The sequence below is a fragment of the Mercenaria mercenaria genome, chromosome 5 (genome assembly GCF_021730395.1).
Source record: "Mercenaria mercenaria strain notata chromosome 5, MADL_Memer_1, whole genome shotgun sequence".
In the NCBI taxonomy this organism is placed as follows: Eukaryota; Metazoa; Mollusca; class Bivalvia; order Venerida; family Veneridae; genus Mercenaria; species Mercenaria mercenaria.
In genome coordinates, this window is record NC_069365.1 from 75316381 (window position 1) to 75439291 (window position 122911).

Genomic DNA, 122911 nt, shown 5'->3' on the forward strand with positions numbered 1-122911 from the left:
GCAGAATAGCTCCAGCAGAATGGCAGAATAGCAGAATAACTCCAACAGAATGGCAGAACAGCAGAATAGCTCCAGCAGAATGGCAGAATAGCAGAATAACTCCAACAGAATGGCAGAACAGCAGAATAGCTCCAGCAGAATGGCAGAATAGCAGAATAACTTCAGCAGAATGGCAGAATAGCAGAATAACTCCAGCAGAATGGCAGAATAGCAGAATAACAGAATAACTCCAGCAAATGGCAGAATAACAGAATAGCAGAATAACTTCAGCAGAATGGCAGAATACCGGAATACCTCCAGCAGAATGGCAGAAAAGCAGAATAGCAGAATAACTCCAGCAGAATGGCAGAATAGCAGAATAACTCCAGCAGAATAGCAGAATAGCAGAATACCTCAGCAGAATGGCAGAATAGTAGAATAACTTCAGCAGAATAACAGAATAGCAGAAAAGCTCCAGCAGAATGGCAGAATAGCAGAATAACTCCAGCAGAATGGCAGAATAGCAGAATAACTCCAGCAGAATGGCAGAAGAGCAGAATAACTCCAGCAGAATAGCAGAATAACTTCAACAGAATGGCAGAAAAGCAGAATAGCATAATAACTTCAGCAGAATCGCAGAAAAGCAGAATAACTTCAGCAGAATGGCAGAATAGCAGAATAGCAGAATAACTCCAGCAGAATGGCATACTAACAGAATAACTTCAGCAGAATTGCAGAATACCTCCAGTAGAATGGCAGAATAGCAGAATAACAGAATAACTTCAGCAGAATGGCAGAAGAGCAGAATACCAGAATAACTCCAGCAGTATACTTTTCGGGTAAAACATAGAATAATCCTATAAAAAAATCATTTGAAAATGACCTGTAAGTTCCAAAAATGCAGTCCGAAATATTAAAAATAGCCTTACCAAAACAGCAACATCTACTTTACATAAATTGCTATTTTCCGCTCTCAAAATTTTCAGATTTTCACTTCTAATATTAGATGTTTATTCACTAAAATTTGAAAATTATTAGAAAAGATAATACCTTGGTGGCGGTAATTTATATATGAAAGAGAAGGTTGTATTCACCATATAGTATTATCATAAAACGCCATTTAAATGTCATAACTTTAAAACACACTCTAGTAGTGAACTATTATTTTGCTTTTTTTTAAAAAAAGAAAGTGAAACCTCCTGTTGCAAAAATAGTCTCTAGCGCTGATGTTAATTGTCGTGCATATGCAAGTCAAAATAAAAACATAAAGCCTTTTTTTGTCTTTTCTTTATATTGTTCTGCTATTCTGTTATTTTGCAGGCGTTATTCTGGTATTCTGCTCTTCTCCTGTAGTCTGCTATTCTGCCGGAGTTTGTCTGCTACGCTGCTGGAGTTATTCTGTTATTTTTCTACCTTAGGCTAATGTTAATTGTGTAAGGTAATATGCGAGAGGTATAATGCATAAAAGTCGTTCTTAAATTAAAGTTGTTCTTTTCAATGTCAAAACTGATTTTCTAACAAATTGTGGTTAACTGTTTACCACACACATAGCATGGTTAACTGTTTACCACACACATAGTCTTAGGCCAACTTAAATCATCATACAAATGCGAGGTAAAATGAACAAAAGTTACTTTGCTAATCTGCTGGAGTTATTCTGCTATTCTGCGTGAGTTATCCTACCGTTCTGCTATTCTGCTGGAGTTATTCTGCTGTTCTGCCATTTTGCTGGAGTTATTCTGCTATTCTGTTTATCTGCCATTCTGCTGGAGTTATTCTGTTATCCTGCAATTATGTTGGGGTTATTCTGCTATTCTTATTCTTCTAGTCTGCTTTTTGGCCATTCTGCTTCAGGTATTATGCTATTCTGCTCTTCTGCCATTCTGCTGGAGTTATTCTTTTATTCTGCTATCCTGCTGGAATTATTCTGCTATTCTGCTGGAGTTATTCTGCTATTTTGCTGGAGTCATTCTACTATTATGCTGCAGTTATTCTGCTATTCAGCTTGAGTTTTTGTGCTATTCTGTTGGAGTTATTCAGCTATTCTGCTGGCGTTTCTACTGCTATTCTGCTGGAGTTATTCTGTTAGTCTGCTGGAGTTATTGCGCTATTGTGCTATTCTCCCATTCTGCTATTCTGCCATTCTGTTGAAGTTATTCTGCTATTCTGCCATTCTGCAAGTTATTCTGCTATTCCGCCATTCTGCTGGAGGTGTTCTGCTATCTGCTCTTCTGCCATTCTGCTGGAGTTATTCTTTTATTCTGCTATCCTGCTGGAGCTATTCTGCTGGAATTATTCTGCTATTCTGCTGGAGTCATTCTACTATTATGGTGCAGTTATTCTGCTATTCAGCTTGAGTTTTTCTGCTATTCTGTTGGAGTTATTCAGCTATTCTGCTGGCGTTTCTACTGCTATTCTGCTGGTGTTATTCTGTTATTCTGCTGGAGTTATCGCGCTATTCTGCTATTCTGCCATTCTGTTGAAGTTATTCTGCTATTCTGCCATTCTGCTGAAGTTATTCTGCTATTCCGCCATTCTGCTGGAGGTGATCTGCTATTCTGTTATTCTGCCATTCTGCAGAAGCTATTATGCTATTCTGCCATTCTACTGGAGGTATTCTGCTGTTCTGCCATTCTGCTGAAGTTATTCTGCTATTCTGCCATTCTGCTGGAGTTATTCTGCCATTCTGTTGGAGTTATTCTGCTAGTCTTCTAGTCTGCTATTCTGCTAACTTCACACAGACGAATGTTTTTAATGTGTCAAGAGCACACTGTTTTCTAACATGGTAGTAATATGGTATAAGTTTGTAAGATAATCATTTATGTCAGTTTTGTTCGGTTCTCCATTACATATATATAAGTTATGTTGATGACTAAGGACGACTGCAGAAGCCTCCCTGGATATTAATTCAGGCGTCATTGACATTCCACAAGCTAGCAGGCTAGGTTCCTCATATGAAAGAATTGTACAACCAACGGTGTGACGCAACAAGCGTCGTGACGTAACAAGTGGTGTGACGAAACCAATAGTGTGACGCTAACAACGGTTTGATACAAGGTGAATGTTTGAAGTCAAATTATTAGGCCACTCAGCCTGAAAAATATACCATTATACACATAATTAAGAATCACCACCTTTCTTAACTTATGCAATTAGAAACATTTTTTCATCATAGTTGATGAAAACCTCGTCAGTTCAGAATACAGAACTAGAAAACTCTTCAAATTAGTCCTGTTTAAACACGTGTTTTGTTATTAGCAAATAACATACCCCTGTGACAAACGGAAATTTAACACATTAACAGGTCGGTGGAAATTCAATAAGAAGTAATGGATTTCATACTCCACAAACAGAAAATGGATTTCTCGTGGGGTTTATTAAACAGAAACACTTCAAAATTTATTACAGTGTAAATATTTTGTTATGCGATATTATTAAATGTAAAGTGCACTTCCTGCTAAATGAAATAGAATACATTGTTCCTTTTAGTAACACTTATTTGTGGTACAAGATATAACCCATTAATGTCATCATCACTTATTTGAATCTTACCTGATTTTGTTCGTATGTTTTTTGGATAATGAATATAATTAGTCTTACTGATCAATTGAATAGCGACTGATCTTCAATACGAAACACAGTGTCGTTACCGGTAATGACGTCATGAACAACAAACTAACGGTAAAACATATAACAAAACGGTGCAAGTAGTAAATTGTTCAAGTCACGTTATATTATATTACTTGACACAGACACGTATATTTATAGTCGAGAAACCGAATATCGTGACTTTTAAATCATTACTAGTGGAAAAGTGAGTTGCATTTATTCTGCATATAGACCTTCAAGACACAAATAATAAATTGCAGGTAAAAATTAAAGTTTGAACACAAGAAATGATGTGTCTATGAAATTTCAGTATAAATGACCCAGTTTTTGTTCTTAATCAGGTAATAATAAGTACATATACGCATTTTTGATCTACATACCACTTCATTCATAAATAAATAGTTCTGTGCTTAAGAAATTAAATGTCACTTCCTAGATGACCTTTAAATTACTTTACTAGTTTGTTTATAACAGATCGCATGTCATATCTGATATCTATTAAATTGATTTATATTATTACAATTTCTAATCATGATATTACCCTTATGTATTATTTAAATTATATTGCTATTGAAATAAACTGCATAACCCGTTTCAACCAGCGACAAGAACAACAAATCGATCACAGATATGAAAAACTGATAAAAGAATTATCAGAAGTTCTACAGAGGGTAAATCATAGTAACACCGGTTATTTGTTTGACTGAATGCTAATAATATAAAAGCTTACTTGATTATTTAGAATTCTTGGAATGTAATGAAATGATAAGCGTAAAGCTGTGAACAGGGTAGTGACCTAGATTCTGAAAATACCGTTTTCTCAATAAGAAATGTGGATACAAATGAAAGGTATTTCTTTTACGAAATCTGACTTTGTAAAATGTCTGTTCTATCTAAATGGTCATTAAACCCAAGAATATATTTTTTGTCTGAACTTTGATTAAATGAGCCGCGCCATGAGAAAACCAACATAGTGGCTTTGCAACCAGCATGGATCCAGACCAGCCGCTGCGCATCTGCGAAGTTTGGTCAGGATCCATACTGTTCGCTAATGGTTTCTCTAATTGCAATAGGCTTTGAAAGCGAACAGTATGGATCCTGACCAGATTACGCGGATGCGCAGGCTGGTCTGAATCCATGCTGGTCGCAAAGCCACTATGTTGGTTTTCTCATGGTGCGGCTCAAATGTCTTACCAAGATACATTTGACATCCAAACCTTTTCTCGTAGTAAAAGCTGAATTATATATGAATTAAGTGTTGTTTTGCGTTTCGACGAATTTAAACCACACTGGACGTCTTGAAAATCCACGAATCGTGCTAGCGATTCTCGGATGAATTGCAAGACGTCTCAACTGCAGTTAATTAACTAACAAAAATAGCATTCAGTTTTTATATTTACATTTTTAAAGTAGCTTAATACAAAAAATAGTTGTTTGCTAAAAAATTTCAGAAAATCAAAAGAAATGGCAGGATCATGATCTTTTTAGATCTAATTATAACAGCCGAAAAGACCAGGGGACGTGTTAAGCGTAATTCGCCTTTCGATGAAAAAAGTTCCTGATTTTTTACCTTAAATTTCATAAAATCCATGAAATATCATTAAGTCATGTCAATTCAATTATGATTTTCTGGGTCGGAAAAATCATCTTAAAATACAACTTACTGTTCTCTTGAAATTTTGGTGTACCTTTTTCAACGTTCATGTTTTTTTCTGTATGACGTCAGATCTCACGGGAAACCCCACAGAAAGGGCAGTCATTGATAGTATTGCACCAATGTTGTTAATACGAAAATAAACGTGTTTTTTTTTCTTTTCGAACAAGGCGTATTATAGTGAATATAGATATTTTATATTGTTTTAGATTTCAAATATAACGCAAGTAGGTCATTCGGCACGTATCCGAACATTACAATTAGGTTTTCTTTAACACTTGACAATGGAGGGCCAACCTGTTATAAATATTGTTCCATTTAAAGATAGACAATAACGTAGATAGACAATAACATTTCCGTCTTGCATAACGGGTGATTGTTTTACATATTGTTTGTGAATTCTTCTTTCATTGCATTTCATCAAATTTTGTTAGTATCTCCTTTTAAGTAGAATGTTAGTGAAACAAAAAAAGTTTGTTTCAATTTCATTTGTGTTTCACTTTGACAGTAATTAGGCTATATCTGTCGTCTGCATTTACCAATTTCTTTTAAACATATATGAGCCGTGCCATGAGAAAACCAACATAGTGGCTTTGCGACCAGCATGGACCCAGACCAGCCTGCGCATCTTCGCAGTCTGGTCAGGATCCATGCTGTTCGCTTTCAAAGCCTATTGGAATTAGAGAAACTGTTGGCGAACAGCACGGATCCTGACCAGACTGCGCGGATGCGCAGGCTTGTCTGGATCCATGCTGGTCGCAAAGCCACTATGTTGGTTTTCCCATGGCGCGGCTCATATCTTTTTTTCAGAATTGATTAATTTTCAGTACACCTTGGCAGCACTAGAGGGATGTAATAACATCATCCAAATTACCTTTTTTTTAAAAAAAGCAGTTGACCATCATAATAAAGCAATTTCGATATCCCAAGGCCTAAACCTATTTGAAAAATTTACATATAAATTTTAATAGGAATAAATGAATAGTTATATGCATAATAATGAAAATAAAATAATAAATATATATCAATAAGTATGTCTAAAATTTAGATATGTGTACTTCATGAAGTAACTGATTGAATAAGTTCATAATAAGTATGTGTCTACTGTTTGAATACTCATATATTTTTTTTAATAAAATTAAGACACTCAGTATTTTGTGTTTTTTTAATGATAAATCGATGTCGCTTTGGCTATATTAGACAATTCTCAGTGATCAATAACCAGTTTCAAGACAAGTACACACTTTGTGTCATCTTTGTACATTAGTTCTGACGTTAATGCTCATTCGGGCAACAAAAACATTAAAATGGCACTATGTCATAAAGTTGAGTAGATTGAGCACTTTGGATCACTTAAAACATGATGAAAATACATTGGATTTGAAACAGGGTTATCATATGTTCTCAAAAAAGACCTTTGGGATCATGGAGCATATACATTTTTGTTTCACAATACATTTCCATTTAAGCGATTAAAACGGATCGTAAGGGATGTATTCCACATTTCGTTATTCATATCCGCTGTTACTTTGTTATATTTTATGCTTTAAAATGGTCTTATTATAGCTTTTTTATTATATTAGAGTACTAAGTCTAATTCATCCATTCAAGGTGGTCAGTCAAGTTTAAACAAACTGTTACGACGTGCTTCCCTTTTCGAATATACTGATTTATTTAAGAAACAAAATAGAAATAAAACAGTGAAACAATGATACAGGATACAGGACAGAATTTCACATTTAAAACATGTATAAACCTCCAAAACATTATTTTCACCATAAACGTATGCTGTTAATATCGTTGGTATTTTTACGTTATAGTGTTATAGTATTAAAACTTTGAAAGTAATATTTCACAAGTCTTTGTTTCATTTCAAGGATTGTGGGTTAAAACAGTGACAAAGGTCCAACAGAAAAAGCGGAGTCACTAACACGCAGTCTTCTTGGAGCCGAAAAGTACGTATGGATGTGTATAATACTAAAATGTATAAACTTGTGTATGCATAGAGAAAGTAAAATACAGAGACAACGAAATAAACGTTTGAAAAAAAGAAGACAGTTCTGACATCGCCTCGGAAGAGCGGACGCAGTGGTCCAGTGATAACACAGTCTATCGCTCGCTAAACATTGCCTACTCGTGTATACTAATACAAAAATGGTTGGAAGAAGGTCAGCGTACGCCGTTGAAATACGGTCCTATATTAAGAATCGTTGTATTCTTGGCATAGGGTGTAAAGACATTTTTGATGAAATATGTTCTGTTTATGGGCATAATGAAATGTCTTTTTCGACAGTTATTCATTGGTTTAAGAAATTCAAATGTGGGTTAGTTTCAACAGAAGATGCACCACATGGCCGTCGGCCGAAAACAGCAACGTCTGCCAAGATGGTTGCTAGAGTGAAAGAAATAGTTGCTACTGATGCAAGATACACCGCTAGGCAAATAGTTAGTATGGTTGGCATCTCATTAGGAGCAGCAAATACAATTCTGAAACGTAATTTGAAAATGAGAAAGACCTGTGCTAGATGGATTCCCCATCTGTTGACAGATGAGCAGAAAAAGGCACGCGTGCAATGCGCAAAGTTGTTGCTTAAACAGTTTCCAAATTACAATGCACGATCTTTCGCAACTGTCCGTCAGTGGTGACGAGACATGGGTTCACTTTTTTTGAGCCCAAACAAAAGATTCAGAACAAAATATGGGCATCAAAGTCTGGCAAAAGACCATACATTGCAAAGTGGACCATGAGTATCAAGAAGGTAATGTATGCCATATTCGTCACAACTCAGTGTCCTGCCATTCAGGTTGCTGTACCTAAAGGCAAATCCTAAAATGCGAAGTTTTACAAGACTAAAGTTCTTCGAAAACTGAAGAAATATTTCAAAAATCGAAGACCCGCAACTGGTTTGGCCAATGTCAGATTGCTACATGACAATGCGTCATCGCACAAGGCGTCTATTGTACAAGACTTTCTGAAGCAGGAAAAGGTTGTTGTGCTCCCTAACCCTCCGTATTCGCCTGACCTTGCCCCGTGTGACTTCTTTTTGTTCCCTAGGTTAAAAAATACCTTTCTGGTCGAAAATTTGTGCAGCGCAAACACCTCGGTTCTGCAATATTCCAGTGTCTTCATAGTATACCTAGAAAAGACTATGAAAATGCCTTCAGGGATTAGACTAGAAAATTGAAACTTTGCACATCTGTTGGAGGTGAATACTTCGAGGGGACTAAATAAAATTTTCATTGAAATCTATCAACATACATTTTTATGTGCTTAGATGCATTCATATTTGAACAATCCTCGTATTCACATTTTTACTAATCTTACTTTCGTGTACCGTAATGCCTGATCACAAATTTGTTATTATATTATTAAAATGCATTAATTTTGCATCTTAATTCTTTTAATCAACGTTAACGTTGCGAAATACCATTTTGTAGTTGAGGGACTTTAATAGAAATAAATTTCTTCGCTTTAATTGCATATTTCCCTGTATTTGAAAATTTAAAATACTGTCTATATGAGCAGCAAAACCACAATACAGCTACCATACCATTTGCTAATATTTGGCGATGCATAATATCTGTAAGCATATTACAATATCCTGACTCAATACAATGCAAATATAAAACCAATCAGTAAGAAGAAGATTCTTTGTATGCGTGGAACGCAATCTAGCAACAGAATTGCAGACTCGATGTAATTTTAGAAGACAATAACAACTTTAGCGAATAAAAAAATTCAGTCAGTCAAGAGCATTTAATCAAAGAGCTTTAAGGGCAAACGACGCATATGTTGTCATGAATTGAAACACTCGATATCGCCCAAACACCAGTTGTCTGCAAGTTGAAGTTGTTGTATCTCTTGATGTTGTCAAATACAAACTATGTAAACAGCGTACATTAAAGTTAATATCTTTCAAGATCTGTCAATTCATTCTGGTTTGTATGCTTTATATCTTACATAAAAACTATTTCAAAACTAACATACTTTGTAATTATATAATGCAGAGTCTTGATCAGGGTTTTCCTTGTAATATAAAATGCACATAATGAGCCACACCATGAGAAAACCAACATAGTGCGTTTGCGACCATCAGATCCAGACCAGCCTGCGCATCCGCGCAGTCTGGTTATGATCCATGCTGTTCGCTTTCAAACCCTTTTGCAAATAGAGACAGCATGGAATCCGGTCCAGACCAGACTGCGCGGCTCACATATGATTCAGACAGACTAATAGTAACTTGTAATGATATAATTGTATAACAAAGAGGATTGTGTAGATTCAGAAGGTATTTACGTCAAGACATATTTTTATTCCAGGTCAAGCTTTCCAAATAAGACACATGGGCCAAAAGTGTAAGCTGATTCTGTTGTACGTGATTTGTATGATGATCCAAAGAAACACTGTCTCCCCAACTACATCTAATGAAACAATGTAAGTATTGCAATGTTACAGATACCGCAAACAATATTCAATTTATTTCGTATGATCAAAAGTCCGCTGTCTAAAACTACGATACTTTCTTGATCAGAACACTGACTCATTGCAGAAGGGAGGGATTATCTTGGCAAAAGAATGACCCAAAATCAAACTATCATATATTTGTGATAGTAGTCCATCTGTGACAGAATGGCGATTTACTTACATGTTTAACAAATAAGGTATGGATGTCAGAATTTCTCCCATTGCTGGGACCTTTTAGTCATAAAACTAAAGGTAAATTTAACCTGTACAGACGAAAAAGTATGTTATCTGTTTTGTTTATTCAAATATATCATATAGCGTCATTACAGTTTTTTGGGGGTAGAGGAAGACCCAAGGAGCCCTTCCAGATATAATTTCAGGCATAGACTGGCACCTTTGGTAAAATAAAGGCCTTCCCTAAGTCAGATGAATGGCTTTTCCACAAGTGAGGTGTTGAGAAGCAAGTGATTTTGTAAAAGCTTGCAGCTTTTTTATTCAGGTATACAATCATGAGGCAGATTATTGACGGTTATGAAAAGGAACTTCCTCCAAAGTTTGACAAAGGTAAGACATATTTTACACAATTCATTCCAACAATGTATACACCTATTTATTGCCTTGCCGGTAAAGTGGCAAAACTTCGGACCTCTAGCGAATACATTTTACAATTAACCAGCAAGTCATTGTATACATGTTTTACAACATGACATTGAAAAGAAACTGCCGAGATTAGTTTCTTCAAGTTGTGACTTTAGCCTAGCAAAATACGGTTGAATATTGACCGGACATATAGCATACACTGCAGGTTCAGCCAGAAATCTTTTTAATGCACATTTTCTTCATTTTCTGACATTATACCAATATTATTTTAGTTAAATCTGAGCAAATTTTGTCAAGACAGTTGGTTTGACGTCAGTTGAAAAATTAACATATTCAAGATATTTACTCTTGAGTTCTGATCAGGCAACCACTTCTTTTCACATTAAAAAGTTGTGCAATAATTTGTTTCAGTAAACATTTATCTTTATTATATAATTTAAATATTCTTGTTTCCGTCCTTATAGACACGTCGATATATTTATTGATATGATTATTTCCTGTTATTCCATTACCCAAGCATCGGACAAACAAGTGGCGGTGTACATAAACGTGTACATACAGTCAATGTATGCTTTCAGCGATGCAAATATGGTAATACCTATTCATAACTTGATAATTAAGGAAACAATTCTGAAGCATATGTCATTGATATGACTTTCAAATATTGTATATTTATTCACAGTAAAGGAAATGCTTTATCACCCGTTCTGATTTCTTACTCGCATTTTTGTAAACTTATTAAAGTAAGCATGATTTTAGGCATAGTTGTTTAAAACTGGTACAAGACTAAGCTGAAGGGTAACTTTTTAAATGACAATATATTGTTTCGCAAATTCAAACTAAGTCTAGCTTATTTGAACATGGCAGACATTTATATATCCCTTAGGGCTACTGAACTTAGATATTTCGAGTGGCTGGTATAAACATGATATATCTTAATACACTAACCTGACGTACTCATAATTTTCCTTTGCGCTATAGCCTAATTATTTATCCGTTTTTTTTGCTAAAATCGATTTGTCTAACAGAAATGATATTATTAGTTTTGTTTTAGTCTGTTTATTTTTCGGGTCAGGACTATTCTATGACAATGTTTCTAAGAGAGCGCTGGGTTGATGAGAGACTTAGATACCCCGATACACAGAAATATCCAAGATTGGAACTTGAAGGCCCAATGGTTGATAAACTATGGTTACCAGATGTTTACATTATAAATGAAAAGGAATCCGATTATCATGAAGTCACTGTTCCAAACAAGATGGCACACCTGTATCCAAATGGAACTGTTCAGTACAGCGCCAAGTATGTATATCCTCATATCTTCAATAGGATGTTGTTGTGTTCTTTCCGCTCTCGTGTTTACATATTCAATACAAGATGAACCTCTTCACATTTCTATTTCACCTCAGCAAAGAAACAATGACACAGATCAGACCGAAATAGTCATGTTCAACATACGTCTCTCATGCTAAGTCATTATTTTTAAAGGCTCATAATACCTTTGTTTAAATGTGGCTGCCACATTTTCGGTTAAGAACATAAAATACATTAATTTCTTGTTAAATCCTATTTCTGATTATTACTGTCTTCATTATTTGTCAAAGGTTTGAATATTGCTGAATATACTACAATATATTAATTCATTGAATCTATTGTTTTTATTACACTCCCTCCACCCCACACACACCTTATGGCTCTAACTATAACAGTTCATGTGCAATATTAAAAGTAGTGCTTTTGTAACAATGTTAGTAATTACCTATTTGGAAAGCTGTTTCATCTGTTTTTAAAATAAAAGTTTTAAGCATTATGGACCGTTAACTGTGTACATAGAATGAATGATAATAAAAAAAGTAAAATAATTTGGTATTTACATTATGCTTTTTTCTATTCCAATGAAAATGTCACTTAAAGCATATAAATATTGTCGTTTTGGTTGATTACACGTCAATCAAAACCGAAGGCATTTTACATATTGTCTTTCTTTCCAAATTTCAATGATATCTGGAAAGTTTTCTTTAACTGATTCCATGTACCATTCAACTAACTAGATATAGGCCTGTATTATTGAATCACAATTTAATTCATTGACAAGCACATTTTCTGTGGTCGATATCCCAATCAATTTTGATAGACTTGACTACCTACAATATATGTAATACTTTTGTGTCTATAACGTTTGCCTTTCTCATTGCAGAGTTACCGGTACATTTTCATGCCTAATGTATCTTAAGAAATATCCGTTTGATACGCAAGTGTGCCATCTAGAAATGGAGAGTTGTAAGTAGACAACCTATGTATTCTACAAACATTATTTAATTATATATGTATCTGTCAACATTATCATAAAGTTTACTTTTTAGTTTTATCTTACAACTTTTTTAACTGACGGGAGTGCTCAGCGCTTTAAGTTCTGTTAACTTCGACTGTAACGTCATCGGTGTTTGCTGATTGACAGTTTGACACTAAGTCGTCTTATAATTTACAGTTTTATTTCTAACAATTGTATTTTCACATAGGGTCAAATATATCACAAAGTCAGATATATTATCCAGTTTATAAGTCACAATTTAGTCACAGGCCTATAATTAATGGAATTTTACCTTAAGTGACTGACAAAGGTCTTGATAATAGTTATACAAAGACTTAAACATGGACTATTTATGCTGAAAGACTACATGCAGCCGCCTCGCAGAAACAAAGGGTTTAATAACTGTAACAGTGTTAATCCTAATCCAGAGTAGGTTGTCTATTAGTGACACAAAGTAATTATCAATTATTGAACTCAAAGTAGTTTAAATGTACTTAACAAAAAAGTATTTTTCTACCAACATTTCACAAAGTACATGCATTTAGAATTTTCATTACAACCAATGAGTATTATTTTATTTATCATGCATTGCAATCATGTGTACCTTAAAACTGAATTATATACAAAATCTGATTGTGTCTTATTACTTGTTTGACCAAACCAGGTTTTATGCCGCATGTCTACGAAGTATTCATGTACATTTAAACCAAAAAGGAACTTGGCATTTATAATATAAATATACATGTAATATGCCCACATGCCTAGGTCGTTCCACTTATAAGACCACCCCGCTCTTAGTAACATTTTGTATTAGAACCATTGCTGGCCTTTATAGCAGGACTCCATCGTATGTTTTTTTTTATCCTTTTCAAACAATTATCTAGTGAAAACCTTTCACAGGTTTTATTTTGTCAATGTTACAACAATACAAACAATAAAAAAGCTAATAACGATTAAGGGAACAAAGTCACAAGTTCTGAACTTATTTATTAAGCATATTATCTGCAAATTTAATTAGTAATGCATGTGGGATGATTGCTTCCTATTTGTAACCAAAAAGGAAGCACCAAATTTGGTAATTTAAAAGTAAAACTGCCTAAATGGATTGAGACATCTAAGTGGTAAACGTTGCTGTAGTAGTCAAACATAATGCAACACGCACAAATTTGAGAAAAAACACAACAACAAAAAAACAACAGGCAGATTAAAAATAGAGATTAAAATATTAATAAGCCGGTATGGGCCACACTTCTATGGCTAAATACTGCTATGAACTTTAACAAAGTTGTTTTTGATTTTTGTATGAAAATGATAAATTTACAATATATACAAACACCTTTGTTACAGAAAAGACTTCCTAACGTTAAATCTTAATAATTTACTCTAAGAACTGTTTATTATTTTTATACTAGCTAACGGAAACCTACGTTAAAATAAGATTGCACCAAGAAATAAAAGATAGGATGCTAAATACAAATCCTGAATGTACATTATTTTACTTAAGATGGACACAGTACGGAGACTCTGAAGTTTTACTGGAGCAACGAAGCTGTTTCAATGTCCAAAGGGATAGAATTTCCCAATTTCTGGCTGGCGAATATAAGCATCTACGAGTGTGAAAAGACGTACTACAGCGGTATATATTGTATGTTTATCCGTAGTACACGACAGAATAATGCTTATACAATTTTAACAAAAAATTCTTTCGTAGAGTTTAAAGAAGTTTATATCTACTGATGCTGAGAACCTATCTAATATGGACCTTATTTAGAAAACCTATTGTTGCAGTTAGAATAACCCGAACTTCTGAAAACAGAAAAAATGCAACGATGTAAATAGTGATGTGCCCATATTGCACACCAAAGGGCTTTTTGCCGGAACAAAACGGAAACTGAAAATGTCATCCCGCTCTGCTGGTTTCCAAAGACTATATTATATCTTGATTGATTTATGTTTCTAAGTATTAGCATTATATTTGTTTCATTAAAAGAAAGAGGTTCTTTTTCTAAAATGTTACTTTTACACTTCCAGTACTATACCCTTGCATAGGAGTAAAATTTACCATGCGGCGGAACTACGAGTTTCACATCTTGCACATTTACTTGCCTAGTATCCTGATTGTCATTTTGTCCTGGCTGAACTTTTGGTTGGACTGCACGGCCGTACCGGCAAGAATTACACTGGGATTACTTACCGTGCTCACCATGACAACACAGACCTCGAACTCTATGGAGAATATGTCGCACGTTTCATATCTAAAGGTATTTATTTATATTATGGGCCTAAATCTTAAAAAGAGAAATCGTTTAAATTCCATGAAATCGTCAATTAGCTTTGATTTAAATCATTTGCATAAAAAGTAATGCAAAATATAACGTGCCCTTTTCATGCAATATAAGAGTTTTGCACTTAACAGCTTTTCTTCATGAACCTTTTGTCTCAGCTTCATTTCCAAGAAAAACGTATGCTTGTAAATCACTTAATGAAGAGTAATGAGTTTATAGATCTAGGTATTTTATCAATAGCATTGGAATTATTGAACAGTTCTCGAAATCGGCATTCTGAGTAGACAGGGACTATTATTGACAGTGATGAATAAAATAACACTAAAATGACCATTCTATAGTACATTTGACCAATGTCCTGTGACAGAAAGTCACTTATAAAAGCAATATGTTTGTAAACAAAATATTATAAATCCTGTTTTAACTCGTTGTAGGCTATAGATGTCTATATAGCTGTCTGTCTGACATTTGTATTCATGGGCCTTGTTGAGTTTGCTTACGTTAACGTGTTGACACGCGCCGAGAGAAAAGAAACAACGGACACAACCAAAGAACTGAAAACTGTTGATGGAGTACTAAAAAAGAATACACGTAAATCAAAATATGTAAGGATTTCTTAGTACATTGAAAAAATTTGAAATGAAAAATATCTCTTATATTTTTTATTCTAGATTAATCACAAGTCTTTAATAGTACACTTTTCAAACTAATTGAAGGAAGTTATAAAATGAGTGATAAATTCACACTCGTAATGAAAACTAAAAGATTTTTAAACCTTCGTCAAGTACAAAAAGAGATCGGAGAATGACATTAACAAAGTACAGAAATGTTGAATACAAATTATTTTAAATAACCACTCCTAGTCATTATACATTAAATGAATACAGTAATTCCTCTTCTCTGTGTTATAAAGGACGGAAGTGTTTGAAGCTAGTTGACGCAAATAAATCCATTTCATACCCAAATGGAAAAACTAATCCTCAAGTTGTAGATTACATTTACTGTTTTAGTGTTCTTTTTCATCCACTGCGTTAAAATTGTTCTATTTGTTTTTGCATACCATTGACGTTTCAAATTTTCAAAGTCGAAATAGTCAACTTTTGTGGGTTTCTTAAACACACGCTTGGAACCGTTTGGCCAAATGAGTTGCACAGATATGATAACTTGAGATAGTTTTGTCATAGAAATTTTCATATTTTACAGGTATCATGCACTCAGACAACCTGGAACGAACTGTTGTGCTTTAGTCGTCTGTCTAACCTTGGTCGTGCTCGTCTTGTAGACAAGATTTCCAGGGTTATATTTCCACTAATGTTTGGAGTATTCAACATATTCTACTGGTGTTTCTACGTTATTTTCTAATAAAGCTGTAGACAGGCTTTCACGGGAATTAATTTCATTTGTATGTGGGATATTCAGTATAGTCTTTTTATGTGTCTACGTTGTTTTCAAATAAAAGAACAGTTATTCATACAAGAAAGAATTATTTGTTCAAATTTTATACATTCTGTTATCTGTACATGTTAGTATCCTCTTCTTATGAATTCAAATTCATGTTTCTGACATTAAAGAAATTACATTGGTTTTCATGGTTATAACTATGTATCCCTGATTCAGTGATGAAATCTGTCTTCGTTGGATTAAAAGTGAGCAATTTGTCTTATTGATTTTTTTTTAACGCTTTGTTATCTATTTAAATTGTAAGCTCATAATTTATGACCACAAAAGGTCGAAAAAGCTTGTCGTAAAGTAAATTCGTAACTGATATCGCCCTTATTAATAAAACTCGATTCAACATAAATAAATTAATTGCGCTCAGGAAATCTTGTATCTAGATTATATATCTCGAGACTCCTGTGTGTTTTCGAACTTTGGAGCAACAAGATAACGAACGACTAAAAATGTTCTCGGGTTTTACTATTCGCACGCTTTATGAAACTGCTTTATCATGCCTGACTGGAAGATCAAGACCCGGCATTGATATCCGATAACTACACTCCCTAGGAAATACATAATGTATCTGTAATATGCCAGAAACAAATGTTAGGTTATCGTATTACAGTAAAGATATGTCTCGCAGACATTATGAATTTTAATTCTTGCATTAAAGCCCCTTTTTCACTGACTCGTGGCATGTATGATAAAGGGAGAAAATTTATGAGCTGTAAATACAATTTTATTTTTCAAATGCTGTGCCGGGGCAGTCAAATGAACATTTTGTATGTGCGTCAAGCTTTTTCCTATAAAGTCTTTTTTGCAGCATAGAAGGTGTAATCTAGTCCATAGTTTCTGTTGTTTCAATACAAAACTCTCTGCTATCACCCGATACAGAGTCGCCCCATGCTAACTCTCTTTCAAATTCGGCAAAAATGAAGACAAATAATCATTCGTTGATAACCGTGTATATATTCTACAGCACAAATTTGTCCGATTACTTATTTTAGAAATCATATCAACGAAGTACTAACTGGAAAGTTTTTATGTAAAAATGTCTCACAAAAAAACAATGTATAAATTTTAGGAGCAGGTCGGTTCGATATCGACTTACTATTTGAAAATTGTGTCATTATTTATCAGTTTCAGAAGTATGCAAAATATCATTAATGTTAGTTATAATGCAAACATTGAATAATATTTATGGTTGCGTCCCGGTTATAGATGACCGCTTCCAAGAATAACATAAATAAAAATTGTAACAGATCGCAAAGTCAACATAGGTAAAAAAAGCTATACTCTATTGTTTGTGAGACGCTTTTATGCAAGAACAGTGATATTATAATTATATTCGCTTATGTCTGGAGAAGCACTTGAGTTATGACCTCCACCTTCGGTCTTGGTCACGAGCAATCCTGCAGGTTTCTGCAGACTTTAATTCACAAAATCGTGTACACAAAATCATTCCTTCTTTTATATCTGATAAAGTTAATTTTCATATGGCACATAAAGATCGCATTTTATTATTCGCTAAACAAACTTAGAAGTGGCCTTGTAAATCTAGGCTGATAGATTTAAAAACAAACTCATGGTACATGCGTCCACAAGCTTGTATGTTGCTTCAAACTTTTACATTCTAATATAATTTAGAATAAAACATAAAGTGCAATTTAAAGCGAAAGCCTACTTCATGCAAATGCAGTCAAAGAGCTATGGATAAGCAACGGTGCGAAAGTGCCTGACAGAGTGAATTATTGATGGAATATTATCCAGAACTAAGAAGACTACATCTGTTCAGTCATACGGACATTTTACGATATATTATGTTTTAAAACATTAAAGCCACTTTTGGTTATTAAAATATCGAACGAGAGCTTTGTAAAACAAATTCCGTACATAACTTGGTTTTAGGCAACTGAAGCATAAGTTTTATAATGTATTGTTCCTCCTTTGTATCTTCAAGTTAAAGAGAAAGTTTTCATCTTTAAGTTATTAATTGCTATACCATTTACACATACGTATTATTCTTATATTTAGCTTTGCATCTATATGACAATGCAAGCCTTAGGCTAAAATCATATTGTTTCACTCAACGAGTTCATTAACTTCTGTACTGAAACTACATGAATTCAATAGTCTGTTTATAACATACACAATATAAACATCCTCCCTTGACGGCGATACTGTAAATAAACAAAGGGACCTCCGTTGCCGAGTGGTTAAGGTCCCTGACTCCAAATTTGTTGTCCCTCGCAATGTGCATTCGAGCCTCACTCGTGGCGTTTAATTCTTCATTTGTGGAAGCCATCCAATTGGTTCTACACAGTTACATGTCTGTGAAAAAATAAGGACCTGGGGTATTTATCCACACTCAAAGCTGTAACGTCGTTTGTAGAATCAGTAGAATTGAGTTTTTGTTAGTCTGTTTTGTTCAACTAATCGAGATAGATAAACATACAATTGTCTGTACTGTGTATGAGATAGCCTGAATAAGGTTCTACATTGAATAAGAATTCAGTGTTCTTTCGAAGGCATTTATTAATCCCCCGCTGTGGCGGAGGGATTATAGGAATGGTCTGCGTCCGTCCTTCCGTCCTTCCGTCCGTCCTTCCGTCCATCCTTCCGTCCGTCCTTCCGTCCGTCCGTCCTTCCGTCCGTAACAAAATCGTGTCCGGTCCATATCTCCTAAACCCCTTGAAGGATTTTCATGAAACTTGGGTCAAATGATCACCTCATCAAGACGATGTGCAGAACCCATGAGTCAGCCTTGTCGGTTCAAGGTCAAGGTCACAACTCAAGGTCAAAGGTTTGAGCCTTCCATTTTGTGTCCGCTCTATATCTCCTAAACCCCTTGAAGGAATTTTATAAAACTTGGGTCAAATGATCACCTCATCAAGACGATGAGCAGAATCCATGAGTCAGCCATGTCGGCTCAAGGTCAAGGTCACAACTCAAGGTCAAAGGTTTGAGCCTTCCATTTTGTGTCCGCTCTATATCTCTTAAACCCCTTGAAGGAATTTTATAAAACTTGGGTCAAATGATCACCTCATCAAGACGATGTGCAGAACCCATGAGTCAGTCATGCCGGCTCAAGGTCAAGGTCACAACTTAGGGTCAAAGGTTTGAGCCTTCCATTTTGTGTCCGCTCTATATCTCCTAAACCCCTTGAAGGATTTTCATCAAACTTGGGTCAAACGATCACCCCATCAAGGCGATGTGCAGAACTTATGAGTCAGCCATGTCAGCTCAAGGTCAAGGTCACAACTGAAGGTCAAAGGTTTGAGCCTTCCATTTCGTGTCCGCTCTATATCTCCTAAACCCCTTGAAGGAATTTTATAAAACTTGGGTCAAATGATTACCTCATCAGAATGATGTGCAGAAATTATGAGTCAACCATGCCCGCTCAAGGTCAAGGTCACAACTAAGGGTCGAAGGTTTGAGCCTTCCATTTGGTGTCCACTCTGTATCTCCTTAACCCCTTGAAGGATTTTCATCAAACTTGGGTCAAATGATCACCTAATCAAGAACTCATGAGTCAGCCATGTCAACTCAAGGTCAAGGTCACAACTGAAGGTCAAAGGTTTCAGCTCTGTATCTCATAAACCCCTTGAAGGATTTTCATGAAACTTTGGTCAAATGATCACCTCATCAAGATGTTGTGCAGAATTCATGAGTCAGCCATGTCAGTTCAAGGTCAAGGTCACAGCTAAAATCAAAGGTTTATCCTTTCACTTTCTATAGCAGTGGCGGGGGATTTAGCTGTCTTTCAGATTGCCTTGTTTGTTTTTGGTTTTGTTGTGTTTAACGTCGCAAATACACAAGTAAATGTCATATGACGAATTTCCAACTTTGATGATGGAGGAAGACCCTAGGTACCCCTCCGTGCATTTCATCACGGGCGGGTTCCTGGGTAGAACTATCGGCCTTCTGTAAGCCAGCTGGAAGGCGTCCTCTTATGAAGAATTCAACGCCCCGAGCAAGGTTCGAGCCCACATCGGTGTGAGGCAAGTGATTCAAAGACAGTGACCTTAACCACTCGGCCATGGAGGCCCCTTGAAAGAATTTATTTAGGTATATTAAAAGGAGGCTGTGAAATTGATAACACAGTCTCAAAAGACATTTTCTTGATTGTGCAAAAGTTATCACAACATTGTTTCAGTTGTTATTATTCGTGGCACGAATGGTCAAAATATTTTAATATCTAACTTCTTCGTTATCAGTAAGAAAACGTTTGAAACTGTGAATTTTGTTTATTGCCGATTTACTTATCAAATGATTGTCATGAAGTTGTTATAATGTACGTAAAAAGTTTATAAAACTTTCAACTTATTAAATCTGTTACGTTCTCGGCAGCGGAAAGCTTGCAAAACATTATGTCAAAACCAATTATTACGTAAGAATAACTGAAATAATGTTGTGATAACTTTTGCACAATCAAGAAAATGTCTTTTGAGATTTGTCGTATCATTTTTGTACAAATTGTCTCTGAAATTCTATACGAAGAAAGCCACTGATGGTAGTTGACCATGAGACGATGTGCAAAGGTCTGTATGTCAAAGATCAAGACCACAAACGGAGCTCAAAGATTGATCCTCATATTACATGTCGGTGCATAACTTAATAACCATTCAATGTATTGACTTTAAAATTAGCATATTGGTAGATGATCATGTGATAATGTACAGAGCATAAAACCAGGTCGGAAGATCAAAGTTTAAGCACAACGGTCAAATTTATCCTTCATATTTCGTGTCCGGAGTATAACGTAATAACAATTCTAGGTATTGACTTCAATTGTGGCATATAGATAGGTAGAGATGTGTCGATGTGCAGTGTACATGAACCAGGTCTGTAGATCAAAGGTAAAGGTCACAGCAACGTCACAATTTTCTGTCATATTTTGTGTCCAGAGAATAACTTAATAACCAATTAACGTATTGCCTTTAAACTTGGCATATAGGTAGGAAGTATAGAGACGAACGAACGGACTTGCTCTGTAGGTCAACAGTCAAGGTCACAAACTGGGTTCAAAACTCTCATGTATTTTGTGTCCAGAGCACAATTTCGGCACTATTCGAGGTGACTTTAATCTTGAGATGCATTTGGGTGGTGAGGAGGTGATTTAAGGAGTGCAGGAGACCACATTTCTCCTCCACACTCAAGCCCGAGCCCCCATCAACACCACTAAAATAATTTTAACATTTTTTTTTTTATATTTTTGTGCTTTAGAGTTTTAGCTAATGAACTTAGGTCAAAGGTAAAGACACAATTTGATTTTCAACTCTGTCCTTTATATTTCGTGTCTAGAGCACAACTTTAAAACTATTTAAGGTGTTGGCTCAAGACTTGAAATAAAGGTAGGTGGTGCTGAAATGACCTGATGCGTGCAACTATCCATATCACAGATATATCTTGTGGATTTTGCAAGGTCAGATCACACTCGGCGCTTGCGCACCACGTGAGATCCGATCTGGCAAAACTACACTCGAGCCGAATACAACATCCCAGATCGAGCTACTGTAATAATAACCCTATTGTATTTAACTTGATTTTTATTGATAAAGTAATATTTTTTAATCATAAACATTTTGTCTGAAACTTAATACTGTGTACTTTTATAACGCTTGTTATCTATGAGACAGAGTATGTTTTCAATGAGACTTATAACTTAGATGAGATGATTTGATTGCATTTCATTGATCGATATTGAAAACCTTTTATTTATTTAACGATGATCATGGCTTTCACTTGCGTATAAAACGTTAAACGAGGATTGGCTGATGTTTTTATTCAACTCAGTGAATATATATGAGCCGTGCCATGGGAAACCAACATAGTGGCTTTGCGACCAGTATGGATCCAGACCAGCCTGCGCATCCGCGCAGTCTGGTCAGGATCAATGCTGTTCGCTAACAGTTTCTCTAATTGCAGTAGGCTTTAAAAGCGAACAACATGGATCCTGACCAGACTGCGCGGATGCAAAGCCACTATGTTGGTTTTCTCATGGCACGGCTCATGTATTTGGGAGGCTTTACCGTCACGACAAGTTGGGCATGTACTAAACAAACCATAATATTTAAACAAAAAATGTACAGTACTAGTAGAATACTGGTTTTAGGACTACTACAGTTAATTAGTATTGTTACTTAATTTATTATACGAACTGCCTTGCATAACTGATTAACTTGCGTCTCGACATAGCAATGCAGTTGTCCAGTCCTGTATCATTGTTGTTGGTACTTATTTCTTAATTTCTTGATTGTTACATTGTTACGCAGTAATCTAGCCCTGCACGTTTGATAAATGGAAGTAAAGGTATTACGCCATTTATGCGGATAACATAGAATAAACCCGTAACTTGGTAATGAAAATGGTGTTATAAACTAATTGATTTTACAAATATCGATCAAAATTTAATGTTTGACAGGGGGAATGATTCCAACTACTGTCTTAAAACTAACGTGTAATTTGCGGATCTCTCTTATTGTGGGCAAATATCTCAAAACGAGCACACCGACTTATAAATTTTATTACACATATGTTTATATATGACTGCCAGAAGTTACATTAAAATCTACATGGAAGAAAACAAATCTATTAGCGGAAATGTTATAAAAATTACGATTTTATGAAAGATTGTGTTAGGTCCATTTTCTTTTCAAATCAGTGTAGCAAAACATTAAACACACATCCCTATCATTTTTATTTGCCAAATTGTCTAAGTATATTCTAAAGTTCTGAGAAAGAAAAAAAATATCCGATCGTGCAGAACTTCCTTAATTCACTTTGATGAAAATGTTTTATTCTGATAAAGGGCGTTTTCAAAGTGAAAAGTGCTTCAAGTATAAATTATATTGTTACAAAAAGATAAAGTAAACATGCGTAATGTATTTATAACAATTTGTATTAACTGTTTCGAAGAATTAGGACTTTGATAACTTTATTACAGAAGACTGCAAGTCCAGATCCAATATTATCTGCTAAGGAAAATCCAGCTTTAAAAATTGCAAAATGAAATGCAATATATTAAACGGTTTTGAAATACCAATGTTATTACCCAATCCTATATAATTGTTGTTGTAACATGTTTCTGCACTAAGTTGATAAATAATTTATTTTCGTTTAAGTAAAGCCATTTGAGCCGCGCAATGAGAAAACCAACATAGTGGCTTTGCGACCAGCATGGATCCAGACCAGCCTGCGCTTCGGCGCAGTCTGGTCAGGATCCAGGCTGTTTGCTAACAGTTTCTCTAATTGCAATAGGCTTTGAAAGCGACCAGCATGGATCCTGACCAGACTGCGCGGATGCGCTAACCCACTATGTTGGTTTTCTCATGGCGTGGCTCATTTAGAAATTAAACATAACTACGGAGCTCAATCAGTACGAAATATTAAGGGAAGGGTATTATAAAACTGTCAAGGGAAATTACTCTTAAAATTTCCTCTCGGAGTATGTATATTTTAAGTATACTGGGCTAAGATTAAAGATATTACACTTTGAATAAAATATTTATAAGATTGAAAAACAGATCTTCATAACTGATAATATCAAAGAGTGTCGATATATCACTAGATCTTGCAATGATCAAAAGAAAAATTTAATCAGTCACCAGTTTAAAAGCATAAATAAAACATTTTCTTATCATTTATCCTTTAAGTTACTTGAAACCGATGGGAAATGTCAAACACAATTAGGCTTGAAGCATTACACACACTGACATTTAATTATACCAAAAAGGAAAAAAAAACCCAAAAAACAACAACAACAACAAAAAACCACGATTTAATACTTATAAAACTGGCTGTCTGCGCGTAAGCGTATAGCGGACCATAGGCAAAGTGAAATCTCTATGAAACAGAAACATGCAATATACATGATATTGAAACTCAATCTTGCAGGTGATACCACCAAATATAACAACAAACACAACTCAGGGAAAGGTAGGGAGAAACCGTTTTCTCACTTATCGGACAGAAAAATCTCTATTTTTAGAAATGCTGGAAAATCTTGTCTCACATGGGTTATCCCACACTCCTGTGACGGACTACTTCATGCACTGAATATACATATTATTTATGTAAAATAATTAAAAATCAGGTACCTTTATCTTTTCTCTCCGTTCCTTATAGTGTATTTCTCGATTCAAAATTCGTTACTTTATGATAAGAACGTACCGTTACGCTACAAACGATAAAACTAAAGCGGAACTTTGTTATTATGCGTCACTGAAATGTCATGACGTCACTTCTGCTTATGGACGTCCATTTCCCGCGTTTTAAATAGTTCCATATTTTCATACTTGTTTTCATTGTTTCTGTTGTGGTAAGTGAGAAATAGAATCCATCACTGGTGTTCGGTGAAGATCGAAAATCCCAACCCTCGGGCGCACCGCTAAAGTCTTAAACTCGGCACAACCTCGTTTAAGACTTGAGCGGTGCGCCCTCGGGTTGGGATTTTCTGATCTTAACCGAAGACCAATGACAGATTCTCTATATCTTTATTTCGGGGATAGCTTTAGATTGGTAAGCCACCAGCGACACAGGGTAACATCATGAACAACGAATGTATAAAGCACGATTGTTTGTATTTCATTACGTCGATTTTATTTATAATTATGAATAACATTTATTATTTATTGAAATGTGAACTGCGAATTTATGAAAACATATCATAACTTTATTGTTCTCCTATGGTTCAGATAAATAATGTTTACACCATATCTCACTGTAAATAATGAAGTACCTGACGAAAGAAGCCAACAGTTATTGCCGCATACAAAATGCTGCTATAATTGTTGTTTTCAAGAGGTATATTAAAGTAAAATTGTGTTAACAAGGAGATCACGTGCTTTGAACACACCTCGTCTAATATTTGTGTTCCATTGTGAGATAAATCTCCTATAATGAATAATTGAAACAAAGGAAACGAACAATGATCGATATATCAACGATATTCATTTAATTTATCTTTCCACACGGTTTTGCTACGAGGCTCATTCAATATATAATGCCATCATTGCTACTGCTTTTTAAAGTCTTAGATAAATATATGACTAAAAGCAAAACGATTAGATATTTTCGGAGTGGTTCAGGCGTATGTGTATTAACGATATTCGGTTGTCTAACAACGTCGGGAATGCCTGTAAATCCTGTCTGACTGCGTGCCATACAATGGTTCCCACGGGAGCTCGAAACTTTTGATTAAAATTTCTTTATAACTGATATTGCAAACTATTTATAAAGTAAAATACAGTCTGATTTAAGAAATGTTTCTGTCATCTGTGAAAACTATCCACATTTATGTAATACATTACGTCTGCCATAGCAAATTATTAACTGCAAAATAGTTACTTTAATTTTACATGATATGTTAACTTTTTGTGGTCAACTATTCTACATAATTGTACAATGATAGTATACTTTTCCATGGCAATATCGCTGAAATAATTGTCACATAATAAAGGAAATTTCATATTTCGATACATAACTGCGTCGCTAGGAAACACAATGGAAATGTGTGAGATTTCAAATTATATCTAGCTTTCAGGCAATAATGAAACTAGACATTTTTAAGTTAGTTTTGCATCAATCAATGACGTTACGTCATTTTCCCGGAAAACGTAAAATAAAGCCAGTACTCGGTAAATGAATTTCAGAAATGAAAATTGTTTCATGAATTCATAGCAACCCGTGCATGTCGACGTTACAGATTTTCTATAGGCCAAATATAATATTAACCCTTATCATGCTGGACACGACTGATTCTGCCTTTGCGACTAGTGTACATGTAAGTCATGACCAGCCTGCATACCCGTGCAATTTGATCATGATCTGCACTGTTCGCCATTCAGTCAGTAACATTTTGGAAAGGACCGCTTTTTAACAGTAAATGGTACTATCCAACTTGAAAGAGGACAATTTCATTTATAATTTAATTGATAGAAATTTAGCAGGGTAAGGTTAAACCATTTGACAAGAATCCAAACATTATTTCCTCATCAATGCGCAATATAAGGATCTCTTGAATAAGAAGCAGATATCTCAACAACAAGCAAACGGACCAATACATTTCATTTCACATTATAATAGAGCATTATGTTTATTAACGACTGCGGGAAGTTCCATTAAGTTCTTTATTGCGGACAGTTTTTATTCGCGAAAATGTTATCAAAATTGTGATTTTCCCATACACGCCCATAGTCTGTCTATCACGAATCTGTCTTTTTTATTGGCCGGGTGTGTTAAAGATATTCTTACGTTTTCAAAATCAGGGTTAGACAAATTCTGCATTGTAGAATGAAATTATTCGAAGATGTAGAATTACCTTAAATGCTGTAAATAAATCATGCAGCTTTGATCATTGCTAGTTTCTAGCTAAATATGAGAATATCGCGACCACGATCATGGAATTTGTTAATACTCATAAGAAATATCCTGCAAACTGATGCTTTAAATTTACATTTACTTAGATACTTGAGCAGTTGCATTGGAATTACAGCCATTGTATGTTTATTACACCAATTAAATGGCCATTGCCCAGTAGCATAGGACTACTTCGTAACTAAGTAATAAATTTGTTAATTGTTGATTGTAAGAATGTATACGATTATAAGAATCTTTCACTGGTTTGAGATGCAGATGGAAATATCAGGCTCGGGGTTGCTGTGTAGGCGGTAACGTGGCTCTGCTGATAGATTTTTTTCTTGCATACCGTATTCGACAATTAATATAAAAAAAGAAATTAAACGGAGCATTATTTTATTATTATACATGTAGTAGCGTGTGAATTTGTACATTTATGCATACAGTATGCACGTGAGTAATCTTACACCGACAAAAACACGGGTCAATCCTTTCAGACATGTAAAAATTATTTGTCTTGTTGTGGGGAATAAATATATTTAAGCTGTCTTGTTTAAAGTCTATATGTTCGCTTAATAGTTTGTTTGGAAGCAGTGATCTAGCAGATTACTAGCAGTAAATTATTACATCGGTATTACTGACACGTCAGCATGACACCACCTTTTACTTAGAATGAATTTAGTAAAACGCTATGGTTAGATATAGAGCCAAATAAATACAAATTTAATTGATTATTAATAACTAAACGCTAAGAGAGCTTTTTTTTAGATGTTGTCAGTCCAAATATTCCTTACAGAGTGAAGAAATGGCTCTGAAATTCTACTGAGGTAAACCCTTCCAGAGTGCTTCAATCATGAAGGATGTAAAGTACCTTCTGATTGGTCAGCATCTTTCTGATAAGCCATTCAACATTTATCTTACATATCAGCTATGACCTTGACAATGTTTATGTAAACTCTTTGTCCATAATCTAAAATTAGCTCAAAGTTCTTTCATAATTTGTCTAATGAGTATAGCTGATGAAAACAAAATGAAAATATGCAATAACATAAAATGAAGGTTGTAACAATAAAGATGAATTGAAAGTACTGATGAATATGAAGTATAATAATAAAGTATCATAAATGAACATACTAAACTGTTTTAATGTGAAGAAAGATCTATAAAGATAAACCAGCAGGCTTTAGTAGATTGGATGAATGCCCTTAATAGACTGGCTAAATGTCTATGCTTTCTAAACATAAATTAAATACTATTTGGAAATACAAACATTAGACTGTTATTTTATATTATGCAATACTGAAACTATGTATAATGTAACGATATGTTGTAAAAATCCAACTTTACAACTGTCTAATACTGCATTCCGTCGTACGTTTGCAGTAACGACCTTGACGCTCGATATTTGATATTAACAAAAGCATCGATCGTCATCAATTGCAAAATGAAATTGCTTCAAACAATAGCCCTTAATGTAATGGAGCCATCATATTAAATTTTGAATAGGCATTCATTTTATCGCTGGAACAATGAAACAAACTCCCTTTGGAGACATTATCGTCGCTGAATCGAATTGAATAGTTATTGGTTAAATAGTTAATGTAAATATATAGTTCCACTAACAATAAATAAATGGAAAACATATCTTAGGTTCTTTGACATGCGCCGACGATTTTACTAATTAGGACGTATGTTATAGTCATACTCATTTTATTTTTAAACCCATTTTGTACTCGTTGTTCGATTGATACATTTTACAATATATGTTAGCCTGTCAAATACCAATTCTTTTGTAACTGCGGAAATAACATTTCTTAAATTGTCTTCGTTTCCTTGTTTCTGTTGAGTTAAACCTTGCACCAACATGATTTAGGTCATATGGCGACTTTCCAGCTGAAATGGTGGCGGAAGACCCCTAGTGACCCTACGTGCAATATTTTAACCCGGGCGGTCACCTGGGCAGAACCAGCGAGAAGTGACATCGTAATCATATTGTATGCATGAAATAATCGTGAAATGTTAATTAATAAATAAATTAATAAATTAGAAAAAAAAAAGAAAACGTTTCTCGTGTAATTTTGACTTATTGCCTGACAGGGTACTCATTACACTAGTAATTTGATATACCCTAAGGATTTTATCGCTTATATCATTTATAGATATATTGTCAGTAGGCGCTGATAGCGATCTTGTTCTTATGAACGCTTTTACAAAAACGTTATACGCTTTATAAAGCGCTTGAATTATTCGTTATACAGTTCCGTTTCATTAGCTGTGTACATTGTTTTGGGTTTAACGCCATTTTTCAACATAATTTCAGTCATGTAACAGCGGGCACTTACCTATCCAGTCCCTGGATTCTGTACAAGTACAAACCTGTTTTCCGCAAGTAACTGCCAACTTCCTCACTTGAATCAGAGGTGGAGGATGAATGGTATCAGACACAATGTCTTTTATCAAAACGTCACAGAAAAACATACGCCCCAGCCGGGGATCGAACCCACGCGCCCACGATCCGTAGATCTGCGCTCTCCCTATTTAGCTGCTAAGAGGGCGGGCTAGTTGTGTACATATAAACATTAATCGCAAAATCTTTTGCAATCCTTGAAAAGACCTACTTCAGCCCTACTGTACAATCACAATACCAGTCAATACTCAAATCATTAATCAGACTTCAGTAATGTGCAGAGTACAAAGTTTCGTTGATAACGGTTGACACATAATAACGAAATCAATTATTTATTTATTAAACAGATCAAAAATATTAATAAGAATTTCGAGATGTCACAAGCTAGTTTTATCGTCTGTCGTCGAAAAGCATATATATGCACCTCAAAATATAACTTATTCTTTTTAGTTGCTGAGTGTACCATATTGCTGTATTCAACTTTGAATTTCAAAAAGGTAAAATATAAATTTCAGTCGTTGAATGTAATGCAACACTGACAAAAATTAATCGTAATATTGCTGTATTTAGAAAATCATGCCCTTTTCCTCTCAAAATGGAGATACTCTGGACTAATCAAAATACAGAGTATCTAAACTTAGAAAATTTAGATAGTCTGAGTTGGATAAAATGTAGATAATTTCAGCTCGATAAATATGAATAGTTTGAGCTTGATACAATATAGAAAGGCTGAGTTCGATACAATATAGATAACTTGAGCGCGATGCAATATATACACATGTAGTCTGAGCTTGATGAAATATAAAAAGTTTGAGTGCGATTAAAATACATAGTCTGAGCCAAATAAAATGTAGATAGTCTGAGCCCGTTCGAATAAAGATAGTCTTGGCTCGAACAGATAAAGACAATCTGAGCTAGACAAAATATTTATAGCCTAAGTTCGATAAACTGCAGATAATCTGAGCTCGATAAAATATAGATCATTGGAGCACGGTACTATGTAGATATTTTATCTGCTTTCAAATTCATATAATCTGAGCTCTATGAAATGTACATAAAGTGAGCTCGATAAAATGCAGATAATCTGACTTTGATAAAAAAGGATGAGAACCTTAGCCGAGTGAAATGAAGACAATCTTAGCTAGATAATCTTTTGCTGTTTTTGAAGACTGAATTAGAGGCACACTGACATAATTCCGGAAATATGGCGACTTTCCCAGCTTTAGCGCTCGAGAAAGAACTGGCGTCCTCCTTCAGGTATTGTTTAAGTCATTGGCGAGCACCTGGGTAGAACCACAAACCTTCCGTCAGCCAGCTGGATGGCTTCCTTACAAGAAGAATTCTACACCCTAAGCGAGGATTCGAAATTACACCGACAAGGGAACAAGAATTCAAAGTCAATGACCTAAGCCACTCTGCGACAGAGGCCCCCAGATAATTTGATCTCGATAAAATATAGATAATCTAAGCTCGAAATAATACAGATAATCTGAGCTCGAAATAATATAGATAATCTGAGTTCGGTGAAATATTAATTATCTGAACTCGATTTTATACAAATAAATTGAGCTCGAAAAACCGTAGATGATTTGAGTTCGATTACATCGTGAACATGAGAATGATAAGATCTAGATTAATAATTCTCCTTAGAGACATATATTGCCGCTGGATTAAGTGATGCTTTATCTAAGTATCAATTTGAAATTATATTGTACACTTTTCAATTTCCCGTGAGGTTTTGTTGTGAATAAGCATAAACAGGTTGCTCGTGTAGCCATCATGATATTAAAATTAGAATTTTGAATGACGATGAAATTATTTGGATTATAAAATTAGACTTAATTTAATTGTAACATACTGAAAGATATTAGATTTTCCTTGAACAAATTGCGAAATAGAGTAGTTATTTGAAGTATGCGGAAAGATGATTTTCTTTATCGTCTTCTTTTCTTCTTTTATTTATTTATTCGTTTTTAAATTATTGAGTACATACTGAAAGGATTTTATAATATTTGCACATATTGAATGATACTGTATTTATCTGGAAGATACTTTAAAATGTTTTAAATACCAAAAGTTACCGATTTCCGTTGGAATACATTGCATGATTTAATTTTTTAACATGCTGCCTGATTTGAATTATTAGAAACATGTTTAGATAGATAATTAGTTTGAAAATTTCTAACGAAATTATTATTATTTTTTTTTTTGGAAAATATTGCAAAATATCGGAATTATTTTCTAGAATATATGAAGAGACATTATTCTTATCATGAGCATATTGCATGATTTGAATAATTAAAAATTAATTTGCATAATCATTATTTCCAAACTGTCTATAGTGATTAGAATCTTTAAGAATGTATCACAAACTATTTACTAGAACATATGGAAAAAAACATGATTGATATTATAAGCATGTCGCAGTATTTAGATCATTTAAAACTCATGTAGCAGATGAATTATTTTGAAGAAAAAAGTAAATGAAAAAGAAATTATTTGGAATATGCGTAACCATGTTAGACTCATTTGAATGTAAAGCTTACTACTACCAACGGATTTTAAATTTCCATTCTCATGTATGTGTTGAAAATGAATATTGATCTATCAAAACTTATTTATTCGTTTCCATTTTATGTGTATAGAAAATATAAGAACCGATAGAACTTGGTGTAAAAGGATATTATTTATATAAGATGTTCTGAAAAATTAAAGTTTCATGAAATGTATCAAAGCAATTCAACGAGATTCTAGAATGCTTGATAGAAGATAAAAAAAAAAATAAACACAGTAATAACTATAAGGAAACACTTTTGACCGTGGCTTGGAAACTACTTTTCCACTTCTAAGAATCAATGAATGCCTTTACACATACCATTATTATATGCATCACTAAGTGGGTATGATTTGTATCCATTGATTTCTCGTTTTAAACGTCACACAATTGATACTGGTATATAATTTATGTTATTTGAATAAAGTTCTGAACATCCTGTTAATGTTTGCTATCTTCCATACTGATTGTTACGCGATGAAATGCACTTTCTGTCAATATTGATAGGGTGTGCTTTGTATTGAAGTGTCGGAAAACATTTTGTTTCAGGTGTTAGGAAAATACACGTAGAAGTATTCAAATATTGTTGAGAGTTCGGCTGGAAATCAAAAAAAGTGAATTTTAAAACTACTTTGATTGATTGCGTGATGATATGGAATTTAACATGATGCCACATGATGAGTTGCGTTGAATTTCATCGGGAAAAGGGTCAATAAGCTTACGTTGTTAAGACCAGAGAATATTGTCTTCAATCAAATGTACAACGGCGACAGACACTTGTCTAAACATTATCTAACCATTGACTTTCAAAACATATTACCAGTATGTGTCAGGAGCTCTTACTGTTGTCTTGGATTTTATGAATGAAATTAATACGGTTGCAAAATATGAAATGAATTCAGTGACATGTAACAGGAATACTAAATGTAGAAGTTGTTCTACTAATGAGTGGCAATTAAACCGGGAACTCTTTAGTAGTTAAATTTGCTACAAACAATAAACAAGTAACAGAAATAGTGACGAATACTGATGCATCACGGAATGATTGTAATACCGGTATTTGTGCTGCTGCTAATTCGCGGCATTGCTGGAGGTACAGATGACGCAAACATGTAATTATGCTCAATTAATTTAATTTTGATGAATTTCACCTCGAGAATTTTACAAAAAAAATGAAATAAAAAAATATATTAGACATTGACCTTTCTTTTAATATTCAGCCTTTTATATATAAACTGTTATAATAATTCAGAAATATTTGAAAACAGAGAAAGCGATGACTAGGTAGTATAAAATTATGAATTAAGGATTATACGAGACGGTTGTAATATTCATATTTACACATGCTAGAAAATAGAACTACAATTGATTAAATTTTGACACAGACCAAATAGAATTTAATTGCACAAACAAACAAAGAACGGTTGCGTGCTTGAGTTTAAAATTTCTGAAATTGAAGGCAAACGGAGTGATTATTTCTTTTAATTGGAAATCTGGGTTTTTAATAAATATTGATATTGATATTAATATTAAATTTTGCAGGGCAACAGTTTTACGTGAGATGTTCGATGGCTATGATAAAACTCTACCTCCAAAATATGATCGAGGTAAATAAAACGTGTTAATGTTTGGTAAATGTTTAAAAATGAATTTATTTTCCTGTTAGTTATGAAATCCTTAAAGTTGTGATAAGGTAGTTGATTCGTTATCACATTCTCCGTATTCTCGTTAAGCATTTCGGCATTCCTCGGACGTAATTATAACTCAAGCGAACTTGCCTTTCCGTAAAAAGCCGGAAAATGACGAAACCGCACACGGAGAATACAAAATTTGTCGATGGTCATTACTACTTTAAGATAATTCTGCACGTTTGGATCGATATTTTTTCAACAATGTAGAATTTAATTAAACTCTGATTTTTCAAAACTTCGGAATATACTGAAAGAATTCAGCAAATAAAAAAAGATAATGTCGTGTGCTTGATTTTTTTTTTTTTGCTAGGCTGATTTGAAGCTGATGTTCACGGGAATTTATATTTTATGTTTTTTCAGTAATGCAGTGAAAATGTCCACTATGAAATGTTAGGACACATACGTAGGCGAAAATAAATTGAATACTTCAGAGAAAGGACAAGCTAGTGATGTATGTGTTCAATATATTTTGTAAATATTATTTTACAGACCGACCACTGCTATACATTATTTGTCTTGCCATTAACTAATATGTAAAAACTGTCAGATTCATTAAGCATTTGTTAATACCTTCCTAACGTGCTTTTCATGGATTGTTTGCAAAGCTAAAAGCTCAAAGCTATATTTTTTCTATAATATTCAGGAATTATGAGTGGACACAAAGCTAGATCAATTGTACAGTCAAGCAAATTCAATATTCTTTTCATAATTATATAGATGATATACTAAATTGTAATAAAACATATCGACAGCGTGTAGCAAACACGCACACAAAGAGGGCAGATATCACATGTTTGCTCTATGCTCTCCACATTGAATTGAAATGGCAGATATGACATTAGGGAGCTACGCTCTTGATATTGAATTAAAAGACAAATAGCGCATGTTTGCAATAGGCCATTGAAAAATTACATTAAATGACAGATGTCACATGTTTGCTATATCCTACTGGAATTGAATTAAACGACAGATATCAAATGTTTACTCTATGCTCTGGATAATGTCAACATAGATGATATATTAAATACGTATAGTAGTTAGTAAAAGTACAAATACTCTAGATACAGACATCTCATAGTGTTAACCCCATTATTTAGATATATTGTAACAATATTATAACAAATAACTTTTCTCATAATTTAGCGATTGGTATGCCATTCAATGATTCAATATTTGTTCTTTTTCAGTTGGTTTTGACAAACAAGTCACTGTGAAAATTAACATTTTTGTCCATTCTATGTTTTCCCTCAGCGAGGCAAAAATGGTAAATATTCTTTTGTTTAAATTAATCTTATATATATACATATGAATTTGTAAAACGTGTATAACAAAGGCGGTCATGAATATTTAAATGGAAAGGCATTATTCAATGTGATTGTATCACAATTAGATTCACAATCGGTTTAAGTTGAATATAACATCATATTTTGCAGCGATTCAGTACCTCTTATTCTTATTTATTGCAAACAAGTCTGTGCATGCGGTTCGTTTCATCATAGCCGACATTGAGCTACTTACTGCAAGCTCGATGTTGACTCGACATTATATGAGCCGCCCCATGAGAAAACCAACATAGTGCGTTTGCAACCTGCATGGATGCAGACCAGCCTGCGCATCCGCGCAGTCTGGTCAGGAGCCATGCTGTTAGCTAACGGTTTCTCTAATTGCAATAGGCTTTGAAATTTTACAGCATGGATCCTGACCAGACTGCGCGGACGCACTATATTGGTTTTCTCATGGCGCGGCTCAAATTATTAAACTTTGTTTACTATATAATGAAACCCATTCCTGAATGAGTGACGAGTCAAAAATGTTCACCCTTAAACATTTTGTTTGTTTCAGTGTAAGATTGAAATATCTTTCACGACCGAACACCAGATACAATATTTTCACGAGTGGCATACCCACGAGTTAAAAAGTAAAATATAGTGTTGATGAGTTGAAAATATTTTTTATCTTATATGTAAACAAACTTTATTTTATTTCATGTTTTGACTCGATTTACTCATTATGTATTTTTAAACCGGTGAAAAATATATTTCATATTTTTTACTGTGAAAATACCAGATATATTTCACTCTAATAGTTTGATAATTCGCTGAAAAGCATGTGATAAATGACAAACTGTTCAATGTATATGACGCCAAGAGTCAATATATTGTATTCATCGGGGTGTACATTTCTCATATCAGCCTGTCAGGAATGCGATATATATAACAGAAATAACTATTTACAGAATGATGTATAAATTACAATTCCAATCGCTTCAACATATCCAAAGCGCATCTTTTTACTTTTTAATACTATGATTATTATGTTAAAAAAAAATTAGCTTTAATGCATAGTGTTTTTAGGGCTACATCATGTGTAACAGAACTTTGATAGAAAGCATTCAGTTTTATAGCGGTAGTACACGTTTATATTATACCTAATTATATTCTATCTTTAGGTACGTTATAACATAGTACTTTTTTCACACACAAACATGTTTAAATATATACCATGTTTAAATGTTTATATTATGAAATACTAATATGGTCTAATATATCTTTAATTAACTATGACATAGAACAAAATGCATTAACACGTTTAATTACACTCGAAAAGAGTATTTAAGATATTTGATAAAGTTTAGTTTGAAGACATATTCAAAGAAACATTTTTTTTTTGTTTTAAAATGGCGGATATCCTGAAAGAAAAAGAAAAACAAACACGCTCATACATACTTAAGAGTGAAATTTTGTCGACCTATTGACTAGGGAAAAGTCATATTGGTGCATGACAGACTTGCTAACAGAAAATACCTTCTTCAAATCATTATTAGACAAATTTACTTGTATGACTTGCCATAATGCACTTGGCCCTCATCCTGAGACAAAGAAAATACATCGCTCTTTTGTTTGAGAGCTAAATGAAATTTCGTATATAATTCTTACTTCACCTTATCCAGCATAATAGAAACAGCTTCAGATCTTTTCATTTATTGATTTGAACATACCTATTTATATTCTTAAACAATAAATATATTGTTGTTATAAAGTGATTCCTATTTAAAAACAATTTGACCTGACAATATGAATGTATTGATTCAAGGCATACTAATAGCCCACTCTGCGCTTATGGATATTCATGGCTGTCGATAATGGACACAGCTTGACATACGTCAATAGTTTAATTTTTGCCTTTAACATTTAACTAGAAATCTAAATATTTCAAGCATACCTGTCATTTTTTAATTTTGCAGAAATACAAAACTAACTTATTGTAGGGCAATATATATTATCAAGAATGTTTTATTAACTGGATAGAATGCATTTTTGCGTGTATTTAAAGTATAGTTAAAGTAAATAATGGCACGTGTTTTGTTTAAAATTCAATACTTACTCTTCATATTAAAGTAGAACTAAGTCTGGTTAAACATTGATTGACAAGCGTTTCACTATAATGGCAGAACGGACTCTTTGATGTTATATACAGATAAATATCATAATTAATAAAAATCTTGCCTTTTTTTTGTCGTCCAAACCTTTTGATAATGTTTTATAGTTTCTAACGTGTACGATTATCGTACTTATTGCATTTTATTTTCAATCTAGGAGTATTCAATGAGTATGTTTATGAGAGAGCGCTGGGTAGACGAACGTTTGAAGTACAATAACACTGTAAACATTTCTCGAGTGGAACTGGACAAGTTTTATTTTGAAAGTGTCTGGATGCCAGACATGTACATTCTTAGTGAGAAGGAATCTAGTTACCATGAAGTGACTGTACCCAACAAGATGTTACATATTTACCCCGACGGTACTGTACAGTACAGTGCAAAGTTAGTATATTCTATCCTTCAAAACGATGCGTTCACAGAGCTATATATTTACATTTAGTTAAGAAATAAATGTAGCGAAATTTAACAGGACCACAAAGCCATGTGAAATGTTAAGTTTCCTTTTGATATTTAAATTCACTGATCAAGCAAACCAAGGAGAAAAAATGTACTTGAAATGAATGAAAATAAACTACCATACTATCAACAAACTAGTTCCTCATGGCGTTTGAATGCAAGTTACTACAGTCTATACACAGACTACACAAGCGATTCAAGTGATTTCGGTGAATCTGAATGAATGTTTTTCATGTCTGAATAATTACACATGTTTGATATCCATGAAAAGCATCTACAAAATTAGTTTTTTTTTCTCCCGTTTTCATTGATTTGACAAACGCATAACTTATCTATACTTTGTTACAGAGTGACGGGGATATTTTCATGTTTGATGTTTCTGGAGATGTATCCGTTTGATACACAAACATGCGCTCTTGAACTAGAAAGTTGTAAGTTTTACGAATTTACCGTAAAGTCTGAAATATTCACGAGGGTGTTATTTTCCTTCAGTACGCCTTGTGAATTGAAAACAGTCGTAGATTTCAATCACCATGAGATCAATACTGGTACTATAAAACCCATTTCAAAGCTACAAGAGCAAACATATCTCAACATTATTTCTGATCTTAAGACTAGACAACGCGAGCATGCGTATGCCTAACAAAAATGTAGCAAAAATCTTCAGTTTCCAGAAGTAAAGAAAACAGCTTTGACGATCTGTTTTAAAAAATTGTTTTGAATTAATCTTAGTGTTGGGTTTTAACTTTCTTTTTTATATTTTTATCGTGTTGTGTGGTTTTGTTTTTAGTGTTTTTACAAAGAATATATTAAACGTTCTTTTTGATAAATTAGCATCACCTATTTCTTGTATTTATCATTTCTTGTAATATGTCATATTAAACATTGCAGATGGTCACAGTACTGAAACTATGAAATTTGTTTGGAACGAAAATGCAATAACGGCGTCTCCGGACATAAAATTTCCACAGTTTGAAGTAAAAAATTACAGCCATTACAATTGTGATAGAGACTATTACGGAAGTGAGTTTTATAAAACCCATATTCGAATGTCACATGTCCTCAGTATAAGACATTTTAGAAAATGAAATTTCGCATTACTTTTACAATTTTGTTGCAAAAGCTAGCCATTAACTTATGAGGCCGTACAAAGGGTATCTTCATCACGTATAGTAGATCAAATCAAAGTCGATAGATCAGACAGATTGTTAACAGCGATGCAAATCAGACTGTCATGGGTAAATAATATCTCCAAGCTATAAAATAGTTGAAAAAATCAAGGCATTGATCGTAACCAATATTTTCTTTTGCCAATACAAGCCAAAAAAAAAAAAAATAAATAAATAAAATAAAACATGGCCTGGTATAGAGTTTGAAGAATCCACCTCTTCATCGGCGAGTATAAAAACTAACAGCTAACTCTTCCCTATATCTCCTATCCGGCAAATATATATATATATATATATATATATATATATATATATATATACATAACTTTTGAAACGCCTATTGATATACAGTCGAGTTTTGAATTTGATACTAGTTCCTGTTTTTGCAAAAAAAGAAAAGAAAAAATGTACTGATCATACTTTCATATTGATTTTGAGCGACTTTACTGTAGTCTCTACTTATCATATTTTTTTTTCAGAAGAGCTTGATTCTTATTAAGGAATGTTGTTTTGGTTTGCTGGCAGAATTAACACATTTTTCTCATTATAAAGGTCAAGACTGTGACTTGTCAGTTACTTTATAGGTAGGAGTAAATCTATTCCTATCTAACTATCGTTCGCAGCTGAGCTCGTAAACTAATAATAAAGGCTTATACTAAAGTGACCTTGACGTGTTTGTACCAAATTATATTACTTGACATACACTCCGAAGTCATTAGCAATAGAATCAAAGTTAATGACGCAATAACATATTCGTTTAATCTAACGTTTTATACACCAGTTCATTCAAATATCGTACGATACCTTTTAAATAACTCAAAGTGTCTTTTTATTTGTAGTCTTTTACCCTTGTATTGGAGTGTCGTTCATCTTGGAAAGACAATATACGTATCATATAATTCAAATTTATATACCGAGCATCTTGACAGTAATATTGTCTTGGGTCAATTTCTGGTTAGATTGTACTGCTGTACCAGCCAGAATCACACTTGGCCTACTTACAGTTCTTACCATGACAACGCAGAGTTCTGCAGCCAGAGCAAATTTGCCTCAAGTGTCCTATATAAAGGTATGTAACTTACAGTGTAGATCAGTATTTGTCATTATGAATATTTCAGAACTTAAACAGCAAAAATGACTTTAAAAGCCTTGGATGCTGTGAACAAAGCATGCGCAAGAAAATTCATATCCAGCTCCCACAATGACCGATTTCAATTTTAAAAAATTCTACTGAACAGCACTAGAATTTCCTTAACTTGCTCTAAAACTGGCTGAATCTGTTTTAATACGTTTTATTAAAAGCTCTGATAATTTATTTATAATCTTTACATATTATAAGTATGCAATAACAAAGTTAATTGTGGTTATAACTAATAAACCTGATACTGGTCTTACTTCATTTTTATACAGCATCGTACTAACCCAGTGATGGCAATCGCTATAGATATATATCACTAAAGATGGAGCACGTCTGTGAAATTAAAACATATATTCGTTTTGGTGTTCCGTTTGACATTGTATTGTTCTTCAAAAGGTTTCATCTGAAGAGTTACTAAGCAAGCCAATTGTATAAGAATCTTTCACTGGTTCAAGGTGTGGATGCAGATATCTGCCTCGAGGATAACTGATTAGGCGGTAACGAGTATCTGCCAGGTTACCGCATAACAGTTACCCTAGAGCCGCACCTTCAACTAGTGATAGATTGCCGTCTTCGTCAATTTATAGAAGAAATAAAATGTTAAAGTACCATATGAATTTACGCATTCGTTCATAAGTTTTAGCATGTCCCGTTTTTCCACCACCGGCAAAAACATGGGAAAATCCTGCCAGGCAAAAACAGAGACTTTTTCTGTAATGGACACATTTAACCTCGGTCAATGCATCGGGCGCATGGACAGATAAGTAAAATAAAAAGAGTCTTAATCGAAAATCGACTTACTATTAAATTGTCATGAATTTTACGGAGGTTTCCCTCTATAAGAATTTAAAAGCTGTTTTGTTTAATCTTTCAGGCCATAGATTATTACATGGCAGTATGTCTGACTTTCGTATTTCTTGGTCTTTTGGAGTTTGCCTTCGTTAATGTATTGACAAGAGCGGACAGCAAGCAGGACAAAAATCAAACGAACCGTGAAGAGATGCAGTCGAATAATTCAACACATCAATGTAAATGCGAAATAAAAAGCGTGAGCTCAACTTTCCAACCATATGAAAAGCCAACTCCTGGTGTATGTATTACAAAACTTATATTTATAAATGATTTAGACAACTTGCAAATTTATGCAAGACGGCAGTAATTATATTCTTCGCGTTTTATGTATGTTTAACATTAGCGACATCGCTAGCATGATAAATTAAGTTAGAAACACACTGAGAAATGCACATATTATTTTCCAAATTAATTATTTTCAATCCGTACAATTTTAGTGAACTCGAAGCAACTTTTGTCTAATTCTGGAAAACGCATGACAACCGTATAGTTATAGATCTGAACATTTTTTTCCAAGACTTAATTATTTTATTTTATCAATAGTATTATCACTGCGGTCTGTTCTATAGCATTCATGCCGTCAAAATTTGCTTCAACCGGTTTTGATTAAGTCGTCACTACCGGTTTCAAATAAATTCTTGCCATTTCAATTTGGGCATATGTTTATCACCGGCATCAGCCACGGAGTTGATCGAACTGTTATTTCTTGCGACCAATTTGTTTCTGTTAACAAATAAATACTGTCCGTATTACTTCGAAAATACAAAAGGAGGTCGACCATAAGCCAATTATCAATATCTCAAGATGTATCAAATGCTTCTTTTCTGTTGGGTTATCACTAAAAATAATACTGGATATAGTTTGCACCATGATTTGTTGTACTCGTAACTGAAACAAAGTAAACCATTGCTGTGCAAAATTTCAATAATGAACTTGTCCATGTTTTAATTTGGACAGTACCACTAACTTAAAAGGGGAGATTACAAAATGATATAACTGAATTGCGAACAGTGCAGGTCTTGATCAAACTGCTCTGATATGCAGGCTGATCATGACCTATACTGGTTGCAAAGGCAAATCAATCGTGTCCAGCGTGATAATGGTTAAATTTTAAATTAAATGGTCATAATTTTGCTGTTTACCAAAAGTTCTAATCAGTGCACCAACAAACGTACATCAGATATCACACATTTGAGATTTCCTCGGGAATTTGAGCTGCTATCTCGTTTGCTAAGATTTAAGGATATTATCTCTTCACAAATTGTATACATGGGATTCAATGCATCGCACACTAGGGTGTAAATAGCTTCAAACATATCAAATAATGAGTGTACGCATAACTTATTTAAAATAATGATTTTAAACATAGTATTTTTAGTATATCTTGGTTGATTATTTATGGAGAAACTTTTTCCCCAAAAGTATAATATATCTTAACTCTGTTTTCTTCCCTGAGTTCTTATATTCTTTAATAGAGGTCCATTAGATGCAAGTAATTGAGGAATCCCAAATCCAAAATTGTTTTAACAAATGTCCACCCTGGCACCCAACCGCGTAGTTAAATCTTATACCTGCTCAACTGAACAGACAGGTGAATCTTTAAAAAAAAGTTTATTTCATATTATAATTTGCTTTCCATCGTTTCAGAATTTGGACACAAAGCGATCAACAAAATCCGGATTCATTCCATTCTTGACGTCTGTGTCTAAACGCGGGAGTATCGGTCCAAGAACTGTCGATAAGTTTTCCAGAGTTGTCTTTCCTTTGTCCTTTATGTTGTTCAATTTATTTTACTGGTCATACTATTTCCTTGTCGAACACAATTTACCAGGGAGTCACTCTTAGAGACATGAAATGTCAAGGTTAAAATAATGTTATGTATGTCATTTTTTAAATTTATATCAAATTTTATGCAGTGAATGTATATAATGCTTGAATGCTGTTACACAAAATACAGCCGCTGTAAAAGTTGTGAACGTACTGTTTGAAATTAAAACTGTAAACAAAATGTTACCACTTGTTATGCAATAATTATCAATGTGTAATTTGTAATCGCAGAGTGTAAAAGTAAAAATGGAAAGTGGTAAATAGAGGATATTACTTGAGGTTTTTTTTTTTCATACGAGTTGAATAAAATAATAAAAGCGAGGCTTTGTTGAACATTTTATCACTCGGAATAGAAATTCAATGCAGAATGACTCAAATGTAATGTTATCTTTATCACGTGTTACCTGTTCCTCCTGAAATATCGACATAGTCATTATATTCTTACTTTATCTATGATAGACAAAGTTAATTCATCCAACGTCTCCAATACTTTTGAAGACATCAACGTCAATATGTTAATTTTAATGTAATATCAAGTTTGTGTAATGGCTGAATATTGTTTAACCACGCATTATTTATGGTGCTTCTGCTTTTTACAGTTTCTGTGAAATGCAGGCTCCATAACCTTGACCAATTAGGTGACTCCTTGATTGTTCCATCTATACAACTATTATATATTTAATTTTGAAGACAGAGCTACATTATACATATTTGTATTCATGTGTGACTTCATGTAAATATTGTATGCTACTTGCAAGTTTAAAAGTGACTTATAGGCCCATTGGGCCGGGAGTGTTTTGTATGTATTTGTATGACCTAATTTTGTTAATCTGTTTACACTTGTCACTATAATAAATAATTTACTTACTTATTGACTTACTTACACTGCATCTGCAGATGTCTTTGTTACATGTGCAATTGCCCAGTTATCTCAACCAGCGGGTAAGAGAGCATGGACAGTAGCATGCATTTTCACTACTGCCAATGAACAAACTCAGTCAAACCAATTGTCGTGTTGGGCGACCTATGGGTTTCCACTTTTTGTATTTTATTTCATTCCCATGACGTCAATCATATTACTATGATAAACAAATCCAGTACAAATGAGTTGTAAACACACTAAACTTTACCCATGCGACTGCATAAGGTTACATGCCGTAATGTGTATTTTGTTGTACGGAAGCAATGCATTGTCTGATATCTGACGCAGAATAAACTATTCATTAAAACTTAATAATATCATCTAGAATATATTAACAACATAACACTTATTAAATGGACAACAGAAAACAGAGATCTGTGCTTCTGGTTAGCAGCAAAATGGCAGCCATCTCAGTGATTTAGTTTTTAAAGTATTCTGGCTGCAACTACAAAATCTGACAATTGAGCAGTACAACATAAACGTATTTATTATATACCTATATAAATTCTGTTGAAAATACTGCTTGTATTTCACAAGTAATTATGAAGAAGCAGAAAAATATTTCGTATTGTACCTTTTGTATTGTATGATGCCGGACTACTTTTATTCAATATGCATGCCCTTACACAGCGCAGACAAAAACTTCACTAATTTCTATTTTTACAACGACAAACAATGATGATTTCGTTCGATAATAAAACAACAAACAAAAAGGTAGAGGTATATAATAAAAGGGTCATTACAACAGCAGCTAGATCTGGGATTTTATATTCGGCTCTCGTGGATTTTGCAAGGACGGATCACACTCGGCGTTTGCGCGCCTCGTGAGGTCCGATCTGACAAAATGCACTCAAGCCGAATACAGCATCCCAGATCTAGCTACTATTATAATACCCTAACTGTATTTCACGTGGATGAACTAGTTAGTTATCAAATATATGCGTTTAACAGACTGATCTTCTCAATTGAATGAGTATCCTAGATGAATAAAATATCGCATACGTGTTGTGTTTTTATACGTTTATGCAATTTGTTTTACATCAAACTAATAAAATATGTTAAGAAATAGAGGTCACTGACGAATTCAGAAATGAGATGTATGCTCCTCTAAAACAAGTATGTTGGTAGTAACAATGCCAATTCTACAACGTAAGCGAAGGGGCCTCCGTAGCCGAGTGGTTAAAGTCGCTGACTTGAAATCACTTGCCCCTCATCGATGTTGTTCGAGCCTCACTTGGGGCGTTGAATTCTTCATGTGAGGAAGCGATCCAACTGCCTTACGAAAGGTTGGTGGTTCTACTCAGGTGCCCGCTCGTGATGAAATAATGCACGGAGGGCCACCTAGAGTCTTCCTCCACCAACAAAAGTGGAAAGTCGCCATATGACCTTTAATTGCTCTGTGAGGCGTTAAACCAAAACAAAAATATCGTAACCGTAATGCGATAGGTCATTTATGTTTGAATAAAATGTAATTTTGGTACAATAAAAAGGACCGCACATACAAAATGTATATGATGTAGAGTACATGTAATGGGCCTTTTTAAATGGTTTCCGAACATGCACAGGTTATATAATTTATATAACTTATATATCTTTAAAAGTCAAATGTAATATATACTTCAATTTATTTCTGGGTTGACAGTCGTTAATTCGTGCAAAATTATGTATGTTATGTCGATTACATTCAGTCATAAGATAAACTCAATACATTAGCAATAAGGTTAATGTATAGAACAAACAAAGAGTGTGAGAATGTCACAATATACACCCGTCATGTAGATGTTACAGTAAAACATATTCTGTATAAGTTTGGTAGACAGTAAGCCCAAACAATGACATATCCAATTCTAACAACCAGGTTAAAAAGTTTCAAAAATAAGCTATTTATAGTAACAACAAAGGGAAGTAAATCAACAAGAAATCTTTAGTTTGTTTTTCTAAGTCCACTAAAATCTCCTTACCAGGTAGAGATATCATACCTTAAAATACACATAAAATTTGAAAGTAACATCTATGTTGAACCCACAGAAAAGTGGTATTGGTTTTTCCCTACGGTCAATTATAAATCAAACGTTACAATGTTAGTTATTTATTGTAACAACAAATGGAAGTAATTTTAAACTAGGGACCTGGTTCTTGCGCATGACAATCCGTCTGATGATGATGAACAATTGTGAAGAAATGCTCTGGAAAAGTCATTCTTGTATCTGACCTTTGGCTTCTAAGTGTGATCTTGCCCTTAGACGATGAGGGGCAAGTGATTTAAAGCGACTTTAACCACTCGGCTACGGAGGCCCCTTCGCTTACGATGTAGAATTGGCATTGGTACTACCAACATACTTGTTTTAGAGGAACATACAGCTCATTTCTGAATTCGTCATGCGCATGCCACTCCGTCTTATGGGGGTAACATTTTTGCCAAGTTACATCAAAATTCCCCATGCATGAAGAAGAATGCTCAGTTGTCATTCTTGTATCAGACCTTTGACCTCTAAGTGTGACCTTGACCTTAGACCTAGGGATGTGATTCTAGTGCATGACACTCCGACTCATGTTGGTGAACAATTGTGCTAAGTTACATCAAAATCTCTCTATGCATAAAGAAGTAGTGCTCCGGACAAAGTTTTTCTTGAATTAGACCTTCGACCTCTAAGTGTGACGCAGAACTAGGGACCTGCTTCTTTCGCATGACGCTCTCTCTCATAATAGTGAACATTTATGCAAAGTTACATCATAATCCCTCCTTACATGAAGAAGAAATGCTCCGGACAAAGTTTGGGGACGTCGCCCGCCAGGAGCGTTCCCATAATACATCCTATCTCTCAAACGGGCGTATAAAAATAGAGTAAAAATATAGTCCTGTTCAATAAGGGTTGTTATCTCCTCTGATTTATTACTCCCCTTGTGAACAATCAGTGCCAAAAGATAAGATCAGCATTCATCCAAAATATTGGGGAGCAAACATGATTAACTGAATTTGCATATGTTACAAATTGCTGATTACAATCTGTTGACAGAAATTGAATACTTATCATGTTTATATAATAAATGATAAAAATGTAAGCAGCATGTCACCTGGTCTGATCTTGCATTATCAATGATGTAAGAAATTCTGTTACTTTGATTACATCATTAAGTAATTGAAATCATGAGTGACCTGATATCCTAGTTTATGCAGGATCTGAAACGAAATTCTAAGCCTTACTGACTTTATTTTATTTTTATTTTTTGAAATGTTCTTTTTTTAAAATTTACAGACATTGCTGCTTGATCTAAAAGAATAATTTAATACAAACAGTAAAGTTACTGGTCACAGAATGACAACAAAATTTCATTAAATACATGTATAGCTGATATTGAGAAAGACCATATTTAAAGAAGTTAAAAGAAATGCCAAACATTGTTATAAAGAGAAGCGAGTGTTGATTTCCTCTTAAATGTCTTAAAATTATTACAGACATACAGAGAGGATACTTGATTGTTTTAGTTTAAGACTGAAACATATTTCACAGATTGGAACACCATATGTAATATTTCTACGAGTTGGCAGCCACAATTATTATTATTATTATTATTATTATACCAGATTTATATAGCGCCCTTTTCATGATCAATTTCACGTTCAAAGGCGCTTTACATAGTTCAAATGCAGCCACACAGGGCGCATAATTCATCCTCTACTAATACAGACACAGAGCGATCTGACCAGAGGGACAGAATGAGACAAAGCCCCCACGACAGAGAGATCAGTGTGCCCAGTGTATAGCACTGATACACGCGAGGATTGCCTGGGTTCCTGACCAGTACACCTCTAGTTGGGTGGGAAACACTGAAAAGCGTTTCTGAAAATTCCCGAGTAGCTGCCGGGGATCGAACCCCCGACCTCAGGATTGGAAGGCCAGTGTGCAAACCACTGAGCTATCCGTCCACCCATCAATGAAAGAGAGCATGTAAATTATGGTGTCCACAAGTGAAATATTTACATATCTTATACTGAAACAAACAAGTTTTCTTTTTATTTATATAATGCCAATGGTCTTACTTAAATTATATATCTATTTTCCCGTGCAATGTTCTGTGCATTTTGTCACGACATCACAATGTTGTGACATCACGATTACTTTGTCAATCGATGTTACGAAGTTTCCATGTTTCTGTTACATTTGATTATGAAGGAGTGTATCTTTATGTTCATGTTGGTATTTGTATATTGAAGTATTTACAGAGAATTTCCTATCGCTTATAATTCTTATTCTTTAGTGTACCATTGAAAAAATAAAATATTTTCAGTACTTTGTAACAGTGAAAAAAATGATTATTTCATTGATGTACTCCATTGAAAAGCATGAAATAACAACTGTTTACTCCCTTCAGCAAAGAAATTGTTGAAATGATTATTAAAAATTATTAATATGCAGGAAGAGCTTTGTTCCCTAAAGTGAACCTGGTTAAAGCAGTCATTTACCAGTGTTCAATTTCATGATACTTTGAACCTCATTTAAACAGCCACATTTATCACTTTGACCTAAATACGTACTGTTCTTAAGTTACTTATCCGAGTGTAGTATATATATGTTTTATTTCATAGTGAAACATTAACTTCAACAATTTTTTCCTTCTTTATATGCCTCGATCAATTCAGTCGGTACCGGACCTTTTCCCAAAGTGACTAAAAGATCGCTGAATTTATACTCCTTTTCAGGCCATTATTTGACAGTCGAAGCGGGAAAGCTTATATACTGATCATGAGCTAATTCCCTTCAGTCATTATGCCATCTCAATGATATTGAAATTACTCCCGTCTGACAACGGTTGGATTTTATTTTTAAAAAGTTCTCTTTTTTTTCGAGAAATCTCTCAAATTCACGAAATATTCAGCTAGTTGTAAACGAATATATGGAAAGTAATATGTCATATTATGTTCGGCTAAATATTTTAACCATTTACGAGGCGCAATAGCTCTTCTGGATCAGTATGTAGGTAAGTTCGTTTAGAACGAAGAAGCTGCTAAAATGTGTTTTTTTCTTTGAAAAATTTGGCAGCGATGGCATAACATTTGCTTTGACATAGTAATGGGAACAATTATCTGTGATTTTGTGATATCTGACTGTGTGTGTAGATGACCAACTTCGTAGAATACTTTCGCTTTCAACTGCCTTTTAGCATTCATTTTTTCAAAGTCAAAAGTTATTGCATTATTCAAAACCAGGTAATTATACAAATCCTGTTTTCTGAAAAATGAAAACGAGACAAATCGTTGTCCCACACACCTTTTAAAGTCTTGGGCTCCGGTATTTTCTCACCAAGAGGAGTACAAAGAAGTTCTGATTGTCGTTGTTTGTAGCACTGGTCGTCCTCGGTTTACATTTCACGAAGTGGCCTCGTACCTAATTTAGCATGTTTTATTAATTCTGGCCTATTTCATGACACATGTGCACCTAGATCTCTTGAATAAACCCTCAATTCATGCACTGATTGTCTGTCAAAATCAAACAATTCATCGATTCCTTTGTTCATCGCCATTTTCTGATTTGTTTTTTTTTTTTTGCTCACCGGAAGTAGTTTTTTATCAATAACGATAACTCACAAAAGGGAAGTAACAACCTTATTGAACAGGACTATACATCGACTGGCCATAACTGCATTTAGCTATGACTATCAACGTTTTGAACATATGTTCCGAATACAAACTAGAGAGTAAATTAAAATGATGAATATTATTTTATTCTCCGAAGTGCATGTTAATAGAGATGACCATATGTGACGGAAATTGGTCATTAGCGAAGTAATATATTAGCTTTAACGGGGAATCATAAATGTTCATACATGTTCCTATAACAAACAGTTAATATGCAGATTTTACCAGTTCAGTTGTAAGAAAACTGTTAATTTGTTCAGGAGGTGCTAACTGTAAATGTGTTCAGAACATCTTACATTTACATGCTTTCCTAAAAATAAGGATTTATTCTTTATGCCAGAATAAATTACTGAATATAATTTTGCCCCAGACATTACACCTCAGCAGCATTTTAATAGATTTGGAAATGTACACATGAGAGAAAAAATAGATATAAAAGCATCCATTAAGCGTGTAGGTAATTCATAAATAAAGTGAATAAAAGATCTCAAAATCATTTTAAAGAGATCCTATAATTATGCATTTAACAAGCAAAAAATCGTTAAACATCTCAGCAAACATTAAACAAAACAGTAGTGTTACAAACATCCAAGCAAGTTTAATTGTTATTAATTTTATTTTTATTATTATTAGTAGTAGTATATGACATTTATATAGAACTCTTCTCATGTATATAATATACACGTCCAAAAGTGCTTATTATTAATAACCAAAACATTAAAAAGATTCCAGCAAGCATTGAACAAATAAGAATAAGTATCTCAACATTAAACCAAACTAAAAAGTAAAAATGAAGATCCCCAAAGCATTGAAGAAACGGAAACAAAAAATGTAAACATGAAGATATAAGAAAGTATTGAGAAAACAAAAAAGTAAAACGGACACCTCAAAAGTATTCAGCAAGCAACAAAACGTAAAAATTAATATCTCAAAAAGCATCAAGCAAACCCTAAATCGAGTGCTCAGAGCGAAACTAGTCTATCTGCTTCTATTTCTATATACGCTTAGAATAGTTTCGCTCTGAGCCCTCGAAATGTAAATAGAACTGTCTCATTGCAGCACACACGACTATTCGAAGGCTTACCTGAAGGATGTGTGTAAAGTTTGTACAATGGTTCTAGACACGAGTTTGTAATTTTGAGCCTTTATGATAATTTCCACGTTAAAAGGGTTAAAACTCTGAAAATGCAGATTGTGGAGTTAAGCATCTTGTCAACTTAAAGTTCATGGTCACTCTGAGAAATTACAAAGGGTTTCTATTAAATATCTTAAGTGCTATAGAAAATATTGGACTTTATAAAACATCAACTTTAACCAAATTTATCAGTTGAAAAGGGCATTACTCTTTAAATACTAGTACTGCTAATAGCGTTATAGCAGCTTGTCACACTACTGAACACTGTCACTATGAGCAAGTTTCAAAAATCTTAAGTAATGAAAAAATAGTATTTAATTTCATAGAAATTTTATAGCCAATGCAGAAACCAACGCAGAAGCCGATGCCGGGGCTAGTACAATAGCCCTCCTTATTCTTCGAGTAGTCGATTTACAAATGAAAGTCTCAGAAAGCAAAAGAAAACCATAAAATACGACCTCAGCAAATACATGTATGAACAAAAATATAAACAGAAAAAACTATCTAGCAATATACTAGCAATAAATATGTAAAAAAGTATGATCAGTGCATTAATATACACAGAACAAGCATGCAGTCTCGCTACAATAATATAGTGGATTTTTCTGTTGCTATACGCATCTGGAAAAATCAAGGATAACTATCAAACAGGGAATGCCACGTTCCAAAAACGCAGCCTCCCCAAAACGAAACTCAAACATGCAGATGTGCACACTTCTAACACATACACTCACATACAAAGCAAACACACGAGGACAAAACAAACATCGCTCCTTTCACTGTCTGTAGATTTCCAGTTCTTTGATTTGATATGAACTGACTTAAATGTACCATGAAATGGCTGAAATGCAAAATAAAACTTATAGGAATACTATGATCATGACAACAAGTGTCTAGTTATTTTGGCGCGGAGAAAAACAACGCTTAATCTCGCCTTTTAAATATATTCTAACATTTGTCTAATGCCAATATTATATTATAGCATGTTTACATAACACACTTCTCATCACACACACGTTCAAGGGGGCTTTCTATACAAAGACAGCAAAACAGAGCGTTAGTTCATCCTCTACCAGTACAGACGCAGACCGATCTGACCAGAGGAGCACTGCGAGAGAAAAACACCCATAAAAGAACGAGAGAGAGAGACAAAGAATTCTTTTCGATATAGACATGTAACCATAATAAACATAAAGTTCTTACTATCATTTCACACTTTGTTAAAATGAGTTTTGATCACAGTGCGAGCATTGAATACAAATCGAACAATAACGTCTTGATTCCGACCTAGACTTCCATTAAATAAAGTGTTTGTCAAGGTACTTTGAAAACGATTAATTCAATGGAATATCATTCAATTTATATCTTCATACTGCGTGTACAGGTGTATATAGTATATCCAATATATTATGTTAAATATCACGAAAGCTGTAGGAAATACGATTCGTGAGATTTTGTCAATACGACGTGCTCGCCCCAGACTGGTTAAACGGCGCATTTTAAAGCACATAAATACCGTTCTGTTAACTTGCTTGGACTTGTTCTCCTGGAATAAAGAAAACGGTAAATATATAGTAGAAATGAAAACTGATATGAATATTCTAAAATGCGAAAAATTAAGAACGTCCAACAAACAATGAATTTTGCAATTGGCTTTAGCCACAATATGTAAAAAAATTGTCATATCATTTTTGCCAATACCTGTTTTTACTACATTGTATTAAAATACACGGTACAAAATGTCATTTAATCATTTAAGAAAATTTGCCAGTTGTGTAAAGCAGTTTAAACGCATTTGTTGATATAGACAACACAGGCTAAGAACTATCTACATTTCATTCACAAGTATAACATGCCCAAAATGACTTTGTATACCGTAATAACATGACCATCGCATTTTTAGTAAGGAAAATAATATTTGTTGGTAAATCTTACTTTCGATAATTGTTTTCTTAAATATTTGTCAAAGTTCCGAATACTTGGTCCAATTAGTACTAGGTATTCTTTTGGATTAACTCACTTTATGGCTTTGATCAAATAAGAGCATTTGCTGTATTGAAAGTAGTGCTTTTCTATCCAAGTCATTTTGTATACACTATTTATACAACTGATTTATTATATTTTAACATAAAACTAAAAGCATATCAGTAAAATGTAGATAGTAGATATAAAAGTCAGCAAATTACTTTCTTCATATCAAATATACGTGTTTTTATTTATCTTCTAAACTGAAAGGTTTTCCTTACAGATTAGTACAAGTCATGAAGAATTTCATTCACAACCCCTGCTCTGTCCAAAATACAAAGTAATTTCCTTTGTTTGTTTTCTGTTTTACTATAAACATGATTTGTGAGAACTGAGATTACTAGTCAAATGCAATGGCTTATTCTTTTTCAAAGATTGGACAAAACCTGACTTGAATAGAACAAAAAATAAAACAAAAATCTTGGGCAACTTTTTCATATCGTCCGTGGCAACGAATCCATTCTATTAGCAATATGTTTGAAACGGAGCACATATCATTAAACTTGCGGATCGTCCATGAAATTTAATGTAGTGAATTAATTATTAATATTAAGTTTATTTCAAAGAACGAGTAATTTGGTAACTTACCATATCTTTGCTGCTATTGACACTGTCTTTTCTGTTTCCATTTATGTTACTATCATTTGTTTTTTTTCGGCTATCGACCCTACCAACTACATTTACGTATGCAAATTCAACGAACCCCAAAAACACAAAAGTTATACATGCTGCCATGTATACATCTATAGCCTGAAATTTGTGTAATACATTAAGAATCACAGAAAGATATAAGATTTGGATAAAAGTTGTAAAAATGGGTTCATTTGTTGAAATTTCAAATCAATTTAACAAAACATTTTGTTTCGACTCTTATGGCTCTGCTATATTGAGAAATATGTGCGTATAACTACATTCTATATAATGTAATGACATCATAAAATCACCCGGTTGGATTTTAAGGCACTCGTTCCGGCACAATTGAAATCATATGCCTACTTTCGAGCTAATGAACCCGGTTGCCTATTTTGACGTTATATCAGTCTTGGCATGGCACCTACAACCATGAGAAATGTCCTTAAAAAGATCCTTTTGAAGCATGGAACATAAACAAGCAAAGAAATGGTAGTTTCGGTTTGATTAAGATACTAACGCGCCTGGTGTTGTCGACTGAAGCGGACGTTAATCATACTATACTAAAGCCGTGAACATAATACATAATCCCAAAGAAACAGAAACTATAGAGACAATCCAAGAAGACATATTACGTCTGTCACATGCGCTTAAAGAAGATAATAAATTCTGTAAGAAGGTCAGTTAAAAGAAAATAATGCAAACAAAAATAGGAATAATAAAAATGGGTATGTACTTGAGAGGTAATGTAAATTGCAACCCCCAAGCTTCCCAGCACTTGCTTATGGCAGAATTCTAATATCTGGATACAATGAATCCTAAAAATATAAGCAAATGTTTTAACACAGTATAGAAAGTGGATGATCTTTTATAGCAACAAAGTGGCGCATGCATACTACTGTTACAGTAGTGCTAGATCCTGTAGAAGCATAGGACGTAACCGACCAACAAAACGGCAGACTTTGTTGATTGAATTTGTTTACGAGAGGTAATTAAAATCGCAACACATAACAAGCCCAATTTACCGGCCGGCTTAAACCTGCTATTCTTCTTCTTGATTTTATTCTTTCTTCAAAAGGATCTTTTTACAGATTTTATTAAGGCATCAACATCTAAATGGACTTTATTACTAGTATCCCATAGGACGAAGCAATATAACAACACTGGATGCATGTATGAGGATAACATTAATGTTATTAAATAAATTAATAATCAATGAAATTTACCTTGATGTATGACACGCGTGGAAGGTTAGCACGTACTCCTGAGCTCTGTGTTGCCATTGTGAGTACCGTTAACAGTCCCAAAGAAATTCGAGCTGGAGTAGCCTCGCAGTCGAGCCAGAAGTTTACCCAAGAAAGTAAAACGGTAAGAATACTTGGAACGTAAATCTGTACCAGGTAATACTCGTAGTTTCTATCCAGAACAAATTCGACACCAATACATGGGTACACGACTGAAATTATTGGAAAATATTATAATCAGTTTAATTCAAGTCATTGTTATTAGAACTTAAATGAACAATTGCGATCTGTCAACTGAAATTCTCTTGTGTTTTTATCATTAATGTGTTTGAACAATTTTTTTGCATCCTAAGCATGATTTCCCCGTTTATTTTGATTGTGCTGGAAATTTTCATGTTGCACATTGGGGCATAAGATGATTCTCGTGCTGTAATCCTTGAATAAGCATGTAAATTTATACGCTACTACAACAAGATAGTGCTTATTAAATGAAAAACATTCGTTTGTTTTTCTTCAGTAGACTAAAGAAGAATACGATATATGAAAAAGAAAATCATTAATTGAAAGTGAGGATGGAAATATCTAACGGTAACGGTAACACGCGTCTAAACACGCTTCGTTGCTGCCTAAAAATTCACATGAAACCAGAATCGTACCTTGAACCAGTTAAAAAGTTTATATGCTTGTCTTTAGTGTCCCTTGCATAATGTTTTCCTCGATAAATCAGTACAGAGGCAAAGCAGTATATAAACTGCAACCTAAGTCATTCAATACTGTGCATTCCTAAAATTGTAATTTGTAATATTTATTTAACTGTGTCGTTTTTAAGTAAAATATAATCTTACTGCCGTAGTAATCCTTCTCGCAATTGTACGAGTTGATCTTACTCAATGAAAATTGGGGAAATGTTATGTCTTTGGCTAAAGACACGGGGTTTTCACTCCAGACAAATGTCATGCTTTCCGTACTGTGGCCATCTGTATAAAATCATAAAAAATGCATTTATATAAAATATTACGAGTCTTTGCTTTTATCAATTACTGTTTTAATAACCGTTATGGAATAGTTTTATATATCTTCGACACACTTCGGTCAAATATAGAGCTCATACATGCTGGTTTTCCTGTTATAAGTGGAGCGTACGGAGAACAAGTGCTTGAACGGAAATTGTCGACTGTCTTTACGGGTATTCTACCTTTACTTCGAGTTGATAGTTTTGTCATACCTACTTTATATACTTATCAGCATCTTAAATTATTCGTAATTGGATGCGTAATATGTGTTTGTTTCTTTTACATATATATAAAATGACAGCTGCCTTTAACGTAGAATAAAGAAAAACAATTCCATTCATTATCCATGCCAATGCTTCATCGCTTCAGTGTAATGTTACCGACCCCGAAACCGAAACTAGTTCTGCTTGCATGACAACTATAAGTTATATAGTGGGAAGCGTTCTGACCGGGACCCAGTGGGTTACTTGTTGTAGTTGAAACGCAGTCAAACTTACAAAAACGACATTTTGGGTAATTATTCTTAAGAAAATAAAAAAAAAAAAACAAATCCAATTGTCTATACAACATTATGAATGAAAATCATTTCATGTGTGCTGTCAATACTTACAGCTTTCCACTTCAAAGTAGCATGACTGCTCATCAAATGGATACGTCTGAAGATGCATTAAGCATGAAAATACTCCGGTCACTCTGCATCAGAAATAGAATATTTATGTTGATTTTAAGTACATGCAGAGATGTAACCATACTTAAGATATGTAGCACATCAAGTACACTGATATTTATTTGAAATTAGTAATATGCTTTATTAGTGTATAAATTTGAAAATAATTATTGATCACTGAACATTAGATAGAATTTGCTATGCATATTTCGGTATTTCGCAATATATGAACAATGCATTATCTCGGAAAGTATTAAATTTGCAAAGTGGAATTCTTAAAAATCGTAAAATAAAACTGACGTAAAATACAGCATATCAAGGGCTGGACGGACAACTGCATTAACTTAATTAAAGGAGCTCCGCAAGTCTTTCAGTGTTGTTATATTTTCTGGTCCGTTGTGATCACGGAGTCCATTCAATATCTTTGTAAAATACAGCATATCAAGGACTGGACGGACAACTGCATTTACTTAAGTAAAGGAGCTCCGCAAGTCTTTCAGTGTTGTTATATTTTCTGGTCCGTTGGGATCATGGAGTCCATTCAATATCTTTGTAACAGAGTTCCGCTTAACCCGGTGCTAGGGGGCGTGAGGGATGTTGCACTTTGCATTACCTTTCATGAACAGACTAACAAACTTAGTCAAATCGAGGCTGCTATAATTTTGCTTGGTTGCAGTCTGTGCTTCTAAAAGATTTTCTTATATATTTTATTTACGTACAGTCCTCCATATAATCATGCTAGTACTAATACATACGCTTACATAGCAACAGTTTGTGAATTTAGTGTCACGCTGACTATTAAAGCTAATATTCTAAATTAGTTATTAATTATATTGGTACATTACAAACAAGAATCAGTCTTAAACTATTAGGCAAAGGTTTACGGCGACCAGGTAGCGACTATACCTAGCACTGTATTGCACCGTCCCATCTGGATAAATATGTATCAGCTTGTTGGGTACCGTGACCTCGTGAAAGTCCGACTCCTTCTCGTTCAGAATATACATGTCGGGCATCCAAATGTTCTCATATAGAGCGTTTTCGAGAACAATCCTCGACAGGTTTAATGTGTTTGTATATTGCAAACGGTCATCAATCCAGCGTTCTCTTAGGAACATGCTCATAGAATAATCCTACAAACAGCTTAAAATATTTAGAATTAATTCATTATCCTTTTAAACTTGTTTGAATATTTAAGGCTCATTATGCAACTTGACCGAACAGTTTAATTGAGCCGTGCCATGGGAAAACCAACATAGTGGGTTTGCGACCAGCATGGATCCAGACCAGAATGCGCATCCGCGCAGTCTGGTCAGGATCCATGCTGTTCGCTTTTAAGCCTATTGCAATTAGAGAAACCATTAGCGAACAGCATGGATCCTGACCAGACTGCACGGATGCGCAGGCTGGTCTGGATCCATGCTGGCCGCAAACCCACTATCATGTTGGTTTTCCCATGGCATGGCTCGTATATTATTTGATAAATAATATAGAAAAGTAATTTGGGTTTGCTATTTTTAAACAATATGATCATCGTCATAATGAAAGGCATAAACGCTACATGGCCCGTATACATCAATGTTTACAGTCTGTCTAAAAATAAGATTTGAATAAGATTGAAATGCTAAATTTTATGTGTTCTTTTAAATAGACTGTAATGAAAATTTGCATGTTCATGAGGCTGTTGCCGACATGTCAGTGTAACTGTATCTGTATAGATATGTAGAATCATTGTCCCTTCGAACTCCTTATTTAATTTACTTTTTGGATAAGTGTATTTCTTGCTTTAAGTATGTAAGCGAGGTTAGTCGATTTTCTCTCATACTGGTTGTGATTTCTTTATGTGTGTGTGTGTGTGTGTGTGTGTGAGAGAGAGAGAGTGAGTGTGATAGAAGTATCATGTGGAGGTCTATCTTTCGCAGAAATTTTCCTTTTCCATGCTCTTTAGAATTAATAGTAAGTCTTACTAGCCACTCTTATTAATAACAGCAAACTGCGTCATAATTTTCATAGTATCTTTCTTACAAGTATATTAAAACAATAAGTTGGATGATAATTTGTGTACACTTACCATGTTCACTTCACTTATAGAAAACATGGAATTTATAAACATGTTGACAACCACTTTCACCTGTCTGTCATCATGATCTAAACACAAAATAAAGAGTTCTGTTTAAGTGAATTAAAGGGTGTTACTGTTTTAGGCACAACATTAATAAATATATCTATAATTAATTAAGTGTCAGATGTATTTCTGCCGGCTTAATTTGATTATGAGTTATTAACAGGAGACTGACTTCTACTGAAACACAGACTAAATGAACAAGAGTCTTATAATGACATCGCGCTCATCTATTGTAAGTCGTTCCGCATGATCCTAGCATGTAAATCATTAACTACTTTTCTTGTCGTCTTCATTGAAAAGCTAAAAGTGTACTTACCTTGCTTACTTCTATTTGTGCGGAATAAGCAGAGCAGTTAAGGCTAAGACTGATTGATCAGTCACGTTATGGATTGGAATATAAGGATCTTACATGCCTGCCTGTGTAAGACGGGGTTTTCCCTACCCGAGGGACAGTGTGGAATGGAAAACCGAGCGTTAGCGAGGTCTTTTATCCATGCTGTCCAGAGGGTAGGGAAAACAGCTGTCTTACACAGGCAGGCATGTTAGATCATTTTTCTTGCCTATCATGTTCAAAATGGTTCTTGGAGACAAATAGGTTTGGGTATTTCCTGACATTATTTATAAAGTTTATGACGTCACAATGGTACCAGTACTATGTAACGTCACCTTAGTGCACGCTATTTTAGACAAGGGTTTTCCCTAGGGAAAGACAGGAATATCTATCCTCGGCGCGTGTTCGGATAAATGTATACTTTCCCCGCTAGGTAGGCAAGAATATTTAATAATTTTAGATTGACTGCTTACTCTACAGTTTCTCTCGAACGTGCCCTTTACGAATATTGAAGTGTACTTTCGGATAAAGAACAGAAAATATATGATATCAGAATGAATCAAATACTAGAGAAATTATTTATATGTGTAACAATACAGATGAGCATATTTGAATGCAAATAGATGATAAGGATGATTTTAATTACTGTACTTTCGCACTTTATAAATAAAAAATGAATGAAAACATATACCTTTATTCTGATTGGGTGGAATTTTCTTGTCATAACCATCAAAAATCTGGTCAAGGATTGTAGAACTGCAAGTTACAGAAACAATGTGACAATATTTTTTTTTGACTTATTCACCTACGAAAAAACTGCAAGTAAACTTAAAGTAGTTGTAAACGATTGCATATTTTCTTGTTTATTCTTTATGAGCTAGTTCTTAAGTCAAGTAAATATACACGAAAATGTTTCACTGCAAGTAACAGACCCCTGTTATTTTCAGTCAATCTCTTCAATGTTATATTGGATTAAACGTATTTCAAAACTGGATATTTTATTTTTTTGATCATGATACATGTACTAAGGAAACAATATCTATTCACAGATCCTGATTTGCTTTTCTTAAAGTTAGTCGTTACAATTGTTTTATTTTTAACCCGTTAATTGCAATTAAGATTGGCTTAAGTTAAGCTAAAAAGGACAAGCTGTATGTTTTTGTATGTGTTTGCTGTGACGTGTTTTTTTTTTGTCATATTAAATAAATAAAATAGACGGTAACAGAAAAGAAATGTAAAGAAACAGAAATGAAAAGACTTACCTCTACAGTGTATTTTTAAGTGCTATATTCTAAACCTTATTGCTCAAAGACTACTATCATACATTTTGTAAGTCTGTATTGCCTGTAAACATTTCTACATGATTGCATATTTTAGACAACGGTTAATAGTAATAGATTAAGGTCTCGTTTGAAATATACTTATATTTACTTTAAGGTATTGAATAAATAAAGTATTGTCAAAATGTGTGGTTTATGGAAAATGATCCAAAGACGGACATTTTTCCCCAAATTACGACACTGACTAATTTAGTATACGTCTCTTTTTTTGTGGGAAATATGACTGCTGAAACTTTGCTATCACTAAGAACGCAACAAAAAGCATAGTTAAGGCATTTTGACACAGTTATGAATGACATTTGACACTTTTATGTATTTTATTTACATGAGATTTTATGTTGTGTGAAATAATGAAACGTAAAATGTAAAGTACTTTCATTCTGTCAAAAATATCTATTTATACATGTACATATAGGCAACCAGTTTTATACATAGATATGAACCATTCATGAGGGCTTTCTATAATTTGACGTCAAAATTCTGCAGGTATTCTTTCACGGAAATATGTTGGATCAGTATAATAAATGATAAAGTCCCCATATTTATCATACTGATCCCACATATTTCCGCGGAGCGTCACATACAAATCTTATAACTGATTTGTTTTATCGCCCACTTATTTATAGCCTAGGTCGACTCAACATGAATATCTAATGAACCTCCACAGTAATATATAGGGTGTCACAACGTGATCACTTTTAACCTGTGAAAATGTTAGATATTATGGGAGGTAAATCAAAATTGTACAGTATATATAGGTATTTGATTTTTTAGCCCCATGCACTATTTATCGACGCAAGTATGGCGCCAAATAATATTTCGACATCACGATTGTTTACATTGTAATACTCCGTTTACTAAGTTAAGATTGCGTAGGCGTCTCATATTTAATCTTATTGCTTAATAATAGATTAATAGTGTACCAGTTAAATGTAATAACGCCTGCTGTGTATATATATATAATATTAATGCTGAAATGTCTTCAATACATTATAATTCATCAAATATGGTAGCACTCCTTCCAAGCGCTTATTGGCGCCAAATAATATGACGTAACGTCAACATTTCCGACTTTTGATGAAAATAAACCATATTTCTTCATGTTATCTGATTAGATCCATGAAAAACAACTTACATTGTCTCATTGCTATTCTGTCCACGACTAAACTCTACTCTTGATACCAAAATTACGACAATAACGAAAGCAGACGCAACGGTCGGAAGCATGACTTTTGTAATTGATGTTAAATATCTGGAATGAAATTATGCAAAATGTTTTAATTTTACGTATATCTATAGGCATTTTGTTTAATAGAAAGTCAGAAGAGTGTCCGGTAAAATCACATTATGATCTAATAATAGTATATTATTCACAATTCTAACACGACCAGCAAATAACCTACATACATGTAAAGCAAAATCTATCCCGGGTTATTCTGCAATAACCCACGCACGTGCAATGACGTCATCCGATCCAGGTACGTAGCACGGTCGTAAAAAGTAGTTACCATTTTTTCTAACACTGTTGATACTAGTATGTCGTGTTAGAATCGAAATAACAAGTTCCCAGGTGTGATTTATCGTAGAATAACCCGAGTTTTTTTTTGTTCTTATGCGAAACAATATATCATTCAGGCCTTCGGCCTTCGTGATTTATTCTTACACATAAGAACTCAAAACACGGGTTATTCTACGATAAACCACGATTGGGAACTTATTATTTCTTAAATAAAATAGGGCAATAAACGCATATGAATATTATATAGTTTATGTCTTGTTGGACTGATCCGTGATGAATATTTAGTTTCGGTAGTTCTGCACGTTTGATAAACCAGAAGTACTGGAATTGGATAACGTAGAATAAAGCCTGGACTCGACATACGGAAATGAAAATAATTTTATAATATGACGTTATTTAACAGTGTTGAGTACAATACTGAATTCTAGTGGACTCGTACACAGCAGTAATAATCCATATTTGGACGAGGCATTCGCCTCGTCCAAATATGGATTATTACTGCTGTGTACGAGTCCAGTAGAATTCAGTATTGTACTCAACACTGTTAAATTACCTCTTTATTTCACACCATAGAATAGATGTAGAAAACATTACTTTATACATTTTAACTCGCGAACAACAACACACATTAATTTGAAATACGTTCTTCTCTGATTTACATTTAGATCTACTCTCGGCGCAAACAATTTCGAAAACAACTTTTCGTGAAATTTTGAACCGAAACCATGATAATTGGATAGGAAACGTTCTAACTCAGAAATTGAGTGCTTACACTAATATGTTTCATTCAAAAATAAGAAAATTATCGCATTTTTTAAAAAAAATACTGCTGTCGCTATATACAAGGGAATTATTTCTGGTTTCTATTGTATTGTCACGTGATAGAAAGAAAAGCTTCCAATTGGTTAAAAATATATAGGTGTGAAATAGTATTAAGGGTTTCCTGTAAGTTTATTAAAACGACAACGGTACTATCTTTCTAAAGATAAAAAAATGATACTGAAACGTTTGACATGTAAATCATTGCAAACAAAATGTCTTAAAATCAATTTAAAATGTGCGGATCTCTTTATTCATGGGCAAGTATCGCAAAAAAACAACTGCTATTTCTTTTACTAGTATATTACGTAAACAGTCCATCAACATGAAGACAATTACTTGTATCGTCGGTGTGTAGAGCTATAACGCTTCATTTTCCATCGATGAAACACTGTTACTTATTTAGTTTACCTGACCCGCAATATAACTTTATTCATATTCCAAATGAAACAGAATAAAATGAATGAAAGTACTAAAACTATTTTTGAAACTTTAAGTTGATCATAACTATATTGAAATATAATCTAGCTTTGTTGAAACTATCTTTTGTGCCTTTTAAAAATAAAACACATGAGTTGAGCCGCGCCATGAGAAAACCAACATAATGCGATTGTGACCAGCATGGATCCAGACCAGCCTGCGCATCCGCGCAGTCTGGTCAGGATCCATGCTGTTCGCTTACAGTTCCTCTATTCCAATAGGCTTTGAAAGCGAACAGCATGGATCCTGACCAGACTGCGTGGACGCGCAGGCTAGTCTGGATCCGTGCTGATCGCAAAGCCACTATGTTGGTTTTCTCATAGCACGGCTCATTTTACATTTCCCGACAGTGTCAAATATGCAATCTTAATATCAAGTAGTTATTTTATTAGTGTGAGCGCCTACATCTCGTGGCATAACAGTCAGGGGTTGATATACCTTGCGTTTTAAATTTAGTCAGTGGAAAATATACGATGAATTTTGAAATTCAAGGTCCGTTCCATAGGTTTATAAAACTGATTATTCAACATGATAGTTGTTTTTAATCGTGGAAGCACACAAAACTTCATGTTTTATGGTCTGATCTAAAATGCGCCAATTTTTTTTCTAAGGTAGATTTTGCTTTATAACAAGTTCATTATCTAACTCGAAATAAATTTAAACAATAAATTGTTGCGATCAATCGTTTGTTGATTTAGAAACACAAGATTAATAAAAATGAAATACTTACTGGAAAAAAAGTTACACCAGAGATTTAAACAGTATATTTTTATAGAGATTTTATACAGTTTTAGAGCATTTTAAAACATACATTTGTATCTATTGCTTCAAATAAACTGTTATCAATCATCTCAACATTTTGTGCTACACTCCTCAAAGATTACCTTATAACTTGATGAAAGTCCAGACATAACCGGCAAATGCATTTAAATCACATTTTTGCACATTTTCAAACCATACCATATCCTAAATGAAACAACATTATAGGTAAACAAACCTTAAAAGTTATAATCCGCTCAATTACAAAACGAACACTCAGTGTTAAAAACCAGTGCTTCCTAAAGTCAAAGTAGTTTAAAACTAATCTGGTATATTATTATTATTACAACACTCAGTCACTAATCTGCGCACAAAAAGGTGTATCATTTATTATGCAACTGTAAACATGTAAGTGAAAGTGTTTATTAGACATATTAAATGAATTGCAGGTCAATAGTCAAACCTATTACCCGAGGTCCAAAGTGTTTCATTACATAACAGCAGACATCATATTTCAAAATTTCATTTCATAAGGATTTAACTTATCAACTCAGTAAATTTAAACATGTGTTGAATATTGGCCTGTCATAAAGCACAAACTATGTATTGGCATTATTTTATTTTCACTTGTTCAAGGACAGTTTTCCTAAAATATTAAACTAATTTAAAATATTCCCTTAATCCTAATTAATCCTTTAAATGTAAAAAAAAAAGTTTATTTCATAAGTCATCTTATTGCAATGTCAGTATTGATCTTTATGTACTAAGTATAATTTAATAATTAATACATAAAGTACTAAAAGCAAAACCAAGAAGTTTGCTTTTTTTATATAAAAACAAACCAAAACATGAAAAAAAAAATAAATAAAAAATAAATAAAAAAATAAAAATAAGTGGAAGTAATAAGAATAGTTTTATCTTCAGTGTTATCTTAGTGATTATTTCTGCTCAACTTTTATTTGTATGGAGTTTGCAAGGAGTTCCTTATCTAAGACAATTTAACAAAATTTTACTTGCATTTTGTGATATTTAGCTACTTATTTACGGTATGCAAAGCCATGATAAAGCACAGAACGCACTGAACCATTTTGATTTTACAATAAAAGTACAAAAAGATAGATCTAGAGTTTTTGCGCTTTAAATCAGAGTCTTATTTTTAAAGCGATTATTATAATCCCGCTGTTAAGTGCACACAAGTTAAATCAAAGGTGAGGAACATCTGTAAGCAAAAAATATGCCTTAAAATAGATTTAAATGAAATAATGGTCGGAAAATTGGATTTATTATTAAATATATAGCACCTTATTTATGATAAACATGTTCAAAGGCGTATTCCATACAAAGGTAGCGAATCATGTCGCCAACATTTATTCTGTAGTAGCTTATCCGGCTATCTTAGCCTAGATCTTCTGGTTCTTTTACGTGCCCATTATCAATAGAAAACATAAAACATTATACATATTAACTCTTCTCGGTAACCTCTAAGTTTCCAATATTCATTAAAGGTCATGTAATACATGATGTTTTATTTTTATTTTCTACACGTTTATTAAATAGGCGAGAGTGGTTGTTGATTAAGATTGCATTCTTATCATTTTCAAGTAAAAATCATTTTTTACCCTTCATCATATTGAAGCAAGCGTCCTATGATGGTATCTTAGAAAGTAGAAAAAAACACACAAAAAAACACACACACACACACAAAACTAAAAAATAAAAAAATGTCAGCATCTAATCATAATTTTATTTTAATCAGTCTCTACCTTGTATAATTTGTACCTTTGTATTGCTCGATGTCAATTAATATTATATATCTTATATTAATTTAATATCTTTTGCAGGTGTAACACAATTAAAAGTCATATAGCGGTTTTCCAGTCATTTAAGAAATAATAAGTTTTCAAACGTGGTTTATCGTAGAATAACCCGAGTTTTGAGTTCTTATGCGTAAGAATATATCATGAAGGCCGCAGGCCTGAGTGATATATTGTTTCGCATAAGAACAAAAAGCTCGGGTTATTCTACGATAGACCACACTTGGGAACTTGTTATTCCGATTCTAACACGACATACTAGTACCAAAAATGTTAGAAAATAGTGGTAACTACTTTTTACGACCGTACTACCCACCTGGATCCGATGACGTCATTGCACGCAAGTGGTATATTGCAGAATAACCAGAGATGGATTTTGCTCTACATGTATATATGTTATTTGCTGGTCGTGTTAGAAAAGTGGTAAAAGTCCCTGGAGACTAGAGAGACTTAATCGATGTCTGCCTAAACTTTTTAGTACTATTCTAAAAAAGTGGTTTTTATTTTTCTCAGATTTGTTTACTTTATAAATTGTATCCGATTACAAACCTTATATCATTACACGTGACAGTGTACATTTACATTGTATGAATGTTTTTATAGATAATTATTCCTAGAACTTATGTAATCACTTTGTATATCATTTATATTTATATAACAACAAATGACTGTTCTTACTGCATTCCGAAGGAAACAGACAAAACCTCTATAAATCTGTATAGATAATAGCTTACATTTTCCAACAGAAGACAATGATCCTCCAATTAAAAATAAATTGAATTTAGCACAATCTTCAAGGACATAAACCTTTTTAAATCCCAAAAGGTCTTAGTTTGTAAAATGTCATTTTCTATCTATATCACAAATTAGAAACGAAATAAAACAACAATTACTACAAACATAACTGAGCCGTGCCATGAGAAAACCAACATAGTAGGTTTGCGACCAGCATGGATCCAGACCAGCCTGCGCATCTGCGCAGTCTGGTCAGGATCCATGCTGTTCGCTTTTAAAGCCTATCGCAACTAGAGAAACCTTTAGCGAAGAACATGGATCCTGACCGGACGGCGCGGATGCGCAGGCTGGTCTGGATCCATGCTGGTCGCAAACTCACTATGATGATTTTCTCATGGCGCGGCTCATATTATGTGATATTTTAAAGCGGTAAAACCACGATACGACTTATTTCTATTATTTATAAAACGATTGTGCTATGTAAACATGGATTAAATCTTCTTATGACTTCTGGGACAGTATATTGGTAAGAAGTCAATGTTAGATACACATTGGGATAATAGATTGGTCCTTTACTACAACCTCAAGTTACGTTGGGTCACTAATCCGTACCTACATAGACAGTAATGCTATAATACAAAACTTAAAAATGTATAACAAAGTCATTACAAAAAGTACGATACCAGAAACGCTTCATTAATATTTAGAAAATAAGGATACAGTTGAAATTCGGTATCTCGAATACCAAAGAATCCAGTATTTTACTTCAAGATAACCGAAATTCGACTTAAAATTATATTTTGTGACGGGACTTGAAAATGTCTTCAGGATAGCCAGAAGTTTTTAGATAAGCGAGATCGAGATATATGGAGTTTCAACTGTATTTTAAATTTCAAATAAAACATGTGTTAAATGAGCCGCGCCATGAGGAAACCAACATAGTGGCTTTGCGACCAGCATGGATCCAGACCAGACTGCGCATCAGGATCCATGCTGTTCGCTAACGGTTTCTCTAATTGCAATAGGCTTTGAAAGCAAACAGCATGGATCCTGACCAGACTGCGCGGATGCGCAGGCTGGCCTGCATCCATGCTGGTCGCAAATCTACTATGTAGGTTTTCTCATGGCACGGCTCAAATGAATGTCAGATGGCTTTCGTTCATTAACGTTTCTGTGGGAGAAACTTATCATGGGAATTATTTTAAGCGGCAAATCCAATACCCAATTGTATTGTCAGTGAAAATATTTAGCTGTGATGTTTTTCTTTTTTCACTTATTATAATATTTAAGCTGACTTTAAGATGACATTGATGACAAAATAACTTTATAGCGACTAATTCATTTTAAATTTTAATGTAGTTATCAAATCTACACAGATTTATTTTCCAGTAATTCACCGAGAGGGTGAGTGAACTGTTTTATGAAAAAGAAAAATCAAGAAAATAAATGAAAAACATACCTTTTTGTAGGATCCACCCATTACTTGCTGAGTGAAAATACCGATTTTCGCATGACTATATATTTTGTTCGAGGGGTTTCATATTCTGTCCTTTTTAAAGTGCTGTGTAGCCATCGTAAATTGAGCCGCGCCATGAGAAAACCAACTTAGTGGGTTTGCGACCAGCATGGATCCAGACCAGCCTGCGCATCCGCGCAGTCTGGTCAGGATCCATGCTGTTCGCTAACAGTTTCTCTAATTCCAATAGGCTATGAAAGCGAACAGCATGGATCCTGACCAGACTGCGCGGATGCGCAGGCTGGTCTGGATCCATGCTGGTCGCAAAGCCACTATGTTGATTTTCTCATGGCGCGGCTCAACTATTATCCTCTACTTGTTTTAAAAGAATATGGTTTTTCGCGTCTTTCTGGATAATTGAGATTTTCGGTTTGGTCCTATGAATTCAGCCGATACTAGGGGAATATGATTTTGTTTTTGTTGGGTTTAACGTCGCACCGGCACAGTTATAGGTCACATGGCGACATTCAAGCTTGATTGTGGAGGAAGATCCCAGGTGCCCCTCCGTGCATTATATCATCACGGGCGGGCAACCGGGTAACTGGATGGCTTCCTCACATAAAGAATTCAACGCCCCGTGTGAAACTTGAACTTATATCGGTGAGGGGGGAGTGATTTAAAGTCATTAGAGACATTAACCATTTGGGCATGGGGCGAAGGGGGTGTGCTTAGGGGAGTATGAGGACTGTTGCATGATCTTCCACAAACTGACTCAATCAAGGTGAGTCTGTTTGAAATGTTTTGGTTGAAGAAGTCTTATTAATTTGAAACATTTTAGGTTATATGTATAAGTCATGCATATTGTCTGTTATTGTTTGCATGTCATGTCTGAATTTACAGGCATCCAGTATTCTTTGATTATGTTGAGTCCGGCTATATTTTCTTGACAGTTCTACTTAATGCTATCGTATTCTTAAATCACTTTGTTTATCTGCCATGCACGTTGACTTCGTGTCAGGCGTGAGTAACGTAATTTTAGATCAAGATTTCCACTGTAATAACAATAATGCATATGCCAGTGTGTAATATGTAGTGAGACATTTAACCGAAACTTTGCAGTTTTGAAAATATTAACAGAGAGAAAACTTGGCCAGTTTGAAAAATGAAAACAGAAGTTTCTTCACTTTGTTGTGTAGAATTTGGCCAGAGGGAATGTTGTACACTTTTTCACTCTGTTACGTAAAAATTTACCAGTGTAAAAGATGTGAACAGGGAGTTTTTCAATGTATTATACTAAAACTGGTTAGTATGAAAGTTATATACAGAAAGTTTTTACCCTGCTTTGAAAAAATGGCGTGTATGAATGTTGTAATGAGAGTTTTTCACTCATTTATAGCCATGAATATGGCTAAAGTAAAAATTATAAAAAGAGAGTTTATCTCTTTCGTTTCGTTAAAAAGCATCAGAAACAGTAGTAGTAATATAAAATTCTTTATTCCACGGCGATAGATCATAAAAACAACACCTTAAAGTATAAATACAAATAATTTAGATATATATTAATACTTGGAGGAATACAAACACATGGAATAACAAGCGAAGTAAAATTACATTTTATGACATAGAACAACAAAATTAATTATATACGATGTATCCGTACAGTCCTACATTCATTATGAAACAGATATAGTAATGTGTTAATAGTGTATTAAAAATTCTAAAAGTTACGTTTTGTCAAAATTCAAACCAGAGTTATGGGGGTAATTTCTCCGGTGCTGACTTTAAAAGTAAATAAAAAATAAGTTTCAAGAGCTTTTGGTAGTAACAGAGATATTAGACACTATCAAAAACTTTAAAAGGGGAATAACTATGTCAAACCAGTGTTATGTGGATTGTTTATGCTTCTGTAGACTTTCAAATTGATAGTTAATGAATATTGTAAGTTTCAAGTCAAAAGCTTTTTCAGTAGCAGATATATTTGACTTTATAAAAAAAATAGCCAGAACATTCTACGTTCAAAAGGGGCATAATTCAAATCAGAGTTATGGGGATTGTTTCTCCCCATTTAGACTTTCGCGTCTTTCCGGATAATTGAGATTTTTTTTTGGTTTGTTCCTATGAATTTAGCCGATACTAGGGGAATATGATTTTGTTTTTGTTGGGTTTAACGTCGCACCGACAAAGTTATAGGTCACATGCCGACATTCAAGTTTTGATGTTGGAGGAAGATCCCAGGTGCCCCTCCGTGCATTATTTCATCACGGGCGGGCACCCGAGTAACTGGATGGCTTCCTCACATAAAGAATTCAACACCCCGTGTGGAACTTGAACTTATATCGGTGAGGGGGGAGTGATTTAAAGTCATTAGAGACATTAACCATTTGGGCATGGGGGACGGAGGCGGTGTGCTTAGGGGAGTATGAGGACTGTTGCATGATCTTCCACAAACTGACTCAATCAAGGTGAGTCTATTTGAAATGTTTTGGTTCAAGAAGTCTTATTAATTTGAAATATTTTAGGTTATAAGTCATGCATATTGTTTGTTATTGTTTGCATGTCATGTCTGAATTTACAGGCATCCAGTACTCTTTGATTATGTTGAGTCCGGCTATATTTTCTTGACAGTTCTACTTAATGCTATTGTATTCTTAAATCACTTTGTTTATCTGCCATGCACGTTGACTACGTGTCAGGCGTGAGTAACGTAATTTTAGATCAAGATTTGCACTGTAATAACAATAATGCATATGCCAGTGTGTATAGAGAGACGTTTAACCGAAACTTTGCAGTTTTGAAAATATTAACAGAGAGAAAACCTGGTCAGTTTGAAAAATGAAAACAGAAGTTTCTTCACTTTGTTGTGTAGAATTTGCATGAATATGGCAAATGTAAAAATTATAAAAAGAGAGTTTATCTCTTTTCGTTTCGTTAAAAAGCATCAGAAACAGTAGTAGTAATATAAAAAATTTTATTCCACGGCGATAGATCATAAAAACAACACCTTAAAGTATAAATACAAATAAGTTTCAAGTCAAAAGCTTTTTCAATAGCAGAGATATTTGACTTTATAAAAAAAAACTTTAGCCAGAACATTCTACGTTCAAAAGGGGCATAATTCAAATCAGAGTTATTGGGATTGTTTCTCCCCATTTAGACTTTGATAGTGAATAACTATCTTAGGTTTCAAGTCAATAGATTTGATAGTAACAGACGTATTTGACTTTATAAAAAAACTTTAACCACGGCGGCGCCGATGCTGACGCCAAGGCGGGTGCAGTAGATCTTCTTTTTCTTTGAAAAGTCGAGCTAAAGATGAAGTGCCACAATAGTAGACCGTTAGACCATAATTGATCTGTTTTAATCCATTATGTTGCAATGTCTTGAACTTGCATTGTTCTATATCTGTGTTACATTCTCTACCTCCTTGGATGGTTTTGTGTTTGCATGCACGATACACACCATAAGATCGTGTCACTTTATTTAACACCAATTTAAATAACACATAGTCATACTATGTGAGTTAATTTGGCTGTAGAATCCAGATCACATGTCTTCTTAACGTTTGTAGCTAGCTACGGATTTATATTTTATTGCTATATATGTTAACAAAATTCAGAGAAAGACAGATCTGAAATTAAAAATAAAACAATAGGTTGCGACTAAGTTCTGTCAACACTAGCAGTCGATCCTCCCCAGATTTTGAACACTATATAAGGTGTTAATAAAATTCGTTTGTACAATGTTAAATCATATTAACTTGGAGCCAAATTCCAACCTCCACTGACACAGCTTATAGCCACATCAACAATTCCGACCAATTTGATAAATAAACTACCGCCACTGCAAATTAAACTGCTAACAAATGGGATATCGGTACTGCTGATAACAGCATTGATTTAGTGATTATAAAGACATTACAAAAGACACTTTGTACAACACCATTATGAACATATAATACAAGTCAAAAGATGTCCTGCAGTTAGAAGTTATACAGACCAGAAATCGTTATGGAGGTATGTTTGACCAATAAGCCTAAACAGTAACTTATGGGTGAATAGCGTGTTCGTTTTTTTATCATGCCATTTCGCTTTAGTTTAGTATTAAAATATTCGCGATTGTTTTTCGGATCGTTTTCCGGAAAATTACGGACACTGACGAAAATGGAATAAATTTTCAAAATAAAAGCAATAGTTTATTGCTGTTTATAAACAATTATATTTAAAACAGAATTCAAACCTAATATTTACTACTATTAATAAATTGTTGCCTAAAAATTACCTATGCCAGCTATATTGCAAAAACGCGTTCCATAAATGCGATTAGCCAATCGCATATCGGTAAAAAATCACGTAAAAATACCCATGTGCTACACTACTTGTTGCGTTCCAATATACCTGCGGCCTAAATTAATAGTCTGTACATGGTACGTTTCCTTTCGACTGGGCTAAAATGATTTCTGAAGTCCACATCATGAAAAGACATTTTCAGTTAATATCTTGGGAATTTGAGAATAAGTACAAATAAAAGGTCCAGTATATAATGTTGAATATCACAAACGCTGCAGGGAATATAACACGTGAAATTTTGTCAGCACGACGAGCTCGCCCCATAGTGGTTAACCGCTCCATCTTGAAGCAGGCAAACATTGATCCATTGAATTTTTCAGGTTTGTGCTCCTGAAATATTGAAAAAGATATTGAAAAAGATAAACACAATATTTGAGAAAGATTGTTACAATGAAACGCACTTTTGAAACTCTATAGATTTTCGGCATATACCAACTTCTTCCTAATGCCATTGCCATGTTGAGCTTACATATGAATATAAACATTTTCGATTACAACCTCTTTATCAACGCCAGGGGAAATACGAAGCTCATTTCCCTTATCAAATCTAACAATTTGTCTTGCAAGAATTGAGACCTCACTTTCCCACCTATGAGTTTTCAAAGCAAGAAGTATCTTTAAAAAGCTACCCGGCTACATTAGTCAGTGCACCCACTTTAAGCTACGAAACGTGCATGCACTCTGCACTTTTACATATGATCGGGTATTTTATAAAGCAATACAAAATGTTGTTTTTAAATAAATAAAAGTAAAATTTTCATGTTTTTCTATGTAGAACATATTTTACAGAACACATTATTTACATCATAATTATATTAATCATAATCTAGGCAACTTTGACAAAAATATAACTAAAAAGGAGGGGCTGAAAACTGGGTGATGAAATGAATAATTTGAAATCGTCAAGTGATACCAAATGAACAAAATGGGACGAGTTGACTGGAGCACGTGTTGACTAGGGCACGAGTTGACTAAATCGTTTACGGGAGATCACTCTGTATCAGAGTGGCAGAGTTGGCAGGTTTGTAGTCGAATTCACTATCGAGGGGATTCAAGTTTATGACGCACTAAGCTATTCCCACGGCAGTCTTGCAACGGATTATACTGTTTAACAAACAGCTTAGAGTACCTGCACACCCCTTAAGAAAATATTATCTATTACATTCGAAAACCAGTGGATATTTACAGGAAATAAAGTTGAATTCAAAATACTGGCTGCTTGCGACAGGAAAAGAAAACGGTAGAGTTAAGCATATCGTTTCTCCAGCAAGGGTCTATATCTTCTATACGCGTTTGTGCATGTTTCGGCACAAAAAAACATGAAAGTCAACGGACCACCATATTGTCGGAAAACAAATTCACCAAGTATAATAAGTTTCGGGCAAAATTCTAAACCTTGGTCCAAGCAATGTCCAAACAATTCTATAACACAACTCACTGCCTCGGGTAAGATTTTCTTCCACAACGCATGGGAGTGGTAGATTTTTTTTATCTTTCAGCCCATTATAAAATGTTGACTGTCTATAATGTTATCGGCTACCACAGGCGCGACATAATTACCTTCAATATAATTAGCATAAATACAAAACTACCTAATTGACAAATGTACACGTGCCCTTCCACAATTACTCAAAGAAATATCACTTTGTGGATATATCTATCCCTAAGAACATAATACTTTTTAAAGAAGTGAGACAATTAAAAGCAGCGTGTATTCACATTGTCTCTGGTGTGATCTCTTCCTTTTGCTTCTCCATTTACGCAACTATCATCTGGATTCCTTCGGCTTTCAACCCTTTCCAAAACATTAACGTATGCAAATTCAATGAGACTCAAAAACACAAAAGTAATGCATGCTGCCATGTACACATCTATTGCCTGAAATGAGAAGGTAAAACTGTTCAATCCTCGTTTTGTCAATTCCTTGATTTTAAATAGTATTAAAAAAAGATTCCCAAATACTTCGCATCGTTCCAATTTTTTTTTTTATTGTCTGCGTGTAGTAATATCTAAAATCACATAACGATTATTCAAAATATAAATCATAAAAGTGCTTAACCGCTTATTAAAAACGTGTGCAAATCCTATATCATCCATCTTATGAAATAGGCAGTACTATTTACTTTTATATACGACACACGTGGAAGGTTTGCACGTGCTCCTGAGCTCTGCGTAGTCATAGTGAGTACTGTTAACAATCCCAAAGAAATTCGAGCTGGAGTCGCATCGCAGTCAAGCCAGAAGTTTACCCAGGAAAGTAAAACGGTAAGAATACTTGGCACGTAAATCTGCACAAGATGATACTCATAATTTCTTTCCAAGTGAAATTCTACGCCAATACAAGGGTACACAACTGAAAGCAATGAAATATCGTTAACCTTTTTTTCCCAAATGAAACGCATAAGTGACTTTGAAGATAACACATCGGAATACATGAAGAACAGCTTTAGTTTCAAGATTGTAGCTTCAATAAAACAAATCCTACAACACAACTGCACATGCAGGTATGTTTAAAATATATGCCCAAACATACACTGATGATGAGGACAAAAATCCACAGCTGAACAATACTTTTGAACGGCCAATGGCAAAACACTACATTTTATTTTAATACTGTAAATTTATTATTACCACTATATTCACAAATTAAAGGAGAGTAAAAACAAAAGCTTTTTACCTGCATGTAAACACATAAAACACACAGGTTGGTTCCAAAACACAGTCATACGTAAATTAATATCATTTTTTTTTCTCGTTATACAATGTTGTTCGTATGAAATATCTTCTAACTTTTTAAATGAAATCTTGAAGTGCAAAATATATTCTTCAAAACAACTGACCTTTTAAATATGTGTTTCCTGCCTTTTCCTGGGTAATTCAATATAAACAAATTACCTGTTTTGTTCTATGAGGTGGAAATTTTCAGCATTAAAATTCACTCAAAAGAAAATTCCGAAGAAAATAACTTATGTTATTACTGTGACCTATTTAGTTTGTGATTAGGTTTAAAGTCATAACAGTGCAAAGTAGGTTAACTTTTTCAACTTTTGGACGTATGGGAAGACCGCAGATGCTAGCCTCGTTACAGTTTTAGGCTTAGGCCGGCTCCGCATGGGTAGAATCACCGACCTCTCTTAATCCAGCTGGCTAGCTTCTTCACATGACGAATTCAATGCCAAATCATGGTTTTGAACCCATATCAATGGCCGACATTAAGCTCAAAGTCAGCAACCTTAGTAATTCAGTTACAGACGATGCAGTCACTTATTTAAGAGAAATGAGCCACACCATGAGAAAACCAACATAGTGCGTTTCCGACCAGCATGGATAGAGACCAGCCTGCGCTGTTCGCTTTCAAAGCCTATTGCAATTAGAGAAACCGTTAGCGAACAGCATGGATCCTGACCAGACGGCGCGGATGCGCAGGCTGATCTTGATACATGCTGGTCGCCGACGCACTATGTTGGTTTTCTCATGGTGCGGCTCATATCTTACTGCCGTAATAGTCTTTCTCGCAACCGTACGGTCTGATTTTCGTCAATGAAAACTGGGGAAATTCTATATCCTTTGCTAAAGTAACTGGGTTTTCACTCCAGACAAATGTTAACATTTCTGTATTGTGTCCATCTGCAACAAATAATAATAAAAACATTAATGTTACAATTCTTCGTTAAATCAATTTCTATTTAAAACTAATTCATCTGGACCTCTGCTTAGTCTACATAATACTTTTCCATATTTTTTTTCCACTCCCATGTTTGTTTCATATAATTGCATCATATAAAATGCAAGCTGTACACGAGTACTATTTTTAAGAACAAATACATTTTATACATTTACTATGCAATACATTTTGTTTCTCCTGTCCGAAGAAATGAAAAAAATATTTATACGTTATCGCGAGGTTTAATATTCGTGAAATTGTAAAAATGGTATCTTGCTTGAATTTAGATTTTACTAATGGTGAATATTTACGCGAGGATTAATTTTCGCGATTTGTAGGGCCTCGCGAATATAGCGTAATTTAAACCCTTGCGAAAATTTGTGTTTTTACAAAGTAGTTCAGTTGACGACATTCAAGCTTTTTACGGTAAATCATTTTATAACACGTTTGGCGTCACATTTTATTAATTCATTAAACTCGTTTGATAAATTCAATATGAAAAGACACTCATGTAATATCATTTATTTAAGCAAGAGATGGAGTCTCGTCTAGGTAGAACGATTCTTAAGATCACGGACAGTGCAAGACCCGAAACGACAGAGGTTGGAAGCAACACAAGATTTGACCTTATTACCCTTGCATACATATACGACATCTGAGTTACAAAATTTCTAACTTTAGAAATAGAAGCATAACTAGAAACTCTAAAGCGGTTTCAAAACTTACAGCTTTCAACTTCAAAGTTACATGATTGTTTATCGAACGGGTATGTCCTCAACTGCATTTTACATGAAAATACACCAGTCACTCTGCATTTGAAATAATGTTAAAATTTTATTACATATACATAAAAGTACAGTTTATTTTGACCTTTCCAACGTGATTATAATACATGTTTGCTTTAAATGGATGAAAAATGATATTTATTAAATATATAGTACTATTTCTTAAGTACTTTTACTTGAATCATACTTTGAGATCGTGTCTCTCCTTTGCAATAACGTATTCAATTATATATGTATAAGTCAATTTAGAATTAATTTAAGTTATGATTATTGTACTGCAAGACAAAAAAGAAAAAAAAATACATTGTACCTTGCACTGTACTGTACGGTTCCATCGGGATAAATATGCATTAACTTGTTTGGTACCGTGACCTCATGAAAGTCTGACTCTTTCTCGTTCAATATATACATGTCTGGTATCCAAATGTTCTCAAAGAGAGAATTGTCGAGAACAATTCTAGACAGGTTCAGTGTGTTTGTATATTGCAAACGGTCATCGACCCAGCGTCCTCTTAGAAACATACTCATAGAATAGTCCTAGAAAACAATTTAAGCTGTATCATAAATTTAACGAAGGAAGAACCAATAACAGGCAAAGTCACATTCAAGGAACTTAGTCACTAACGCATGTTTCAAATTCACAATTAACCTGTGGTTATAATGCTATTTAAAGTCTAATACATATTATAAGGTAGCCAAGCCGTAATCTGAATTTTCTAACTTTTCACTTTCTTTATTGTTGTGTAGTTGTGGTATCCGCGAATTGTTACACCGCTAAATATTTTAAAGAAAACAAAATGTGTTACAGTTTTGGTAAATCGAAGCAGCCAACTTTATTTGTTGTAAAATAATCTAGGAGTACTTTTGGGTGTACATTTCGGAAGTTTATCTGAATCGAATTTGTGCTATGATTTCTCGGGCTAAAATGAAAGCAATTTTCAATGGTATGAACAATATGTGTAAACATTCAATAAATGTTTCAGTTGTAAATTGAGATAATGAGATATTTCAATATTGCTTACCATGTTTATTTCACTTATAGAAAACATAGACTTTATATACATATTGACAACCACCTTCACTTGTCTTTCATTATGATCTGTAAACAAACAAATAAGAATTATAGATATATTGTATGTTTATTGCTCTTTTCGACTTCAGATTATTGCTCAATCGTAATTAGAATATAAAAGTTAAGATTGAAGCCTTACGATTATGACAAATATTTTTGCTGTAAATGGTAACACTTGTTCGATATAATGAACATTGTAGGGTTAACGCACGTTTTGCCGTGTAACAACATCTGTAAAATCTTAAGACGAGCCCTTAGGGCGAGTGTACCAACATAGCCCGAGGGATTCTGCAAATGTTGTTTCACAACACAAACGTGTGTTATCACTATTCTTGCATAAAACACGACTAAAGTGAAAGGAATATATCTAAAAATACAAGACTATTTGTCTGACATAAGTCGATCGAAGTCGATCGTTTCAGGTTGCTATAGATACATGTTTCATTTATGCATTTTCAGGGCCTGCAATTAACAGTACATATTTTATACATTTCGAGCGGACATTTACAAGTGCAGCAGTAATTTCTTTAATATAAAATATATGTTGCATAGATGTGTAAAGTAGAAAGAAACATTTTTGAAAGTTTTAGTGTAAGATTTAAAGTAAGAATGTCAACATTCTCGATTCAAATTGATTTTAAAAACGATTTTTTCTAAATATTGTTTCAGGGATTAAATCGCGACTTTGCGTCAAACACACGCAATAATACAATAATACGGAACGTCAACGCAGTTGTGTATCAAGAGAGGAAGCACCTAATGCAAGTTGAACGATTAACTTAAACTGACTCGATGTCCATTTTTTGTTTACTTTGGACCTGGAACAGCATATCGAAAACCTCCACCAACAGCGCGTGCTCACGTGAATCTCTTTGTTTGTACACGTTTTTCCCCTGTTTGTGCATTCCCGAAATCGGCAAAAAACAAAGGTGTTTTTTTCTTTTTTTGCAAGCATAACGCATTTTGCAACAGGCGGATTAAACGTTAGTTGCAACGTTTAACGATCATACTTCTATAAACCATAAAGAGTTACATTAAACTGACATTGATATTCTGATCGCGTGGCGTAACTTTAAATAAGGAAAAAAACGTGTATGTGGGTCGTATAGTATAACGTTTAGCGAGTATAGTAATTTTCACCGCATAGCGTAAAGCCCTATAATACATTTCGCAGGTATTATAACAATTTAAGGTACTGAATGTTATTACAGATACTAAATATTAAATATCAATAAAGGTTAAGTTGAACCAGAATTATTCCAATCATTATTCATATTTATGTTTGCATACATTCTTTTACAAAATAATAAAATATAATAGAATGACACAAGCTACTCGTAAGAAAGATAGAAAGTATAATATTAATCTTTAGAACACTACCTTTATTTTGATTAGGGGGAATTTTCTTGTCGTAGCCATTGAATATCCGTTCCAGGAGAGTGGAACTGAAAACAACAGTATAACTGTTACATTTGTATTCCATTTTCAGTTTTCCTTGTACAAAATGTATCAAGTGATTGCTTTTTTTTGTTGATAGTACTAAATTACAAATATCTTGGAACTTGGTTAATTCTTGAGTACGATATTTTTTGAAAATGTATTTAATTAACGTTCTGTGCGTGCTATGCTTTATGCTACACGGATGTACAAACTTGGTCATCAAGCAAATTCCATAATGGAATTTTGATGTCATCGTAAAAAGATGATGTCATCATAAACAAAACATTGAATTTCTTCAAATTGAATGAAATGTTAACAAAGCATCCTATGTGTAAAATGTACATAAATAAATCGAAGGAACAGTGCGTTAAAGATCTAAAATGCAATATGATTAGAATATTTTAACTTACCACATCTTTTATAACATAAAATAGTTTCGTTTTGCAGATATGTTAACGGTGCGTTTGTAAACATTATCCATAATTTGAATAATCTTCACATTCGGGTATTTGATAACTTACATTGTCTCATTGTGGCTCTCTCCGTAACTAACAACTATTGTCGACGCAAATATACTGACAATAATGAAAACGGTAGCAATTTTCGGTAGCATGATTTTGTCTTCGGTATTTAATATCTACAATACATGAAAACTTATAAAATTCTACGTAAAACGGTCAATTTGCTAGGCAAATAACAAAGATTACTTCAATTCAGTCAAATTAATATCCAAATATTACAAAATTAAAACCATCGGAAATTTGATATAATTATGTATGGAAAAATGAAAAAAAGCAATTCAGAACGAAACACAATTTATTTTATTCTACAAAATTTATTTCCATGAATGAATAAGCAGGAAAAGTAAGCTGTCATTATTTTTTTTCAAAAGTACTCGCAAATATTGTAATATTATTTTTACAATTGCAGAAACTAGAAAGGTATACAGTTTTTATCAAGATGCAACCGTGTGCCGCGACTTAAATGTAAACAAATGACGCAGAGTGAATCCTTTCTAACACGTATACCATAAATAAAATATGTGCATCAAACTCGGCTAAAGCGCAATTTTGTATTGCAAGAGAACGGTCCTTGATTCCAATTAAAATCACTCTAGCATTTGTATAAAGCAATTAGTAGCTGTGATAAATTATAATCATAGTCAAGGTAAATATCCTTATATACATATATACGCCTTATACTGACCCAAAGAGCTAAGTAAACCCACCTTTCTAACATTTGTGTTATTTTTGTCGGACGTAAGACATATTTTTGCCTAAATCCCCAAAGATTATCTATCCGTTTTATGAAATAATGTTTTATAGAGAAAGAACACTTATAATTAATATAATAACACTAATAAAATATATACATGTATATGCAAGTAGATTTTACAAGCATTGTAATGCACAAACTACTGAGAATGAAGAACATTTCATTTTTCTCTGTCATAGGTACGAAAACATACCGTCTTCTCTTTTCAACAATCTAGATGTAGCAGTATCTTCAAATTTTCCAGAAAATGATCTGGGTAATACCCCTTTTTTTAACAGATAGAAATATTTTTAATGTTGGGAAGCTACAGGCCACCTAGTTCACTTGTCAATTTAACGTGCTAAATATAGATTATGGTTAGAAACATTTTATTTATCAGTGTACTATACATGTATTTGTTATTTATAAGTATTTCGATTACCTTACAGAAATGTTTAATATTTCTAAAAAGTATTGAAACAAAGGCACAACTGAAAATATTTAGCTAATGACATTTCAGAAAGCCGTTATACGTCAATTTAAATATTTAACAAAGCATAAACATAGAAAAGCTGGAACAAATAAAGACGAAAAATGATCATTATTCATTATGAATAAATTACGCGACACTGTTACGTTGCATATGTAGAAATGAGCTTGTCATAACTGATATTGGAATATTTTGAGAACTTTAAACTGAACTGAATTCCTTCGAAGCATTTATCAACTGCCATAATTGATATTGGAATATTTTGAGAACTTTAAACTGAACTGAAATACTTTGAATCACTTATTAACTGTCATAATTGATATTGAAATATTTTGAGAACTTTAAACTGAATTGAATGCCTTCGAAGCATTTTATTAAATGAAAAGCTGATCACATGCATTTCACAAATTATTTATCTTAAAATGCATTTAAACAGATATCAAATATCATTATAATTCAGAATATATAACATATTCGCAAAATGTGAATAAAACCCAAAGTTACACATATTACATCCAATCCTGTCTACAACAGTATCCTTTTTATATTAATTCACGTAGCAAAACGCTGACTTATTTTTCTTCTCTGGATCCCCACGACTATTTTCCTCAGATATTTACCTATACGCCGAGATCAAGAAGTCAATCAGATCGATTTGTTTCTGTTAAGTTTCATATAATGAATAGCCATTTCCAGTTCTTTAAAGTAAAAATAAATTAGTAAAACATGGCAGACAAAGTGAAAGTAATTTCCCTTTGGATGCAAGTCCATTTTCTTTGATCCTTATCTTTAAGCTTGATGTCTAAAATGTTTCGTTTTTGCTTTCATGATTCAATCGATTAATTGGAAAAACTTAATTGCTTCATACTTAATTAATTGCAAATTATGTGCATTATGCAAAATAAGCATGATACGGCATTGCTAATCAGATTTTGGTCAACTAAGGGATTTGTTCAAAACTTTAACAGTTAATAATTTATACTTATTTGTGTTCACCGAGTTCATAATACATGTTGGAATTCACCGGCAGAATTTTTTCTTTGATTTTACTATGCTAGTTGCCCAACCAAGATTGCATTACTTTTGCATATTTTATAAAGCATAAATTTGATAAACATATTCTGCCTAATGAATAATATGAATATAAGCACAATTGTATTCAATTGGTCAAAGAGTTGCATTGACAATTATCTATTTTTTGCCATTTTCATTTTCTTTAAAAATGCAAGTTTATGAAATAATAATTACATCTCTTTGCCGATCTCGGTTGCGCAACCTAAATCTGAAGGGCTTATTGAGTGATATTTCAACCACTACGCCTGAAGAAGCAACATTTCATTGTGCATAAACCGGTCATGATTTGAACAATGTTGGTAGAGGTCCACTAGACAATGCTACATGTCAAACATCTAAGCTTGTGGTTCAAGACAAGAAGAGTTTTAAAGGTTTTCCCTATACAACTCTATGTAAAACTAAATTTGCCCAAGGGTGGGGCCAATTTCAACCATAACCTTACCATAAACCCTAACCCTAACACTAGAGCGGAGTGATTCCGAATATTTCGATTGTGAATACAAAGTTCATAATTATTCTGAAATCCGTTGCTGCTTGTTTTTATTGTTTTAAACAGTAGTCCTCAGTTGCTCCCACACTCACACAATACCAGGATTATAAAAAGTATATATGGGACTATAAAACTGAACATTCCATTAAAATTTAAAGAAAATAGCCCTTCTTTTAAATATTACATGAAAAGTAATACAAACATACATTTTGGATAGGGATCGAACTCTGTGAAATGGGTTTTATGTTCATTAAATACCAGTAGTAATTCGACTCTGCCCAACCGTTTTCAAAATATATGTGGTTCAATAACCTTAGTCTCACTTTTATTGATGATGCAAAATAAATAAGACGCACTAATTTAGGGTGATTTTGCGATGGTACAATGGCATGAAGACAATCGTCGAATCTCATTTCCTTTTTCAGTATTTGCAGTCGCCTAATAAGCCTGAGATATTGATATCCAGCAAGAAGTAGTTCATGAAATTTCAAAATAATAAATACATGTACTTAATTACAGGTTTCTGTTCGCTTTGTTTGTTGTTTATTAGTTTTAGTCGATGTATAACATAACATTGAAAGCAGATGCTATTTACAAAGAAAGCAGATGATTCAGATGAAACTACTAACATGCAACTTTTATATATTTACACATTTTTTTAAAAGTATTTTGCTCTTTGATGAGAAATTGCAAGCTAAGATTATATTACTGTAACAGTTACTATTAATGGTATTAAAACCGTAAAAATACCTTCTTTTTTCATACAAAATTAATCTATAGATAACACATGACGATACAACATAAACTTTTCAGTCTTTTAACTACATACTGCAATATCCGAAAACGCCATATCATTTTCATATTAGACTTGAGTCGAAAATGTTCATACTTAATTCGTTTTTGACAAGACAATTCCGATTACGAAAGAGTCATTTGGTATTATGTATTTGGTTAAACCTTCCTAATATAGCGTTTTGTCTGCAGACACAGTAAAAAAAAAAGAAACAAAAAAAGAAACAAACAAACAAACAAAATAAAATATAACCCCAAAATTATCAATGACTTTAAAAAACAAACTACAAATAACTTTCTTTTAATTTTTTTTTGTGAACGCAACATACCACTCTGATCTCTTAATTTTAGGTAGAACATTCCAATCTCATGTTCATCGTTTCGGCTAAAAATATGATAAAAAATGTTCTTTATGCACTGAGTTGTTCATTACATTCTAATGATGTACAGAACAACTGTTTTGAAATGTTATAAATGCTTTTCGTTTACAGAAGAAATATTTTGTGAATTAGGAACTAGATCATTTGAAGGGGCCTGCTGAGTCGGAGCGGATAAGGCCACTGACTTTGAATAAATTTCCCGTAGCCGATCTGTGTACAAAACCTAGAATTCTTCATGTGGGTACCTTCAAGTTGGGTATCCCTATCGTCATATGATTTAAATTGCGTCGGTGTGCCTTTGAACAAAACAGAAAATATAATCATTTGATCACTATTGATACAGCTTCATCACCATGGTGCGATTTAACGATGGTCTTGGTTTTGAATGCATGTGCATTACATGCGAAAGGTAAAATACCACTTTGCTGAGTTACAGAATGTTATAAGCACCATTTAGTATTTCGTTACAGCTTTTAATATTTTTGTGCTGGCAAAGTTATATCCTACTAGTGAACTTTAGAAACATCATTTTCAAATTTCCTGCTGTCTAAAATTTAAAAGAAGATCCCCGTTGAAACAAAGAATGCAAACACGGAAATAAGACTAAATACCATTAGTAAGTGTGCAACACGTATCAAATAAGCACCCGCTTAAGCGGAACTCATTCGAAGTAGCTAATGGAGCAAAGGGCCGATGTTGTGTTATTTAGATAAATATAGGAGAAGACCCTTTGCAAGCATAAAATATAATCAGCCAGAATTTATTTTAATCATCTAGCAGACAAAATGGCGCTTTTAATGCAGGCAGGTACAGCTACATTTAAACTAGACATAAGAGCAACAATGTCGGATGTCAATACTTTCCAAACGACGGATAGTCGGCAAACTGACTACTAATACTAGTAACACAAGTACAGTTGCTACATAACTACTTCTATAAATCGCCGGTTCATAGTCTGTGCTTTTTGGCCGGTCTATATTCAACTCATATTTACTGGGCTTATAAGTAAAAAAAGAACAATTAAATGTTAAAAGTCAGTGTTAGATGCCATGTAGAATGACTTGTCTTTCAATAGTAAGAAACAGATTTAACTATTGACTGGCAAGCAATTTAATAAATGAATACTTTAGAATGGCACTGTAAGGCATCCTTATCTAAGAAATAATAAGTTCTCAAGTGTGGTTTATCGTAGAATAACTCGGGTTTTGAGTTCCTATGCGTAAGAATATATCACGAAGGCCTTAGGGCTGAGTGATATATTCTTTCGCATAAGAACGAAAAACACGGGTTATTCTACGATAAACCACACTTTTTTTAATTCGATTCTAACACGACATACTTGAAACAACATTGTTAGAAAAAAATGGTTACTACTTTTTACGCTCTGAACTACACTTCGTGCTACGCACCTGGATTCGGCTGTTGAAATTTCCTCCCATAAAACTGTAAAAGCTGCAGATTCAGTTATAAAACTTTACACTCAATGTATAAATATAATAGCCAAAACACGATGCGCGCGCAGCATAGTTCAAGGGTGGTTTATTGCAGAAATACCTGAGATAGATTTTGCTCCACATGTATGTAGGTTATTCGCTGGTCGTGTTAGAATAATTCTTATTCAAGAAATCGTGTTACATAGCAAGGTTTGTCTTCATTGAGTGCACTGTAACACCGAATAATTACCAAAGGAACATATCTATAATATTGAATGAAAGAAATAAAACGTGCATTATAAATGTTAATCTTCTTAAACCTCAAATAGCCCTGTCTTCCTATAGACGAAAGATTCAAAAAGAATATTATCTTTACTTGCTTATTTCATTTTAATTGACAAAAGTAAAATTGATGAAATAGTGTAGGAAAGGAATACTAAGTGAGAAATCTAAACAATATTGGACTCCTGGAACTGCAAATGATATCAACAGCAAAAACGATTTTAGTCAGTGCCATTTTCTCTTTCGGCTGTTTGCTTATCTTTTAAAAATGTTCTGATTTTTTTACACCGTTTAGAGGTTATATAGTTCGCGAAGATAGTTATAAAGAATACAATGTATATGCAGTACCTTAATTGTTGCGGTCCCATATTGTGTCATCTTTGCACGTGCCCCTCGAAGTCATACAAAGACAATGAGCAACTATCTAACGGAATAATTACAATTTAGCCATTCACTCTCATTAGCATAACGTCCACTATTTGTTCCAAATATCCAACCGCTTTTTAAGCTTTAAGAAATTTAGAAAGTTTTCAACGGTACATGTAAATAGTCTCCGTTTCTTAGCATATTTTTTTAGATTAGTAAATGGACTATTGATCGCTTGTAAAAAGACATTTCAAAGCACGTTTCATATTTGATCTTTAAATTCTAATGAAACGAGACTGTTACATGTGTTTAGGTGTTCTTGGTAGGCGAGACGTTTACTTTTATTTATATTAATATTTGCATCTGCAAAATATTTACCTAAAAATGACAATTAACACGCCGGTTATTGATTTAGACTTGCAATTAAATTCAAAAGCCTCGTTAAAATTAAACAATTAAATGTCCTGTTCCGGCGGCAGATCAATCACATTGCTTATTAAATATTTACGCATTCCGCGCATATACTGCAGTATAGTTTTTGGTCGAGGGTCTTGTATTCTTACAATGTGTTCTCTTGATTTTAGTTCTGGAACTGCAGGTCACTAAGGTAAGTAAGCGATACTGTCTCTTTAAACAAATATTAGCTAGAGTGGCTTCCCTTTCCGTGATGTCTCGCTTTGAGTTCACGGGATAGTGTTATACTTTGGTTTCTTATTGAACAGACGTTGCATTTAGGTAAAACATATATTTTATTGGTGCAATGATCTGGAATATTACCTTACATTTTTGCAAATAAGTCAAAAAAGTAATGACACTGGAAGTAGTCACTTTGTACATGATTCAACCCAGAAAATGGTATACAACTTTCTGAATTATCTCAATATTTCAAAATTTTCTTGAAATGTTAACGCAGCTGAAATAAACTAAACTATGGGGATTTTTCCAACAAAATTTAAGACTATTGTTTTGATCTGGTTTAATCCAGTTAGTTAAGTATGCATGTAAGTAATATAGATTCTTGTATTTTGAAATTTTATGAATTAAAGTGACTAATGGGAGCACTATCCATGTTTGAAAATGTGTATACTCAAAATCATTTTTTTAATAATCAGGAAAAAATATACCAAAGATGTTGCAACAGAATTAAGACATTCATTTTTTTCAGTATGCGTTTCATTTTATTCTAGGACAATACACCCATACGTTTGTAATTTGATTCATTGGATAACAGCATAAAATAATAAAATTTTGTTTAGACTTTTCCTTAAATATCGGACAAAGCTTAATTTTTGACATTTGTAGAAAAACAAAGTAAATTGTGTTTTAAACGCATTAACATAAACATTTTCAAACGTAAAATATAAATGTCTCCGGTGTCACATTATAATTATATTCAAGTTTCATTTAGACCTTATAAAGCAGTGCTTGCCCAGTATATTTGAATACGTTAAATCTTTACATTGATATACCATACATTACAAGAAAGGACATCATTCATGTATTTATCATAACTCGCCAGTTGAGGGATGAATATTTTTTATTTCACGCGTTTCGAGGTATAGCGTGAACTATTTGTCTGAACGCGGAACGCTTTACAAAGGGTGATAATTGATATTGGTCAGTATGGATTTTGCACGTTTTTTTCAGTAAAGCGTACATGTATGTACATATAAATAGGCGTGTAATTAGATACTGGTCATTCTACCAGACGACTCCGAACAAGTTAAATTTGTTTCCAAAATTTAAGGGGGTAGATCTAATATTAGTTATTAATATACATGGTGGCGCAATTTTTGCATATTTTAAAACATCATTTTCCGTAGAAAAGAGTCTTATGTACTTGGCAAAGAAAATGTGATTTCTCTTTGATTTGATCTATATTCAGTTTCAGTTTTCATATTCAGTGTATTGTGATTTCTTTTTTCCAATACGAAGAACATTTCAAAGACATTTTTGTATACTTCAACGTCATCTGATGGCGAAGTGATATTTAACATTTTGATCAATATTCAGTTTCAGTTTTCATATTCAATGTCCAGTATTGTGTAATTTTTACAAATATGAACTACGTTTAAAAGACATTTTTGCGTACTCCAAGGTCATCTAATGACGAAGTCAATATATTTATACATTAAGTCATCTTGACATTTATTATTTTGTTTTACTAGTATTCTATAAATTCAGTATAAGAGCAAATGATGTAAAATATCACTTTAACTGATTTATATTATGATATCATACGTCTACACACGCAATATGAATGGGGTCCAACATTCAGTGATCTGACATTTGACAAAAGGACACAGGTTTCTCAGAGAAATTTCATAAAAAATGTGTTTTGATCTCTGTGCTTTTCCTGGGCGAGTCAGTTCGCGTCAGCGTGCCTTCGTCTTAAATCAAATATTGGTTATGTTTTTTATGCTTTTATGTATTAGTTTTGTTTCTTTATTTAGTTTTGAAGGCAAGAGACGTATGGTATTATGTGTGACCAGACATAATTTAGCAAGTTTATAAAGATAATTCGGTGAAACATAATATCATTTTCTGATGTATTGTTATTATCCGGCGGTTACTTACATTGTCTTAATAAACACTGGTCTGGTCAAGCATATGGTGTTTTTTTGTGTTTTATTAGTGTAGTACGGACTAACACATCTATTTGACAAGACTGATCCGTGTTAATATCTACTTGTGAGTTGATACAACTCATTAATAAAGTGTAGTTATCATAATACTAACTAAAGTTCAGTTATGTTTTTACTTTTCATAATAGAGCGGTCTTTTACGTATAAATGTTTACAAGTCAGTACGATACCATACAAAGATTCATTTAAACAATGCAAAATATATCACTGAAAAAGCCGTGATAGTACAGATATAAAGAAGTTTTGTAATATTTGTATCTTGTGGTTGTTGGTTCAAATATTTCATTATGTAAAATTTCATCTTCAATATTGGGTTATGTAAACTTCTGAAAGATACAGAGAAAATGACCACTTACGTTTTGCAATATCTTCAAAAAGGATAAAAATAACAGTATACATAATCAGCGTGCTTTATACATGTAAATAAAAAAGTAATTATTATATCTAATGTAAAATGTCTCCTCTTGCTTGGACTCAGTGCTGTTATATTGTGTTTTTTTAGGATCACGGAGAACATTAATTTTTATGATGATAGACTTTCTCTCAAGCCGGTGCTAGAAGTATGTGTGCGTGTGTGTGTGTGTGTTTGGGGGTGTGGTGGTGGGGGGATGGGGCGGTGAGGTGTGTTGCACATTCCATTACCTCTCATGGCCAGACTCAGTTTTACAGTCTGCTATTTCGTTGCTTGGTTGTGTTCTGTGCTGCCAAAGAACAGAATTCATTGGCTAGAAAATGTATGCTTGTAATTGTAACAGTATGGAATCTGACTCCAAGATTCCACTGACAGAGTTGGTGTAACTACAGACACCGCTGATGAAGCATTATGAATATCTCTTGCATTGGAATGAAATTTATCTAACATAACTATAATAATGTAAAATATGATTACAAACTAACAATAAAATTTTGAAAGAAATGTAGTGACACCTCAATTTATTTAAATGAACAAAATGAACCTAAGGCGTTGACGTGACAGTCCAACGTGCAACGGCTTCTCCATTTTGATTAACTTTAGTTATTATATACAGGTTGTGGTTCCAATATAAAAAGATAAAGCAAAACATGCTGATCTCCCTAGTCGGCAGACGGGTCTATGAAATAAATTCTCAAGCGTCAAAATCAGACTACAATTGCTGTATCAATATCTAATAGTCCTTTTTATAGTATTCTACTCACCTGACCTGAATTGATAGTAGTTGTCACGAAAGCCCATTGATAGTAGACATTTTGGAGAACCCAAGCAAAAATGTCTATTTTTGATAACAATCTCGATTTACCTATTTTCTGTAACGCAACCTTTAGGGTGTTTCTACTTTTTTCTTATGACGTCATATTTTGTCACTACTTTCGTTCAGTTCGATAATTTTTTATGTCAAGTTGTTACTAAATTTCAAGCCTGACAGGAAGGTAATTAACTGGCACGTCGCTTTAAGCAAGCACCTGCAATGCCAGCAAAAATGTGTCCATTTAATCGGTTTCTGAACATTACTGAAATACTCGCAATCTATATAACGCCTCCAATGTCTTGACCTTTGTACTATAAAAAGTGTCTTTATTGGGTTTAGTTGTATGGTTTCGCTTTGGCAGCTGAAATGTTTCCTTTGATGGCTCATGATTATTATACCAGAATTGATGGAGAAAGCTGAGTACAACTGGAGACTTTTTAATGATAATTTTCAGTGTTTGAAAACAGAAGCCAGCAAAATCTGATTGTTCTTCTTTCGACATCATGCAGCAATGTCTTGCTTGACTCGGTATAATATTGTTGCAAAAGATCAGGTGGCAGCATATAAGGTATCCAAGCAAAAAATAGCCTTGGTTTGATTAATGCCTCTCAGAGTTAGTTTTCTGCTCCCTTTAGACCAACTAGCACCATATTAAGCGGAACTCTATAATCAAATTAAATTCGAGCGATCCGAAGAACCATAAACAAGTCATAAAAATAACTCTGTCAGTAAGTCATTTAATAAAATGCTTATGAATATATTACATACGTAAACAACGCAATTGTGAGGTACACCATAGAACTCTGTTTTAATGAGAAACTCTAGCTGGACGTGTAAATGTCATTATTTCACTTAGGGAGGCCGCAAAGAAATGTAAGGCTACCTTATGTTAGAATATCATTCTGTATGTATTTTTGACATTTTGGTAGAGCAGGTGAAAGACATTGTTATATGTCGTGAAATAATCTCAATTTTAGAATGAGTAGTAATACCAGGTCACAGCAGTGTAAATTTAATGTGATTTTGCAGCAAGCAAATGTGACAGAAAAAAATTGTTCTTTTAATTTACAATGACCCATACTCTCTTTTATTGTAGAAGAGCTTTCTGACTGGTGCTGTTTATAGATGTCATTTCTGATTGGTCTAAATTCGTCAATAATATTTTCAAACAAGCAATTCTTCATAACGTTATTAATACATCGAAAAAAAAAACTAATTCTTACCGTCTTTAATGAATATTGAAAAAAATCAATCTTTAAAACAAAAATAATGAAGATACTAGTCTTCTTACATTTAGCAAGATCCAGACTCTTGAGTAAGATGTATACGGAAAAAACCTAAGCGGCAATGAGGCATTACCAAGTTATCGTTAAAATAGTTATCAAAGAGCCAGATATTACCATCCATAACAACAACCGGTGATATAATCTTTTTATATATACTATTCAACAATTGATTGTAAACAAATAGAATACGTCATTTACATCAAGAGATTCGTCTAACACCTTTAGATGCAGTATCCAGCACCGTTGCAAACACAGGTAACTCCAGCCCAGTACGCAGAACATCACCAGTGTTTCGGCAAAATACGAAAAGTATCCCCAACACTAATGCAAAACATCCCCGACTGGTTGCGATCAGTGATTGTTCGATCTTTTTATAAAACAAAAACAAACAAAAAACGTCACTGATTGTCGTCAAGTTCGGTTCGGTGAATTTTGGTTTTCACTTCGATTTCGCTGCCAAAGGCCAAGTCACTGCTGGCCGAATTCTGCTATGTCATCTGTTTGTTCAATATACATGTTTTTTTAGTGTTTTGACAAAGAATTCAAGTAACAATCCATCTTTGGTCTGTTGACGACATTACTTACTTACTTTAAATGCTGTCAACATTCATCTGAAACGTCCGAAAGACGACACCATTTCGATGCACGAGATGTTGATGACTTTGTACATTATGTGGATGATTGTGGTATACAGCGACATTCGATATTCCACAAACAAGTATGCGAATACTACCAGACAGGAATAATTGCATATATTATGGTCAAAATTCAGTTGATTTTAGCACTGTTTTTTTTTTTTAAATCTTTTTCAGAACGACCGTTTTGCCTAAGCAACGCCGCAATGCCGTTTTGTTTTTTTCCGGAAATGGAACTAATGTCGCACAAATTCATTGGTCGGTAAGATATGGCCAATATTCAGCCTAATGTAAAAGAAACTCATATGTAGACTACAAATGATAGTAGTTTATATAGCCATGATGTCTTAGCTTTTGATTCACTTCTCATGACGTTGGAGTTCAAGGACTTTGACATTAGCTGTTATTAACGGTAACGGGTAAAATGTTCACGAAGTTTAAGGAAATAACATTATACATTTAAAACTAATATAAAGGAATGTATTTAACCAAGAATTTAAGAATCTATGCACTTAATATTTAATATGCCTCACTTATATTTATTTCTGCTACACTTTCGTTGATGTAAAACAACTATACGTTATGCTCTACTTTATTACACAAAGAAAGTTATCCAAGCATCGGTGGTCGCGACTAAAAACAAGCGTAAATCGTATTTAACAGTTAAGTCCATACATGAAAACTTCATCACCATTAAATTCTCTGCGGAAAACCGTCTTTGCAACACTTTAAAAACACTTCATTTTAACAAAATTAAACCACAGCTAACAGTTTCCGCAACTAAACAAGGACTGACTACTCAGCTAGCAACTGGTTCATATAACCATGTGACATAAAGAATTGATTCTCATTGACTTTTATTTATGAACAGATTAATATAATTCCCTTCGTTGATCTGTGAGTCATAGCTAACATGTAAACAGAACAGAATAAGAAACAAGTACATAACAGATTTTATACATATGTAATATATTCTATATACCGAGGATAGCATATGTTTAAGCCATACTTCATGTCATTTATCATATTTAACATTTTGTTATTAACAAAACCCAATGTGTTTCACTGTCAGGTCATGTTTCTGGCAAACTTCTTTATGGAACTCGCAACTGAAATGAAACAAGAGAAAAACTTCCCAGCACTAATTACGGTATAAACAACTGGACATATGAATACGTTCACTTCCCATTCCGAAAACCTATTTTTTTTACCGCTGCTCCAGAAGTAGAGATTTAAACTTTGATGAGAAAAGCAATATTATAAAGTAAAATGCTAATCGCTTCAAAACTAGATAACTTATCCTTATTAGATAGGGTTAAATTAAGACAATATAGCCTACTTGTTAATGTAGGTTCTTTCATCTGAGCCACATACAGGTTCAATGTCATTGGCACAACGAACATTGCCTATAGTGCTACAAATAACTCCAAGAGGATCACTGCTTGTAAGTCCTGATGTAGGTAGAGTGGTAAAACTTGTTCTGTGTGATGTTGTTATTTCAGTGTTACTCTGTGTTGTAGGTCGATTTGTAATTGATGGCCTTGCTGAAAGGATATGTATAAATAAACATAAACCAAATACAGAAAGAGTAAAATGTGTTCTCTTAATACAAATGGTCTCTTAATAAAACTAGATTTGTTCTTTAAACAAACAGAAGGAACAGAAATTGTATCTTAAAACTTGTGGTCTCTTAATGTAAGTGACCTCATAAGCAAGCTTGACTGTACATCAGACAGGATGAATGAAATATATTAATTGACATGACCGTCTCTATGAAGAATATTATTACATACTCGTTTTTACTCTCCGTTAAGAAATGAACATGTGGCATTGAAGACCAGTCTTTCATTGATGCTCATAACAGTTAATACAAAGAACGCCACCGAGAAAGATCTGCTTTATGTACCACGCTGGCTCAGACAGCATAAATATGGACATAGGCCCAAAAAAACCATCGTTCCCTGTGTTCTCAACGAATATCGTTCAGAAGTGTATATTTCTATCAGACAAGCCAGTGGTGAGGACTAGCAGCCTACTTCCCTAAATTCAATAAAAATTCTTTAGAAAGATACTGCAAGTCCAAAAGTTATACAATATCCCTTTGTGACAGTGATTTCGAGGTCTAACGAAGCCCTTCAAGCCAAAACGGTGAATTACAAACATGGAATAAATCAAAAGCAAGTTATTTAGTAGATCGGGATGATGAAGAAACAATGCTTGTAATGGGGTCAAAGCACACCAGTCACTGTTGATCACCTATTTTCTTTATAACTGGAAAGTACTTTGGCTTCAGGGGTAGAGACGAACAATGTAAACTGAAGTTTGCTGACATCAGATATTTTTAAAATCAGATTTTGCTCGTAACTGTATTAATGGAGTTTTGGCCTTGTCAAGGTAACACGGACCATCTTGCATACTGCTTCATTGTTTAAGTAATAGTTATTGTTTGAGGAATAGGTCTGCACTGTGTTTATAGACCTGTGAGGGATTTGTGAACAGAGCGAGTGTAACGAGCGAGGTTTTCAGATTTACTCACAGATCTATAAACACTATGCAGACCTATTCCGAGAATGCTAACTGACTTACGTACATGCTTTTTTGTTTTACGTAGTCCAGATTGGTTTCGGATTTGTAAAACGTTTGTAACGTGTATGTATGATTAAAAACAAATAGTCAGAAGAAAGAACAAAACAATATATTCTATTGTACTATACAATTGAACTGTCAAAACATGTTACCGGCTTTCATGTTGACCTTATATAGGTTTGAACAGAGTATGATGAAAGCCGGAAACATGTTTTGACAGTTCAAATAAATAGTACAATACAATTTATCAGACACTATTAATATAACAAAATGCCCAACTTCCTATGCTACGCACCTGTAAATATATTTGTCAGCAATAAGGGCATGACACTTTGTAGTCCGTGCACATTTGGGAAATATTGGGAAGATTATAGTCTCTTTCTGAGATCATCAATATGTGTCTAGTCAATTAGTCAGAATTTGACGCGAATGGTATTTTATAAGTTTTCTTTTACATAATTATTTGCAGAAGCTTTAAGTTTATTTAGTTCTTTAATTTGTTACTCGTATAAAAGTATTGATATAGATTTATCATTGCATTATAACAAGAAATGCGTATCATACGTATCACGTTAGCCAGTAAATGGCGCGTGCCCGTTACGTTACACACAAATAGCGTAACTGGGCTTTCTTTCATATTTTTAGTTAAATGATATACACCAATCGGTGTAACGTGGATAACATAGGGACAATAGAAAACACTAGTGCTAAATTTAATAAATACTCATACCATCATGACAACCTTCGTATTGTTGATATATAGGTAAACTAAATAAAAAATATGAACTATATAAAATATTAATGTTAAAAAACAAAGACAAATATCAAACAGGGAATGCCACGTACCAAAAACGCAGCCTCCCCAAAACAAAACCCACAGCACGCAGACGCGTACACTACAAACACACACTTACACACATACACGCGCACACACAAAGCCAACACATTAGGACAAAACGAACAAACAAAGGAACACAGTGGGGCAACGCCTTGGAACGGTCAGTGGCAAAAACACCGCCGGGGAGCATATACTTTTCTAGAGATTCTGAAACTTTTGTGCTTTTTCTTCTGTTGTTCTTAAATTTCCCCGATCAAGGCAATTTAACCCGACCTTAATATACCCTGATCAGGCACGCGCCAAAAAGACAAACGAAATATGCTAAAAATTGCGCGTACACCATTGAGAAGATATTAAAATCCTTTAACTTCTTGACATGGCAACGAGTTGAATAACATTATTTCGTTTAAAGTCGTTCTAGTCCTCCACATCTAATTCACGTGAAGAAGTTGTCAGTTACTTGTGGATGTAAAGTCAATAAAAGTATATAATCCAGGAAACTGACAGTTGTACACAAACGAAAGACTGTCAGGTCGACAAAACTTTGTACAGTGCAAAATATATAATATATAATAATATTTACAGGCATAAAAATTTCAACCGTCAAATTGATATGAATTAACGACATTCAGCAAAATTAGAACATTTGTCAGAAAACGAGAAATGTACTTTGACCAGTTTCCCACCAATTACCACTACCTAAAAACTGCCTTTAAATATGTTTAAACTGTCAGTCTTATTTCAGACACGTCCGGAATATATCACAAACATTTAATTGGGTTATTTTTAAAATAAAACTTCGTTATATATGTTCCATGTTAATTGTACAGAAATCGTCACAATTTTCAATAGCAGATTAATAATTAACTTGGAGGAAATTTGTGGTATTTGTATTTTTCTTGTAATTATATCATTGTCATTATTTTTCTTTGTAAAATAAAGTGTCCTGTTTCATGAAGCATTCTCCACTTAGACGGAAGAGTATTCCCGTATTAACGTTCAGAGAGATATCAAGACCTGTTTACAATTGAATGTTAAAACTTTACAGCAAAGTCATGTTTAGATCAATTTTCAAGATATGTAAATCTGGTCTGAACATTTTTCACTCAAAACGGAGTTTTTTTAAAAAGTTATTTACGGAGTCAATCACGCGTGTACCGTAAATGACATATACGGACTTCTCATGGTTCTATTGCATCGTTACGGTCGCTTATCCATAATCTTAAATTTAATCTCGAAAACTGTGTCGACAATTTGGCTCAGTGGTTAGAGCATTGGACTACCATCCGAGCGAGTCGGGTTCGATCCCCACTGCAGGCACTTGAGATTTTTCGTCATAAACATTATCGTGTAAACAGTAGAAGTAGGACATGTCCGGTATAAAAAAATAAATTAAATAAGATTGACAATTGTTTGCAGGTACTGAATATCTTGAGTACTTGGAGCGGGCTTCAATACCCAGCCAATTGTCGTGAGACTACTCCACGCATCTTTTCAACTGGTGACAGTGACAAATATCCATTTTTATTTTTATTTTTAAACTGATGTAGACATGCAATGCTTTAGGTACTATCTAGGGCCTATTGACTTGAAAAAACTTGTTAAACGTGCAGCAGAACTCTGCGGAATAAACCACAAACAATTTACCAATCATTCGGTTAGGGAAATGTGTGTGTCCTTTATTTTTAAGTCAGGGGTCCCTCCAAATAAAAATATGCAAGTGACAGGACAGAAACATATCTTCTCAATTGCAGTAGAATATATGTAATATCCTTGTTTATAAATACTATTCCTGTAAGTTATAATATCCACAGATCTATTACATATCTCTGTTATTTTCTCATCTCAAATGCCTTTTCTCTAGTGTTATCAACAAGCTTATATTCAGTTTCCATTTATTTCTAAAGACGAATATCCAGCGATAGTTTTCAGTGTCACATCGCGAAAACAGAAAACATTTTATGTTACTCTTCCTTTATTAATTTCAGCTTACGATACTGCACTTTCATTTGAGGAACAAAATAGCATGCCACCGTTCTCAACCAGGGTTTCCTGCACATAATCAAAATATCGGCGGTCGGCATCTGTCAGTTCAATTTCTCTTGAAATTAAAGTTCCTCCAGCTCCACAGACACCTCATGCTTTTTCAACAGCGTAGGACTTATATCCTAACACTGACTATGAACATTCAAATGAAGTTTACGTGTTCACGACGCTCTAAACTCCAGTTCTTTCTGGTTGGCATATGCCTATATTTTTGAGATAACTACATGCTAAGTTCAATGACCTTATTTCCAATTCTAGAGGAAAACCCATAACTTTTTTAGAACATTAGTAAAGTTGTGTTTACTTCAAGCGTTTGTTTTATTTTTTTTGTCGTAAAAGTATTTGCAAAAAATAGGTTATTATATTTGTAGCGAGAAATATTCACTTGTTCTTACGCGGCGGTAATATTGTGCTCCTAAAGTCGCGCAATATTACTGCGCTTTTGAACTGGTGCATATTTCTTGATAAAATCTAATAACCTTTAATTATTAGTGCGTAGTTTATTTAAAGTATCAACATTAAAGTGAGAATACATTACTCTAGCGGCTAAAGCACTTGGAAAAGTTAAAGAGTATACTAAAAATGTCTAAGATGCATATGACTAATGGAGATAATCACCACTGAATCCTTAACTTTAGAAATGTTAAACAATATAAATAGTTTAGCAATACCTTCAAATTGTATAACTACTCTGATAAATAAAATGGTTTAGTATCTCTAATAAATGTAGTCATGGAAGCATGTACAGCACTTACATGTGTAAAACATGTTACGTTAACTTACTGTAGCCAATGTCAGCACATCTTCCATCGCCTATTAATGTAATGAAGGGATTCAAACACATCGCCTGGGCCAGTCGACAGCTTGGAAAATGAGTATGTTTTTATTTTCAGACAATTCATCTTCATGATAGGATACGGGTAGTTAAATCAAAAAGGCAGCTTCAGTATATTTACGTTTTTTTTTATATTTTTTTTTTACAAAACAATTTTACAAAGAATTTCGCTTTAAAACAAATATGATTTTTTTATAATATAACGAAGGCTGTCCAGTATATTTTGGAATATGACCTCTATATCTGTATCCGGGCACGCGATTACTATAATCTTACATATATAAAATGCTACAATATCTATCACTTTTCTGCTCATTCTTGTGTAATAAGAATATTACCTGTTAATATAATCCTTTCCGTCACTACCACAGGTCACGCCAGGTCCGTACAGTAGGCAAGGTTCGTGCGTAATGTAGCTACAGTCCAGTGGCGTAGGGAAAGGGAGTTGGCAACAAACATCTGAATGTAGCAACTGAACTTTAAATGACTTATGAAGACATTAGGGAGAGTATGGCACTTTTACACTATATCATCTAGTTCCATGCAATGTCTTTAATTACTGTTTTATGCATCAATTAAGGTAATGGAATGCTGAACAGACGGACGTGCACATACACAAGTATTCAAAGCTTACATTAGAAAAAGGTTTGAAATGTGCTTACCAACAAAGGCCAGTGTTTGAAGAAGTATTCCTACTTGGTTAAAAATCATGTCGCAGAATATAACTTAATGCTACTCAAATTGAAAGGCTCTTATCTCTTTTATACATGAAGTTTTATCTTGTTTTAGACTTGGTTAATGTCCAATAATTCATATAAAAGATTTAAACGTATTGTTAAACTCTATTTACAAAACTTGAAAAAAATAAATACTCAGTAGGGATGGGAACGAATATTCGAAAATCGGTCGAAAATTCGAATATGAAAATCGAATTCGAATATTCGTAAATTATTGTTTTGTTTTTTTTTCAAATTAAGTACCATTGATTTTGGGCAATATAAGCATGCTAATTCTACAGATGTTTGTCGTGTTTGTTTATCGCGTATCAAAAGATGTCCAATTAACAAGAAAATAGCAATGCATAATTGGCAGGGGCCACCGTTACGGATTAACAGTTTGCAACAGGCGTAAATGTGTCAGATGCATATCAAAAGATGTCCAATTAACAAGAAATATGCAATGCATAATTAGCTGGGGTCATCGTTACGGATTAACAGTTTGCAATTAGGCGTAAATGTGATACCTTTTTATCTTTTGTTCATTTTTATTGGCGCCTGTTTTATGTAACAAGTTTTAGAAAAAAAATTCGAAAACTATACCAAACTTGTAGATATTTTCGATCTTTTTACAAGTTTTTGTACGACATTTATTATATTTATACAACCAGTCGACGATGCATTAAAATGAATTTCATTACATATTTGAATATCATTCTTTTGCGTTGTGTCAGAAGTGTTATTTGCAAGCTAAGTCATATACATAGCCTAAATATGTTAATGTTAAGGATTCTCCAAACTTTTCATAAAATAAGAAACTATGTTTATTTCTTAAAATTCAAATGAAGCCACTATTATTTAAAGTGACGCTAACGTTGTAATCTGATCTTATATCTCTCTTGTACGAGTATAGAGGATTGCTGTATTATTTAGGGTCCCGAAAATGTTGTTCAATATGATTGTACCTTAAGGATTGTTTCTTTAGTCTCGTATGTAACATGATGTAATAAGTAGTGTTTTACTTCATGTTGTCATGTTTCGTGAATGGAAGAGATACAAAAAAATTACATTTACAGCTCACATTGTTAAAACCAAACTGTTTTGAAATTCAAGTATTGAACATTTAGTGCTGATATTGTATTAAACAAGCTATTTCATTATTCAAGTGGTTTTCATTCAGTTAGTTTTTTCAAGTAACACACGTTTGCCTACAAATATAATTTCTATCAGAATACATTACTTCGGCAGAAAATGAATTTTTTTATATCTAAAGTTAAATAAAAGGATAAATAATGCATTATACATACTGCACGTTGGATCATTCTCAAAGAAGTTTCGTTCTGGTATTTCATGCACGTCCTTCACAGCCAGATCCTTACAGCAAAACAGCAACACAGAAATTTCAACACAAACAGCAATAATCGATTCTTCTATTTGCTGTACATATAAAATACCTATTTTTTGGATTTAACGTCGCACCGACACATGATAGGTCATATGGCGACTTTCCAGCTTAGCTTTGATGGTGGAGGAAGACCCCAGGTGCCCCTCCGTGCATTATTTCATCACGAGCGGACACCTGGGTTGAACCACTGACCTTCCGTAAGCCAGCTGGATGGCTTCCTCACATGAAGAATTCAACGCCCCGATTGAGGCTCAAACTTACATCGCTGAGGGACAAGTGATTTGAAGTCAGCGACCTTAACAACTCGGCCACGGAGGTCCCATAAAATTAACTGGTACATTGCACTGATCCTATTGGTTTCATGCAGTGTTTTTGTGCCAACGACAAAAAAAAAGAACCTGCATGCGGCACGGATGATATGATTTACACATTGACTACAAAGTAAGCACATTTTACTAGTTTTCACTATGCTTTTGAATGTTTTGTAGTATACATGAGCTTTTGTAAACATTAACTGTTACATCATAATCTATAAATCAAATTATTTCATACATAATTACTGCCTTCCTTGGTCTATAACAAAGTTAATTTCGATGCAAAAACTTTCATTTTCTTCCATTTGCTCTAGCATTAAAATCTTTCAAAATAAGTACATGTCTAGGCTTAAGATATTTTTTAAATTAAGCAGTTAAAGGAAGGCCTAATAAATGAAAGTAAAAATTGATGTAGTTGATGTATTAAAAAATCGGACTAAAATAAGCTCTAGTATATCAGCAATGCAAATAAGGACAATAATTTGAAATTTTAACAGTCCAATAGCCTACTCTACAATGAAACTGTACTACACATTAAAATGGTAGCAACACAATTTTATATAAATGTATTTAGATGACATTGGTGCTCCTGTTTTTGTAAGGACCTTTGCATTTAACGCTTTGTTTATGTAACATCATCATCATCATTTTCGTTTTCACCATTCGTTCATTGCATGTGTTGTATAAGTTTTATTTGCATACTTACCGTCTCAGCAATAAAATGCTACAATCAAGTACCGCAGTTGTAACGATGATATTTTTATCATATATGTTACGACCAATTCCTACTTATTTATTAAGATAATTGTAATTTATTTTTTTTTTGTTTTAGGATTTTCGTTAATTTTTAAATTATATTTCAGTTATGTAGGTTTTTTAATGTAACGACAGGCAGTTAACCTTAAGAGTGTTCCTAGATTCTGTACCAGTAACGCCATGTTCTCTGTAAGTAAATGTAAACATCTCTACACGATTCAGAGGTGATTGCAGAGACATTTTTTTTTGGATAAAGTTATCACCGAATTCATAAGATAATAGGTAAGGGTTGATTTCATAAGTTAAACCGAAAAATATTGCCCAGTTTCAAACCGTAACAAATGCAGTTGACTTAAAACGCCTTTAATCTGATTCATATAGCAGTGATCTTATTTCAGGTATTATCGGATATAGGGTATTATTGTACCCGTTAATAAACACCTGTAGGAAAGTCTTGTTGCTTTAATTGTATAACATACATGTCATGCTTACAAACATATTTACAAAGAATAATAAAAGGCGTACTCGGATTGGCTGTATTGTTTGATATCTGATCAATATTGGGTAAGATTATCGGACAGGATTTCTAAAGATATATTAACTAAACAACTTTTTTACAATTGTCATCGGACGAATCGTTGGATAAATCTAATTATTTATGCAGAGAGGTAAGAATCAAAGCACTCAAAGCGCTGATGGTGGCAGCTAATCAATGTGTAAAATATTTGAAAAAAAGTGATTTCTAAGGAATCCTTAATAGAAACCAGAGTGTTTCAAAATTAATCCTTTTTCACTGCCATTCATTGTTTACATATACACTGATTCAGTCTTTAACGAATAGTTTTGGTCATTTTTGATTATATTTGTAAATAAAATAGGCTTCCTTTTCAAGATTATTAAGCTTTTAAGATTTCTTTCTAAAGCTTGGTACAGTGCCTGCCATTAATTATATACACAATGATTTACTAGTAGTTCTTATCAGATAGCTGTGGTTTTCATGAGATTGTTGTGAAAGTAAAACCCCACGAACATGCACCACAAAATAATGTACCTCAGAATGTCAGTTCTGCAGCCGGTGTATTTTAGAGGTGCATTAATTATCACTCAATCTTTTATAATTATCACTCAAAAGTCCGCTATACATAACAGCAGGCTTCGTCAAAATGCTGGACATTCAGTTAGACAAACTTACAACTGTAGTAAAACCGCGAGACAATGTCGAGAAATATGTAACTGACGAAACATAACCGTTTTAATTTTGATATATATATTTGTATCAACTGAGAAAATTATTTAAAACTTAATGAATTTAGCTGAAGTAAGCAGATTCTGTCTTAAGGTATTAGACCCCTAATAGTAATGTTTCAAAAAATGGCATTTGCTTGGTATATTCTTAAAGTTGACCATGTTTCGCACTGTGTTGCAAATTTTAAACAACTTTTACCGTGCCGTTTTTTTTGTAAATTTTGTATAATTTATGGTATTTCCTCAAGCTCAAGTAGAGACAAATTTCAATGTGATGGCCACTATCTAAAACGTTTGCAGAGAATTCATTATAACATTAATTTTGATAAAAGAAACATCAAACTATTGTTAAACAATTATAGAACACAAAATTAAACTGTAAATTACATTTTTACTAGGGTGCCTCAAGTAAACAGTTTTAATGAGACAGATTTCTAACTCCAACATTGAAAAATTAAGGTCGAATCCTGTGGGTCTGGTTTGAACTTTGCTCATTTCATTCAAAAAAAATCTTGGGGCAGAAGTAAAACTTACCTGCATTTCTTCCACAATATGTTATCTAAAGAATGAAGGCAAAATAAAGAACTTTTACCGCATGTAACTCAGTATTTTTAAAGATGTTTTACTCACCACTCCTGATTCAGAGGTAAATTCACTTTGAACAGCAAGAAATCGCTTATAAAATAAAAAATTTCCACTTTTGTACAATACATCCATAATAAGTCTTGAAGAAGTAAAAACTTACTAGAAAAAAGGGAAAATATGGAGAAAAAAATTTTTGGTCCCAGTGGGGCTTGAACCTACGCCGCCCTTCCCCCCCCCCCCCCCCCCCCCCTGCAAATTGCAGTCAAAGTAGGTTTATCGTAGGAATTGAATACTCTTCAAAAAGGAGGTACTCTATTACGGGTCCAATACCTTTAAGTTAAGACAACTTGACTGTTTAAAAATATTTCTATTAAATTAATGAGAAAACGTGATGGAGGCAGGAATGTTTAGTTGTCATCTTTAGGCTGAAAGAAATTGAAATGTTCATATTTTGAGGGAAAAAAAATCATTAAAAAAAAAAATCATTGAATTATTAAAATTCAAAAAACACTTTAGTGAAATCAAGGAAGTTTACACGGAAAGAAATTCAACATCTCATACCATTGTCAAGAAATTTAAATATCTATGATTTTTTTCTTAATTTTGAGAACCATTTGAGTCGAAAAGTGTAATCGTTAAATAATATAAGTTTTCATCTACAAAAGTTAGTTAGGTATTTGTTTATCATCGCCAATTTTTCGAGGGAGATTAAGTTAAAATGTTTAATAGATCTCAAGATCTTAATTTTTAAGTTGCTCAAATCTGTTATCTGACGACTTGCTACAGATTGCCATTTCGAAAAGGCAAGTATTAATATAATCGCAACGGCAAATTTTCAAGAGCTTACAAGTTGATAAATACTACTTAGTCAAAGCGCGCTTTGCATATCACTTCGAGCTGATAGCACGAAGGTAACCATAGAGACAGTTTATTGTAACTTTTATGAGATGGAGAGCAGTATAGAAGAACAGTAACTACGTTTAATGCATTTGAATTTATCTCACTTTTGTAGGTCCAATGCTAGGAAGTTGCAATATCATGATGAATAGCAAGGAGAGATTTAAGTTATTGCACGAGAATCTCTACTTAGTTTAGGACCTTTCTCAAGATGTTTCCTTTTTATCCCCTGCCAAAGCAGAAGCATATTGTTTCTGCGTTGCCCGTCCGGCTGTCCGTCTTGGCGCTTATAATACGGAATATATTTAAGCTAGAATCGCTACATTTAAAATCATTAAAATTTGCTCACATAATATTACGTATTATCCTCCTTAACTTCGTAAATGCGGATTTTTGCCCTTGATTTGTTTTAAAAACATGAAAGTGCTTAAAATGCAAACAGTATTTAAGTTCAAATCATCAACTGTCATATAATGTTATTTTAGCAATGGCGGATCCATGATGTGTGTGTGTCGTGTTTGTGTGTGTTGGGGGTGGGTGTGTGGAGGGGGGTCTCTGACCGGGTGATTAATGTCGCTGACGTCGAAACAATTGTCTATCCTCAATGTAGGTTCGAGCCTCACTCGGGGCGTTAAATACCGCATGCCATCGAGCTTGCTTAGGGAGCGGATGGTCTGTGTGTTCTACCAGGTACCAGCACGTGATCAAATAATGCCCAAAGGTAAAACTGGGATCTTCCTCAACCATCAAAGCTGAAAAGTCCCCGTATGACCTAAAATTGTGTCAGTGCGGCTTAAACCCAACAAAAATGATGCTAGTGCTTATTATGCTGTGAGTCATAATATCTAGGTTCTTCCTTAGTACGTACCTCGGAAAGAGATAAATATATCTAAACTGATGCAAACCGACGTTCATGTCATATGATTGAGCATGCGCATGCGCATTACCATTTCCAATATACACGCTTCGCATGCATATAATGCAACAATCTCGTCTCCCGCTTTCGCAAGCTTACACGGTTTTAAAAGTGTTTAATCGTGTGCACGGAGAAAAAGCACGCAGGCGCCACTGTAATACCAAGGCATTTCATAATGAACGTGTGTCGTATACTTTACTACAACTACAGTTATATCTTTAGCGTCAGCTGGTTGACCATCATCAATATCTATAGCTTCATTGTTTCTGTTCGGACGTTCTCGAATACTACCATCGGGACTTACGACAATGAAAACTTCACCGTCTCGCATAACGACTTCACAACCCTCCTCAAAATAGCATTGGCCGTGACAAAATACAAGAAGAACCAACAGTATAATAACGCTTAATGTAAAATATGACAAGTAAAATTTTAAACGTTGGCTAAAAGAATTAAATGTGCCTGTGAGAGTCATGGCCTGTCATTAAAACTTTGAAATATTTAAAACGAAATTTATGGAGCAATTATTACATTTATTATATTTCAGTAAAGAAACAGAGCAGTGACTAACAATAAAGTCTGTACAATGTATTTCAGAACAACATATGTCCGTAAGATAGCACGCTCGACTTTTCTCAGTGCTTGACTCTAGGTTACAACTTTGCCATTAAAAGGGACTTAACTCAATCGAATATATATAATAGAGTTATGGTAATTGTTTCTTCTGTTTGAAGCCTTTGATAGTTTATAACTCTTATAAGTTTCAAGTCAATAACTTTCAAAATAACAGGTATTGGACATTATATAAAAATTTAACCTAAATATTCTAAGTTAAAAAAGGGCATTACTCTGTCAGAATTAAATCAGAGTTTTGGTGGTTGTTTCCCCTTGTGTAGACGTTGACAGTAAATAATTATTTTAAGTTTCAAGTCAAAATTCTTGGTAGTAACCGAGATATTTGACTTATAAAAAAACTTCAACAAAAAAAACATCTAAGTTATAAAGTGCCGTAACTCTGTCAAAATTCATATCAGAGTTATTGGGATTATTTTTGCGGGTGTAGATTTTGATAGTAAATAATTATTTAAAGTTTAAAGTCAATAGTTTAGATAGTAACAGAGATATTTGACTTTATCAAAAACAAGGCGACGGCGACGTCGACGCCGGGGCGAATGAAATACTCTACCTTTTCTTCGAAAAGTCGAGCTAAAAACACCAGGACTTTAAAACTTGTTCTTCATATCTGAGGTCCCATATAAAACGTTTTGGGATGGTAAAATCTGTTTAATATTACTATGAATTACTAAAGTTTTAGTATTAGAAAGCTCCTAATTTGAGGGTTCTTTATTTGAGTAGTAAACAGTATATTGAAGATATTACTTAACCATTAAGTGATATACCCATGTGATGAAAATAGCTATCGCATTTACCATACTTCATTCGTTTAGACGTTTCCTCAGAAGGCTGACATGCTGGCAGTGCTGTTTCTGTTTCTTTAGTCCTCCTAGACCAAGCGCATCGTGACATGTACTGCCTGTCACTTTAGCCTGTTTTCTTATTTCAAACCACGCTGGTGAACGTTGTTTTATAAACGACACACAAGGGGATTTATGCATAATTTCAATTTGTCCTGTAAGGCAGACAAAATTCCCTTGTCTCGACAAATCACATGTGTCACTATAATTGTAGTCTTGTTCACAGTCATTGCAAATAGCTATCATATAACTTAATGTGTTCACTGCCTTTAAAAGCCGTTCCAAACAAATATTGATTTGAAACAAGTATGTCCTGATGGCGCTTATGACGTACGCATATTCATTCTTTAAAAGGCCACTATAACACACTGTTTGTAACTTCTCCAAAGTATTTGATTTTGCCTTTTTAGTTATTCTAAATTATTTATTCTGTCACTTACTCTTTTTATAAGAAGCTTTCCCTTTTCAATCAACACGCATTTTATGCTTATGTTTATATAATGGGACATAATTACAATCCATAAGTTGTTGCTTATGAGGTTTTCTGTCATTTCCTGTATTAATTGCTTATCCTCCTTTTTCATGCAATGTAGGAGATCCTTTGTGTCCCCACAAATCAACGTCTCCATGTTTTTGTTTAAGCCCACTGTTATTTTTTTTTACCGTCAGTGCATACTTTATAAGTCTTGACTTGGACTTTGTCATCTTCACTGACAATTTGAAGAATCGTACTAAGAATACCTGAAAAGAAAGAAATATGATGAAATGTTTAATAGTTTAATAGTGCTGTAAACATCTAACTTTCGAAGATTACCTGTAAATACTTAGAAATGATACTGCACTGCATTGACTTGCTTTACATTGAATACATATTTAATTATATTCTTACATATCAAGCGACATGACATTACACAAGATATGACTGGGTGGAGGAGCGAGGTGGGGGAGGGTACAACTTTGCATGTTGATAAATATTCAAGGAAGGTTTAAGGTTTATAAAATGATAAAATGGAAAAAATGTGGGAGGGGATATGACCCGGGCCGTGGGGTTGACCTGGTGTGGGTATACAACTTCACATGTTGATAATAAATGTTCATAGATAAAAATGAACGCATTGAGATGAAACTAGAGCTGCCTTTGAGAAAAACGCATGTCTCCCTCAACTGCCTAATCATCTGAATAGTAGTATAAGATCGGATGAGAAATGTTCGAGTGTAAACTCTACTCGCAATATATTCTTAATTTCCAATCTGACTTTCAGTGCTTTAATTATCAAAAACAACCCAATAAGACTTTCAGTGCTTTGATACAACCCAAAATCACACTTTCAGTGCTTTGGTACAACTTAATCGCACTTTCAGTGCTTTGAGTATAAAAACAATGTTTAAAGGGCTATAATCTCGAAGTGCCTGGGGCGATTTTGCTAGTTATCGAACTTGGCCGAGGACTTATTAGCAAACACATTTTGTTTATGTTTAGTGAAGATTGGATGAGAACTGTTTGACTTAGAGTGCGGACATGATTTGTGACAGACGGACACACAGACAGACAGGAATAAATCAGTATGTCTCCCAACACACAGTGGCGTGGGAGACGTAATTCTACCGATTGGTGAGTTAGTAACGTACAATTATGTGGACTTTTAAACAATTTTAGGACAATAACTTTGAGTTACCAATGAGATCCCAACGAAATTGCACAACCATGGTTGTAAATTCAATTTAAGTTTCATAGTTCTATGTCAAATAATTATGTTAGTCACAAGTTATGAAGCTGAAATGGGCATATTTATAGTACCCTATATAGCTCGGGCTGTGACTCAATGCAGACCTGGAGCGCCTGTATATATCACAGACTCCGATATTTACCAGTTCAAGCAATTTGAACAAAATGTATCTTAAATATATTATTTTGTAACCATGGTAATACTTACCCTAACCTTTAGTCAGTATATTATATATATCATATACTAAGAGCGTGCGGACACGCAATAATTTGTGTATTTTGCTCCCATTGATAATCACTTCCGGACATGCACAGAACACCGCTCCAACTCTACATCGATATAGCTAACACTAGAAACGAAACTACAAAGTACCATAACTCTACTGTTACTCGGGCAATCTGTCCAGTGACTGAAACTTGCCAGGCCGCAATTCCGTACAGTGTTGAACATGCATATGAAGTGTTATTTAAAAAGTTCATACCACTTCCTAGATATGGCTCTTGTGGGACAGACGTACGAACCGACGGAAAAATGGACAGATGGACGGACGGAAGTACAACGCCAAAACTATTAATACGTAAGAAGAGAATGTCACCAAACTTTGTACTGCAATAAAGAATTCTAACGAAAACAAAATTATAAATGTTATATGTCGCCCGGATTGGTTTTAAGCTAGTTACCATTGAAATGGCGTTGAACTATATTTGATATTCATGTGGGGAAGTTGGCAGTTACTTGCGGAGAACAGGTTTGTACTGGTACAGAATCCAGGAAGTTTCAACACTGGTTAGGTTAACTGCCCGCCGTTACATGACTGAAATACTGTTGAAAAACGGCGTTAAAACCGAAACAAACAAACAAACAAACAAACAAATATTTGATATTCATTGACAAATAACTCTGAAAATGGTAATGCTGACCTGTGATTTATATGTTTTCGATTACACGTATTCTAAAGTGAGCATTGAAAGTTATTTTTTATTCTAAGCGTAAAAATGTTTTCATATACACAATAGTAGGTTACTCTACGGAAAACCATTTAACAAGAACTGGATACCATGTGTATTAAGATAAATATCATTCAATGGACATGAACAACGGACCTTACCTGGAGATAAGTTTTTCATCTCTTTTGCGATGAAGGTGTCAGTATTTGAAAACCACTGTGTAAAGTCAAGAAATAGAAGGTACGCAATATTAGACAGCAGTAAACGACGCTCTGCTTACAGCGTTGTAAATTTGAGAAAGGGTTCTTGCTGACCGGCGGACTGAAGATCAGAAATTACTTCAGGACGGCATTTTATTAATTGCTGTGACAGATGTTTTGTTTCCTCGTCATATTGGTCGCTGTTGTAATCAACAAACAAGCAGTCATTTGTATGTGAGCAAACAAATGCCTCAAACATGTGCATGTGCGCAAAATATGCACTCAGATCTGCTTCTTCATCATCGGTATTGTCGATCACCGATGACGGTCTTGTCTGCTTTCACACGAGTTGAAGACAGGCTGGGAACTTTCTTTTCGGGTGATGTAAAAATGTCTACATCTTTTAAACATTTGGATACTATTACTTTCCTAGCCCCTGATTCTTGAATGCATCTTATAAATTTGTTCTGAGAATAAATTGCTGCTGGAATGATTTAAAAGCTTTTTTGACAGGGAAAATGTAGGGTTTTTTTTTTCATTTAAGTAGACTTTTTGTTTTATTTTCAATTTGCTATCATTATGTTTTGTTGCTGTGTGATCTATTACTCAAGGAAAAGTTGAATCAAAACTGCAGTAATAGCATTGAAACTGGTCCATGACTGTTCTTAAAACAAAAGGAATTATAATTATTTTTTTACTGTTGGTTATCATATAAAAAGTCAAAACATTGAAAATGCAAGAATGAAAAGAAGTTTTAAATAGGCGTACAGTTTTTTGACTAAGCGTACAGTCTTGATTTTAAAAATTGCGACTAGTGGGTCAGAATTGCATTGAATAGTGGGACAGTGTAATCGGCATACATGTTCCAGAAAAACACATTTTCCTGATAACGTGTTCGATATCATAGAGCCATGCTAGTATTTATCAATGTGTAAGATATTTATCTACGAAGCAAAGGTTTCAAACCTTTGCAAAAGCTGAAGATACTGTATTTCAAAGAATTTATAGTTTCAGTATGAACTCGAACAAATATCAAAACGTGATTTGTCTTGAACATTAAGTATATAAGGAGTTTTATCAGGAATGTTTGGTATCTAAGTAAACAGTAGTTCTTAGACAATACGGAAATTAAAAAAAATACACTTACTTGATGCGATATCAAGGAAATAAACAAGGAAAACCCAAGACATCCAAGACAGAAAACGTTTGTGTACTGATTTTTGAACGCCTAGTTTTTTTGCGCTTCCGTTTGGGCGTACAGAGAGTCTAAACACTGTGCTTTTGTTCAGATGTGACAATTTGTCTGTTTGTCATATTCTAAATTCAATGACAAGCAAGTCAAAACAGTTATGATTTTAGTGAGGAAGTTTGTGCAATGATGTTGGAATTTTAACATTTTATTTAAAAGCAGGCATATTCCTGTAATATCTAATGGCATTACTGATGTACTTTAAAGGTTCAAAATTTCAGCGTTTCAGAGACTTGGCTCCAGGGTCAGATAGAACTCCAGCGAAGTTACCATCAATTCTGATGGACATCTTTGGCAGTTAGCTAATATATTGGCTTCAGAAGGACTGTCGAGTAATACAAAAAACCCATAAATTATCAGACTGCCTTGCTCGCATTTGCAGTATTTTTGTAGTATATAAGGTATGTTAAATTTATGGCCTTTCAAAATGGGCTGACTTCCTCTAAATTGCGTGGTTATTTCAGAAAACAGCAATAACAAATGTTCATAAAATGCACAGCTGGCTGACTCTACGAATTCATTTTATTTCAAAAAGATAAATGATGGCTTCAAAAGAAAAAGACACGCATCAGACCCCAGTTTACCTGCAACTATTGAGATATTAAGCAAACTGCTTGATATGTTACCATCAGTTTGTATTTCAGTGTATGATGCTAAAGTTTATAAGCTTTATTTTTAGTAGCATTTTTCGGTCTTTTCCGTGTAAAGGAACTTGTGCATACATCTCTTTCATATTACAGCCATCTATTAAGATCTGTGGACGCCAAATTTACATGTTCGAAAGGTAAACTGTTCACATAGTTGCAACTTACTGAGTCAAAACATATTCAGTGTGGTTCACCTCAGGTAATTAATCTGTCAACAATTGCAAACTCCATACTGTGCCCAGTATAGGCCATACTGGAATACAGTAAATTGAAACCAGTAACCTTTTCTTGTTTTCGCATTTAAACGGGAAACCAGTAACAAGATAGTGTTCTAAAAAATGCACGATACATAAGGGTTGCCAGCTATTAGATTACTTTCACACAGTCTCCGTATAGGTGCAGCAAAATACCTAGACACCGAAGAAGTGCCGCATGACATCATCAAGAAGAAAGGTCGTTAGTCATCTCATTCATATCTTAGTTATATCCGTTAATGGTTCAGTGTTTTGGCCTTTTCATTAATATTGTTCAGTTATCTGACTTGTTGGCTCCTCTATACCACACTTGGCACATAAAACAGCAGCTTACAGAGCTACAGTGACTGTCTCTTTTGGTCTTAAAGACTGCAAAACGTCATTGGTTCACGAGAAGAGGATGACGTGGCCAGAAGTACTTCCTTTAGTCTCGAAATAGCTTCAGGGCTGTACATACAAACCAGAGGCTATAGTCATCCACTACGACAGCAACTCACTTGGTAAGATACCAAGAGGGTTTTTTTAAAAAAAATACGATATGATCTCTCCGAAATATGCAAGTTAGCCGATCCAACAACTTTTTTAATTTGGTCAAACATATTGCCTAGATTAAACTGGTTTTCAAATATTTATGTTAGAAGACTTAAAGACTCAAGGTAATTTTCTTTAGATTAGGTGGTTGTTGGATTAAGCATTGTCAGATCACTGCAGATACTCCTGATTTATTTAGATCAGATAGTATTCACTTATCAGATGTAGGTCTTTAAGTTTTTAATTTATCAATCAAGGAAGCTACTGAATCAGTTATGTAGGTAAACTTGAAAGCAGTATTTGAATGATTTCTTTTTCTTTTTCTTCTATCACTTCTTTGGGTCTTTTTTAGTTTCATAAAATATGTAGAGGCCCTCAACACACTAAGTGCATTTCGGTATGTGTCATATATTTGTAAATTTGCCAGGCTACCCTCGTACAGCAATATTTAAAGTTGATATGAAACCGTTTAAAGATATAGCTTTGTGCTGTTTCGCCTTGCTTTCTATTTTGCAATGCATTTTGACTTTCTGCTATTCGCCAGGTCAACATTCTTAGCTTATGTATATACTGCTGCCGATTCGCGCATATATTATATCGCTTGGCATTTTAGCTGGCTATACTTCCTTCTCAGACATGTTATAGTTTTGTTGTCTATTCCATATAGCATTTTGTATATTGAAATTTAAATGTATGAGGAAACCAGGGATCTTGAGTTCGAGCCCCTGCTCCTTCAACTAAAGTATACTAACATTCTGATAAGAGTTCCATGTATTGGGGTTTTATACCTAGCGAGCTAAAGACCAGAGTAGCTTCTGGAATTGAACTTTCTTCAGAATCTCCAAATTCTTCCAGTAGCATTATTTACAGTCGTCTTCTGGAGGATTCGCCAATATGGGTTCCCAGTGTCGACTATAAATATGATTAAAACAATGTGTCAGTCAGTTATATACTTTAGATACTTCAACTCCAATGACAGTGAAACAAGACTGAGCCTTGACCATTACATCAGGACCATCAGAATCAGAATGGAATCAATGATGCTGTCGCTCCGACGAACGACATATCAATTTGGTACAGCCTAAGGTTCATTCAATTCTTTTTTGTTCTATATGATAAAAGTGTGAAACACAGTCGGGTCACAACACTTTCTTATTTTATTTATGTTTCCACTCCCTCACCCCACGCCCCCCCACCCCCAACTAAAATTTATTATATGTTCTTTAAAAAAAAGAAAAAACAAAGAAACAAAAAAACGGACATAGCAACTAATTAATCAAACCTTGACATCTAATTACTGGCTACTAATTACTATAAGTGAATCTGAAGATGTTAGATGGCTACCTTCCGAATAGTTAGTACAGAGTAGGGGAAGTCATTCTTTCCTTTCGTAAACCAATTAACACCGACTAAATGCTCTCCTTTGTCTTTGTACTAACACTCTATATTTTCCTCATAGGAGATAAAATGTTAGTCATGTCCCATTGATCTGAAAAAAACAACAAAAAAAAACCATGCGAGATAATTATAACCGACACGATCTTTTGTTCAGTATGAAAGAAGACAAGAGGGCCATGATGGCCCTATATCGCTCACCTGAGTACCATTGCTCTAAATGATTAGATCAAGTTTTGAAATAGATCACAAAGGCATACACTTTAAATATCATCAGGATAAATATTTTCTTGTAAGGATGATATTTTCTTGTAACAGTCCCTTTTGACCCTCTCCATACCAAGTTTGAGGGTCCTTGGCTCAAATGCTGCACTTTTGTACTAGCATGACTATTCCTTACCCTGGAAGACTTAAAGAACATTTAAAACCAATCTCATTAGATGATGCTGAGGTATATTCATTTACATAAAATAAAAGGAGGTAATTTGTCATAAATTCAGTCAAAAGTTATCTACCCTGATGTCCGAGTCCATCTGATGGCATAAATGATATTTCAAATCAGTATCTTCATTGGTTACTGAGATACACCCATTTTAATGTGAAACAAAGGGTGGTAATTTGACATTAAATCAGTCCATAGTTATCTACCCTGATTGTCTCAGTCCAACTAATGACAATAATGAAATTTCAAATAAGTCTTATAAATGCTTACTGAGATAAATCCATTTTTATTAATATTAGGGGAGGTATCATGCATTGGTATATGCATGTAGAAGATACAGAGTACAAGCCTTTACAACAATATATTAGAAAAGTAAGTAAAAGTAGAAATTTCTTACCATGGAAGACATAAATAATGTTTCAAATCAATCTCATTAGAAGCTGCTAGGTATATTCATTTACATAAAAGATAAAGGGAGGTAATTTGTCATAAATTCAGTCAATATGCATCTTCACTGATTGTCCGAGTCCATCTAATGGCATAAATGAAATTTCAGATCAGTATCTTCATTAGTTACGGAGATGTACCCATTTTAATTTGAAATAAAGGGAGGTAATTTGACATAAAATCAGTCCATAGTTATCTACCCTGATTGTCTGAGTCCAACTAATGAAAACAATGAAATTTCAAATGAGTCCTATAAGTACTTACTGATACAAATTCATTTTTATCAAAATTTATTGCTGTTAAAGATATTTTGCAAGTTTGTATCAAATAAAACTATAAATGAAGTCTCTATATGACTGCACAAGCCAAAAATAGCAAATTTTGCCCCTTTAAGGGGCCATAAGTCTGGAACCTGAAGGGATCTGGCCAGTTTTTGAAAAGAACTGAGATATTATGCCAATACAAGTTGTGTGCAGGTTTAATTAAAGTTGATGCAAAATGTTGTCTCTATCGTGTTCACAAGCAGAAAAAAAGCAAATTTTGGCCCTTTAAGGGGCCATAAATCTAAAACCCATGATGGGATCCAGCCAGTTTACGAAAAGAACAGAGATATTATGCCAAACAATGTGTGTGTAAGTTTTATTAAAGTTGATTGCAAAATGTGGTCTCTTTCGTGTTCACAAGCCCAAAAAAATGGCAAATTTTGGCCCTTTAAGGGGCCATAACACTCAAACCCATGATGGGATCTGGCAAATTTTCGAAAGGAACCGAGATATTATGTCATTACAAGCTTTGTGCAAGTTGGATTAAAGTTAATTGCAAAATGTTGTCTCTATCGTGTTCACAAGCCAAATATGGCAAATTTTGGCCCTTTAAGGGACCATAACTCTGGAACCCATGATGGGATCTGGCCAGTTTTCTAAAGGAACCGAGATGTTATGCCCGTACAAGTTGAGTGTAAGTTTGATTAAAATCAAATACAAAATCTGTTCTCTATCGTGTTGACAAGGAAATTGTGGACGGACGGACGGACGGATGGACGACGGACGAAGGGTGATCACAAAAGCCCACCCTGTCACTACGTGACAGGTGAGCTAAAGAAGAAAAGAAAAAAGTGTGACTTATCTGGTCGGTAGCTTCCACATTTTGTTATGTCAACCAGTAAATCTAACAGTATTAATTGAAATTTTTATAAACTTTCGGCAACGGTTCAACACATATGTATTGGACTTTGATCATGTTGAACAATACTACACTATATACCAATAAAAGAAATTCTTCTTTGTTTCATATAAAATTCAGCTACTTCAGAACAATTTTGATAGTTTCTAGATTTCACTCCGTCGTAGACTTATTTTCCACAAGATATCCATTCAAGAAAATGAAAAGAAAAAGGGGTGTTGAATAGTATGCAGTGAAATGCAAGTCAGCTGAAGTCAGGTTCCCTCGCATTTCAGAAAGCGGTCTGCAGAATAAACACCCTACTTTCGTTTTCAAGTAAACAACTCGTACACATGCAAAAATTAGCATGAAAAGTGTCTTAGTTTATGTAAAATTCATTCCGCGAGTGAAATAATGTCCAAATGGTCCCAGTTTACGCCTAAATGAGCGAAAAATGGAAACATTAGGATCTATTTATTAGGGACTTCTTTCGTTACTTATTAACCAAACTGACAACCGAACATTTTTGACCGAATTACTGCAATATAACCAATAGGAAGGCCGCATGTTGTTAAAGGACTAGCGGTTATATTGATGCACATAAAAAAACAACATCACGCGCCCCTCAGTTTTCATACAAAAACTCCTTTGACATAATAATATCCGTACAGTTAAAATGATTAATTTATTGCACTTACGCGCAGTCATCTATCGAGATATGTATCTGACGATATTGGCGAGGTTTGGAGGAAATATCAATCTTATTCCGGACCTTTATAGTGGCTTTAAAGTACTGTTCTACATTGAGATATCCTTTAGTGACTTTAAAGTCAAGATTCAACCCGATAATATCAGTTATTGAAATGTCACTTCGACATGCTTTCCTATCTACTTATGACAGAGAGTACATCCCATCCTAGTCACTCGGCCACTTCATACAGCTTGTTATCATTCAAAAGTTTATACAGTTATTTTTGCATTGTTTACACTGTCGTGAGATCTATAATATTCTGTATATCAATTTCAATTTCCCGTTTTGATGAAGTTTGATAACGGATATAACAAATCACAATTGTTTATCACAAAGTCATTACAATATCCTTCTATTCACTTATTTCCAAAAATAGATGCATTTCTCAGTATAAACTGAATTTGTTGAAATTATATTCTGATTTAGCTTCCTTAATCATTTCTCCCAGAAAAAAAGTTGTTTTTTTTATTGAGAAAAGCATTGCCGGCCTTGTTTATTAAGTATTTTCGAAACTAATAAAAGATATTAAGTATATAGCTAAATTCTATACTTTTGGCGAATGAGAAAAAATGTTTGCAAAGTCTCTTCATTGTTATTACTGTAACAGTTACTTTTTAACCAAACTGACAACCGAACATGCCATTTTTATATGCCACCTACATGAGCCCTTACCTAAACAGTCAAATATAATATTCTAATATACATGATCACTCACCTGAGTGATATGAGCTATGTTTCAAATGTCAAACTGATGCTAAAATATTAAGAAAGTAGGCCTGCAGGTCACAATCATAGTCACTGAGATTCAGTTTTAAGATCGGTGTGCAAAACTGCATATGTCATCTAAATTTCAAGGCTATTTCTTAAAGAACAAGATAATAGGTCAATAGGTCAAAGTCACAGTCAAGTGACCCTTAATTAATTGGGGGCCATCAGGTAATTATAATTAAACAGTCAAGGAAATATGATCACATAATTTTTGAAGTACTTTTTCCTATATAACTCATATAAAAACTAAGTGACCCCGGGCGGGGCTTTAAAGACACCCTGTGTCATCTTTTGAATATTCTTAGTAAAGGACCACTAGACAATGCAACATGTAAACTGTCTAAGCTCTGTGTCTCTTGGATTCAGAGAAGATCATTGTTTATGTCTTTCCTATAGAGCTCTATGACAATTCAAGGGACCACGGGGCGGTACCAATATTGACCCTGGGATAATAACTTGAAAATATCTAGGTAAATCCACTAGACAATGCCACATACCCAATATCTAAGCTCTATGTTTTCAGGTTTCAGAGAAGAAGAATTTTGAAATTTAAAGTATAGTCATACAGGGAAGATAAGCCTCGCCCCATGGCGGCCATGTTTTTTTACGAAATAAAATGGCTTATGCAATTTTGGTTGAAAGTAACCTAGAGACCATTTCTACAAAAACAGTTTTTGAGAAGAAGTGTTTAAAGATTTTCCTTTCAGTTGCCCTGGCAACCACTGTTCTGCATGGATTTGAATTATTTGGTCAATTTTGAAACTGGGCCACCCAAGGATCATTTCTGCGAATTTTGGTGTAAATCTGCCCAGTGGTTTTGAAGAAGAATATTTTTGATTATTACAATATAGCCATTGAGTGAAAATAAACCCGGCCCCCTTGGTGTAAATCTTCTTTTTAGAAATTGTTGACGGACGCACGACGCACGACGGACAATTGACGACGAACGACGGACATCAAACGGTCAAAAAAGCTCACCTTGAGCCTTTAGCTCAGATGAGCTGAAAAGCTAAACAGGTCAAAACCTATACACATCGATATGGTATTCTTATATACCAGCTAGAAAGGCCACAACCTAAACAAATCAGAACGATTTTCATATCACCCTAACCTGAGGAGAGCAACGCCCGACTATTCAACAGTCTCTTCAACTGAATGAATATTAAAATAAACAAGAGGGCCATGATGGCCCTATATCGCTCACCTGTTATCATTGCACTTAAGGACAAGTCTTCAAGGTCAAAAGATCATAATAGAAATCAATCAAAAGAATTATGAGAAAATATAGTTGAAATTTTCTTTAAGTAACTTTAAAAACAAGATTTGAAAACTTTTTGTAGAGGTCCACTAGGCAATGCTACATGTCAAATATCTAAGCTCTTCTGGTTTATTTTTAGAAAATTTTGAAGATTTTTCTATGTACAATCAAGTAACCCCATGGGGCAGGGTCAATTTGACCCCAGGGGTCATGATTTGAATAAACTTTGTAAAAGTCTAATAGGCAATGCTACATGTCAAATATCTAAGATCTAGGCCTTCTGGTTTATTTTTAGAATTTTTTTTAAAGATTTTCCTATGTAAAATCAAGTGACCCCTAGGGCGGAGTCAATTTTGACCCAGGGGACAAGGTTTGAACAAATTTTGTAGAGGTCCACTAGGCAATGCCACATGTCAAATATCTAGTCTCTAGGCCTTCTAGTTTATTTTTAGAAAATTTTTGAAGATTTTCCTATGTAAAATCAAGTGACCCCTGGGGCGGGGTCAATTTTGACCCAGGGGGTCATGATATGAACAAATTTTGTAGAGGTCCACTAGGTAATGCTACATGTGAAATATCTAAGCTCTAGGCCTTCTGGTTTATTTTTAGAAAACTTTTGAAGATTTTCCTATGTAAAGTCAAGTGACCCCTAGGGCGGGGTCAATTTTGACCCCCGGGTCATAATTTGAACAACTTTAGTAAAGGTCCACTAGGCAATGCTACATGTCAAATATCTAAGCTCTAGGACTTCTGGTTTTTGAGAAGAAGATTTTTTAAATATTTTCCTATGTAAAATCAAGTGACCCCTGGGGCGGGGTCAATTTTGACCCCGGGGGCCATGATTTGAACAAATTTTGTAAAGGTCCACTAGGCAATGCTACATGTGAAATATCTAAGCTCTAGGCCTTCTGGTTTATTTTTAGAAATTTTTTGAAGATTTTCCTATGTAAAATCAAGTGACCCCTGGGGCGGGGTCAATTTTGACCCCGAGGTCATGATTTGAACAATTTTAGTAGAGGTCCACTAGGCAATGCAACATGTCAAATATCTAAGCTCTAAGGCTTCTGGTTTTTGAGAAGAAGATTTTTTAAGATTTTCTTATGTAAAATCAAGTGACCCCTGGGGCGGGGTCAATTTTGACCCCAGGGTCATGATTTGAACAAACTTGGTAGAGGTCCACTAGGCAATGCTTCACACCAAATATCTAAGCTCTAGGTCTTCTGGTTTTTGAGAAGAAGATTTTTAAAGTTTTTCCTTTCGGTTGCCATGGCAACCAGTGTTCTGCATGGAATTCAATTCTTTGAACAATTTTGAAAGGGGGCCATCCAAGGAACATCCCTGTGAAGTTTCATCAAAATTGGCCTGTTGGTTTAGGAGGAGATGTTGTTTAAAGGAAAGTGTGGACGGACGGACGGACGGACGGACAGACGGACGGACGGACGGACGGACGGACGCCGGACGGTGAGCGATCACAATACCTCACCCTGAGCACTTTGTGCTCAGGTGAGCTAAAAAGGGGCATAATTTTATAAAAGTGCAAAGCAGGGTTATGAAACCTGTACAATGCATATCAGCTCATGACAATGGACAATTGTGTGAAGTTTTAACCCATTCTCATCAGTGGGTAATGAGATACACATGTACCAGCTAACATACAAAAACTTAACCAAAAAGCTGCTTAGTCAAAAAGGGGTATAATTTTGTAAAAATGCAAAGTAGAGTTATGGAACCTAGCAATGTATGTTAGATTATCACAATGAACCAGTGTGTGAAGTTTCAATCCATTCCCACACGTGGTTACTGAGATACCAGCTTACATACAAAATCTTAACCAAATAGGAACGCTGACGCCGACGCAGACGCCCACGCTGACGCCGATGCATGGGTAAGTCCAAATAGCTCTGCCTAATCTTTGAATAGTCAAGCTAGAAATGGAGATAATAAAAAGAAGAAAATTGAATAAAGGGAGATAATTCAAAAACTAGTCAAGGTAGAGTTAGGTTCTTTGACACTGCACTTCCTAGCCTGGGAACTTTTAACATTTTTTTTCTACCTGCAAATTGATAACCTGGGAAAACCTGTTTTCCGAGCGCAACGCCACCTATATTACACCCGAGATATGCGCGTGTTTGTTAAAGAACTATAACTTCTGAAAGCAATGATCCATGGTTAAAAATAGAAACGGAATTCTCACGGAAAAGATAGATCGGAATTGTGTACTTACGAAGGTTTCCGAACATTTCCGGGCCATAGACAAATACCAGTTTATACCTCCCATAGCTTTTCCAGAAAGTTGTCACGACTTTTAAATATGTCAGAATAAACTTAAATGTATGTCATAGCTATCAAATTGTAAGATTTTATATTAAGTGATTTTAGTGATCTACGAAAATTGCCAAATGTTTGGCAGCATTGTCTAGTTTTCGTTTCAAACAAGTGCAAATATGATCAATAGTTTCAATGAAATGCCATTTAAATTTTTTCAAGTAATGATCCGGACAAACATTATTTTCTATAATAAACCTTATTTTGTATAATAAAGGAATATAATTAAAAAACTAGGTAAAATAGAGTTATGGCTCTTTGACACTTCACTTCCCGTCAATGACATCTATCATTTTGTGAAGTTAGTAATGCTCCGGAAAAGCCTTATTTTGTATAATAAAGGGAGATAATTCAAAAACTAGGTAAGGTAGAGTTATGATTCTTTGACACTGCACTTTGTCTTAATGGCCTCTATGATTATTTGAAGTTTCAAACAAATGCCGTTAATAATTTTCAAGTAATACTCCGGACAAAAGTATGACGGACGGACGGACGTAAGGGCGAACAAAGCGGCAAATATATACTCGCCCTTCTAGGAGCATAATAAATATATACTAGCTAAATAGGCCCGAGCCTAAAAGCACTTATATGATATTCATATAAACAAGCTAAATAGGACCGAAAATAAACGCTCTTATATGATAATATTATATACCAGCTTGAAAGGCCCGAACAAAACGACTCTGTATGATATTCATGTATACATGTGTACCAGGTAAATAGGCCCGAACATAAAGATTTACATATGATATTTCTATAACACCCTAATATGAAATTCTTATATAATAGCTTAATAGGCCCGATTCTTAACACATCAATATGTGTTCTGATATGCAAGCTGAATAGATCCAAACCTGAAGACATCAATTATTATAATCCTAAGCACTCAAATATGATATATTTTTCTGCCAGCTTAATAGTTCCGAACCTACACACATCAATATGATGTTTTGATATGCAAGCTGGATCGATCCGAACCTGAACACATGATGACCTTATATCTTAGCTACATAAGCCCGAACCTTAACACTCCTATATGATATTCTTGTATACCAGCTTAAAAGGCCCGAACCTAAACACATCAATATGATATTCTTATAAAAGGTCCGAATCTTAACATTCTTATATAATATACTTACATACCAGCTTAGTAGACCCGATATTAAACACATCAACATATCATACTTATATGCCAGCTGAATGTCTCAAATCTGAAGACTTTATATGAAATTCCTATGTATAGGCTTAATAGGCCCAGACCTAAACACATCAGCATGGAATAGGTGCTATAAAGACCCGAATCTAAACAAATGAAAATGACTTACTTAATATATACATGCTAACTAGGCTCGAAATTAAACACTAAAATATGATATTCTTATATACCAGCTAAATAAGCCGGAACCAAAAGACTCCAATATCTTAGTCCTATATACGAGCTAAATAGGTCCGAACGTAAACAAATAAATGTGATATACTTATATACCAGGCAAATAGGACCAGAACCCACCCACACCAATATGATATTCTTACAATTTTTTATACCTTTTCGACAGGCAAAAGTCTAAGCACCCCGATAAGATAATCTTATATACCAGCTTAACAGGCCCGAACATAAAGACCGCACTATGATATTTCTAAACACAAGCTAATAAGGTCAAAATCTAAAAACATTAATATGATATTCTTACATAACAGCTAAATAAGCTTAAACATGCATGGATCATTATGATATTCTTAAATACTAACTAAATAGGCTCGATCCTAAACACATATCAATGAATTATTTTTATTTATACCATCTTAATAGGTCCATACCAAAACACATTAATATGATCTTCTTATACACCAGCTAAACAGGCCCGAACCCAGTCACCCTAATATGAAATTCTTTCATTCAAGCTTAATAGGCCCGAAACTAAGCAAATTAATATAATATCCTTATGACCGGCTAAATAGGCCCGAAACTAAAGTCTCTATATGATATTCACAACATATACCAGCTATATAAGCCCGAACGTAAACACTCCAATATGATATTGTTACGTACCAGCCAAATGGGCCCGAACCTTAAGACTGTTACATAGTATTCTCTACATATAGGTGGGCCGGTGGTCTAGTGGTAACACGATTGACTGTTAATCCAGAGGTCCGGGATTCGAATCCCGATCCAGGCACTGAAAATTTCTGAGATGCTCTTGAGTGTCTCCCACCTAACTAGAGGCATGTTCTTGTTCTTCCCAGGAAAGACGGCTTCGAGTGTATCGGTGCTATACACCGGGCACGTTAAAGAAACAGAATGTCTATTCGAAAAGAGCTAGGCTAAGTTAGCCGGACACGTCTGTATCTGTTCTCTGTTCATTCTGTCTGTTCTGGGGGCTTTATCTCACTCTGTCCCTCTGGTCAGATCGCTCTGTGTCTGTACTAGTAGAGGATGAATTTCGCGCCCTGTGTGGCTGCAGTATATATAAAGTGCCTTTGAACGTGTTTATCATGAAAAGGGCGCTATATAAATCTGGTATAATAATAATAATAAAAAATAATGTACCAGCTATACAGGCCCGAACTTAAACACACAAATACGATATTCTTCTATACCAGCTGAAATGGCCATAACTTAAAAACTCATATATGATATTTGCATAAACCAGCTAAATAGGAATGAAAATAAAGATTCGAATACAATAATATGACGCTGGACTTATTCTTCTACAACATGTATTACTTACTTGCAAACCAGCATAGATATCTAGTATTTGAATAACTAAATATGTAATTTAGTGTCCAGCATGAATAATAAAACAAATGTATCTCTAGAACTACCGGATGATATTCAGCAACACCAGACTGTCATTTTTCTCTAAGGATAAAAAGTTGAATAAAGGAAGGTCCCATCCCAACGGGAGCAAAGGCGTATAATATTCATTTGTCATAATACTCTTTAGATGCGTCCGTGTTGAAATTTTCACGATTTTTATCAAAGTTTTACGATAATCCCGATTCGTCATAACGCCAGTATAAAGGACTATTGAAATGATTAAATAGCTGGTCATTTTAGTTTTTAGGGTTATTATAGTGTTTTACATAGTTTTACTGATGGTCATTATATCATTATAGTGCTTTACTGAGGATCAATGTACTGTTTTACTGATGGTCAGTATAGTCTTTTTCAGAGGGTTTTCATAGTGTATTAATTTGGGTTATCATAGTATTTTACTGAGTGTCAAAATAGTGTTTTACTGAGGACTATCATAGTGTGTTTCTGAAGGTTAGCATAGTGTTTTACTGTGAGTCATTATAGTGTCTACTTTCCAGATTTTATTTACTGAAGGTCAATATAGTCTTTTACACGGTTATCATTTTTTATTGTTTTTTATTAAGGACCATTACTGAGGGCTATTCAATTGTTTTACTGAGGGTCATTATGATGTTTGTCTGATGGTTATCATTATGTCTTACTGAGGGTCATTATAGTGTTTCACTTAGGGTTATTAAAGTGTTTTACATGGTTTTATAGTGTTTTACTGAGGATCAGTATGGACTTTAAGTGTAGGCTATTACGGTATTTTACTAAGGGGCATTGCAGCGTTTAAGTGATACTTTTATAGTTTTTTTCTGAGGGTTATCATAGTGTCTTATTAAGAGTTA

General features: G+C 34.0%; 5 protein-coding genes across 6 annotated transcripts; 2 read left to right on the plus strand and 3 right to left on the minus strand.

The window, feature by feature from the left end:
• Positions 1–4229: 4229 nt before the first annotated feature.
• Positions 4230–16540, plus strand: LOC123558537 (glycine receptor subunit alpha-3-like). 2 transcript variants are annotated; one of them, XM_053544011.1, is made up of 11 exons: positions 4230–4437; positions 7120–7197; positions 9563–9677; positions 10207–10271; positions 10825–10898; positions 11383–11609; positions 12505–12587; positions 14123–14263; positions 14650–14879; positions 15338–15508; positions 16107–16540. In XM_053544011.1, exons 3-11 carry the CDS (start codon positions 9586–9588, stop codon positions 16263–16265), a joined length of 1242 nt encoding a protein of 413 aa, XP_053399986.1. In that variant the 5' UTR covers positions 4230–4437; positions 7120–7197; positions 9563–9585; the 3' UTR covers positions 16266–16540. The 2 variants fall into 2 exon arrangements, with proteins under 2 accessions (XP_053399986.1, XP_053399987.1); XM_053544012.1 differs by having other exon boundaries at positions 14123–14254.
• Positions 16541–32385: 15845 nt separating this feature from the next.
• Positions 32386–43097, plus strand: LOC123557653 (glycine receptor subunit alpha-2-like). Its single transcript, XM_045349263.2, has 9 exons — positions 32386–32772; positions 33203–33267; positions 34539–34615; positions 36948–37174; positions 37598–37680; positions 38141–38272; positions 39258–39487; positions 40431–40646; positions 42056–43097. The coding sequence occupies exons 1-9, from the start codon at positions 32690–32692 to the stop codon at positions 42251–42253; spliced, it is 1311 nt and encodes a 436-aa protein (XP_045205198.2). The 5' UTR covers positions 32386–32689; the 3' UTR covers positions 42254–43097.
• A 5905-nt stretch (positions 43098–49002) lies between these two features.
• Positions 49003–60532, minus strand: LOC123558538 (glycine receptor subunit alpha-3-like). Its single transcript, XM_053544691.1, has 9 exons — positions 60441–60532; positions 58657–58721; positions 57581–57657; positions 56416–56642; positions 55453–55535; positions 54675–54806; positions 53812–54041; positions 52544–52705; positions 49003–49065 (listed from the first exon to the last, which is right to left on the minus strand). Exons 1-9 carry the CDS (start codon positions 60530–60532, stop codon positions 49003–49005), a joined length of 1131 nt encoding a protein of 376 aa, XP_053400666.1.
• A 10839-nt stretch (positions 60533–71371) lies between these two features.
• Positions 71372–78609, minus strand: LOC123558539 (glycine receptor subunit alpha-2-like). Its single transcript, XM_045350412.2, has 9 exons — positions 78605–78609; positions 78135–78199; positions 76705–76781; positions 75993–76219; positions 75624–75706; positions 74729–74860; positions 73357–73586; positions 72953–73111; positions 71372–71563 (listed from the first exon to the last, which is right to left on the minus strand). The coding sequence occupies exons 1-9, from the start codon at positions 78607–78609 to the stop codon at positions 71372–71374; spliced, it is 1170 nt and encodes a 389-aa protein (XP_045206347.2).
• Positions 78610–91497: 12888 nt separating this feature from the next.
• On the minus strand, positions 91498–97604 carry LOC123559138 (tomoregulin-2-like). Its single transcript, XM_045350957.2, has 5 exons — positions 97515–97604; positions 97191–97311; positions 96801–96880; positions 91887–92091; positions 91498–91656 (listed from the first exon to the last, which is right to left on the minus strand). The coding sequence occupies exons 1-5, from the start codon at positions 97561–97563 to the stop codon at positions 91590–91592; spliced, it is 522 nt and encodes a 173-aa protein (XP_045206892.2). The 5' UTR covers positions 97564–97604; the 3' UTR covers positions 91498–91589.
• Between the last annotated feature and the right edge of the window lie 25307 nt (positions 97605–122911).

Coding starts and splice junctions, on each gene's coding strand:
- LOC123558537 (XM_053544011.1), top strand. CDS start 9,586: ATGGGCCAAAAGTGTAAGCTGATTCTGTTGTACGTGATTTGTATGATG. Junction 11,610..12,504: donor ACTGTTCAGTACAGCGCCAA/GTATGTATATCC, acceptor TTCTCATTGCAG/AGTTACCGGTACATTTTCAT. Junction 14,880..15,337: donor CGCACGTTTCATATCTAAAG/GTATTTATTTAT, acceptor AACTCGTTGTAG/GCTATAGATGTCTATATAGC.
- LOC123558538 (XM_053544691.1), bottom strand. CDS start 60,532: ATGCTTCCGACCGTTGCGTCTGCTTTCGTTATTGTCGTAATTTTGGTA. Junction 57,658..58,656: donor TCCACCCAATCAGAATAAAG/GTATATGTTTTC, acceptor TTTTGTGTTTAG/ATCATGATGACAGACAGGTG. Junction 55,536..56,415: donor ACGGTGCAATACAGTGCTAG/GTATAGTCGCTA, acceptor TTTCTGATGCAG/AGTGACCGGAGTATTTTCAT.
- LOC123558539 (XM_045350412.2), bottom strand. Junction 76,782..78,134: donor TCCCCCTAATCAAAATAAAG/GTAGTGTTCTAA, acceptor GTTTGTTTACAG/ATCATAATGAAAGACAAGTG. Junction 73,587..74,728: donor CGAGAAAGACTATTACGGCA/GTAAGATATGAG, acceptor CATTGCTTTCAG/TTGTGTACCCTTGTATTGGC.
- LOC123559138 (XM_045350957.2), bottom strand. CDS start 97,563: ATGATTTTTAACCAAGTAGGAATACTTCTTCAAACACTGGCCTTTGTT. Junction 97,312..97,514: donor TCAAACACTGGCCTTTGTTG/GTAAGCACATTT, acceptor TGCTACATTCAG/ATGTTTGTTGCCAACTCCCT. Junction 96,881..97,190: donor GGAAAGGATTATATTAACAG/GTAATATTCTTA, acceptor TCATTTTCCAAG/CTGTCGACTGGCCCAGGCGA.
- LOC123557653 (XM_045349263.2), top strand. CDS start 32,690: ATGCATCACGGAATGATTGTAATACCGGTATTTGTGCTGCTGCTAATT. Junction 37,681..38,140: donor CGCTCTTGAACTAGAAAGTT/GTAAGTTTTACG, acceptor TAAACATTGCAG/ATGGTCACAGTACTGAAACT. Junction 38,273..39,257: donor TGATAGAGACTATTACGGAA/GTGAGTTTTATA, acceptor TTTTATTTGTAG/TCTTTTACCCTTGTATTGGA.